The sequence below is a fragment of the Oncorhynchus gorbuscha genome, linkage group LG09 (genome assembly GCF_021184085.1).
Source record: "Oncorhynchus gorbuscha isolate QuinsamMale2020 ecotype Even-year linkage group LG09, OgorEven_v1.0, whole genome shotgun sequence".
In the NCBI taxonomy this organism is placed as follows: domain Eukaryota; kingdom Metazoa; phylum Chordata; class Actinopteri; order Salmoniformes; family Salmonidae; genus Oncorhynchus; species Oncorhynchus gorbuscha.
Window position 1 is genome coordinate 41219950 of NC_060181.1, and position 125632 is coordinate 41345581.

The 125632-nt window shown below is 43.5% G+C and overlaps 2 protein-coding genes and 1 long non-coding RNA gene across 5 annotated transcripts in view; 1 reads left to right on the plus strand and 2 right to left on the minus strand.

The window, feature by feature from the left end:
* Positions 1-1511, minus strand: part of LOC124043631 (prolyl endopeptidase-like) — a 66525-nt gene extending 65014 nt beyond the window's left edge. Inside the window, exon 1 of the mRNA XM_046362417.1 lies at positions 1-1511. This exon is cut by the window's left edge and continues 523 nt beyond it. The gene's annotated coding sequence lies outside the window, so the exon portion shown is untranslated.
* Positions 1512-17934: 16423 nt separating this feature from the next.
* LOC124043634 (beta/gamma crystallin domain-containing protein 1-like) lies at positions 17935-98133 on the plus strand. 3 transcript variants are annotated; one of them, XM_046362418.1, is made up of 22 exons: positions 17935-18847; positions 28396-28507; positions 45269-48852; positions 56979-59043; positions 80632-80679; positions 82175-82293; positions 84371-84575; positions 84941-85080; positions 85979-86105; positions 86248-86283; positions 86401-86540; positions 86712-86838; positions 93454-93641; positions 93971-94097; positions 94336-94371; positions 94514-94626; positions 94884-95013; positions 95492-95631; positions 96005-96128; positions 96254-96412; positions 96753-96912; positions 97081-98133. In XM_046362418.1, the coding sequence occupies exons 1-22, from the start codon at positions 18675-18677 to the stop codon at positions 97167-97169; spliced, it is 8142 nt and encodes a 2713-aa protein (XP_046218374.1). In that variant the 5' UTR covers positions 17935-18674; the 3' UTR covers positions 97170-98133. The 3 variants fall into 3 exon arrangements, with proteins under 3 accessions (XP_046218374.1, XP_046218375.1, XP_046218377.1); XM_046362419.1 differs by having other exon boundaries at positions 45341-48852; XM_046362421.1 differs by lacking the exons at positions 17935-18847; positions 28396-28507; positions 45269-48852 and adding an exon at positions 56093-56398.
* A 17912-nt stretch (positions 98134-116045) lies between these two features.
* Positions 116046-120182, minus strand: LOC124044326. Its single transcript, XR_006840472.1, has 3 exons — positions 120172-120182; positions 118044-118046; positions 116046-116183 (listed from the first exon to the last, which is right to left on the minus strand). It is a non-coding gene; the product is annotated as an uncharacterized LOC124044326 (long non-coding RNA).
* Between the last annotated feature and the right edge of the window lie 5450 nt (positions 120183-125632).

Sequence of the window (125632 nt, forward strand, 5' to 3'; positions counted from 1 at the left end):
GGTCCCCGGGCGCCGAAGACGGAGATGTCGACTAAAGCAGCCCTTTGCACCTCTCTGATTCAGAGGGGTTGGTTTAAATGCAGAAGACACACTTCAGTTGAAGGCATTCAATTGTAAAACTGACTAGGTATCCCCCCCTACAAAATCCAAAAACTAACTTTAAAAAAATAATAACATGGACCTTTGATTAAAAAAATTAAACACAGATAAGTTTTATCTTGGGTGTCCAACCCTGGACCATTTGTCACTGTCCTGGGCTGTTTGTCTTTCCATTACACACCGTCTCTGACAATATAGGCAGGGCAGGGTGCAGAGCGGACAGTGATAAACTGGATGAGTGATGAAGGCTCTCAGATACAGTAATCTATATTGGTTTAAAGGTACAGACAGAGGGTGCTTATTCATGTATATGCTGTGTGTGACGTGCACCCTACCCCCACATCATTCTGTGGATATCATAGAGCTGTATCCATATTCAACTGATCTGGGAAAGCGATACCAGACTGTGCTGGTGTTGATCTCGTGTTCTGTTCATTATCATACGTTATTCTGGGGGAAATTGGGTTATTCTAAGTTATTTAGCAAAAAAATAAATAAATTCTACCTGCAACTAAACTCAACAATTGCTTTTGGTGACTTTCAAAGGCAAGATAAAGTGATATGATACTCTTCTATTATAAATTGAAAAATCCTGTAGTAAATTTGTTCCATAAATACTATCAAACAATAATGAAATGCAGTGAAATTGATTTTCTCTCAATGTGTATCAAAGTTCAGTCAGACAAAACTCTTTTGAACGGTCATCCAACTAGGAATTCCAAGTCAAAAACTCTGGCCTCCTCCTAGAGCTCCGGCTTTCCGAACTGAAGATAACTGACTTTGCCGTAGGCTTTGAACAGGGCGCCTGGCTAACGCCCGGGAGGCAGCCAGGTTCCAAAACGAATGCAATTAACTTTCACCTGGTGCAAAACACACCTACTCGGGCACTCGGGCCAGATTAAATTGAATCTCCTTATTGACACAACAAGGAAAGTTGACAAAGCCTATTTTTCATCAATTTATTTGCGGTTACATTAAATTACTGTGACTAAGTCTAAAGTCTACAACAGATGGCATGGAACATAATGTACGACCATTTTTGAGGTCGGGTTTTGGAGTAGCAGAGGAAAAGTCGCGTTGGCTAATTTGAGTGACGTTTTAGGCCTATCTTTGCACAATGAAAACAAACATCCACAACTCGCAGTTCTCCCTCTATATGTACACTGAACAAAAATATAAACGCACCATGCAACAATTTCAATGATTTTACCGAGTTACAGTTCATAAAAGGAAATCAGTCCATTGAAATCAATTTATTTAGGCCCTAATCTATGGATTTCACATGACTGGGCAGGGGCGCAGCCATGGGTCGGCCAGGGTGGGCATAGGCCCAATCAATAGAAATGAATGGAAATCATGTATTGTGTCATTTTGGACTCACTTTTATTGTAAATAAGAATATAATATGTTTCTAAACACTTCTACATTAATATGGATACTTCCATGATTATGGATAAACCTGAATGAATCGTGAGTAATGACAAGTGAAAAGGTTACAGAGGGTCAAAAATCCTAACCTCAAGACATGGCAATAACAGGGGAGATTATATATATATAATAATAATATATGCCATTTAGCAGACGCTTTTATCCAAAGCGACTTACAGTCATATGTGCATACATTCTACGTATGGGTGGTCCCGGGGATCGAACCCACTACCCTGGCGTTACAAGCGCCATGCTCTACCAACTGAGCTACAGATTAGCAAGGGTGAGAGGTTAGCATCTCTTGGGGGCATGATCTTTGACCCTCTGTAACGTTCTCACTCATCATTATTCATGATTATTCTTAATCACGGTAGCATCAACGTGAATGTGTTTAAAAACATACTCTATTCTTATTTAAAATGACACAATACATGATTTACCATTCATTTATATTGGGCACAAAATAATTGGAAACACCCAAAATTAACTGTGTGTGTGTGTGTGACGGTTTGAACACTTAACCTGATAGAGATGGTCTCCTGTAGTTGCCAGGGTGTGGCATCAACGACATCCGCCATAGGCCTCTATATTGTGTGTGTGTGTGTGTGTGTGTGTGTGTGTGTGTGTGTGTGTGTGTGTGTGTGTGTGTGTGTGTGTGTGTGTGTGTGTGTGTGTGTGTGTGTGTGTGTGTGTGTGTGTGTGTGTGTGTGTGTGTGTGTGTGTTGTATGCCAACTGACTTCCATTTTAGAAAAAGGGCAATCCATGGCTCCTTACATCTTACTGTTGATGGATTTATAGAATAATAGTCATTAGGTTGACACCACTAGCTCTACTATATATTGTAATTGAGGTAACAACTAGCTTCTTATCAGGAGGGCTTTAGTTTCCACATGATGTCATCACATTTCACTGAAGAGCCTGTCCTGTTTGCCTTGGCCTCTGAGAGCAAACACGGATAATACAATACAGTAGAAGCAAAATAGAAAAACATTCTGTGAAGGTGTGGCGTTTTTACCTGGGACAAGGAAAGATCCAGGGCTTCGCTGGAAGAGAAATAAAGTGCATTCTTACACTTCGTGGTTTGTTATCTTCAAAAGAACAACATGAAGGTAAACTGGGAGCTTTCTTTACTTTCTCTTTTACATAACTGCTAGATTCTTATCACAAAGAACTGGTTGATCCAAGACGTCACATGACTGGCCCCACAAGCTCTCAGTCCAATGGGATTACTTTTGACTTTAATTGTTTTTATTTAACAACTGATTCAAGATCTGTTTCCCTACTTCTACCTAAGCCTAACTGACAATAAATATAATTTGTTACAGGCATAATGTCCCTTCACAAACACCAATTGATGGTAGTGTATACATTACATATGGATTAGGCTACCTGCACAGAAACATAAGCTTACATTATACTACAAAATCTGTCCTTCAATTGAAAATATGTATTAAGACTATGGCCTAGGGTTGTCTAGCAGTCTAAACTGCTGCCTCTTGATCACATACTGACGATTATTTGCAAAAACTCTATCCAATAAGGCATACAAAATGCCAAAACTATAATTAAAAAAATAATAATATGGACCTCTGATTAAAAATTAAACACAAATATGTTTTGTGACGACCCTCCCACTCTGTCTGCCGAATTCTTTCTCTTTGCTCTTGTTTTCCTTAATAGGACGTCGGTGGGCAGAGCCGGGAGGGTCATCAGTAAAATGGGACACACCTGGGCTCGGGTGTGTCCAGGGATAAATACACCTCTTCCCCAATTATTGAGGAGACTCACTCCATGCAGACACTGATACATTTTGGGTGTGGCGTTTTTGTTTGTTTGCTTTGGCACCTTTCAACACTCTTCATTATCACATTTATGAACGCAAATGCTCACTTACACTACTAATTACTGACTAGACACACCATTGTTAATTGTATTTAGTTTACTTCAGTTAATACATATATTTTGTTATTCCTTATCTCCATGTCGTCTCCCTTTTTGTTATGAACTTCGAGCCGGTTCGTGACAGTTTTATCTTGGTGTCCAACCCTGGACCATTTGTCACTGTCCTGGGCTGTTTGTCTTTCCATTACACACTGTCTCTGACAACATAGGCAGGGCAGGGTGCAGAACGGACAGTGATAAACCGGATGAGTGATGAAGGCTCTCAGATACAGTAACCTACAGTGGTTGCTCCTCTAAAAGTTTTGCGATTATGCCGAGGGACTTAGAGGTCATTTGTGGTTGATACCCTTCGTCACCACTTCATTGCTCCAGACCAGTGCAAGGGGGAGTTAGAGCACTGATTATGCTAAATAGAAACTGATAATTGTGAACGACTTCAGTATTACATACTGAAACTGTTACACTAAGGTTTTTTAAATTATTATTATTTAGTACAGCCACTAATGAAGGCTATCAATTGCTTCTCAAAGATGCCCTCTGGTGGACAAACTAGCACTAACTAGCATTAATGGTACCTGTTCACACTTAAATAACGTGCCATAGAATTCAGCGGCACCATGCAAGCTGCACCGCAATACGCTGCAACTGGGCAGAGGCACAGCCATGGGTGGCCCTGGGAGGGTATAGACCCACCCACTAGGTCAGACAGAAATACTCCGCAGTTTCATCAGCTGTCCGGGTGGCTTGTCTGAGATGATCCCGCAGGAAGCCAGATGTGGAAGTCCTCGGCTGAAGTGGTGACGTGGTCTGCGGTTATGAGACCGGTTGGACTTACTGACAAATTCTCTAAAACGACATTGGAAGCAGCTTACGGTAGAGAAACTGCACATTTTAGAGTGGCCTTTTATTTTCCCCAGCACAAGGTGCACCTGTGTAATGATCATGCTGTTTAATCAGCTTCTTGATATTCCCAAAATTTGAGAGAACTATGCTTTTTTGTGCATATCGAAAATATCAGGGATCTTTTATTTCAGCTCATGAAACATGGGACCAACACTACCTCAGACTGCTATGTGATCCCCGGGGCACGCAAAGCTCCCCTATTGATTAGGCTTATATTTAAGAAAATGATTGTAGCTTCCACCTACGCTACATCAAAAAAGTACAATAAGGAATGTATTATTGTTACCAAGTGAGCATACAATTATTGTCTATAAGCTGTAAATGTAGGCTAATTTGAAAACTGCTCAAATGTCTACTTTTGTTTTCGGCTATATGTTGAAATAACTCCATACTGCCTAGGCCTGATTATGCAACCATTTGGATCAGTTATGAGTCTATTCGACAGCTTATATGGTCCAGAAAGGTACATTATTAGCAGGATAGTCATATGGTGTATTTTGTCAAGATGCATATGGGCTTCCTCTGACACTGAGATGGACTGTCTCTCTCTTTTTCAACTCCCCACCAGTTCTTAAGTCTGTAGCCAATTTTAGATTCAGCAAGCAAGAGCAAGTGTGCATCTCTCCTTCAGTAGTCTATTATAAATCAAATAAGTCCAAATAATTGTCCAACAAGCTATTGTTGTCTGGTTTTTCCTAGGAACAGCCAAGGCAGCAACATCAGTAGATGTTTGTGTTTATATCTCCTGCCTTGCTGACTCTGAGATGAAAGAGGCTAGGATGTCATGCTTCTATACAGCACATTAATACGGTAGCCTACTCATCCTGTCACATATTTGAAGTCTATTTAATTTTGAGGATGCTTCTTTGGCTATTGACTGAGCAATGGATGAATAAATGGTAGCCTAATATTAGTTGTGCAGTGGGAATAAACCAGTCATGTCAGAGAAGGAGAGACGTCCCAGCTAGCACACACAGTTCAGAGTACCATGTTTCTTGGAGCTTGGTGAGAGCGTGGTTGTCCTTATTTGGCATACAACCTTCGCACAACTTTCTGGGAATGGTGCAGGATAGTTGCTTGGCTTTGGAACATTCTAAGCACGTTTAAGGAACTTGTTATTTTCTTCGGTATTTCATTATTTTAACAGTATGTTTCCTAAAAGTTACAACATGGTTACATTTCCTTTACATTTTGGTAATGTTCTGGTTCAGGAAGTTCACTTTCCTGAACCAGACAGCAAAATACCAGACTGTTTGCAAAATCATTGTCATGTGGTTAATCAAAATTCTATCCGAATCTAAATGAAAATGATTCAGATCTAAAAAGTAACTTCTATTGCCATTGCCAACTATGTACAAATAGCCTACATAAAGCCAACAAATATAAACATTGCAGCCTTCAGGTAGAACATATCCTGATAAAATAAGTATATCCTATACTTCACATTGGCTACACAAAGCTTGCGCTAGCGAACTTGTAACATTGTATAAAATATTCTGGCAGTGGTGGAAAAAGTTTGACTCAATTGTCATATTTGATGGTGGAAAAAGTATGCCTCAATTGTCATACTTGAGTAAAAGTAAAGATACCTTAATAGAAAATGACTAAAGTAAAAGTGAAAGTCACCCAGTAAATTATTACTTGAGTAAAAGTCTAAAAGTACTTGGTTTTAAATATACTTAAGCAAAAGTAAATGGAATTTCTAAAATGTACTTAAGTATCAAAATAAAAGCATAAATCATTTCAAATTCCTTATATTAAGGAAACCAGATGGCACAATTGTCTCTTTTTTATAACTAATCTACAATGTTTGTAACTTTGGGTACGGTCATTTATTTTAATGCATTCAATATTATTCCAGTCTTCCTGTTCTCATTGTCGAACGTGGACACATTGTTTGCAGAGTTTACAACCTATGCTACACTTGTGAGAAACACGTTTCGGTTTATTTCATTTAATTTACGAGATCTGTCAATTTCGTCATTGTATTTTGTTTGGAGCGATCTTGTCAATGTTGAGTAAGGACTTGCAGGCATAGAAGTAGGACTAAATGTACAACTGGTGATACATGTAATGGGAAATTGATATACACTAAGAATCAAAAGCAAACAATTCACACAATGAAGTTATGAAACAATGAATGTGCACAAATTGGCGGGAGAGCCCATTCTGACGAGAGAAGTTGTCATCGGAATTTCATAATTCTTAAACGTGTACATTAATTAAATCACTCGTCCTGTAGACTGGGAAAAGCAATGCCGGTTGGATTCCGTCACCGTCTCTGTCGACCTTAGATATATATATATATACCGGCCTGTTCTTAAACCTCAATTCAGAGGCCAGGTCTTTAAATAACGGGTCCAGACCCGCCCATGCACGGTTTTTGGCGTACTACCTTCAGATGACAGAGGCAGGTTTGGAAATCCGCTCGAAGGACCAAATTGTCATCGGAATTTCATAATTCCTATTTGTGTACATTAACTAAATCACTCAGTCTATTTATAAGAATTTGTTAGATTCTTATTTGCATAAAATAGACAGAGACCAGTCTTATCAAAATTAGATAATAGTATTTATTCTCGGAGCTCGCTGCCATGGAACCACGAACAACTGTTTATATACAAAATATGACGGCATTGGTTATAGAATGAATCTCCTCCTCTCGACCAAGACGAAGCAGGTTCAAAAAATTCATTCCAACCAACCAGCCCACTCCTAACACACACGATATCAGTTACTTCCGGCGCCGACAGAGATGGCCGCCTCGCTTCGCGTTGCTAGGAAACTATGCAGTTTTTTGTTTTTTTTACGTGTTATTTCTTACATTAGTACCCCAGGTCATCTTAGGTTTCATTACATACAGTCGAGAAGAACTACTGAATATAAGATCAGCGTCAACTCACCATCAGTACGACCAAGAATATGTTTTTCGCGACGCAGATCCTGTGTTCTGCCTTTCAAACAGGACAACGGAATGGATCCCATGCAGCGACCCAAAAAAACGACTCAGAAAAAGAGGGAAACGAGGCAGTCTTCTGGTCAGACTCCGGAGACGGGCCCATCGTGCACCACTCCCTAGCATTCTTCTCGCCAATGTCCAGTCTCTTGACAACAAGGTTGATGAAATCCTAGCAAGGGTAGCATTCCAGAGGGACATCAGAGACTGTAACGTTCTTTGCTTCACGGAAACATGGCTCACTGGAGAGACGCTATCGGAATCGGTGCAGCCAGCGGGTTTCTCCACGCATCGCGCCGACAGAAACAAACATATTTCTGGTAAGAAGAGGGGCGGGAGCGTATGCCTCATGGCTAACGAGACATGGTGTGATGAAAGAAACATACAGGAACTCAAATCCTTCTGTTCACGTGATTTAGAATTCCTCACAATCAAATGTAGACCGCATTATCTACCAAGAGAATTCTCTTCGATTATAATCACAGCCGTATATATCCCCCCCAAGCAGACACATCGATGGCTCTGAACGAACTTTATTTGACTCTTTGCAAACTGGAATCCATTTATCCTGAGGCTGCATTCATTGTAGCTGGGGATTTTAACAAGGCTAATCTGAAAACAAGACTCCCTAAATTTGATCAGCATATCGATTGCGCAACCAGGGGTGGAAAAACCTTGGATCATTGTTACTCTAACTTCCGCGACGCATATAAGGCCCTGCCCCGCCCTCCTTTCGGAAAAGCTGACCACGACTCCATTTTGTTGATCCCTGCCTACAGACAGAAACTAAAACAAGAGGCTCCCACGCTGAGGTCTGTCCAACGCTGGTCCGACCAAGCTGACTCCACACTCCAAGACTGCTTCCATCACGTGGACTGGAATATGTTTTGTATTGCGTCAGATAACAATATTGACGAATACGCTGATTCGGTGTGCGAGTTCATTATAACGTGCGTTCAAGATGTCGTTCCCATAGCAACGATTAAAACATTCCTTAACCAGAAACCGTGGATTGATGGCAGCATTCGCGTGAAACTGAAAGCGCGAATCACTGCTTTTAATCAGGGCAAGGTGACTGGTAACATGACCGAATACAAACAGTGCAGCTATTCCCTCCGCAAGGCTATCAAACAAGCTAAGCGTCAGTACAGAGACAAAGTAGAATCTGAATCTGAGACAAAGTAACTGAACTAAACGACTACCACCCCGTAGCACTCACTTCCGTCATCATGAAGTGCTTTGAGAGACTAGTCAAGGACCATATCACCTCCACCCTTACCTGTCACCCTAGACCCACTCCAATTTGCTTACCGCCCAAATAGGTCCACAGACGATGCAATCTCAACCACACTGCACACTGCCCTAACCCATCTATGTGAGAATGCTGTTCATCGACTAAAGCTCGGCATTCAACACCATAGTACCCTCCAAGCTCGCCATCAAGCTCGAGACCCTGGGTCTCGACCCCGCCCTGTGCAACTGGGTACTGGACTTCCTGACGGGCCGCCCCCGGGTGGTGAGGGTAGGCAACAACATCTCCACCCCGCTGATCCTCAACACTGGGGCCCCACAAGGGTGCGTTCTGAGCCCTCTCCTGTACTCCCTGTTCACCCACGTTTGCGTAGCCACGCACGCCTCCAACTCAATCATCAAGTTTGCGGACGACACAACAGTGGTAGGCTTGATTAGCAACAACGACGAGACGGCCTACAGGGAGGAGGTGAGGGCCCTCGGAGTGTGGTGTCAGGAAAATAACCTCACACTCAACGTCAACAAAACTAAGGAGATGATTGTGGACTTCAGGAAACAGCAGAGGGAACACCCCCTATCCACATCGATGGAACAGTAGTGGAGAGGGTAGCAAGTTTTAAGTTCCTCGTCATACACATCACAGACATACTGAATTGGTCCACTCACACAGTCAGCATCGTGATGAAGGTGCAGCAGCGCCTCTTCAACCTCAGGAGGCTGAAGAAATTCGGCTCGTCACCAAAAGCACTCACAAACTTCTACAGATGCACAATCGAGAGCATCCTGGCGGGCTGTATCACCGCCTGGTACGGCAACTGCTCCGCCCACAACCGTAAGGCTCTCCAGAGGGTAGTGAGGTCTGCACAACGCATCACCGGGGGCAAACTACCTGCCCTCCAGGACACCTACACCACCCGATGTTACAGAAAGGCCATAAAGATCATCAAGGATATCAACCACCCGAGCCACTGCCTGTTCACCCCGCTTTGTGAATCAACAACAAGTGGGACACAATCATGAAGTAGAACGACATTTATTGGATATTTCAAACTTTTTTAACAAATCAAAAACTGAAAAATTGGGCGTGCAAAATTATTCAGCCCCTTTACTTTCAGTGCAGCAAACTCTCTCTAGAAGTTCAGTGAGGATCTCTGAATGATCCAATGTTGACCTAAATGACTAATGATGATAAATACAATCCACCCGTGTGTAATCAAGTCTCCGTATAAATGCACCTGCACTGTGATAGTCTCAGAGGTCCGTTAAAAGCGCAGAGAGCATCATGAAGAACAAGGAACACACCAGGCAGGTCCGAGATACTGTTGTGAAGAAGTTTAAAGTCGGATTTGGATACAAAAAGATTTCCCAAGCTTTAAACATCCCAAGGAGCACTGTGCAAGCGATAATATTGAAATGGAAGGAGTATCAGACCAATGCAAATCTACCAAGACCTGGCCGTCCCTCTAAACTTTCAGCTCATACAAGGAGAAGACTGATCAGAGATGCAGCCAAGAGGCCCATGATCACTCTGGATGAACTGCAGAGATCTACAGCTGAGGTGGGACACTCTGTCCATAGGACAACAATCAGTCATGTATTGCACAAATCTGGCCTTTATGGAAGAGTGGCAAGAAGAAAGCCATTTCTTAAAGATATCCATATGTCGTTTAAAGTTTGCCACAAGCCACCTGGGAGACACACCAAACATGTGGAAGAAGGTGCTCTGGTCAGATGAAACCAAAATTGAACTTTTTGGCAACAATGCAAAACGTTATGTTTGGCGTAAAAGCAACACAGCTCATCACCCTGAACACAACATCCCCACTGTCAAACATGGTGGTGGCAGCATCATGGTTTGGGCCTGCTTTTCTTCAGCAGGGATAGGGAAGATGGTTAAAATTGATGGGAAGATGGATGGAGCCAAATACAGGACCATTCTGGAAGAAAACCTGATGGAGTCTGCAAAAGACCTGAGACTGGGACGGAGCCTTGTCTTCCAACAAGACAATGATCCAAAACATAAAGCAAAATCTACAATGGAATGGTTAAAAAATAAACATATCCAGGTGTTAGAATGGCCAAGTCAAAGTCCAGACCTGAATCCAATCGAGAATCTGTGGAAAGAACTGAAAACTGCTGTTCACAAATGCTCTCCATCAAATCTCACTGAGCTCGAGCTGTTTTGCAAGGAAAATGGGAAAAAAATTCAGTCTCTCGATGTGCAAAACTGATAGAGACATACCCCAAGCGACTTACAGCTGTAATCGCAGCAAAAGGTGGCGCTACAAAGTATTAACTTAAGGGGGCTGAATAATTTTGCACGCCAAATTTTTCAGTTTTTGATTTGTTAAAAAAGTTTGAAATATCCAATAAATGTTGTTCCACTTCATGATTGTGTCCCACTTGTTGTTGATTCTTCACAAAAAAATACAGTTTTATATCTTTATGTTTGAAGCCTGAAATGTGGCAAAAGGTCGCAAAGTTCAAGGGGGCCGAATACTTTCGCAAGGCACTGTACATATTCTTTATCCCCTTACACTGAGTATAAGACAGTAGTTTTGTAATTGTTAGTTAGATTACTTGTTGGTTATTACTAAACTGTCGGAACTAGAAGCACAAGCATTTCGCTACACTCACATTAACATCTGCTAACCATGTGTATGTGACAAATAAAATTTTATTTGATTTTATTTATATCAAGATTAACTTCTGAAGTCTCACCATTATCTACAGAATCACTATTCAACAGACAGTTCCAGATAACGAAAAACTTAGGGAGGGTCTCGCTGTCTTACCTAAACGCCACAGAGTTATCGCTGAGTGGGTTTAGACATAGGTTAACGATCCTTTTCGCTTACTTAAAACCCACAACACATTTCTCCACAACCTAGTTGGAATGGTGTTTATTATGTTTATATTATATTACTCCTTGTTCATGCTACATAATCCCTTTATTAAAACAGGGTAGAGTTTAATTAGTTATAGTTCTATTTAAATGTAGATATTGTTTAGTCAATAGGGCGCATAGTCAAACCGACATCGTCATTAACCATGCAGCATTTACAGTGATATGGCCTCAGCAGAAGTCAGAGCATTCATACTTATTGTACTTATTGTACATACTTATTGTACGGAGCAGTGCAGAGCTGTTGAGGAAGTAAGTATGTGTTTATACAGGATGTATCGCCCCCACCTACCGTCAACCAATCATGTCAATGCGAAGCTATACACAGCCCTCCTCATTGTTCAAAAATTTGGAAGGGGCATTGCGATGTGGTACAGACCTCAATTTGGTCTCTGCATGCCTTTGGAGGCTCTGCAATTGCGTCACACCGTTTTAGTCTAGGCCTCCGTAATGGATTCGTTCCCTGAGATGGGCGCAGGTGCCATTCCTCAGGTGACATATCACTTCACTATATGGAGCACAAGCAAAACTTGTAAGCCATGCTTGTGCGAGACTTCTATGAGTTGTCTGTCTCTGAAGAAAATAAATATTTAACATAAGGAGTGTCAGAAATCCAGCAATTATTTTGAACCAAAAACCGTATTATGAACAATCTTTTCAGCTCCAAGGGCCAGCACATCAAGGGCCAGCACATCAAGGGCCAGCACATCAAGGGTCAGACCAGTGCAAACTTTTGGACCAGTCCCCGAGGGGGAAGTATTAGGAAATGATGAGCAATTTAATAGATTAATCTATACAATTCCTGCTAGTCAGTGGCGTTGTAAATAATTTATTGTATTTTTTAAATTAAAGCTGTAATCGGCAGTTGTAACAATAACAAAGCACATTCCCCTCCCGTTTTGGTAAAAAGCTGAGTGACAAAGCATAAACTGTTTTTTAGTATGTAATAATAAAAATGTAATAATGGAGAAAAAAAACGAAAATATTTGAAGCACCTTTGGCAGCGATTACAGACCTGCGTCTTCTTGGGTATGACGCTACTAGCTTGGCACACAATTAGTTGGGGAGTTTCTCCCATTATTCTCTGTAGATCCTCTCAAGCTCTGTGAGGTTGGATGGCACAGCTATTTTGAGGTCTTCCAGAGATGTTCGATCAGGTTCTAGACCAGGCTCTGGCTGGGCCACTCAAGGACAGTCAGAGACTTGTCCCGAAGCCCCTCCTGCATTGTCTTGGCTGTGTGCTTAGAGTCTTTGTCCTGTTGGAAGGTGAACATTTGCTCTAGTCTGGGGTCCTGAGTGCTCTGGAGCAGATTTTCATCTGTACTTTGCTCCATTCATCTTTCCCTCAATCCTGACTAGTCTCCCAGTCCCTGTCCTGAAAAACATCCCCACAACATCATGCTGCCACCACCATGCTTCATGGTATTGGCCAAGTGGTGAGCGGTGCCTGGTTTCCTCCAGACATGATTATTGGCATTCCGGCCAAAGAGTTCAATCTTGGTTTCATCCTGCCAGAGAATTTTGTTTCTCATGGTCAGAGTCCTTTAGGTCCCTTTTGGCAAACACTAAGAGGGCTGTCATGTGCCTTTAACTGAGGACTGGCTTCCGTCTGGCCATTCTACCACAAAGGCCTGATTTCTGTAGTGCTGTAGAGATGGTTGTCCTTTTGGAAGGTTCTCCCATCTCCACAGAGGAACTCTGGAGCTCTGTCAGAGTGACCATCGGTTTCTTGGTCACCTCCCTGACCAAGGCCCTTCTCCCCCGATTGGTCAGTTTGGCCAGGTGGCCAGTTCTAGGAACAGTCTTAGTGGTTACAAACTTCTTCAATTTAAGAATGATGGAGGCCACTGTGTTCTTGGCGACCTTCAATGCTGGAGAATTTGTTTGGTACCCTTCCCCAGATTTGTGCCTCAACACAATCCTGTCTCAGAGCTCCAAGGACAATTCTTTCAATCTCATAACTTGGTTTTTGCTCTGACATGCACTGTCAACTGTGGGACCTTATATAGATAAGTGTGTGCCTTTCCAAAGCATGTCTAATCCATTGAATTGACCACATGTGGACTCCAATCAAGCTGTAGAAACATCTCAAAGATGATCAATGGAAATAGGATGCACCTGAGCTCAATTTCGAGTCTCTCAGCAAAAGGTCTTTTGTAATAAATGTGAAAAAGTTTTATTTTTGCTTTGTCATTATGGGGTATTGTGTGTAGATTGATGAACAAGGCTGTAACGTAACAAAATGTGGAAAAAGTTAAGGGGTCTGAATACTTCCCGAATGCACTGTATTTGTTACAGTCTTGTGAAGGCTGGCTGAATTCTAGCAGAGTATGTCTTTTGTCTCAGCATGTCTACAGATACTCACTTTTCCCTGTTTTGCTTTTCTTGTAAACGGTGATACTGGAGACTGTTATCAAACGAAACTGTGTAACCTAGCATCTGAGAAATGCATTGCCATTAATTGGAATGTTGGTTATCCTTCCACAATGTCACAAACGATGGCAGAAATGTCAAGTTATGTATCACAATATGATTTATTACAAGATTAAGGGTAAATTGGGCAACTTTCATAAGGTCTGAATGCCTTATATGGAATACAGTATGACAACGGGAGTCTGTATTGAAAACATGCTGTCAGGGGAGATACCTATTTAGGCAATCCCTAACTGCCGGGTGGCTCAGTCCGGGCCCTGGTGGTCTACCGTCCTGTGGGTTGTCACTCTGGTCTTGGCCCAACACACCCAAAACCAATAATGTTTCATTAAGATCCTAAAGCTGAGTAGAGGTGTGTTGGATTGGGGCGCTGCAGGATGGTAAGACCCCTAGGGACAGGATGGGGTGACCCAGCTATATTTGGTGTAAAAGTAAAAAAAGCTCTACAATACTATTAGGCCTATGAGAGTAATTATATGAAGGATGTGCTGTTTCTGTGTGTTAATGAGTATGTGTAGTTGTATGTGTTTTTTTGTATTTTTGTTTCCAAACCTTTCACTTGTAAAAAAAAATAGTTGACAGAGTTGAGGAATTGACTAGACTGGTGGGGGTCAGGTGTGCAGGTGGCTTGGGCCGGCTGGGCAGTCTGGCTGAAATTTGATATAGAGGACGTCTTAATGAAGACCGTCAAAAGTCTTTGTACCTGATTTTTTTAAAAGAGTTATTATATTTATTAGGCTATTTGTTAAAGGTGCAACAATATTGATTATTGAATTACCTTTGATGTAGTTCAGTCTTATCAATCACTTAAACATATTTAATGATGACCTCTTACCTTTATTTAACTACCTTTATTTAACTATTTAACTATCTCCCTTTCTTTTTCTTTCTCCTTCTCTCTCCCTTTCTCTCTCTCTTCTCTCAGAGGATTTGAGCCCGAGGACCATGCCTCAGGACTACCTGGCCTGATGACTCCTTGCAGTCCCCAGTCCACCTGGTCATGCTGCTGCTCCAGTTTCAACTGTTCTGCCTGCGGCTATGGAAACCTGACCTGCTGTTTTGGACTCTCTCTCTTCCGCATCTGCTGTCTCTAACTCTGAATGATCGGCTATGAAAAGCCAACTGACATTTACTCCTGAGGTGCTGACTTGTTGCACCCTCTACAACCACTGTGATTTTTTTTATTTGACCCTGCTGATCATCTATGAACATCTTGGCCATGTTCTGTTATAATCTCCACCCGGCACAGCCAGAAGAAGACTGGCCACCCCTCAGAGCCTAGTTCCACTTTATGTTTCTTCCTAGGTTCCGGCCTTTCTAGGGAGTTTTTCCTAGCCACCGTGCTTCTACATCTGCATTGCTTGCTGTTTGGGGTTTTAGACTGGGTTTCTGTACAGCACTTCATGACATCGGCTAATGTAAAAAATCTGTCCTTTTAAGATTTTTGGGTTCAACCTCTGTGTCTTTATGACACACAGAGTAGGTGAATGGATGATCTTTGCAAGTATGGTTCCCACCGTGAAGCTGGAGGATGTGCTCTGGTGTGGGGGTGCTTTGCTGGTGACACTGTCTGTGATTTAGTTATAATTCAAGGCACACTTAACCAGCATGGCTACCACAGTGTTCTGCAGCGATACACCATACCATCTGTTTTGCGCTTAGTGGGACTATCATTTGTTTTTCAACAGGACAATGACCCAACACACCTCCAGGCTGTGTAAGGGCTATTTCACCAAGAAGGAGAGTGATGGAGTGCTGCATCAGATGACCTGGAATCTACAATCCCCCAACCTCAACCCAACTGAGATGGTTTGGGATGAATTGGACCTCAGAGTGAAGGAAAAGCAGCCAACAAGTGCTCGGCATATGTGGGAACTCCTTCCAGACTGTTGGGAAAGCATTCCTCATGAAGCTGGTTGAGAGAATTCCAACAGTGTCATCAAGGCAAAGGGTGGCTACTTTGAAGAATCTCAAATCTAAAAAATATTTTTATTTCTTTAACACTTTTTTTGGTTACTACATGATTCCACGTGTTATTACATAGTTTTGATGTATTCAATATTATTCTACCATGTAGAAAATAGTGAAAATAAAGAAAACCTCTTGAATGAGTAGGTTCAACATGTTCAAGATAGCATGCAAAGGTTGCAGGTCTGTGGAGATCTCCATAATTATTATAATAATCTGCGAAGAACCTTGAACAGCATTGAACACTTGCACTATGTGTCACGACTTCTGCCGAAGTCGTTGCCTCTCCTTGTTCGGGCGGTGCTCGGCGTTCGACGTCACCGGTCTTCTAGCCGTCATTGATCCTTTTTTCATTTTCCATTGGTTTTGTCTTGTCTTCCCACACACCTGTTTTCAATCCCATTCATTACCTTTTGTGTATTTAACCCTCTGTTTCCCCTCATGTCTTTGTCAGAGATTGATTTGTTGTCAGTGTAGTGTGATTGTTTGTATAGGTGCGCGTCGGGTCTTCGTACCCATGTTTTGTTTGTACATTTATTGTTATGGAGCATACTCATGGAACTTTATTAAAAGACTCCATATTTAAACTCCATTTGACTCTCCTGCGCCTGACTTCCCTGCCACCTATTACACATATGCGTGACACTATGTAATTTTAATGTAATCTCAACTACAATCCAGGTAATTTGGTTGTGCTATTAGATGAAGCATAGTGGTAGCACATTAAATTGTTGTATAAATCCTCAAATATCTGACATTGTATTCCCATTTGAACTTTTAAAAAGTTGAAAGCGCAGTGATAACACATTTAGATGACAACTATACCAAAACCCGGCATTGTTTTTCCTCTGTAATTTGGTTGTGCTTTTAGATGGTTGAAATCATAGTGATAAGACAATGATAATTCAACAATCTTCTGGCTGTCTTTTCGAGTGGGTGAATAAAGGTTGAAATCTCATTGATCAACATCTCAACCAAATATGACCCATTTCTCCACTGTTGAAATGATGTGGTGTGCCCGGTGGGATTTGTGGTTTATTGGAAGTGTGGCTTTCAGTTATGTTTGGCCACCCATCCCATGAGAGTGAATGTCCTTCCAGTTCATCTGAATGTCCTTCCAGTTCATCTGAATGTCCTTCCAGTTCATCTGAATGTCCTTCCAGTTCATCTGAATGTCCTTCCAGTTCATCTGAATGTCCTTCCAGTGCACCGCTTGCTATGAATTCTATCTGATGGTGTTTGCATGTTTAGGTAAAAATACAAATAATGTCCCGTTTGGAACACTGACAAGTAGAAAGCATTCCAAAATAAATCCAATCAGTCTGATTGGGTGCCTACGCGGCTGCAATATACTTCCTCATGGCTCATTCTGCAGTATGGAGGCTATGGAAGAACAAGAACAAAGGCTCAAAAAACACCCAAATATGATGTCCTCTTAGAGAAACGTCAAAGCTCGCAGTATAGAGATGCAGGTCTTTAGATGTTGTACACGTGAAATTGTGTCATTCCAGTTTACTATATTCTATTTTGTGCGATTTGAGCGGTTTCCCCTACCAGCTACGCTGTGTGGGCTAGACGGAGAACTGACATTTCAACCCATTTTGCCATGGTTCAGAGAAAATGTTGCCGTTTTAAAGCTAATTTCCTTTAATTCTACACTTTTTACCATCGTTTATGACGTGTTCATATGATATCAGGCCGGCCCTCGGCCTCCAGGGGGCCCTCAATCCTGTGTGCCTGTTCGATAATCCGGACCTGCTCTCAGTGTTGTGTTGCAGGTCTTTAGAAGTTGTACACATGAAATTGGGTAATTCCGAACTTTTTCTGTACAGCTATATTCTATTTTGTGCAACTCGAGCGGTTTCCCCAACCAGCTGTTCTGCGCAAGCTACATGGAGAAGCAGCACAGCTGGTAGGGGAAACTGCTCGAAGTTCTAGGGGGAAAGAATCAGAGCTCTAGGAGGAGGACTGAGTTTCCGATTTGGAATTTCGAGTTGGATGACCTTTCAAAACAAATATTGTCAGAGCCAGTCAGAGCTTGTTTTTTTCCTGAGTTCTCAGTTTTCAAAAGTGTGCTGAAGTTGGAGGCAGGAGTTTTCCAAGTTGTCTTGGGTGCAGCATGATCCTCAAGTTTCCAACTTGGAATTTAGAGTTGGATGATCATTCAATACGATTTTTCCCAGTCGGCACTCCGTTTTATTCTGAGCTCCTAGTTGTCTTGAACGCACTGACGTCAGATTATCTAGCCAAAAAGCATAAATGACATGTTATATTTGTCTGAAAATCTGTCTATCAATAGTTTGGCTCTGCTTGTGTCTATATTTGAGCGATTTACGCATCTGCAGGCATGTGGATTTCCTTAAAATGCTTGGCCAAGGCATCACAAGGGCTAGCTTTGGGCCACAACATCGGGAGCCTGTGTATTGGGTACAGCAGCAACATGGTGCGGTTCAGACAAAAGTTGATAGTGAGGGACACATTTGACTTTACGACTGGTAAATAGTTCCTACATATTATACATATGCTTTTGTTGACAGGAAAGTTAATTTTTTTGTGAAGTCGGCAACATTGTTATGCTGTTACTTTCCGTCGATACACACCGGAACGATGCACAAATCCGGGAGTCAAACCTACACTCCAATACAGACTCCCGGTGTTGTCACTCATCTGTGCGCGACTGCGCGTGCAACCGGAGAGAGTGAAGCGCGAGGATCAGCTGTCATCTTGCTGTCAGCAGGTTCAGCTAAACTTGTGTTTTCCATGTCAAGATTCGTGACAAATCGGTGTTTTGCCAGATATCGACCTCGTGTCCGGGAATACACGTAAAGATGGCGAAAAAGAGTAGTTCCAAAAAGTCATTCAAAAGCTTGTTTTCTAAAAGCGAAGCCAATTTAACCGACCCGGTGGAGAAAGATGACGGTGGACGTAAAATGTTTAAACTCTTCAAATTCAAGAAAAAGAGGAAACCCAACAAAGATGAAGAGAAGCAAGTCGTCGCCGGGTAGGCTATGCCAAATACTTGAAATGGTTCCAGGATTTTCTTGTTGAAACAACATACTGGTTTGGTGGAATGACACCTGTCGTAGGTTGCAATTTGAACTAATGGTCGTGATAACGTTACCATTATAATGTTCTACTGTAGTCCACAGACTTTAAATAGCATACTTTATTTATTTTGTGCATGACTTGAAATGAATTCACACTTTCGTTCTATTTGTTGCCCGCATCTCTAAACAGTGGAAACAATTAGGCTTACAAATATATATGTGGCTTGGGTCTTCAGCCAGACATTTCGGTTAGCCTACTGGCCCAACACTCTAACCTACCTTTCACAGTAATTGACTGGATCGTTATCATTATGGTTCATGATATAGTATAACATTTCATACATCTGCAGGGTTTATTCCGTTTGTGCTGTAGCTATTTAAAATGTGTAATATTTAATGTTTGGCTGTAGCTAGTGTCAAACTTGCGACCCTGGGTTTCAATGCCAGGACACTTCTAACAGAGGTAAGGTTTAATTGTCAGGGCTCCAGACCAACTTTTACAGTTGTTATGGTGTTATAGAAAAAAGTAGGAATAATCATCTTATTATGTGATTATAAAGTCATTAATTTGTGTCATTCACAAATATAAAACCTACTGCTAGTAACTATATATTAATCAATAAATGTAATGTCCTAAAAAATACTTTGCACTTGCGATGACCGATGCACATTTCACACGCTCCATATTTGAAATCCATATCAGATATTTATTTGTAAAACAGTGCGTTTTGAGGTCAGTATTTAGCATTGAGAAACAAATACCTACAGAAAGCTGAGACCCTCCTTTCTATAATATGGACAACTGGTTCCTTCTAAATAATAATTATTCTAATGGTTGATGTTTTGCATGACAAGAAATTAAAAAGCCAGGTAGGAGTTATTGACAAGGTAGGAACCGAAGTGTTGGTCAGTGTTTCCCAGGGGACCCTAATTACATTTTAATAGATGTTACATTTAGACAAATATTACAGAATAGGCTCTCTGATTCAGAACATACTGTTCCGCAAACAACATGCTGATCTACACCACACTGAATGCAATTTACAACCTCTATTAAGCATAGGGTTGCAAAGGTCGGAAACTTTCCGATAAATTTCTGGAATTTTTCCATGGGAAGTTAGCCCGGTAATTTTTGGAATTTGAGCTTATAACAGTTAACTTTCTTTGTGGGATACACATAAGGCAATTCTAGGTCTTGTGGCATATTTTGGTTAAACTATCCCCAATTCAATGGAATTGCAACCCTCTGCATGCATAATGCATTCTTCCATCACATGTGCAGTGCACTCTTCCATCACATGTACAGCTGATTCTCAAGATCTTGCACACTATTGAGATGCTATTGAGCCCACACTACTACACTGTCTGAGCCAAGAACTACATGCTTTCTGGTAAGTTTTGATTACAATACTGGGTGGGGTGAATATATTTTACATGACATACATGATTGTTTTGTTAACTAGTAAATAGTAGCCTACAGCAAAGTGTGTTTAAATCATTTCTAACTTGTTAACATCTTCTGCTAGTTAGTTTTTGGTACCATGTGGGTTTTAGCGTGCTTGAGCCTGCCAACTGAGGAATTTTAATTCACCTGTTTCCATACATGTTTCATTTTAAAACATTTATCTTACAAAGGAGCTGTTTAATCTAACTGCTTAACTATTTTTTTTACCCATTGTTTTCTAATCTTTACAGGAAAATGCCACAGAGACTATCTGATGTGTGGAGACATTTCACTGCAGCTAATGTAGAAGGAAAAGCTGTGTACTTTTGCAAATACTGTGCCAAATCATATGTGAAGAATGCAAAAAAGATGCAGAATCATCTGGCCAAGTGTATAATGTTCCCTCAGTGCTCACAACAAGCAACTTCTGACAAAAGTCCCTCTACTTCTATTTGAGGTGAAAATTATGAATCGGACACCTTATCGATAGCAACAGCTCATGGTCCTCCTGGAATCAGAAGCTTTTTTTGACTCAATGGAGGAACGTAGTCAGAGAAATGCTGATGAATGTCTTGCTCGAGCTGTGTATGCAACTGGTTAACCTCTGATGCTCGCAGGAAATGTGTATTGGAAGAGATTTATGAATGTTCTTTGCCCAACATACACCCCTCCACCAGACATGCTTTATCTACTCATTTGCTGGATGCAGAGTTCAACAAAGTTCAAGTGAAGGTCAAGCAAATTATAGAGAAGCAGACTGTATTGCAATCATCTCTGAAGGTATTTGCACGGGTGACAGATAATGCTGCGAACATGAAGGCTGCTTGGTCTAAAGTGGAGAAGTCCTACCCTCACATCACACCCATTGGCTGTGCTGCTCATGCATCGAATCTGCTCCGCAAGGACATCATGTCACTGAAAACAACGGATCCACTCTACAATAGAGCCAAGGAAATGGTTAGGTAGGTGAAGGGTCATCAAGATATAGCAGCATTCTCCCTCAGCAAGCAAAGTGAGAAGAATAAAAGCACCACATTGAAGCTGCCCAGCAGCACCCGTTTGGGTGGTGTTGTCATCATGTTTGACAGTCTCCTGGAGGGGAAGGAGTCTCTCCAAGAAATGGCCATATCACAGTCTGCCGATATGGACAGCCCCATCAAGAGGATCCTCCTGGATGATGTATTTTGAGAGAAAGTGGTATGCAGCCTGAACCTCCTGAAACCTATAGTAGTAGCCATTGCATGAATTGAGGGAGACAATGCCATCCTGTCTAATGTTCAGATTCTGCTTACAGATGTAAGAGAAGAAATCCGTACTGCCCTGCCCACTTCACTGTTGCTCTGCTCCAAGCAGAAGAAACTGTAGTTCTGAAATACATTTTTTGAAATGTGAAGACTTCTGCCTGAAGCCCATACAGGCCGCAGTGTACATGTTGGACCCCAAGTATGCTGGCAAGAGCATCCTGTCTGGTGCAGAGATCAATAAGGCCTGTGGTGTCATCACTACTGTGTCTCGCCACCTTGGACTGGATGAGGGCAAGGTTCTCGGCAGTCTGGCGAAGTACACTTCCAAGCAAGGGCTTTGGGATGGAGATGCAATATGGCAGTCATCCCAACATATCTCATCAGCCACCAGGTGGAAGGGACTTTGTGGATCTGAGGCTCTTTCCCATGTTGCCTCCATCATCCTCCAAATCCCACCAATATCAGCCACCTCAGAGTGCAACAGGTCCTTGTTTGGGAACACACACAACAAAGTACGCAACAGGCTGACCAATACAAGGGTTGAAAAATTGGTGGCCATCAGGGCAAATTTGAGGCTTTTTGAGCCTGACAACGAGCCATCCTTAACAATGTTGGAAAGTGACAGTAAAGATGAGGCCAGTAAAGATGATGTTCACGAGGTGGACATTGAGGAAGTCCAGGGAGAAGACATGGAAGCCTGAGAGGAAGACAACCAAATCTTTAGTTTCTAGACTATCATTTTATGTTGAAAATGTTTTTGGTAGATGCGATGGTTCATTCAAAATTCCCTTTCTTTTGTTGTTCAGTGAAATCATCCCATGTGAAGAGTCAACTCGTTCAATTCGTAACTAAATAGTTTGTTTTATTTCTATTGGAAGGATTTAATCATTTGCAATTATGTCTAGTATGATTAGGTAAAAGGTTTATGTTTCTGTCCCCATATGATATTGTAAATATATCCAATGCAAAAAAACATTTACAACTACATTTAAATGGCATTAGTATTATTTTGCATATATTTTCATTAATTCTCAGGGAAAGTTTCCACCTCTGAATATTCCCCAAAATGTGCAACCCTAATTAAGCATGAAGCATATTGAGAATCTGACTGTCGATAAGTACTTAAGTATCACAGTAGGAGGCTGTTCCTTCTCTTGCTAGAACAAAATACGTACCTGCTGCGCACCGAGCTGGTACTGACGAACCAGATGTTTCTACTTGTAGAATCGCAATGCTCCTCAGTCGCCCGATAACTTGGCTTTGAGCCAATGATAGAGCACAAATCTCCATGTGGGGGAGCTGACAGGAGTGACAGCAAAAAGGAAAAAAGTGTTGTGCTCGGTAGCGAATGGCACGCTAACGGTTTAGCTAACGTTAGCTAGCGAGCTAAAAACAACACTGTCTATGGGCTGACACTTTGGGATTATGGAGAGTGAATTAAATTGTTCCTTCGTCATCTTGCTAGCTAGTTAACTAGCTGTGGCCATCTGGCTAGTATCAACAACGGCTTTCTACAACAAAAGCAACATTAGCCCCACTAGCAAGCTAGTTAGCCAACATTGGAAAGCTTCAAAGGAAAATACAGAGGGAATAGCATTGCCAAACTATGCTTAAGAATGGAACTCTACTGCCAATTTTTGTTTTGGTGTATTTTAACAAGGCTGATGGCTTCATTGACGATGTGGTCGAACACAAAAGCGATTGACCGCTGACGCTCTGTTCAGAGGTGCTAAGTACCCCCTGCACGCAAACGTTTGATCATTGTACTGGTATGTGGGATCCATTAGAGTAAACGTCTGCTTTGCTCTAGCTCACTGCATTAGGTGCAATCATGGGGTTTTGTCGTTTTAGAAAGTGGCGGTTGACATCTGTTTTTATTGGCACCAATACATCAGGTCGCCTTATTTGAACAATGCCAAATATACACCTCAATACCTGGATCAACAGCAAGAGTAAACATCTCCTTTTCATAGAAGAGTTCATTCAAAGGCAGGAGGGCCAAACCAGTAAAACAATGGAGTTGAGGTTTAGGCAGTGTTTGTTTTGGTTAGTCACTTCTAGGGTATCAAGGGTCTTTACCATTTTTGACTATTTAGTATAGACTTTGGTGATAAATCACTTCCTTGTGTTATAAAATCAATTTTTACCAAGACAAATATAAGTATTCATGTTCTGAATCGTTCAGTGGGGTTCTTTCTCTAACATATCATTGACCTTATATCCAAAAAGTCAGATTTTCGTAACCTAATATATCCATTAAGGTCTCTCTGAACAACTTTTGAAGATTTTTGCATTTTGTGGTCGTCATCTTCAAAGTTTTTCCCGTGTGTCGCAAAAGTAGCATGACATGAGCTGAATTTAGTCACCCGAATTCTGGCCATCAAAGATTAAAAAAAACAATAACTTCTGAGCGGATTATGATAGAGGCATGAGGTCTGGACCATTGGTTTTCTTAGAGGATTATCTACACATAACCCACAACCCCTTCTAGTGAAATCACCTTTATCTCTTCAATGGGGAGTGGTGAAGGGGAAAGGTTTTAAGTACACATGTCTCATTGAAAATGTTTAAAAAAGGACATTAATCCCATATGTGAGACTCAGAACGACATACAATACCATTACAATATCCAGTCAGCATTGCCAAAACCACACAGGTAAAGATGCTTCCAAATATAGAGCACTCCATGCCGTTTAGTCTAAAAATCCAGTGTGGAGTGTTAACAGAACTTATCACGTAGTGCTCAGAGCAGTTGTGTGACAAGAGGCAAACTGGCCTCAGCATAACCCCTTTTCCACAATTTAAAAATAAAATTTGTCTTGACACAACTCAAGGCACGTCCCACTCCATTCTGCCCTTGTGTGTAGCTTAGCTTCTTCACGGTCATCTGTCTAGCCAGAATTGTAGCTACATTATCTGTATCTAAGGAGGACTGTCTATATGGACATATTTATGCCTTAGCACAGAGAAGAGGCACAATGAGAAATTGTGTACTTTCCACCACTTGTCCACACTCCCCTCTTCATAGTTTTACAATGGTAGCTAAATCAATAGTGAAACCGATATGTGCTTGATATTTTTTGACCCAGTACCTTCTCCCATCTCTGAATGTGATGTTGCCTTCTATTGTTCATGTTTAGCCATTTGACTATTGATCCCAACTGTCATGTCCACTCAGTGATCCCGGTATACGAGCATTCTTGTATGCTCCACAATGTGTTTCCTGGATCTCGAAACGACGCTTCGTCAACAGACCTTATTGGTTTACTGGGTGTGCAAATAAGAGTTTGTTGACCTGCAATTAAGGCATATCAGCAAGAGATAATAGTAGTTTACTCTGTAGAATTCTCATGTTTTATAGCACTGTATTTATTGCCCAACATTTGAGTTAAACAGACTGAGTCGAATAGATGTTGGGTGAAACTTCCTAGACTCCAACCGAACGTCATATTATACATGCATGCTTGCACATGTGTGTCAATACCAGTCTCCCCCTTACTACTACACTGAACAGAAATTTTTAAACCACATGCAACAATTTCAAAGATGTTACACATAAGGAAATCAGGCAATTAAAATAGATTCGTTAGTCCCTAATCTATGGATTTGACTGGAAATACAGACCTGCATCTGTTGGTCACAGACACAGTAAAAGGTAGGGACGTGGATCAGAAAACCAGTCGGTATCTGGTGCGACCACAATTTGCGTCGTGCAGCGCGACACATCCCCTTTGCATAGAGTTGATCAGGCTGTTGATTGTGGATTGTGGAATGCAAAGTTGCTGGATGTTGGCGGGAACTGGAACAGGCTGTCATATACATCAATCCAAGGCATCACAAACATGCTCAATAGATGACATGTCTGGTGAGTATGCAGGCCATGGAATAACTGGGACATTTCTCAGCTTCCAGGAATTGTGTACAGACCTTTGGAACATGTGGCTGTGCATTATCATGCTGAAACATGAGGTGATGGAGGCGGATGAATGACACAAACAATGGGCCTCAGGATCCTATCATGGCATCTCTGTACATTCAAATTGCCATTGATAAAATGCAGTTGTGTTCGTTGTCTGTAGTTTATGCCTGCCCATATCATAACCCCACCGCCACCATGGGGCACTCTGTTCACAATATTGACATCAGCAAACCATCTGTCATCTGCCTTGTACAGTTGAAACCAGGATTCACTCTTCAAGAGCACACTTCAGTGGCCATTGAAGGTGAGCATTTGCCCACTGAAGTCAGTTCCGATGCCAAACTGCAGTCAGGTCAAGACCATGGTGAAGACGAAGAGCACGCAGATGAGCTTCCCTGAGACGGTTTCTGACAGATTGCAGAAATCCTTCGTTTGTGCAAACCCAAAGTTTCATCAGCTTTCCGGGTGGCTGGTCTCAGACCATCCTGCAAGTGAAGAAGCCAGATGTGGAGGTCCTGGGCTGGCGTGGTTACATCTAGTCTAAGGTTGTGAGGCTGTTTGGACTTTACTGTCAAATGATCTAAAAAGACATTGGTAGAGAAATTAACATTCAATTCTCTGGCAACAGCTCTGGTCGACATTCCTGCAGTCAGCATGTCAATTGCACGCTCCCTCAACTTGAGACATCTGTGGCATTGTGTTGTGTGACACATTTTAGAGTTGCCTTTTATTGTCCCCAGCACAAGCTGCACCTGTGTAATGATTATGCTGTTTAATCAGCATCTTGATATTCCACACCCGTCAGGTGGATGGATTATCTTGGCAAAAGAGAAATGCTCACTTGACAGGAATGTAAATAAATGTGTGCACAAAATTAGTGAGAAATACACTTTTTGTGCACATTGAACATTTCCTGGATCTTATATTTCAACTCACGAAACACGGGACCAACACTTAACATGTTGCGTTTATATTTTCGATTACTATACACTGAACAAAAATATAAACTTAATCATGCAACAGTTTCAAAGATTTTCCTGAGTATAGTTTGTTGTCAACTTTAATTAGATTATATACTGTGTGCATGTGATTCTATTAACGATTAAGGTTGGCATAACGCATCGTTTGAGCAGAACTTTAAAATCCCAAATTTAATTTGTGAAGAATAGTCTGAGCCCTTAAGGTGAGCCTTACAGTATATTAAATCATTTGAATAGGGAAACTGGGTGGCTTGGCTGGCTGTGAACCAATATACATGTATATCTCTATGCAAATCCTGAACTCTTAAAGCATTCTGTCTAGTTACACTGAGGCGCTCCTCACTTTCTCCCTCTATTTCTGCCTGTGCAGATGGAGGCAGCTGTCACCTGCTCTTTAGGTATGCCCAGTTGAACAGCAGCCAAATCACGTCTTCGATCGGAAGATGTCGGTCTATGAGCCTTTATATGAAGTCTTTATGAAGCCCACACAAGCAAGGCATTGTGCTTCTGTCAGGGTATACATGTCGCCAGGGAAGGATCTTGGAAGATGACATGACCCGTCTACATGCATCAACACTCTTCCCTCTGAACCAGAGAAACCCCATGCTTGTCTTCTCTGTGGGATGATGGACGGACAGAATGATTGACAGGCCAAGCATTGCAGATGACACGGTAGAAACTTGAAAGTGAGGCGATGGGTTTTGTTTGTAGTTGTTTGTGTGTGTAGAAGACATTGAACCTGTCTGATTTTATAGCGCTCGACAGTCTCTCCTTAGCAGCAGACCTATACTGTATTTTAGGGAGGAATGCTGTACCCTTGAGGTGAAAATATGAAATTTGGAATTGGATCACTCCAATGGATCATCTGCCACTCATTCAACTTCACTCCCTTTACATGCAATACCTCATCATGACATTGGCGATGTCTGTCTATTGTAACAGAGATCATATTTTTTTTATATACTGTATATTTTATTTGATCTTTTATAAACAATACAAAACATACACATAAAAAATGACAACAACATACAAACATCAACTACATCACACCTGCCCAGACCCACTAGCACACACCCCCATGGCCTTAAACGGCACCATTTTGTTTCTCTCTGTCGCCCACACACTTTCTATTTTTAGATAATAAAGCATTTGACCTTTCCATTGCGTTAACGATTGAGGATTGGTTGATTTCCAGCTTTTAAGTATACTATATATTTTAAAGATGATAAACGAGAAAGGTATTGTCCAACCAATCAGGTATCTCACTGCACCCTCATATGCATTGTCTTGATATATGCAGACAAATGGATTAAAAGTGCATTTCCATTGTAATACGTCTGACAGCCAACTTTCTAACTCCGCACATAGCTTGTGAAGGCCAGATGACCTGGCCTGCACAAACACCCAACTTCAACCAAATTGAGATGGTTTGGGATGAGTTGTGCCGCAGAGTGATGGAAAAGCAGCCAACAAGTGCTCAGCATATGTGGGAACTCGGTTGGAAAAGCATTCCGGGTGAAGCTGGTTGAGAGAATGCCAAGAGTGTGCAAAGCTGTCATCGAGGCAAAGGGTGGCTACTTTGAAGAATCTCAAATAATTCCATGTGTGTTATTTCATAGTTTTGATGTCTTCACTATTATTCTACAATGTAGAAAATGGTAAAAAATTAAGAAAAACCCTTAAATGAGTACAGGGGTGTTCAAACTTTCGACTGGTACTTTATAAAGTATCAAATATTTTCTCAAGCAACCTGAATATGGTCCGTCTACACATTCTAAAGGTGGTTTAGTGTTAATAGCTCAAGAGGTTTAAGCGCTAGAGCGAGTGGAATAATAAGTATGTAAGAAATCTAGAGTTGTGCTTTGCCTTCAGCAAGCACACCTAATCAGGTTGTGTTTGTGTGTTCGTTCTCCAGTGCTGCTGAGACCAATGGATCTGGTGGTGATGCCCTAGGTAGGGATGCTGAGGACTGGCCTGATGTCAGTCACACCAAGAAGACCAGATCTCTGACTGCTCCCAGATCAAAGGTCAGTTAAGGCATCCGCATGCATCCCAACTGACACAGTTCGGTGGAGTTTATGCCTATATTTTGATGACATTTTGTGACGTTTCGGTGGAATTTGGTGAGGGGTTTTTGAGTTGTTCGGGCACACCACATTTTTTCTGAAGGCAAGCCGAAGTTCGGACCAAAGTCTTACGCCCCTTTGTCAGTGATTGATCAACCATAGTGATTCTTCAATAAAGTACTTCTTGTCATTCAACGAGATGACTCGTTTTCATATTTTTCCATTGACAAATACCCCGCCAAACATCTTATTTAGATGTAAAATTGTGTGACTAATATCTCTTTAAAACAAACATCAAAATTAATGACCGATTTCTTGAGTTATTTTAGATTAATTTGGACTATTTTGAGTAAGTATATACTGGCTACGGCACCTCAAAATGGAAAAAGGAACACTCGTTTGGTTCGGCTTGCCGAGATCGACTAGACTCCAGTCGAAATGAAGCATGTTGATACTTTTAGGGTCTGTCAGTCCTTCTGGAGATATAGTGCATTCGGAAAGTATTCAGACCCCTTCACTTTTTCCACATTTTGTTACGTTACAGCCTTGTTCTAAAATGTATTCAATTAATTTTAATCTGAAAAACCAAGCCATGAGGTCCAAGGAATTGTCCTTGGAGTTCAGAGACAGGATCGTGTTGAGGCACAGATCTGGGGAAGGGTACCAAAACATTTCTGCAGCATTGAAGGTCCCCATTACTTTCAAAAATAAACTTTATATTTCGATGGAAATATATGGGTAGCCATGAGAAAGAACCGCTGCCTCACATAGCAATCAACTATCGAGGATCACTATGGGGCGCAATCAGGCGATGTAGGCTTGTACATAATAGTCCAACCTTAAAACAAACAAACAAACACACACACACCCTCTGTGTGGTTACAGTAGGCTAACATATGTCAATGGTTTTAGGAACAGCAGTAACATCAGGCAGGATTTAGGCTACCAACTGCCTAGCCAGTTGTAGCTCAATCTTGGGTGCAATGATCACGTTCCTGCACTGACTGTGTGGAGGCTCATTGATTTAACGTTACATTAGCCTACATGATACACTAGTAAAGTAATCAAATGTATAGCTGTCGGCTATATTAGCCACGACGTAGCCTTTTTATCCGAAAACAATAATTTGGGGTATCATCTTTCCAAGGGCACAGTCTGAATTCACCTACCGACGTTCCTCTGCACTGCCTCGTGCAACTTTTTCTCAGCTGGCACAATTTGATTGGCCGCTGTCCGATTCAAACTCTAAACCGTTAAATGAAGATTTGATGCGTTACACACTATTTAAAATAGCATTATTTTTCATATTTGGGCTTCGAGAGGGTATCAAGTCAGTTCGAGTTAAAAGGCTCAAGTCCAAGTTCAGTCACGAGTCATTGGTGTTAAAGTCAAAGTCGAGTTGCAAGTCATCATATTTGTGACTCGAGTCTTACTCGAGTCCAAGTCATATGACTTGAGTCCACACCTCTGCTGTAAAGTAACAACATGTGGGGAAAAGGAAGGGGTCTGAATCATTTCCAAATGCGCTGTAAGTTTGAAATGTTGGTGTGAGCCACACCTGGGTAAAAATACTATTTCAATTACTTTCACATACTTTGAAATGTAAGTGTTTTGATATTTTTTATTTTAAAATAAAAGCATTGGAATGTATTTAGAAATACACATGGAAAGTATTGGTATATATTTGAAAGTACAAAATACTTAAATACTTTGGCCCTACCGGTATGTATTTGGAAACAATTATTTGAAAATGTTTTCAAATAGCCTACTATTTATTGGAAATTATTTGAAAATACTTTCTAGTGCTCAGTGATTAAGTGACATTTTGTTTTTTTTATAGGTTATTAAAGAAATAATTGACAGATGTCGGTTCAATTACTTGAATTCCATTTCGTTTTTTGGGGGTGTGGATTTTGGCCACATTTTTTGAAAATGCAAAAACACAGAAAATAAGTATTTAAAGAATCTGTCATATTCTTGCACTTTAGGCTATCCTTTTCTCTCAAACAAACATTGGGTAATCTGTGTCTCTTAAGTTGTCGCCACCGCTGTCAGTCCATCTGGAGATCTATTTAAGCAATAATATATGAGAGGCCATGTGTTATGACATTTTTATCATGGCTGTGCTGTGGTCATAGGATATACTGTAATGTATGTCCGAAGTACTTCAGTTGTTCCTTTCCCTTTAACCTAATGTAATATGAAACTGTTGTAGCTCATCACACGACATGGGCTTTACCTTTGTGTTTGTCTAGGTTGTGTCTAGGATATCTCTATGTTTGTCCTAGTGACTCCATTTGTATCTCAATTTTGTCCATTGCTGTTTGCTGTAGTGTTTTCAGGCTCAACTGCCAGTTCTGTGTGGATATTTGTGATGATGGTCAGTATATTTGCTGTGGTATTATCCCAGTGGAGTTCCAGTTCTAGTAGATGTTTGCTCTGTAGTCATTGTCCACTGTCCTCAGTCTTTTTTTCAGTTAAGCCCAATATGGGTGCAGCTGATCCGCGTACTGGATCTTACCACTTCACTTTCTGTAATGACTGTAGCTCAGTTTGAGAAATAGTAATGCACATGAATCAAAAATGTAGTTATAGAATTATATCATCATCGGAATAGAATCATAGTTACAATTCTGTAAAAAACATTTAAAAAAAAAATATTTTTAATACAATTATGTCAAAAATATATTTCCTTATCAGCTTAACAGCTTTGGAATCCATTTAATTTGCTTTACTATAGTATGACTGTAGCTCACTCCTAACTGTTAAGGTGCAGCATCTTTTTTCAGTAGTAGTGCTTGGGTAAAAAAATGAAGCCATATTACACCCTATGTGTTCTGATAATTGCGTGCTTTTCTCTATAAATCCTGTTAGTTCATATGGCTTGTGACCGTGATATATAGACCTAAAGAAGACAGTGAGAAGACGGTGGCAGAATACATTCAACCACACCTTTTTGTTTCATCATAAAACTGGAGAGCAAACCACTGTCCGGCAATGTCCACAATGCGTATTGCATGTAACAAACAGTTACATGGTCTACAGCACGGTCAAGCAAGTTAACTAAACAACTATTCATTTAGATCCACAGAGAGTTACCGGAAGTCGCAAAGAAAACAGGAGCCGCCTCCCGTATTCCAGTACCATTTCAACTTCAACATCATCAAATCACCTATGCTTAGTCTAATACAATGACAACTAGGGCTGACCCCAATAAGTCGATTGTTTGGTCGTTAGGCTGTCAGTCGACCGAGATTGTTTTAGTCGAGCAGTAACAAATATATATTGCTGATTGATGGCCTAGAATAAAAGCCCATTTATGCTTGATTAGTACATGTGGTCAGTGGCTCCATATGGAGAGTGTGATGCAATTGCTGAGCCTGCAGAGGCCAAATCGAGCTCCGCACCGCATCGCCATGCGCCTTCCACATTTTGAAACAATGAGGTGGGCTCTGTATAGCTCAGCATGGATTGGTTGATGGTAGGTGTGGGCGGTACATCCTGTATAAACACAAACTCACTTCCTTGACAACAGCTCTGCTCCGCAAAGCGCAAGAGGTATGAATGCCCCGACTTCTGCTGAGGCCATATCAGCGTAAATGATGCATGGTTAATGACCATGTCGGATTGACTAAGCGCCCAGATGCACAACGCACTTCTCTCTCCAGAATACGCTCCCTGACAATTTGTACACATTCCTTGTTTCATAACTTTATTGTGTGTATTGTTTGGGTAAGATTGTTTGTGTTAATCAATTTCCATTTACATAAAGTATATCACCAGTAGTACATTTACTGTTAATTCTTATAATTTCTAATCAACAATGTTTGTAACTTTGGTTACGGTCATTTATTTGAATGCATTCAATATTATTCCAGTCTTCCTGTTCTCATTGTCGAACGTGGACACATTGTTTGCAGAGTTTACAACCTATGCTACACTTGTGAGAAACACGTTTTGGTTTATTTCATTTCATTTACGAGATCTGTCAATTTCATCATTGTCTTTTGTTTGGAGCACTCTTGTAAATGTCGAGTAAGGACGTGCAGGCATAGAGGTAGGCCTTTTGGCTACCTGGCCTGCGTGCAAATGTAGGCATATCAAGGTTAGAGCATTGGGCCTGTAACGGGAAGGTTGCTGGATCGAATCCCAGAGCTGACAAGGTCAAAGACAAAAATCTGTCTTTCTTCCCCTGAGCAAGGCAGTTAACCCATTGTTCCCCGGGTGCTGAAGACACCTGGTAGCCCCCCGCACCTCTCTGATTAAGGCAGCCCCCCGCACCTCTCTGATTAAGGCAGCCCCCCGCACCTCTCTGATTAAGGCAGCCCCCCGCACCTCTCTGATTAAGGCAGCCCCCCGCACCTCTCTAATTAAGGCAGCCCCCCGCACCTCTCTGATTAAGGCAGCCCCCCGCACCTCTCTGATTAAGGCAGCCCCCCGCACCTCTCTGATTCAGAAGGGTTGGGTTAAATGCAGAAGACACATTTCAGTTGGACAACTGACTAGGTATCCCCCTTTCCCTATGTGCCCATTTGTGGATCTGATACTATTTCTGATTGGCTTAACCAACAACCACAAATAAATGACCTGTGGAGCTTCTCAAAGTGATGTTTCCTTCACCTCAAACTAGCAAGCAAACAAAGTATTTTGAATTACAATAGTTCCTCAATGTATTTGAAAAATCTTTCCAGCTCTCTCCCTTTCAATAATCAGCCAGTGTGAAAGGGAAAAATGTCATGCTCTAATCCAGTGGAAACATCATAAAATAGGCTTGACTTGGGCTGAAATAGGTTCCGGTACTCATTTTGGGTGGTGCTACTGTTTATATTTAGGTGTAGGAGCTCCACCATACTTTTGAGCTAATATTCTATAAGAGGAACAAGAGCTCAATCAGTAGAGAATGTAAGGTGCCGGTACTCTGCTCTGGTGAGCTCCTGCCCAAGTCAAGCACATCTTCTTATCTCTTGCGCAAATAGCCTACAGCTGTGTCTGTCCCGTGGACACTGGCACAGGAATCTGAGGGCCCAGAATATTTTATACAATGTTGCAAGTTTCGGGGTTGGGCCCAACTTAATAGTTGATACAATGTTTCGAGTGTGTTGCAGACAGACAGATTTTGAGATATGAAGATGTTATTATAAATTAGATGAAACTTTCACTGAAATGTGTACATGAATACCATAACTGGCACGCATATTAGTCCAATCAACGTAAGCTAAATATGATGTGTACCAACTGGCACGCATATTAGTGCTAAATATGATGTTCATGGTGTGTGTGTGTGTGTGTGTGTGTGTGTGTGTGTGTGTGTGTGTGTGTGTGTGTGTGTGTGTGTGTGTGTGTGTGTGTGTGTGTGTGTGTGTGTGTGTGTGTGTGTGTGTGTGTGTGTGTGTGTGTGTGTGTGTGTGTGTGCGCGTGTTCCTTTGTGCAAGTAGAAAAACAAGTTGACTCACCCTACTTGTAGATAAATGGCAGTGCCATCCTCCTCTCTTTCATGCTGACGAAACTATCACTCTGTCATATCGTACATACTTTTATTTTTTGTTGTCCTAGGTTACCTGGCTAATATGCCTGCTCACTTTCTTTCATTGGCAACGTTAGCTCGTTAACATTAGCCTCCTACTTCTAGCTACATTTTGAACTTCCATCCTCTCAAGCCAGGGGCACAATGTGTGAATCAGTTATAATCATTGGTCAGTACGGAGAATTAAGTAAAACCACAAGTCCAAATCCCTATCTTCATCTGTGGCTAATATAGAAAATGGGACAATTTTATCTAGCTAGCTATCCACCGGAGGACAACAACACAACGAGATGCAACAATTCAAGTTGTTTCGGTCAATGATGTATGCTCTCAATGAGATTGATTTGATAGGAGGGACGCCAAATCCAAACTGGCTTCCCTTTACACTTTTTTTTGGTGCGCCAGGACCATTCACAGTTGAGCTTACTTGGCTATTATTTTATACTTTTTTTCTATCAGGGGAGGCCAAATGCTCACTTGCTTCCCTTGCATTCAATGCTACAGTTGGCACCAATGTCATACTCTGTAGGACCAGACAGCATCAGATAGATGGCCTACACATACAGAGACAGTGGGGTGCTGTTTCCCTCGCTCGGATGTTTTCTCAGGTAAGTTACATTCAGCCTCTTGCAATTTGAATGCAGAGAGACGAAAGATACATTATTATTGATATATTTTCCCATTTTTTTGGGAAAGCCTTGCTTGGCTTCCCTTGGCATCCATAAATACACGCCACTGTCTGTTTGAGAAGCCTAATCGCATAAGGGCAGCTACTGCTTTTGTTGGTGTTATTATGGCGTCCGTCATTCTGATGGAGAAACCATCTGTGTATTTCTCTTACTTGTCTCAAGGCTTGTGAGAGTAAGGAATATACTCGGGGTCTTATTTTTGTTTGTGTTACAAAATGCGTATCGCCTCTTTAAAGGTTAGTGTGTGTGACCCCTTTCTAACAGTAACTGCATGCCAGTTGTAGTCCCCCTCCACGCCCTCTGTCAGTTCTCAGTGCAGTCATGACCGTGCAGTACACACCCACACACAGACTAATCACACTGTGATCTGTGTAGCAGTCATTTTAAGCGGCGTTGCAATTTGAATGATGACGTTACCAGGTTCTGTTATTCCACGCTAGAGGGAGATACAGCACAACAGGTTGTGGTGGAGCTCTGTCCCCCTCTGCTGTGTGACTGTGTGTTGCACATACCAGGGTTCAAATACATGTGTATTTGTACTTATTTTCTGTTTATTTTTTTTGTTGTAGCCGAATCGTAGCCAGAACTACCTTGTCGACCGCTGTTGAATAATTCATCAATAGACACATCTAACCTTTTTAAAAAGAAGACCGATTTAGTTATTTAGTATAATGCAATGAAAATGTGCATGTATAAAAAAAACCTGTTGTTTTTTACTGAAGCGCCATAGCCTATAGCGCTCTACACCCCCTCGCATCATCAGTTGGAAAGAGGAGGAGATGTAGACAGACGAAGCTAGCAAAACAATTGCTTATAATCCATTAGTTAACACTCCCACTATTAGGTAAAGTTTATCTACATGAAAATAAAGTGGATAAAACTTCTTTTTTTTAAATAAAAAATGAATGTAGGTCTATTTAAACTGTTTTGACGGTTGTTTTATGTTCACGACGGTCTTCATCCATAACCGTCAGTTAAACGGTTATTCAATTAACATCACGGCCCTACTTGTATTCTATCTACTTGTATTCTATCTACTTGTATTCTATCTACTTGTATTTTGAATGAAAAAAATATCCAAATACTTACTTGGAAATGTTTTTGAAAATAATTGGAATACGCAAAATAGTTTAACTCGGGTTTGATGTAGCCTATTAAAAAAGGGCCAAGCCAATAACAAAATAATGATCACCTTAATAATTAGATTTGTTTTCGTTTAATGTAGGCTATTTCTTGTTGCTAGATGTTTAGAATTGCTCAGAGGGATTAGGGAAAAGTTGCCCCTATTTTATATTTCCAACACATTAGGAACATTTCTCAAAGTGTTCTAGTGAGTTAGGAGACACATGGGAACTTTCAATATCTGGTAGCTTTTCTACGTGTGTGTGTGTGTGTGTGTGTGTGTGTGTGTGTGTGTGTGTGTGTGTGTGTGTGTGTGTGTGTGTGTGTGTGTGTGTGTGTGTGTGTGTGTGTGTGTGTGTGTGTGTGTGTGTGTGTGTGTGTGTGTGTGTGTGTGTGTGTTGCTTAAAAGAGCAATCTGTAGTTGGACTTATAAATGAATTATATACAGTCAAAGTCGGAAGTTTACATCCACCTCAGCCAAATACATTTAAACTCCGCTTTACACAATTCCTGAAATTTAATCCTAGTAAAGATTCCCTGTCTTAGGTCAGTTAGGATCACCACTTTATTTTAAGAATGTGAAATGTCAAATTATTCTCTCAACTATTATTCTATTTGAGCTTTTATTCCTTTCATCACATTCCCAGTGGGTCAGAAGTTTACATACACTCAATTAGTATTTGGTAGCATTGCCTTTAAATTGTTTAACGTGGGTCAAACGTTTCAGGTAGCCTTTCACAAGCTTCCCACAATAAGTTGGGTGAATTTTGGCCCATTCCTCCTGGCAGAGCTGGTGTAACTGAGTCAGGTTTGTAGGCCTCCTTGCTCGCACACACCTTTTCAGTTCTGCTCACAAATGTTCTATGGGATTGAGGTCAGGGCTTTGTGATGGCCACTCTAATACCTTGACTTTGTTGTCCTTAAGCCATTTTGCCACAACTTTGGAAGTATGCTTGGGGTCATTGTCCATCTGGAAGACCCATTTGCGACCAAGCTTTAACTTCCTGACTGATGTCTTGAGATGTTGCTTCAATATATCCACATAATTTTCCTATCTCATCTGTTATGTGAAGTGCACCAGTCCCCCCTGCAGCAAAGCACCCCCACAACATGATGCTGCCACTCCAGTGGTTCATGGTTGGGATGGTGTTCTTCGGCTTGCAAGCCTCCCTCTTTTCCTCCAAACATTATGATGGTCATTATGGCCAAACAGTTCTATTTTTGTTTCATCAGACCAGAGGACATTTCTCCAAAACGTGCAATCTTTGTCCACAAGTGCAGTTGCAAACCGTAGTCTGGGTTTTTTTTATGGTGGTTTTGGAGCAGTGGCTTCTTCCTTGCTGAGCGGCCTTTCAGGTTATGTTGATATAGGACTCGTTTTACTGTGGATATAGATAATTTTGTACCTGTTTCCTCCAGCATCTTCACAAGGTCGTTTGATGTTGTTCTGGGATTGATTTACGCTTTTCGCACCAAAGTATGTTCATCTCTAGGAGACAGAACCTTCCTGAGCGGAGTGACGGCTGCATGTTCCCATGGTGTTTATACTTTTGTCCTATTGTTTGTACAGATGCATTTGGACATTTGACTTGTGGAGGTCTACAATTATATTCCTGAGGTATTGGCTGATTTCTTTTGATTTTTCCATGATGTCAAGCAAAGAGACACTACATTTGATGGTAGGCCTTGAAATACATCCACAGGTACAACTCCAATTGACTCAAATGAGAAGAAGCTTCTAAAGCCATGACATCATTTTCTGGAATTTTCCAAGCTGTTTAAAGGCACAGTCAACTTAATGTCTGTAAACATCTGAACCACTGGAATTGTGATACAGTGAATATAATTGAAATAATCTGTCTGTAAACAATTGTTGGAAACATTACTTATGTATTTAACCGACTTCCCAAAACTATAGTTTGTTAACAAGAAATATGTGGAGTGGTTGACGAGTTTTGATGACTTTAACCTAAGTTTATGTAAACTTCCGACTTCAACTATATACCCATTGATTCTTGAAGCCCCCATGCTGTCTTTTAAATGTTATTTTTAAATCATCACTTTGTGTTCAACATTTGCACACACCCAGTTTTCATTCCTCTCCATATTATTAGAATTTTTGTCCAAAAGGAAAAGGCTTGCTGTCGCCCAAGGTTAGCAGCAACATTCTGCAACAGATACAGGATTTCCTGTATACCGTATACTCCCGTAAAGCCCAGCTCATTGGATATGTAGCTAGCTGTGTTTGACCCTGATTGGTGCCTATTTGACAAAGTTACAGTCAATCAAGTGAAGATTGGCGTGCCATGGGCAGGGTAGCCTAGTGGTTAGAGCATTGGACTAGCAACCGGAAGGTTGCAAGTTCGAATCCACGAGCTGACAAGGTGCAAACCTGTCGTTCTGCCCCTAAACCGGCGTTGAAAATAAGGATTTGTTCTTAACAGACTTACCTAGTAAAATAAAGGTACAATTTAAAAATAAAAATAAACGTTTCGGGTTTGATTTTCACAGATGCCTTTCTTTGTAAATTGAACGTGTGGAAGTAGAAAATTGATCATGCATGCTATATGGACTTTTTTAGGATATGAAAAAGGATTTTTATCCAACAAAACACTTCATGTTATCTCTGGGACCCTTTGGATGATAAATCAGAGCAAGATTTCAGAATGTAAGTACACATTTCATCTTCAGAGGTGAATTTATCAAACCTATCGCGGTGAAAAAAGTGTTTTGTTATTAGGAGATCTCCTCAAACAATAGCATGGCATTTTTTTTTCAGTAATAGTTACTCTAAATTGGACAGTGCAGTTCTATTAACAACAATTTAAGCTTTTAGACACTTATATGTACCGACATTTGTTGTTTCTCTAAAATCTGCGATCGTGACAGAAGGCGCTGCTTGATTTACAACTGTCCCATTAACGAAACGCCTATCCCTCCGTCAGTCCTCCACTAACCTCACACCCTTTCAGTGTGTTCTAGGCTAACCCTAACCCTAACATCGGAGTCAGATCGAGTCTCCTGTCGTGGACTATTGGTTACGGCGCGCCAAGGAGTTATGGAACACCATAGATCAAAACTGGACAAAACCAAACGCTCTTGTGCTCAAAATATATCTTCATAAACAAAAAGGAACAGGGGGAACCCAAAGTGCAAAATATAAAGTACTCAGGAAATAGTAGGAGAGATTTCTCTCAGGAAAACAAGTAACATTTGCAATTGACCGACAAAAACAAATGGCAGATGGAGTATATATACAGTGATAGATTGGGAATTGGAACCAGGTGTGTGTGTGTAATGATGACGAGACAAGTCCGGGGGATTGATGAGTGAAGGGCGTTTTCCAGCAGTAGGTTCGGCAGCAGCTAGAAGACCGGCAACGCCGAACGCCTGAGCCGGACAGGAGCGGGAGCCAAAGCGAAGGCTGGTGTGACACATATGATAAGGAAAAACATATACAACTCTTGTCATTGATCTGTTTCTGCTGCTGTATATAGCAAACGCTATAGCCAAGCCAACTGCTATGGTAACATGGCATGACAACCATCATACATTAGGAGTTAGATGGACAGGATAAAGAGATCAGAGACCATGTTATAGATTTTCTACGACTTGCCCCACCAGCTTGGTATGTACAGTGCCATCGGAAAGTATTCAGACCCCTTGACTTTTTCCACATTTTGTTAGGTTACATCCGTATACAAAAAACTATCCACAGCCATCTACACACATACACCTTAATGACAAAAATCAAAAACAGGTTTTTAGAAATGTCAGCAAAATATTGCAAATAAAAAACAGAATTACCTTATTTGCTATGAGACTCAAAATTGAGCTCAGGTGCATCCTGTTTCCATTGATCATCCTTGATGTTTCTACAACTTGATTTGGAGTCCACCTGTGGGAAATTCAATTGATTGGACGTGATTTGAAAAGGCACACATCTGTCTATATAAGGTCCCACAGTTGACAGTGCATGTCAAATCAAAAACCAAGCCATGAGGTTGAAGCAATTGTCCTTCGAGCTCCAAGACATGATTGTGTCGAGGCACAGATCGGGGGAAGGGTACCAAAACATTTCTGCAGTGTTGAAGGCCACCAAGAACACAGTGGCGTCCATCATTCTTAAATGGAAGAAGTTTGGAACCACCAAGACTCTTCCTAGAGCTGGCTGCCCTGCCAAACTGTGCAATCGGTGGAGAAGGGCCTTGGTCAGGGAGGTGACCAAGAACCCGATGGACACCTGACAGAGCTCTAGAGTTCCTCTGTGGAGATGGCAGAAACTTGCAGAAGGACAACCATCTCTGCAGCACTCCACCAATCAGGCCTTTTATAGTTTTATGTGAAATGACTGTACAACCATCAAGATTAATTGTCAGATCCAACAGCAGATCTCTTTGTTTCTTGCGACCTATAACTAGCATCTCTGTTTTGTCCGAGTTTAAAAGTAAAACATTTGCTGCCATCCACGGCCTTATGTCTTTAGCACAGGCTTCCAAGGTAGGCAATTTTTGGGGCTTCACCATATTTCATTGAAATGTACAGGTGTGTGTCATCCGCATAGCAATGAAAGTTGACATTGTGTTTCCAAATGACCAAGAGGTAGAATATATAGTGAAAACAGTAGTGGTCCTAAAACGGAACCTTGAGGAACGCTGAAACGTACAATTGATTTGTCAGAGGACATACCATCCACAGAGACTAACTGATATCTTTCCGACAGATAAGATCTAAACCAGGAATGAACTTGACTGTGTAGACCAATTAGGGTTTCTAATCTCTCCAAAAGAATGTGGTGATTGATGGTGTCAAAAGCGACTAGGAGCACGAGGACAGTTGCAGAGCCTTGGTCTGACCTCATTAAAAGGTAATTTATCACCTTCACGAGTGCAATCTCAGTGCTGTGATGGGGTCTAAAAACAGACGGAAGCATTTTGTATACATTATTTGTCTTCAGGAAGGCAGTAATCTGCTTGTTTTTATTGAGAGGAATGGGAGATTCAATATAGGCTGATTCATTTTTTTTGGGGGGGCAATGTTTTTTAGTTTTTTAAGAGTCTTTATTAATGCCATTTTTAGTGAGTTTGATACACATCCATTGGATAGAGAGACATTTATTATGTTCAACAGGATGGCCAAGCACAGGATGTAGCTCTTAGTTTTGTTTAAGTAGGGTCCAGTATGAAGCTTGAGCGTTTAGAGGCCATGAGTTTTTTTCATGAAAGTGTCAAGAGATACAGTATTATAAAACTCTGAACAGCATATTGTTAGAATGAACTGAATTCCATCTGGTTTTTGGGACAGACATGAATGCCATTTTGGACGTGTGGGACCAATCTAATAAGACCAACTACAATCCACAAGCAACCGAGGCTCTCCAGCATATACTCTCTAGTTACAACCTCATTGATGCCTGGCGAGCACATAATCCTATGGCAAAAGAGTACACTTCCTACTCAAACAGGCATAAATCATTCTCACGAATAATGATAGTCCCACTAGTCCCACAAATGATAGTCCACCCAGATGGGATGGCGTATCACTGCAGGATGCTGTGGTAGCCATGCTGGTTAAGTGTGCCTTGAATTCTAAATAAATCATAGACAGTGTCACCAGCAAGCACCATCACACCTCCTCTTCCATGCTTTACGTGGGAACCACACGTGCGTAGATCATCTGTTCACCTACTCTGCATCTCACAAAGAGACAGCGGTTGGAACCAAAAATCTCAAATGTGGACATCAGTCCAAAGGACAGATTTCGACCGGTCAAATGTCCATTGCTCGTGTTTCTTGGCCCAAGCAAGTCTCTTCTTATTGGTGTCCTTTAATAGTGGTTTCTTTGCAACAATTTGACCATGGAGGCCTGATTCATGCAGTGTCCTCTGAACAGTTGATGTATTTTACTTGAACTCTGTGAAGCATTTATTTGGGCTGCAATCTGAGGTGCAGTTAACTCGAATGAACTTATCCTCTGCAGCAGAGGTGCTGACCGTAAGGCGCTACAGAGGGTAGTGCGTACGGCCCAGTATATCACTGGGGCCAAGCTTCTTGCCATCCAGGACCTATATAATAGGCGGTGTCAGAGGAAAGCCCATAGAATTGTCAGACTGTTTCCTCTGCTACCACATGGCAAGCAGTACCGGAGCACCAAGTCTAGGACCAAAAGGCTCTTTAGCAGCTTCTACCTGCTGAACGATTATTCAAATGGCCAAGGGACTATTTACATTGCTATTTACATTGACACGCCCCCCACCCCTCCATTTGATTTGTACACTGCTGCTACTCACTGTTTATTATCTATGCATAGTCACTTCACCCCTACCTACATGTACAAACTACCTCGACTAACCTATAGCCTTGTTATTATTATAATTGTATGTTTATTTGGTAAATATTTTCTTAACTTTTCTAAGACTGCACTGTTGGTTAAGGGCTTGTAAAGTAAGCATTTCACGGTAAGGTCTACACTTGTTGTATTCGGCGCATGTGACAAAGTTTGATTTGATTTGAACGCTGGATCTTCCTTTCCTGTGGCGGTCCTCATGAGAGACAGTTTTTTCATAGCTTTTGATGGTTTTTGAGACTACACTTGATGAAACTTTCAAAGTTCTTGAAATGTTCCGCATTGACTTACCTTCATGTCTTAAAGTAATAATGGACTGTCATTTCTCTTTGCTTATTTGAGCTGTTCTTGCCATAATATGGACTTGGTCTTTTACCAAATAGGGCTATCTTCTGTACCACCCCTGCCTTATACCACCCCTGCCTTGTCACAACACAACTGATTGTCTCAAATGCATTAATAAGGAAAGAAATTCCACAAATGAACTTTGAACAAGGCACACCTGTTAATTAAAATGCATTCCAGGTGAAGCTGGTTGAGAGAATCCCAAGAGTGTGCAAAGCTGTCAGCTCGGGGATTCGATCTAATAACCTTTCGGTTACTGGCCCACCGCTATAACCACTAGGCTACCTGCCGCCCCCGTATGATGCTACAAGCTTGGCACACTTGTATTTGGGGAGTTTCTCCCATTCTTCTCTGCAGATAATCTGTCGTGACGTGACTTTCATTAATGTGATGACTGTTATTTATCAAATAATTACCTACTATGTTTAATTGTTACCAGATTAAATGAATCATGTAACAATTAACCCATTAGGAATTTGGGGCACCACGGAAGAAGTTGTTTAACGAGTTACCATCTCCCGAATTAAACTCAAGAATATATATATATAAGTTATATATCGATAACAGCCACTTATTAATCATTAGCTCATATCAGTCTCATTCTGAACGTCGCAGACTTGAATCTGCACAAACCCGAGTCTTACTGATCATTCCGTACCACACAAATTGATTTGATTATTTATTTATTAACAAACTAAATGATAAAACAGGATACACACACACATATGGTATAGGTTGTTGATTAGAAACTTAATATGATGAAAAGAGGTCCCTAGCGGACTAACACAACATGACACTTGTTACAAAAGATGGAAAGTTAAAGAGAGAAAGAGAGACACTTGGATACATTTGGGAACTACACTCACAGTAATCCTAATGACTTGCCCCGAACTGCCGCCCATAATGCATGTATTTACGTGTTGAAGGTCTTGTTTGTATATCTCTGTTGGAACCAGGCCTTCATGAAAAGGCTTCCGCTTCGTGAAAATGGTTTGATTGGGCCTTCTCCTTAGTTTGTAAGTGTGAGTCTCTGATTGTCCACAAGAGGTCACAATGTCCTCCTTAGTTGTCTGTGTTGACTTTCACTCGTTCTGGAAGAGTGGTCTTCTGAGGACAGCAAATCAGCCGTGTCGATGATCCCCAGAGTTGTGATTGATGAGAGCAGTGTAGTCAATGATGATTTGAAGAGAATAACCGGATGATCCTACTTAAATTCACTTTTTTAGAAGCAGTACTCAAGCTCACAGCTTCTCAACCTTAACATTGATTGTTAGAGGCTACTTTGTCTTCTTCAACTCGTGTTGATTTACAGGGTTGTGACTAATGGAGACCTAGCGGCAGCTTGTGGTCCTTCTAGTCTGGTATGTTAATTCTTAACTCAATCTTTTATACACTTGGATAAAAAGGGTTGTTTCCGTAATACTGACACGTTCTCTGAACACCCTCGGGCATGGCTAGTTACTGGGCAAAACATCATAAAAAAATATCATCTTGTTAGAAAACTTAAACTCAAATCAAGTTCTTATCTTAACAAAAATATTCTCTTCATCCTTTATATTTCCTACACAACATAAAGGATGTAAACCTGATATACACAGTGTGAAAGCTCTTCAAGTTATAATATTTTAATTAAATCACTTTGATACCATTTTTAATGACACCACAAAATATACATTAATTTCCCATATTCCATCTCTCATCATTCCCCACATTCGGATGTTGAAATATATTGTCCCAGTGTTCACTGTTGGACATTAGAGTTTTTGGGCAGCAAAACCTTCTGAAAACAAAGGGATTCCATTCACCAATACTAAAGACCAAAAGGAGTCGTCTGATGCCTACAATTTACGATTGGCATGAGGTGTCATAAAACCCCTACACCAATCCCTCATCCACTCTGGAGAAGGTTTTCATCAAGTATCTCTCTGTACTTTGCTCTGTTCACCATTCCCTTGATCCTGATTAGTCTCCCAGTCCCTGCCACTGAAAAAATCCCCACAGCATGATGCTGCCATCCATGCTTCACCCTAGGGACGGTGACAGGTTTCCTCCAGACATGACGCTTGGCATTCAGGCCAAAGAGTTCAATCTTGGTTTCATCAGACCAGAGAATCTTTTGGCAAACTCCAAGCAGCCTTCAAGTGCCTTTTAGTGAAGAGTGGCTTCCGTCTGGCCACTCTACCACAGAAGCCTGATTGGTGGAGTGCTGCAGAGATGGTTGTTTTTCTGGAAGTTTCTGCCATCTCCATAGAGGAACTCTGGAGCTCTGTCAGAGTGACCATCGGGTTCTTGGTCATCTCCCTTACCAAGACCTGTCACCCACAATTTGCAAATGTTTTAAAAAAAAAAACTGTTTTCGCTTTATCATTATGGGGTATTGCGTGTAGATTGATGAAGGACATTATTTTATTTAATCCATTTTAGAATAAGGCTGTAAATGTGGAAAAAGTCGAGGGGTCTGAATACTTTCTAAATACACTGTATACATACCAGTGATGCTTGCCTTTTGTGGTCAGTGGAGTTTTGCAAGCTCTGAGTAACTGGGGTTTGTTTCTTATGAAGTCAAAACATTATTCTTATGTGAATGATACAGTGAGATTATTGGCTCTAAAAAAATTTGGTAGAGTATGAAATGTTAATTTCAAAGCTAAGAAATAATGCTCTCTCTCATTTCTCTCCCCAATCTCTCTCTCTTAGCACATTGCCCCCCCTCCCCCTCTCTCACTCACTATACCTCCCTCTGTCTTTCCGTCTATCGCTCGCAAACAGGCCAAGGACCTCAGCTACTCAGAGATGGACCTCCGTGCCAAGCCCAAGAGGTTCGGCACATTCACCTTTGGCTTGAAGAGGAGGAAGAAAAAGAGTGACGGGGATCTCTCCCAGAGTATCGTGGTCCTCCACTGCCTCGAGCCAGAGGTCAAAGGGCAAGAGGAGGAGGAGCTTCTGAACCTCAGCCTCTGGGACATCGGCCAAGGCGACACTCTGAACAAGAGGGTAAGGTGCGCTGTGTCTCAGCCTGACCTAAACACTAAGACACTGGTCACCTCTTATCCTCCTCCCACTGTCCACAAGAAATCGCAGGCCCAGGAGCCACCGATGGACAGTCCTAAGACTGCCACCAACCAACCAAATTCCCAGATGGATACCATTATTCCTCTTGAAGTGGGCCGGGCTGCAAGAAAAGTTCCTTTAGCTATGCCTGAGGTGGAGTGGAACGAGATCTCACAGGAAGAGGAGAGCCCGGATGTTCAGTGTGACAACCCGTATGCCTCAACAGACCATACTGACACAGCTTCTCCAATGGATGTTGATAGCTTTAACCCAAGTCCTCCACCTTTCCCACCCAACCCACCTCCACCGTCCTATCCATCTAGCCCACCCCCCTGCTACCCCTTGAGCCCAGCTACATCCTTTTCCCCCTTTAGCTCTCCTCCTGCTACAGTTTACACCTCAAACGAGAGTGATGAAATGTCCCCCTTACCCAGCGCTGACCCTGTGAATAGTGGTATTTTTCATCCTGTCCTTGCTGTGACTGAACTCTCACTTAGCAAAACTGAGACCTCTTATGTTACTCTCTCCATTGGACAACCTGTTGTTGTTGAAAATATCACCACTGTTACCCCTAATACAGATCCCTCTCCCATTGCCTTTGACCCCAATATAGAAGCCACTGTTACTGAAACAGACACAACTGATGTTAAAACCGAGACCTTTCCTCTGAACCCTGATTCTTTGGCTGACAACACTGAGACACCTATTCTCAACACCGTCACCTCTGCTCTTATCACCGTCAACTCTGTTACTGACATGGACACCAACCTAACCGTAATAAATGATGAAACTAACCCACACCCGTCCTTGGATAGCCCCTTTGACTCACCAAGTCCCATTTTACCCGAATCAGTTAAACAGGAGTCTAAAACTGCCATTGATCACACTGAAGCTAGTGTTGGTGACCCCACCCAATCATTACAGTCTGCCACTGACGCCCCTGTCCCCGACATGGATATACCTGCCACTGCAGTCTCCAAAATGGATACCAGCCACCCTGACACAGACACCACTGCTAATACTAACCTCACTGTTACTGATGCCGACTCTCAACCGGTATTCGAAGATCTTTACGACTCTCTTTTTCCTGGAATGTTCCCCTCACCTCACTTATCTGGCCACACCGCATCTGCTCTCAGCACTTACACTTCTGCCGTTGTGACATCGGGCGTGATGATGGACACTCGATGCACACCTCCTAATATAGACGCTCCTTTTGAGAACAAGCTTCCTCCTGTTCCTCAAACAGACACTGCTCACCCTAGCACAGATGTCTCCCTCGCTGAGCCTGAGGCCTTTGCGCCTCTGTGCTTTGGGCCTACACTCCCCACGACTGAGCCAATGGAAATGGATGACTTAGAGCCTGAGCGTCCCACCTCCGACGCATCTCTCCCAAATACCGATATCGCTGTCCCTGATACTGGCTCTATTGACACATCTGACTCTCTCTATGACTTTATTTTCCCTGAACTTTTTCCTTCTGACCAGGTGTCCACCATTTCTGAACCCGACCTTGATAAACCAGTCTATGTTGCGGACACCGATTCTGTTCCGCTTCGACCAGATTGCAACACTCGACCAAACCTTGTTGATCAGTCGGCGCATTTGACCGCAACTTTTCCAGTTGACCTTGATACGGAGGACACTGAAAACACAGATCTCGTCCTTCATCATTCTGATATGAACATGGACAACTCTGATCACATTCTCTCGGACAATGTCACCCTCGTTTCTGACATTCTTAGCGCTAGCCATCCAAGCACTAAGAATTCCAGTACTCTTGAAACCACCATCTCTATTGATGCGTCCGTCGCCTCAACAATAGCAGAGACAATGGCTACTGAGACAGGTCAAGAAGCAGAAGTGCAGATTATGGAAGAGGAAAATGGACAGATTGAGCAGAATATTATGTTCTATGATGTAGACATTGTCAGGGAAAGATCAAATGATATGTCCACCATGGCTACTGAGAAAGTTCAAGATGCAGAGGTGGAGGTAATGGAAGAGGCCAACAGCATAGGTTCTAATAGACAGATTAAGGAACATATGCCCTGTGATGCAGACGTTAACAGGGCAAGCTCACAGTGTGTGATCATACCAGAGAACAGCAATGCCATGGAAGTGGCCATACCAGCGGGCCATTACAGCATCCTGGAGGGTTACATAGAGGAGAGTGGCGTTGAAGAGGAAATGAAAGGAGAGGAAATGAAAAGACCAGGCAAACAACGGAGGAATGGTCATGAAACCGTTGAAGCGGGATGGAGTTTGGGGTCACAGAAAGTAACGGAGGTAATGTTAGAAACCAAGGATCGAGGTCAAGAGAATGAAGTCCACCGAGAGGAGAAGAGACGCATTGAGTCCCCAGAAGACGGCGATGCAGAGAGGCTGGTGCCGGTGGAGGAGAGAGGAGCGAGAGAGGTCTCTGCACTGGTGAAAGAAGGGTGGGAGGATGGGGTGGAACCAGCCCTACCTGTTCAGCAGGTGCACACACTCATGGAATGTGAGTCGCCCGCCCCGCCTTCCATCACAGAGCAGCATGGAGAGGAGGAGGGGTCAGGGAGTAACCGGAGTGCAGTTACACACGCTTACCTGGTAACAGAGGCCTGCGCTGATACACATACACTCAGACAGACCCCAGGCCACGAAGAGCCACAGGAGTCTCACAGCGGCGAGAATGAACACGCTGCCACCGGCAACAGAGAGAGACAGAACACACTCGCAACACATAACACACTCGCGCACACCACAGGCCGAGAGGGGAGCATTTTAGACGCACTCACTGCAGAGAAAGCTGACCTAGTCACTCGTACTACCGAGGACACATCCTCTTTCTCTGAGCAGAAAGCAAAAGTGAACACCACTAGCACACATGGCGAGAACACATTCACACTTGACAGAGAAGCGACAGCGACAGACACAGAGTCCAGAACATACACTGTAAAGATAGAACATGAAGGGACACTCGGTACTGAGTGGATAGACAGTATTGTCACGCAGGAAACAGACCGAGCCAGTTCAGAGCCAGTGCCAGAGCAGGTGGCAGTGAATCCTCCTGTCGCACGAGACACAATCCTCGACAGACTTCGAAAGAGAGCCAACGGTCTTGCCACTGAGGACACAGAGAGACCCGGTGCAGAGCCAGTGCAGGTGGGAGGGACGCTATCAGTCACTGCAGATACACTTCTCAACTCACTGAGGAACAGAGTCAAATTCCTCAGCCAGCCCGAAGGGTAAGGGATGACATTTCATCTGCTATCCTTACTCTGATTTCCTACTTTTCATGATGTGTGTGTTTTGAAGTGGAGGTGATCAAGTTTCATGTGATCTTTCTATGCTAAATGAGTGAGTGTGTGCACTCAGATTGCACAAGTGTGTCTGTGAGTGCGAGAGAATGGGGACTCAGCAACAATAGGACTATAGCTAATTGCTCGGTGTGTGCTGCGCAGTAAATTGTACGAGTACGGGACTCGGTGGACTGGAGGGGGAAATTGTTGATGTCCATTCTCTATGCAATGTGTCTGGGATGTTGTTTATTGAAAATGCAAAGACTGTTATTATCTCATAATGTTGTGATTGAGGGCAATTAGATAGAATTATTTCAATAGCACATCCCCTCTACTATGTACAGTACAGACAGTCTACTTCACTGCCCTGATAAATGGATCTGCGTAACAGCCATCTGAACTAGACACGTTACGCTGTAAATCCTCAGGCCATACAACTAGAATATTTACCAGCAGAGTGGAATTCATTCTGCATTCAACCAGGGATTCTATTTCCTGTCACCTTTTAATATTCTTTGTGGACATATCTTTATTGCAACGGCATCCCTTTTTTTGTCATTTTCGAATAGGCCAGTTTCCTTGGTGGAAGACATCGTGTGAACGTCTCCAAGCCAGACTCGAAGTGGTGATTGGCCTCACCCATCCACCCGCATGCTTGTGGTCCTCTCTGCACCCTCTCAGTGGGATGGGCTGAAAGGAGTCATAGTCAAGGAACTTGACTTCTCGTCCAGTGGCTTGTTTGTGTTAAGACGGTAGACCCGAGAGACACCTGTTGATGGATGATAGGCGTTGCCAATGGAAACACGTGTGGCGTAAACATTTCATCGGCGCACACTGTGGTGCGCCCATTGTCGACACCTCAACAGGAATGGCTGGGCGTGCGTGTTTGTGTGTGTGCGCACGTGACACTCTTCGTGTAGCCTAATGGCTTTCATTCTTTAAGACGGCGTACACTATGTCGATCGTTTCTCGTAGAAGCCGTATGTTGTTTGCCTGGTTGACAGGCCTTCTGCAGGCCATGTGTTATCTGATCATGGGAATCTTGGACCTAGTCCTTTTTTCATGGAACACAGTAAAGAACCCAGTGGACCCACACAGTAAAGATTATATATCCAAGCCACACTGTTTTCAGTTCCTCTGAACACATGAAAACAGAGAGAGTACAGTGTTGTCCATATGTTATTTTCTTTCCCAATAGCAGCTGCTGTCTCCTGCTGCCCCCACAAGATGGCGACAAATACATATAGTAAAGTCAAGAACACAGTGGTCCGTTTAGTTATTACAATATCACCTAGAGATATCTCTATATGCACGGGGGGGGGGGGGGGAATAGAAAGACTAGACTAGAAAGTCACACAGGACACAAAATGGTTCGCTAGCCTCCGCTTCAATCGGGTAAATTGCACTCTGTCCAACAACATCTCGGGTATGACCTAGGAAGTCCTGTCGTAGTCATGATGAAACCTCCACCTCCTCTTTTATCAGATGGGAGCTCTGATGGACAGGCATGTTAATGCTAGGTGAAAGCTAAACTAATGAATAACCCTTATCTGTCCCGAGGCCGAATATTACATGGCTATCGTATTGTGGGTGGGGTGGAGACTGGAGGTAACTCTTGACACTGGCTTAAGTGTTTACCGCAGGTGGTCCATTCCATTTCCGTCCTCTCTGTTAATGTCACCTCTGTTTCCGTCACTCACAAAGACCAACACAGCTGGGAACGCAAGGAATGACAGCACTGCATGGAATGACAATGGGAATGACAATGGGTGGTCTTATGTTAAGAGGGTTCTAAAAGTTGTCAATCAGTCTTTATCGCTCCTTCCGCCCTCCTCAGCAGGTGACGATGATGACCTGTAGGGTGATAACTGTGAGGCCGCCCTGGATTGGAAGGGTCAAATGTTTCCCGATGTCATCATCTGGTGCCGTCGTTGGTGCCCTCCATTCTTTGTTTACCGAATTTACTTGGATTTTCTATAATATTCAAAGCAGTTGCTTTCGAACGAGGGATTTCATGGCTTAATGAGGTGAGACAGGAAATCCACTCATAGATTGTGTAGGACGCACATGCATATTGACACATCCTGGCCAAAGCGGGAGGTTTCAAAAATACTTTCTCAGTCGCCAACGTACTGGAGCATCTTTAATAAGTGAAGATGTACAGATCCAGAATATCTGTAGTGCCAGCAAAATGAATCACCTTACGGGAACTATACACCCTGATCCCAGTATGTTGATCTACAGTGCTGGCCGTTTCACATGTCAACACGACTAAGAACCTAATGAGCTCAGTGGATGGAGCCGCTCTGTCCTCTGATGCGGTCAGCCTGTCAGGTCACATCGAAAGTTGCGTTGGCTCTCTGCGTGTAAACCTGGTACACCTGGTATCAGATGTACACGTGGTACCAACCAGATGAGTTCCCAGAGCTGGTTTCTGTGAGAATGGAGAGACCTGTGTGGAATGTGGAGGCACACAAGCAGGCCCCAATTCAAAAATACTGTAGTACATTGAACAACAAAACATCCACAGGTGCTGCCAGGGTACAAATACTGCCGTAGGAAAATAAATACCTGCAGAACATTTGGCTGTTGGAATGTCGCTGAATTTCAGTAGTTAAGCCTGAGAAAATCTCTTTGTAATTGATGCACTGCTATTCAAATGTAAGAACATGCGAAGAGTGTGTGGGTGTTCGTTGTCTTCTTTAGACTGCAAAGCCCTCCTCGGCCTTACCCTTCAGACGACATAGAGGAAAAACAAGTTCAAAATATATTTTTTAAAGAATGGTCCCCATATTTGCGATTGGAACATGATCCAAATCAAATCAGTTTATTGGTTGTGTACACAGCTTAGCAAGTATTATAGCAGTGCAGCAAAAATACTTATGTTACTCCTAATAATGCAGTCAAATGTAAAAAAAAAAAATAAAACAAATTGAATGGAAAGACAAAAAGAAGGAAAAAATCGTAAGAAATCAGGAATGGTTCAACAGTCTTATGACCTGGTGATAGAAGCTGTTTTTTAGTCTCTTGGTCTTAGCTCTGATGCACCTGGACTGGACTGACGGGAAAAGAGTGAACAGTCTGTGGCTCGGGTGACTGAGGACCTTAATGATCTTCTTGGCCTTGACACCAGCTGCTGTCCATGTCCTGGAGGGCAGGCAGCGTGACCTCTGATGCGTTGGGCTGTCCTCGTCACCCTCTGGAGAGTCATGCGGTTGAGGACGGAGCAGTTGCCGTACCAAGCAGTGACGTAGCCCGACAGAATCCTCTCAATAGTGCATCTGTAGAAGTCCGTGAGGGTCTTAGGGGCCATGCCAAATAGATTTCTAGCCATCTGAGGTTGTAAAGGTGCTATTGCACCTTATTCACCACAATGTCAGTTAGGTGAGACCATTTTAGGTCCTCAGTGATGTGCAGGCCGAGGAACTTGAAGCTTTTGACCCCTCCCACTGTGGCCCCTTCGGAAGAGGATGGGGTGTACTCCCTCTTCTGTCTCCTGGAGTTCACAATACGATCCTTCCTTTTTTTATCGTTGAGGGATAAATTATTTTCCTGGCACCACGCCATCAGCACAGGTGTGTCTGCATATGCGTGAATTTCCAATTTTTCATGTTGAAGCAGATGATTGTGAGCTTGTGTTGGTCTGACATCTATAGGTCCTTCCTAATTTGGCCTTGTTTTAGATTTGGTTCAATAAAAAATGCTAGCAAACGTGATTGAATTCAAACGTGAGTTGATTTCGGGGTGTGGTTTGATGTGGGTGTCACTTGTTTGTGTTCTCAGGTGATTACATACATTAGCTTCAGCCGGGTGGTGTGGAACTGTGGCAAAGTTGGATTGACTTTGGATAGCCTATCTCTGGGGATAGTTAGGGACCGTCAATAAATGACACATTGTAAATGGGACAATATTTTCATGTTGCACATCTCATTATATGCTTTCAATATTTGTATATTAATTTCTACAATGTATAGTTGGTTTGAGGTTAAGTCATTGTAATGTGGAGCGATTGACCTTTTAAAGTATAGTCCCGTGTATGTTGTGTAATTTTCTGATGGTCCCTAACTATCCCCGTAGGGATATCGAATGTCAAACCAAATTGACCATGGGCATTATGACCGATTCGCATGCAGCTGCGCTCGGAATTGATTACTTGGGTGCTGCCAGCTGTGGGCAGGATTAAAATTAATCCCAACCCACGGATAACTGTTACGGTACCCTTGATTCCATGACATTCCGTTTTTTCTATCTTTGTTTTGGACTAGACTGACTTCATGACCAAAATGATCCTATTTATATTTTGTAGTCAATTTTGACACTAGAGTAAATGTCGGACTCGATGCCACATCAGCCATTTAAAAAAAAAAAAAAGTTGCTTTTTAGGGGCAGTTGCTCTGTACAACTTCATGTTCCAGCAGAGAGGTGCAGTGGTATGTGGTAGCTATTAAGCCCTTCTGTCTTCCCCGGGGTGCAGGTGTGGTGATGAGCTGAGTTACCTGCTGAAACGGAGGAACGGAGAAGTACCAAGACAAACACCGGAGGGAAGTTTGAAATAGTTTAGGGGAAAAAACACTGCTACAGAATGGCATTGTTGTGGTGATGTGCTGTCAACTTTTTCCGAAGTGGCCGTATGAAATGAAGGAGGAGTTGTGAGGATAGATGAACTCCATTTACTGTAGGTCTGTAGGTTGGTTGTCGGTTCACAAAAGGACTGCTGTTTAGTCTGTAAGACATAAACTTAGCAAAAAAAGAAGCGTCCTCTCACTGTCAACTGCGTTTATTTTCAGCAAACTTAACATGTGTAAATATTTGTATGAACATAAGATTCAACAACTGAGACATAAACTGAACAAGTTCCACAGACATGTGACTAACAGAAATTGAATAATGTGTCCCTGAACAAAGGGGGGGTCAAAATCTAAAGTAACAGTCAGTATCTGGTGTGGCCACCAGCTGCATTAAGTACTGCAGTGCATCTCCTCCTCATGGACTACACCAGATTTGCCAGTTCTTGTTACCCCACTCTTCCACCAAGGCACCTGCAAGTTTCCAGACATTTCTGGGGGGAATGGCCCTAGCCCTCACCCTCCGATCCAACAGGTACCAGACGCGCTCAATGGGATTGCTGGGACTGACATTCCTGTCTTGCAGGAAATCACACACAGAACGAGCAGTATGGCTTGTGGCAGTGTCATGCTGAAAGGTCATGTCAGGATGAGCCTGCAGGAAGTGTACCACATGAGGGAGGAGGGTGTCTTCCCTGTAACGCACAGTGTTGAGATTGCCTGCAATGACAACAAGCTCAGTCCGATGATGCTGTGACACACCGCCCCAGACTGTGACGGACCCTCCACCTCCAAATCGATCCCGCTCCAGAGTACAGGCCTCGGTGTAATGCTCATTACTTCAATGATAAACACAAATCCGACCATCACCCCTGGTGAGACAAAACCACAACTCGTCAGTGAAGAGCACTTTTTGCCAGTCCTGTCTGGTGCAGCGATTGTGGGTTTGCGCCCATAGGCGACGTTGTTGCCGGTGATGTTTGGTAAGGACCTGCCAACAACAGGCCTCCAAGCCCTCAGTCCAGCCTCTCTCAGCCTATTGTGGACAGTCTGAGCACTGATGGAGGGATTGTGCGTTCCTGGTGTAACTCTTTTAAGAGATGCTGAAAGAAAGAAATCATATTTCTCCACTCCTATTCCCTAGACAAAACTAACATATGTTTTATAATATCACTGCAAAAAATGCATAATTCTGCAGGAATTCATATTATAATGATCTACATGTGAAAGGTTATAGGTCTGCAGTCTGTGTCCATATTTCACTTACTATTCCATTTAACCCACATACTTAATGAGGAATGTTTATTCATGGACACAGGGATACTCATGAGCGGGATATCAAAGGTGCATGCATTATTCTTATTCCGAATAAGAATTTAAGCGGGATTTGATCTAATATCCGGAATACTGTGCACATTTCCCAAACTCGGTCCTGAGGTCCCCCATGAGTGCATGTTTTGGTTTTTGTCCTAGCACTACACGGCGGATTCAAATCATCAAAGCTTAATGATGATGAGTTGGTTATTTGAATCAGCTGTGTAGTGCTAGTTCGTTTAAAAAAAACTGAATGTGCACCCAGGGGAGACCCATGGGAGTCCCAGGACAGAGTTAGGGAAACCCCATGTTAGAGCAGGGGTTTTCTAACCTCTCCTCTGGGACACTAATCCATTCCATGTATTTGAACTATTCCAGGGCTGGCAAACCTGGTTCAACTTGTCAACTATTTATCAAGCCCTTGACTATCTGAATCAGGTGAGCTAGTTCCGTGCTTCTAAATCCTGTTTCCTGTTGACCCAAATGGGTGCACATTTTTGTTTTTGCCCCAGCACTCGCACACCTGATTCAAGTCAAAGGCTTGTTGAGGAGTTGAGTGCAGTGTGTGAGGGCAGTGTGTGAGGGCAGTGTGTGAGGGCAGTGTGTGAGTGCAGTGTGTGAGTGCAGTGTGTGAGTGCAGTGTGTGAGTGCAGTGTGTGAGTGCAGTGTGTGAGTGCAGTGTGTGAGGGCAGTGTGTGAGTGCAGTGTGTGAGGGCAGTGTGTGAGGGCAGTGTGTGAGTGCTAGGGAGAAAACTCAAATGTGCACCCCTTTGGGTCCACAGGGCCAGGATTGACAAAACACTCGAGTTGGTTCAGGGCTTCAACAAAATGGTTTAGGTTTCTGGATGGGTTTAAAAACCACTGGGTTAGAGCATGGTGCTGGCAATATCAGGGTCGTAGTTTCAATTCCCACGTGGACCACATGCTGAACACACATGTTGCCGTCAATGCTGACGTTTCTGTAAGTCTCTTTGGGATAAAAGTGTCGGTCACACTTTATTTGGATAGTCCATCTGTAGATGCTCTCGTACATGGTCATACTATCAACAAACTATCTGTTGATAAGCGACTGCTGGCTAAGGTCACGGTTAGGTTTAGAATAAGGGTTAGGGTAGTGTTGATTTTAGGGTTAGGATAAAGGTTAGGGTTAGTAGATAATTAGTTGAAATGTTAATGACTAGCCTGTAGAGCATCTACAGATGGACTATCCAATTAAAGGGATACCGAGGCTGCTAAAAGACCATTTATTAGTCATACCGACAAACGTAGTAAGTATGCAACAGTGACCTATGAGGAATACATATCTGATATCTGTGTGTTTGGATTTGACATATGAGAGAACTCCGGTTGTATGCCCAACAGGTGTGTGATTAGGTTAATCGCAGCACATTGCTATTGTCTGATCTTATGACCTTCTCCGTTGCTCCTGGAAACCACCCGCCCCTTCCGTGAAGAGTAGGTAGGGCACTTTGGTTAATGTCACTGCCTGAATGTTCCCCCAACGCAAAGAGCTTTAACATAACAGTAATTAGCCGTGAAATGTTATTTGACACGTGTGGAATAGTACTGGGATTCAACAACACATTGTCTGGAGATCTTTGGCACATTTGGAGGTGAGGAAAAATGGTGATTCACTTCAAAGTCATTTCAACATTGCCTGATAGTTAACCTGTGACGTTAAAGCTCAAAAGTGATTTAACAGAGTTAAATCGACAGCAGCATCACGACAGTGGGTTGGGCATGGTATCATTTGAAACCTGTTGACTTTTTAAAGTAACCTTTTTAGCTTTCATCAACTCTTCATGGAACATTGCAACCACAAGCTAAAATCTCTGTTTTAAGCCACATTGTTGCAATGTGTGTAGGCCTATAGGCACGGAAAGAGTCTATGGAGCTGTTGACATTATAGAAGTTCTGTGTGCATTTTGTTTGTGCCTCACTGTACGTTTTAGGAAGAAAATATACATTGGCCCACCACAGTGAATGCAACTGTTAAGCATGTAGCCTAGCTTCTGTTAACACTTTTTACAGTACACCCAATTCTGCATACCTAAAGTTCACCTCTATAATTTGCATAGCTCGTCTAGATAATCACCACTTCTTGACAAAACAGTCCTTAACACACTTCCATGGTTGGTCAATGACAATTATTAACGTATGTGTCATTCTGTCTGTTTGTCTTCTACCTGTTAGGTCTCTGGATGCTTCAGCTGTTAACAGTACAGCTTTAGAAGACTCTGAGGACTCTGATTCAGAAATTCAGCAGATAGTGGCTGATCTGGAGTCAGACAGCGAGATGAAGTCATACAGTTCCACTCTCACTCTAAGACCCTCTCCCACCCACAAGGGCATGGACAAATCAAAACAGGGCTTCCGCAAAGTTTCCCTGGTCACTGACAATGACACCACAGACCACACTAAAGACAGTGTGGACTACAGAGAAAGCCCGATCAACGAACCGAATAGAACTGAAAGTGAGCTAGGTCCAGTCGCACCAGAATACAAATGGAGGAACCTGTACGAGGGGGTGCAAACTACTTTCGAACCCAAAGGGGAGACCTGGCGTTCTGACTCTCAGTCAGATGAGTCAAGAGTGTCCGCATACGATGGACACTACTCTTCCCTCTCCCCCTCCCAATCTGTGTACACACGACAACTCACCTCTCTCGGGCCGCCATTCCAAGAACCTGGCTTGTCCTCCCTCTCCTCAGAGACACCCCGTTCCCCTGGCAACGGACGCTGGTTGAGTGACAGGAGCGAAGTTCAGTTGACCCGGGAGAGTAGCGAGCCAGAGGCAGGAACAGACAGGGGGAGTAGGAGGGTGTGGGAGGAGGAGCTAGCCACTGCACCTGCAGGACAGAGAGAGAGAGAGGTAGAGCAAGAGGGGAGGGAGGGAGAGTCCATGGCAAGGAAGATAAAGTCAGGCTGTGACTTGCAATCACTCCCAGTCTCAAACTTCTCCTCGGCGGGTCAGACCATTGACAACGTGGACTACAGCAGAGGCAGCAGGGACTCCTACTCCGGACAGTACAAGGCCACCCGCGTGGATCTGCTCCCTTCCCCCTCCTCCTCGGACCCTTCCCCCTCTTCCTCTCCCGTGACCTCTGAGCCGGGCTCCCCCTATCACTGTGACATAGAGAGCCTGGTGGACACCCTGAAGAGCATGAACCCTAACCTTCCCCAGAGGCAGAGGAGGCTGCGTGGGACCACCGCCCCCTCCATCTCCTCCCTGCCCTCCATCGAGGAGGACACCCCCAGCTCCAGCTCCACCAATACTAAATCTCCCCAGGTGCCCCCTGGGTCTCTGCTGGAGGGCCCCAACAGCCGCTACAACCTGCCCGCAGACCTTGGCCTCAACTGGAGTGCCCCCAAGGAGATGCATTCCCCTCTGGAGTTGATGAAGCTCCAACAGCAGGAGCAGCAGGCTGGAGACCACCATTGGAAGCGTGGAGACCTCAACCTCCCACTCCGAGCCTCAGCTCTTAGCAGCATCGTCATGAGGAAGAGCTCCTTGGGCAGTGACTCTTCCCCAGAGCACTCACCGTCCCCCCTGCTAAACGGAGGGAGCAGCAACCAGTCTCCAAACCCCTCGCGCCTGGACAGATCCCTCCTCTACTCTAGCTATCGTTCAGCATCGATTGATCAACCACAGGAGAACGGCAAGGCCCATAGCCCAGGCCAGCGGCCCTCTCTGTTCCTTACGGGCTCCATACCGGACATAGGGCCTAACCAGGACCACATGAGCTCAGGGCCTGGTATGGGCATGGCTGATGTGTCTGGGAGCAGACTTGGATTCAAATCTGGAGTTGGAACCCAAACTGGAACAGGAACTGATCCTTCAACCCACTTCCGCTACGAGCGTTTCTCCTCCCGGATGTCTGACTCCTTAACCGGAAACAACACAGACACCAACTGTCGAATGATCAGGCCCCCTCCCCTCCCTAGCTTCACCTCTACCCGAGAAGGCCTTCTCAGTCCCACAAGCTCACCTCTGGACATCTACAGGTCTTTCGCCAATGCTAATGAGTCCGCATTAAAGCTCAGCCCGGGGCTGGGTGGTATGGGTTCCAATGGCAACATGGCCTCTGTGGGCTCTATTGGTCTGGGTCTGCAGAGGAACTTCAGTAATGAAGGCCTGAACTCACCACTGTTCAACATGGGATCCCCCCATGGAGGGTCCCCCGATGGAGGATCTCACTTCAGTCCAGAGGCTGAGAAGAACCTGGTGCCCAAGTACAGGGCTTTCCCTGACGCCTATGTGAGTACTGACCTGGGGATTTCCTTTTTAGCATTGATTTCGATGGAAGGTTTGAGAAGGGAGAATATTTCAGTAAGAGATTGCATGAAAACTCGGATCATGGGGATGGTAAAGGGGGTGTGATGTAAGTCATGGAAAAGACTGATGGGACAGGTTCTAGAGTAAGGGAAATGGAGGCATTTACTAGGATTCGGTTGTATTTGTCTGGGACATGTATTTCAGCATTGGCTTCATTCATTTTTTAAATAATGCTTAGCGAGAGATTGTGGGAACACGGTGTGAGAGGAGAAGAATACAGGAGGAGGGGAAATGGAATTCAGCCTGGGTATGCAGGATGCCTACTAAGCATTTGAGCCTTAGTTTATATAGAAGTTCTGGAATACAGATGAGTTTCGATTTGATTTTTGATTTTTTAACCTTTCACTGAATGAGTTCCACCACAGTGATGCCGATGCCCTCGCTGAACGAAAGGGTGTGTGAGAGAGCAGTGAAATGAGTCTAGGGTGACGTTCCATGGGCATATACTTAAGATCAGTTTACAGTATGTACAATATCTGTTCTCCCCTCTCATGTAGATAGTTTTTCTCCATCTGCATTCTCTCTTTCCATAATACACATCTTCAGGTCTCTAATAATAAATACAGTAGTACACAAGAATACAGGTGACACTAAAAGAGGGAGCTGACTACATAAGAACTTCTAGAAATAAAGAAGTGACTCCTTGTGTGGCTCGGGTTGCTGTGGTTACAAGGTGAGTGGGTTAAGCCAATGTTTTGCAGTGTGCCTCTTGATGATAATAGCTTTCAGGACGGGTCCTGATCAGCAAGTTATTTCATGCCAACACACATATTCACGCAGGCATGCACGACATGAATGCACATGCATGTGTGAGCGCACACACAATCATTCACTCTATGGTCCTCAAGGCTTGGATCGCACGCTAAACTCATTCAACAGTCTCACACTCCAAAAAGTATTTCAGCAGATTTTGTGTGTTTTTGTGAAGCTTAATTTGTGTGAAAAGACACACATATTTGTGCGATTTAATTTACAGGTAAATAAATAAATAAAAATGGGGGGGGGGGACATTTTGGGAACAATCTTTTGAAAGTTATTAGAGTGCCCATTGCATGATGGCCAATGTTGTTCTACACTGCCTTATTTTATGTCCCACATTTATTTATATATAAAAAAATGTGTTAACAAACCTATATTGTTCAGGTTGTCACCTGAAATAATTATAATATAATAGTAGCATTATACTGTTTTTTGGTTTATTAATGCAAATACTGTTTTTTTATGCTTGTTTTCGCTTAATACTTTGGGATACTGGTGCACTTGTAGTCAAAAGACATTTTTCTGCATAGTCAACAGGCCTACACGATCTTCTTCATAATGTATTTCATATTTCGGGGACCCTACATTACACAATCTTCTTCATAATGCATTTCATATTTCGGGGACCCTACATTACACTATTTTCTTCATAATGCATTTCATATTTCGGGGACCCTACATTACACTATTTTCTTCATAATGTATTTCATATTTCGGGGACCCTACATTACACTATTTTCTTCTTCATAATGACCCTACATTACACTATTTTCTTATTTCATATTTCGGGGACCCTACATTACACTATTTTCTTCATAATGCATTTCATATTTCGGGGACCCTACATTACACTATTTTCTTCATAATGCATTTCATATTTCAGGGACCCTACATTACACTATTTTCTTCATAATGTATTTCATATTTCGGGGACCCTACATTACACGATTTTCTTCATAATGCATTTAATGCAAGGATCCACTTTTTCATGTACATGATACATTTTCTTTCATAATGATTGGGGAATGGGGATACATTTTTATGATGGGAAATTATAATACACACCAAAAATACACAAACACGCACACAAACACTTGCACTCTTATTTGAATATTTGAACCAGGGACTGGCAGTAACGCGTCTTGCACTGACATGCAGTGTCTTAGACCGCTGCGCCACTCAGGCGGGCATATGGGTGATCCACACCCATCTGATGTGGATCATTGTCAGGTTATTAGATGTATAAGCTTCAGTAACAGAAGAACACCATGTTTGTAATAACACTTTAAACAGGTCCTTTGTCAATGTGTAGAACGTGTTTGTTTTGGGTCCACACTGGTAAGTTATCTTATGTAAATGTCTAGTCAGAGGTTTTTCTTCTGAATAACTGGTCCGGGCATAGCACTTTCCATTCATCTTCAGGCAACTTTGATGTAAAGGCTTGATCACACCTGCAGTAAGAATGTCTATGCATCACGCCCATTGTTGCTTATCCATTGTTCACTCGATATATCAATGTAATTACACCCAACACAATGTTGTAAAACAGAATGCTTCCCACTACTAGATCACATAACTAGACGTGAGCTGGACGTGATCCCAACGCTGCCACCAATGTGGCGTAAAAAAGTGAAAGCTGCAACAGGAAATCTAACCAGGGCTCGTATGTGGCAGGGGAATTTAAACCGCACATTTTCAGGTCTTCTGTTTCCCCACATTTATCGATTAATTCATTCCCCATCATGAAAATGATTCCCCATTCCCCAATCAAACACCTTCATTGATTGATACCACACAAAAAATAGACAAATACATTTTTTTTTACTGCAGTCTATCAACCGACATAGCACCAGCATCCCAAAGTATTAAACGAAAAGAGCATAAAACCATAAAAATAATGTATTTCAGTAACAACTTGGTTGATTAACAATATTGTGTTAACACATTTATAACTCACATTATATTTTGGGGGATATTGTTTTGTATATACAGTTGAAGTCGGAAGTTTACATACACTTTAGCCAAATACATTTAAACTCAGTTTTTCAGAATTCCTGACATTTAATCCCAGTAAATATTGCCTTTCTTAGGTCAGTTAGGGTCACCAATTTATTTTAAGAATGTGAATTGTCAGTATAATAGTAAAGAGTGATTTATTTCAGCTTTTATTTCTTTCATCGCATTCCCAATGGGTCAGAAGTTTACACACACTCAATTAGTATTTGGTAGCATTGCCTTTAAATTGTTTAACTTGGGTCAAATGTTTCGGGTAGCCTTCCACAAGCTTCCTAAGATAAGTTGGGTGGATTTTGTCCCATTCCTCCTGACAGAGCTGGTGTAACTGAGTCAGGTTTGTAGGCCTCCTTGCTCGCACATGCTTTTTCAGTTCTGCCCACAAACTTTCTATAGGATTGAGGTCAGGGCTTTGTGATGGCCACTCCAATACTGTCATGCCTTGGTCTTAGTATTTTGTGTTTTCGTTATATATTTGGTCAGGCCAGGGTGTGACATGGGTTTATTTTGTTGTGTTTCGTATTGGGGTTTTGTAGGCATTGGGATTGCGGCTGAGTAGGGGTGTCTAGCATAGGCTTGGCTGCCTGAGGCGGTTCTCAATCAGTCAGGTGATTTTCGTTGTCTCTGATTGGGAACCATATTTAGGTAGCCTAGGTTTCACTGTGTTTTGTGGGTGATTGTTCCTGTCTCTGTGTTTGTTATCACAAGTTAACCTATACAGCCTTTCTCGTTTTGTTTGTTGTTTTGTTATTAAGTTTATTAAGTTATTTCATGTATCGTTCTATTTCCATTAAAGAACATGAGTAACCACCACGCCGCATTTTGGTCCGACTCTCTTTCGACAGACGAACGCCGTTACAGAATCATCCACCACACCCGGACCAAGCAGCGTGGTGACAGGCGTGTCAACAGGCAGCGAAAGGAGGAATGGACATGGGAAGATGTTTTGGATGGCAAGGGTTGTTACACTTGGGAGGAGATACTGGCTGGAAGAGATCGCCTCCCATGGGAACAGGTGGAGGCACTTAGGAGAGCAGAGGCAGCCGGAGAGAGGAGCCGACGTTACGAGGGAACACGGTTGGCAAGGAAACCCGAAAGTCAGCCCCAAACATTTATTGGGGGGGGCTCAGGGAGAGTGTGGCAGAGTCAGGGTTCAGACCTAAGCCAACTCCCCCTGTTTATCGTGAGGAGCAGCGATCACAGGACTTCTGGACTTGGGAGGAGATATTGGACGGAAAGGGACCCTGGGCACAGCCTGGTGAATATCGACGCCCCAAAGAAGAACTGGAGGCTGAGAAAGCGGAGAGGCGCTGGTATGAAGAGGCAGCACTGCGACGCGGATGGAAGCCTGAGAGTCGGCCCCAAAAATGTATTGGGGGGTGGCTCACAGGGAGTATGGCTACGCCAGGTAAGAGACATGCGCAAACTTCCTGTGCTTACCGGGGGGCTAAAGAGACCGGGCAGGCACCGTGTTATGCTATGGAGCGCACGGTGTCTCCAGTGCGGGTGCATAGCCCGGTGCGGTACATACCAGCTCTTCGTATTGGCCGGGCTAGAGTGGGCATCGAGCCAGGCAAGGTTGGGCAGGCTCGGTGCTCAAGAGCTCCAGTGCGCCTGCACGGTCCGGTCTATCCAGTGCCACCTCCACATACCAGTCCTCCGGTGGCAGCTCCCCGCACCAGGCTTCCTGTGTGTGTCCTCGGTCCAGTACAACCAGTTCCAGCACCACGCACCAGGCCTTCAGTGCGCCTCGCTTGTTCAGCGCAGCCAGAGCCTTTCTCCTCTCCAGTGCTGTCGGAGTCTCCCACCTGTTTAGCGCTGCCGGAGCCTCCCGCCTGTTCAGAGCAGCCAGAGCTTTCCTCCTCTCCTGTGCTGCCGGAGTCTCCCGCATGTTCAGCGCTGCCAGAGCCTTCCTCCTCTACAGCGCTGCTGAAGTCTCCTGCCTGTTCAGCGCAGCCAGAGCTGCCAGCCTGCATGGAGCAGCCTGAGCTGCCAGCCTGCATGGAGCAGCCAGAGCTGTCAGTCTGCAGGGAGCAGCCAGAGCTGTCAGTCTGCATGGAGCAGCCAGAGCTGTCAGTCTGCATGGAGCAGCCAGAGCTGCCAGTCTGCATGGAGCAGCCAGAGCTGCCAGTCTGCATGGAGCAGCCAGAGCTGCCAGTCTACATGGAGCAGCCAGAGCTGCCAGTCTGCATGGAGCAGCCAGAGCAGCTAGATCCGCCAGTCAGCCATGATCTTCCAGATCTGCCAGTCAACCAGATTCTTCCAGATCTGCCAGTCAACCAGACTCTTCCAGATCTGCCAGTCAACCAGACTCTTCCAGATCCGCCAGCCAGCCAGGAGCCAACTACCTGCCTGAGCTTCCTCTCAGTACTGGGCTTCCTCTCAGTACTGGACTTCCCCTCAGTACTGGGCTTCCCCTCAGTCCCGAGCTTCCCCTCAGTCCCGAGCTTCCCCTCAGTTCCGAGCTTCCCCTCTGTCCTGAGCTTACACCTCAGTCCCGAGCTGCCCCTCAGTCCAGTGGGGTCCTTGGTGAGGGTTATTAGGCCAAGGTCGGCGGCGAAGATCGCCAATCAAAGGACGCGTTACAGGGGGACTAAGACTTGGTTGGAGTGGGGTCCACGTGCCGAGCCGCCACCGTGGACAGACGCCCACCCAGACCCTCCCCTATGGGTTTAGGTGTGCGGCCGGGAGTCCGCACCTTGGGGGGAGGGGGGGGGGTTTCTGTCACGCCTTGGTCTTAGTATTTTGTGTTTTCGTTATATATTTGGTCAGGCCAGGGTGTGACATGGGTTTATGTTGTTGTGTTTCATATTGGGGTTTTGTAGGCATTGGGATTGCGGCTGAGTAGGGGTGTCTAGCATAGGCTTGGCTGCCTGAGGCGGTTCTCAATCAGAGTCGGGTGATTCTCATTGTCTCTGATTTGGGAACCATATTTAGGTAGCCTAGGTTTCACTGTGTGTTTTGTGGGTGATTGTTCCTGTCTCTGTGTTTGTTATCACAAGATAGGCTGTATAGGTTTTCTCGTTTCGTTTGTTGTTTTGTTATTAAGTTATTTCATGTATCGTTCTATTTCCATTAAAGAACATGAGTAACCAACACGCCGCATTTTGGTCCGACTCTCTTTCGACAGACGAACGCAGTTACAAATACCTTGACTTTGTTGTCCTTAAGCCATTTTGCCACAACTTTGGACATATGCTTGGGGTCATTGTCCATTTGGAAGGCCCATTTGCGACCAAAATTTAACTTCCTGACTGATGTCTTGAGATTTTGCTTCAATATATCCACATAATTTTCCTGTCTCACGATGCCATCTATTTTGTGAAGTGCACCAGTCCCTTCTGCAACAAAGCACCCCCACAACATGATGCTGCCACCCCCGTGCTTCACGATTGGGATGGTGATCTTTGGCTTGCAAGCCTCCCCTTTTTCCTCCAAACATAACGATGGTCATTATGGCCAAACAGGTCTATTTTTGTTTCAACGGACCAGAGGAAATTTCTCCAAAAAGTATGATCTTTGTCCCCATGTGCAGATGCAAACAGTAGTCTGGGTTTTTTATGGCGATTTTGGAGCAGTGGCTTCGTCCTTGCTGAGCGGCCTTTCAGGTTATGTAGATATAGGACTCGTTTTACTGTGGATATAGATACTTTTGTACCTGTTTCCTCCAGCATCTTCACAACATCTTCCTTTGCTGCTATTCTGGTATTGATTTGCACTTTTTGCACCAAATTACGTTAATCTCTAGCAGACAGAACGCGTCTCCTTCCTGAGCAGTATGACTGCTGCATGTTTAGAAGCTTCTAAAGCCATGACATCATTTTCTGGAATTTTCCAATTTTCCAAGCTGTTTAAAGGCACAGTCAACTTAGTGTATGTAAACTTCTGACCCACTGGAATTGTGATACGGTGAATTATAAGTGAAATAGTCTGTCTGTAAACAATTGTTGGAATAATTACTTCATGCACAAAGCTGATGTCCTAACTGCCAAAACTATAGTTTGTTAACAAGAAATGGTTGAGTGGTTGAAAAGCGAGTTTTAATCACTCCAACCTAAGTGTATGTAAACCTCCGACTTCAACTGTGTATATATGTATTTTTTGTATTTATTATTTCACTTTTACCCCTTTTTCTCCACAATTCCGTGGTATCCAATTGATAGTTACAGTCTTGTCTCATCGCTGCAACTCCCGTACGGACTCGGGAGAGGCAAAGGTCGAGAACCCTGCATCCCCCGAAACACAATCCAACCAAGCCGCTGCTTCTTCTTCTTGACACAATGCCCACTTAACTCGGAAGCCAGCCACACCAATGTGTCGGAGGAAACACTGTGCACCTGGAAACCGTGTCAGCGTGCACTGCACCCGGCCCGCCACAGGAGTTGCTAGTGCGCGATGGGACAAGGACATCCCTGCCGGCCAAACCCTCCCCTAACCCGGACGACGCTGGGCCAATTGTGCGCCGCCCCATAGGTCTCCCGGTCGTGGCCGGTTACGACAGAGCCTAGACTCGAACCCAGAGTCTCTAGTGGCACAGCTACGTAGCACTGCGAAGCAGTGCCTTAGATCACTGCGCCACCCGGGAGGCCCCCATTTGTTTTTTACATAAATATATGTTCGACAAAAAAAAAGGCAGTGTGGAACATCTTTGGCCATTATGCATTTCTCCAATAACTTTCAAAATATTGTTCCAAAGTTTGCCTCCCAAAAATCTATTTCTATTGAAGTCACTCCAAAATGTGTATTTTTCTATGAATTAAGTAGCACAAAAGTGTGTGTTTTTTCACACAAATTAAGCCAGTGAGAATGTTTTTATTTTATTTATTGTGTTTAACCAGGCAGGTCAATAAAAAAGCAAATTTCTATTTATAATGGCAACCTGGCTCAAGTCTTTTTGAGCAAATCTCCCATTGACATCAATACATGATTTATGCAATAGTTTCTGTGCATAGCCTAGATCTCAGGTTAGAATGCAGACAGAAGTTACAAGGGCAGTTCAGTTTCCTATCATGTCAGTGGTTCTCTGACCCCAATGCTATGTCACTAGGGCAGGTAAAGTAAGTGGCTTATCAAGTGAGTGTTGCCAGGCGAGTGTTTGGGGAAAATATGTTTCACCACCCACTGTTGGCTTTTACAGCCTCATCCTGCTTTCCCTCTGCCAACAGAGAGGATAATTGAGGGAGAGATGGAGAGAGACAGAGAGTCTCTCCAACCCTCCGTCTCTCTTTTACTAAGAACAGAGAAGAGGGATAGAGATGGGAGAGTGTACGAGAGAGAGTCATGCAAAGGCAGACCTATCAAAACACAATGGTTGGAGTTTCTGGGGAATTTTAATACTAGAACAAAAAGTAAGCAAAATGCCCACAGTTTAAGTGATTAATAAGACTGAACTAGATCAAAGGTAATTCAATAATACTAATTGTGTTGCACCTTTAACCAATAGCCTAACAAATGAACAACTCGTGAAACAACTCTTTATTAAGACATCCTCTATGCCTGCACGCCAGACCCCCACCAGTCTAGTCAATAACTCAACTCTCTCCCAACACAATTTCCTTCCCAGTTCCCACCTTGAATTTTTGTCATTCACAGGGGAAAGGTTTGGAAAGAACAACAAAACACATACAACTACACATACACATTAACACACAGAAACAGGACATTCTCCATATAATTACTCTCATAGGCCTAATAGTATTGTAGAGCTTTTTTTACTTTTACACCAAATATAGCTGGGTCACCCCATCCTGCCCCTAGGGGTCTTACCATCCTGCAGCTCCCCAATCCAACACACCTCTCAGCTTTAGGATCTTCATGAAACATTATTGGTTTTGGGTGTGTTGGGCCAAGTGTCAACCCACAGGATGGTAGACCACCAGGGCCCGGATTGAGCCACCCAGCAGTTAGGGATTGCCTAAATAGGTATCTCCCCTGACGTGGGCATGTTTTCAATACAGACTCCTTTACTCATACTGTACTCCGTACAAGGCATTCAATCCTTATGAACGTTTCCCGGTATAACCTTAGTCTTGTAATAAATCAAATCTAGTGACACATAACTTGACATTGTGGGATTGTAACCAACCTTCCAATTAATGGCAATGCATTTCTTATGCCACTATAAATGCTTGGTTACACAGCTTCTTCAGATAAGTCTCCAGGATCAAAATGTCCATGCAAACAAAAACAGGGAGAAGGGAGAATCTGTAGACATGCGGAGATAAAAGAACGTACTCTTTGCCAGAATTCAGCCAGCCTTCACCAGACCATAACAATTGCAAATACAGTATGTCCCCTTTTGTGTTTTACAGCTCCAGCAGAGGAATGACATTTCTGAGTGCATGTTATTCAGTTTCACTGGCATATAGTTTGTTCTATGGATGGTCTTAACCTGTTGCGTCGAGCAGTCCCGTATCCGGGAGCGTAATTATAGCCTCAAGCTCATTACCATAACGCAACGTTAACTATTCATGAAAATCGCAAATGAAATGAAATAAATATATTGGCTCACAAGCTTAGCCTTTTGTTAACAACACTGTCATCTCAGAGTTTCAAAATATGCTTTTCAACGATAGCTACACAAGCATTTGTGTAAGAGTATAGATAGCTAGCATAGCATTAAGCGTAGCATTCAGCAGGCAACATTTTCACAAAAACAAGAAAAGCATTCAAATAAAATCATTTACCTTTGAAGAACCTCGGATGTTTTCAATGAGGAGACTCTCAGTTAGATAGCAAATGTTCAGTTTTTCCAAAAATATTATTTGTGTAGGAAAAATCGCTCTGTTTTGTTCATCACGTTTGGCTAAGAAAAAAAATGAAAATTCAGTCATTACAACGCCAAACTTTTTTCCAAATTAACTCCATAGTATCGACAGAAACATGGCAAACGTTGTTTAGAATCAATCCTCAAGGTGTTTTTCACATATCTATTCGATAATAAGTCATCCGTGGCAGTTTGGTTTCTCCTCTGAAGCAAATGGTAAAATACACGCAGCTGGGGGATTGCGCAATAATTGCAACGGAGGACACCAAGCGGGGCACCTGGTAAATGTAGTCTCTTATGGTCAATCTTCCAATGATATGCCTACAAATACGTCACAATGCTGCAGACACCTTGGGGAAACGGCAGAAAGTGTAGGCTCATTCCTTGCGCATTCATAGCCATATAAGGAGACATTGGAACAAAGCACATTCAAAATCTGAAATCTGGGGCATTTCCTGTTTGAAATTTTATCTTGGTTTCGCCTGTAGCATCAGTTCTGTGGCACTCACAGATAATATCTTTGCAGATTTGGAAACGTCAGAGTGTTTTCTTTCCAAAGATGTCAATTATATGCATAGTCGAGCATCTTTTCGTGACAAAATATCTTGTTTTAAAACGGGAACGTTTTTTAAAATCCAAAAATAAAAAGAGCGCCCCCTATATCGAAGAAGTTAAACTGCAGTAATTTATGTCTGAGATTATATGAACGTGGCCGGGCATTCAAACATACAGTATTTTTATCCATTCATCATCGTTAATAGCTTCTACCAGGTCTTCCTCACATTTTTGTTTGACATGTTTTGTGTAGTCGGGAAACGCCTCTATCAACCACTGATACATTTTGGTTTCAGACTGCCTTAATATAGCATCTGGCTTGTCCACTGTTTGCTGCACAGAGAGAATAATTTGTATTATTTTCTACATGGTAGAATAATAGTGAAGACATCAAAACTATGAAATAACACATATGGAATCATGTAACCAAAAAAGGGTGGCTACTTTGAAGAATCTAAAATATATTGTTTAACACTTTTTTTGGTTACTAAATGATTCCATATGTGTTATTTCATAGTTTTCATGTCTTCACTATTATTCTACAATGTAGAAAGTTAAAATAAAGAAAAGCCCTGACATGAGTAGGTGTGTCCAAACTTTTGACTGGTACTGTATATATTTTACAGGTTGCCACTGGCCTAGTAATACAGATATCCTAATATAAGGGCCATGTGAGAATCTCTGGTAATTTAAAATATTTCTTAAGTTATTTTTGCGCATTTGATATTACCTATAGGGTGCAAAATTGCTGGGACCATGGCTATCAAGTGGGCTGTGTCACATACGCCTAAAATAACATTGCGGGACTGCGGTTGTTTTGTTTTACCAGTTGTAGCGGGTGGGAGTCGAACAGAGAGCTGCGGGTGTGGGCGGGAGCGGGAGCGGGACGAAGAAATTGGTCCATGCAGACCTCTACTGTGCACCATGACAGTGAAGTCTGTAATGTTAGAGCTGTTTATTACTGTGTCAGTGTGAAAAGTAGGGAATTCGGGAAACTTGACAGATCAATAACGCTACATTGCCGTACTGACTAATAAAAACTCACATTGCACTGAAAATAAAACGTGAGATTAGCAATCTTCAATCGCATGGCTGATGGTTTCATTGTTTGATTCAGGTCTAGTGTGATTGAGGCAAAAAAATAATAGCTAACACCAGCCAACTTTTGGACAGCTCTCTCTCTCTAACGGTGCATCAACTGGCGAAAGCTAGCCAAGTTCATTTACTTCTGTTGAAATGGGACAAAACAAAGGTTACAAAACACTTCCATGCAAACAACTGCTATTTGATAGCGATATGAGGTGGCTATTACTATCTGACAGATAACTAAAGGCTAGAGCTGACCTGGCTGTGGTAGCTACTAGCTAGCATAGCTAATTCATTCATCTCAGTCGAGAGATCCGTAAGCACACCGTTGCCGCTTTTTGTATCACATTGCAATGATAAACAAAAATGCCATCTCAATATGTGGGGGGGACATGACTCAGGCCCCAGTAAAAGTTGCACCACTGCTCAGGGAAACAGACTATGGGCAACATGCCTTGAACACACGACATCTATGTCTGTACATACAGTTGAAGTGGGAAGTTTACATACACTTAGGTTGGAGTCAATTAAACTCATTTTTCAACTACTCCACAGATTTGTTGTTAACAAACTATAGTTTTGGCATGTTGGTTAGGACATCTACTTTGTGCGTGACACAAGTCATTTTTCCAACAATTGTTTACAGACAGATTATTTCACTTATAATTCACTGTATCACAATTCCAGTGGGTCAGAAGTTTACATACATTAAAATTGACTGTGCCAGAAAATGATGCCATGGCTTTAGAAGCTTCTGATAGGCTAATTGACATTGTTTGAGTCAATTGGAGGTGTACCGGTGGATGTATTTCATGGCCTACCTTCAAACTCAGTGCCTCTGTGTGACATCATGGGAAAATCAAAGAAATCCGCCAAGCCCTCAGAAAAATAATTGTAGACCTCTGGTTAATCCTTGGGAGCAATTTCCAACCGCTTGAGGGTACCACGTTAATCTATACAAACAATAGTACGCACGCATAAACACCATGGGACCACGTAGCCGTCATACTGCTCAGGATGGAGACGCGTTCTGTCTCCTAGAGATGAACATACCTTGGTGCGAACAGTGCAAATCAATCCCAGAACAACAGCAAAGGACCTTGTGAAGATGCTGAAGGAAACCGGTACAAAAGTGTCTACATCCACAGTAAAACAAGTCTTATATCGACATAACCTGAAAGGCCGCTCAGCAAGGAAGAAGCCACTGCTCCAAAACCACCATAAAAAAGCCAGATTACGGTTTGCAACTGCACATGGGGACAAAGATCATACTTTTTGCAGAACTGTCCTCTGGTCTGATGGAACAAAAATAGAATTGTTTGGCCATACTGACCATCGTTATGTTTGGAGGAAAAAGAGGGACGCTTGCAAGCCGAAGAACACCATCCCAACCGCGAAGCACGAGGAAGGCAGCATCATGTTGTGGGGGTGCTTTGCTGCAGGAGGGACAGGTGCACTTCACAAAATAGATGTCAGGAAAATTATGTGGATATATTGAAACAACATCTCAAGACATCAGTCAGGAAGTTAAAGCTTGGTCGCAAATGGGTCTTCCAAATGGACAATGACCCCAAGCATACTTCCAAAGTTGTGTGCGAGCAAGGAGGACCTACAAACCTGAGTGTTACTCCAGCTCTGTCAGGAGGAATGGGCCAAAATTCACCCAACTTATTGTGGGAAGCATGTGGAAGGCTAACCAAAACGTTTGACCCAAGTTAAACAATTTAAAGGCAATGTTACCAAATACTAATTGATTGTGTGTAAACTTCTGACCCACTGGGAATGTGATGAAAGAAATAAAAGCTGAAATAAATCATTCTCTCTACTATTATTCATTTCACATTCTTAAAATAAAGTGGTGATCCTAACTGACCTAAGACAGGGAATTTTTACTTGGCTTAAATGTGACGTTGATTGAAATGCCAGGCATACAGTAGGTCCACACGGCAAAGAGATGTTTTCAACTAAATTCACAAAAGCAGGGACGAGCGGGGTATGGAAGCAACCGTTCCCCGTTGAAGGCAGTGAACGTCATTCCGTGAATGACTAGCAAAATCACTAAGAACAGTTGTGGGCACTAACATTTTAGGTTTTTTTTTTTATCCTGTATCGCAGTAAAAGAAGCTTGAGTGGCACGTTGGAAATGCATTGCCGCGATTGTTCTGCCAATACCGCGGAGTGACCTAACGTTTCAGTGCCTGCAACTGTGAAATCCGGGCACTTGAGCAGAAGGTTGACTGACAGATCAGTTACTCAAGTCTTTACCAATAGTTTAGTACATCCCCCACTCTCTCTTTCTCTCTGTGTCTCTGATTAATCGAGTGAATGCTGTCAGTTCCATAATGTACCCACACGCCTTACCACCTTCCACCATGCAGATCAGGTGTCAACCTCAAGCCAAGCGCTGCAGGGGGGGGGGGTGTGCTTACAGAACGTCTTGTAGTCTCACTCAGCATGATCCGTTCAGACTGTGCACAGACTTGTGTAAAGAGAGATTAACGGAACAGCGGCTAAAAGAGAAGACTTAATCATTGTTACCCCTCCTCTTCCTCTCCCGGGCCAGACTGTTGACTCAGCTCTGTCTGATCCACCAGTAAACAGAGGTCGAACTTAAGGTAAACAAGAGATGAAGATACAAAAGACGAGGTGTGGCATCCAAAGCAGGATTCGACAGATAGATCGCTGGGAGGAGAAGTGCGATAGAGACTCGTAAAAATCATATAAGAAAAGGAAACATAACCCTGTGCCAAGATTAATTATGCCCCTCATGCTACCTGGATGGGTAGTTTTCATTAATGTCACATAAGAGTTGAAGTCAGAAGTTTACATACACCTTAGGCAAATACATTAAATTACATTAAACTGACATTTAATCCAAGTAAAAATTCCCTGTCTTAGGTCAGTGAGGATCATAATTGTTTAACTTGGGTCAAACATTGTGTGTAGCCTTCCACATGCTTCCCACAATAAGTTGGGTGAATTTTGGCCCATTCCTCCTGACAGAGCTGGTGTAACTGAGTCAGGTTTGTAGGCCTCCTTGCTTGCATACGCTTTTTCAGTTCTGCCCACAAATTCTCCATAGGGTTGAGGTCAGGGCTTTGTGATGGCCACTCCAATACCTTGACTTTGTTGTCCTTAAACCATTTTGCCACAAGTTTGGAAGTATGCTTGGGGTCATTGTCCATTTGGAAGACCCATTTGTGACCAAGCTTAACCTCTTGCTCCTACCTGACACGCAGGCGTCCCATCTAGACATCTGGAAATGCAAATGCGCTACGCTAAATGCTAATAGTACTAGTTAAAACTCAAACGTTCATTAAAATAAACATGCAGGGTATTGAATTAAAGCTACACTAGTTGTGAATCCAGGCAACAAGTCAGATTTTTAAAATGCTTTACGGCGAAAGCATGAGAAGCTATTATCTGATAGCATGAAACACCCCAAAAGACCCGCAGGGGACGTAAACAAAATAATTAGCATAGTCGTCGCTACACAAACCGCACAAATAAAATATAAAACATTCATTACCTTTGACCATCTTCTTTGTTGGCACTCCTAGATGTCCCATAATCACTATTGGGTCTTTTTTCAGATTAAATTGGTCCATATATAGCCTAGATATCGATCTATGAAGAGTGTGTGATAAACGGAAAAAAATAGCGTCTTATAACGTAACGTCATTTTTTTTAATTAAAAAAGTTGACGATAAACTTTCACAAAACACTTCAAAATACTTTTGTAATGCAACTTTAGGTATTAGTAAACGTTAATAAGCGATCAAATTGATCACGAGGCGAAGTATATTCTTTAGCTGTCCGTCTGGAAATAATGTCCGGGTAAATCTCAACCAAAATATCCGGTTGGAGACCGGAAGAAATGCGCTGCCTTGCGTCTGTTTGACCAAGAAACAAATAGTAGGCAAATGACGAGACTCTAGACAACGTGTGGAAGCTGTAGGTATTGCAACCTCAGCCCCATTAAATGTGGTTCACCTTTATCAATGGGTTCAAGTCGCGCATGGATATATTTTTCCATTTTCAGTGATCAGATTTTCCTGCGCTTTTCGATGAAACACACGTTTTGTTATAGTCACAGCCGTGATTTAACCAGTTTTATAAACGTCTGAGTGTTTTCTATACACACATACTAATCATATGCATATACTATATTCCTGGCATGAGCAGTAGGGCGCTGAAATGTTGCGCGATTTTTAACAGAATGTTCGAAAAAGTAGGGGGTAGGAGTAACAGGTTAACTTCCTGACTGATGTCTTGAGATGTTGCTTCAATATATTCTTCGGCTTGCAAGCCACCCCCTTTTTCCTCCAAACATAATGATGGTCATTATGGCCAAACAATTCTATTTTTGTTCGTCAGACCAGAGGACATTTCTCCAAACAGTACGATCTTTGTCCCCATGTGCAGTTTCAAACCGTAGTCTGGCTTTTTTATGTCGGTTTGGAGCAGTGGCATCTTCCTTGCTGAGCGGCCTTTCAGGTTATGTCGATATAGGCCTCGTTTTACTGTGGATATAGATACTTTTCTACCTGTTTCTTTTTCGCACTGAAGTACGTTCATCTCTAGGAGTGGTGTTTTATACTTGCGTACTATTGTTTGTACAGATTAACATGGTACCTTCAGGCGTTTGGAAATTGCTCCCAAGAATGAACCAGACTTGTGGAGGTCTACAATTTGTTTTTCTGAGGTTTTGGCTGATTTCTTTAGATTTTCTCATGTTGTCAAGCACTGAGGCACTGAGTTTGAAGGTAGGCCTTGAAATACATCCACAGGTACACCTCCAGTTGCCTCAAATGATGTCAATTAGCCTATCAGAAGCTTCTAAAGCCATGACATCATTTTTTGGCATTTCCCAAGCTGTTTAAAGACACAGTCAACTTAGTGTATGTAAACTTCTGACCCACTGGAATTGTGATATAGTGAATTAATTATAAGTGTAAACAATTGTTGGAAAAATGACTTCTGTCATGCACAAAGTAGATGTCTGAACTGACGTGCCAAAACGCTAGTTTGTTTAAGAAATTTGTGGATTGGTTGAAAAATGAGTTTAAATACTCCAACCTAAGTGTATGTAAACGTCCGACTTCAACTGTAATTCCAACTTGTGGGTCAGTCCCAAAGGTGAAGTTTACTGCTAGTATGCCTTATGAATCATGCCAGTCATGCCCTTTAGAATGGACTAGTCGCTAATGGAAAAAGCACACTCGACACAGAAACAGTCTGGATAATTGCCACGGTAACCGACACTCAATCACTTTTGACAAAAGGACCTTGGCAGCAGTGTGTCGTAACCAGACAGGTGAGGACACTACATAATGATCACTCTATTGTGGGACTGCTCACTCCGTCTCTCAGCAGTTTCAGTCGGGTTGTTCTACCCCCAAAGACACCGCAGATACACATGGTGTGTTTAATGACTGTACGAGTTGACTTAGGGCTTACATAACGCATCTGCAGCATTTTCTATACGTTCTGCTCCAGAATGTTTCAGCTATGGCTCTGCAAAGGCATCTCGTCAAGCAAGCCACGATGTAAGAATGAAAGAGCACGAACCTGTGCCTTAGCTTGAATTGCACGCGATTACATTATTTTATAGACGTCGGCACGACACCTTTTGATACATTTGACACGGTTTCAGTTTTTTGTTCCAATGTTGGGATTTATATTTGGTTATCACATTTCAGACACACATCTGCTTTTGGCCGATAGAAAAAAATTAAAAGCCGATTAATAAAACTGGTGCCAACCAAAATGAGGAGATCGTTAGTCATCATTTATCTTCTTTATCTAAACACAATGATCACACACGTACAGCGTACAGAGCCCATTTTGAGCAGGATTGCTCCTGCAGCTCCTCAGCTGGTTGTTCCTGGAGTAAAACGTGCTTTTATCAACCTATTCATTGGGCAACAATTCTGAATAAAGTCCTGTGTTAAAAACAGTTTTGGTGCACGATTAAAAGGAGCTACTATTTTATTTCTCAACTGTTAATTGATGTACGCCTCCCATTTACCATTAAAGTTTAGGCAACAGGCTCGTCACCCACCACTTTATAATGTGTGCTGGAGGCTTTATGCATTATGAAAATATATTTAAATTCATTGAAATCTGAATGTTTTATTTCATATTATGAGGTGCATGTCTTACCTTGCTTCAAAGTAGCCTATAGGCAAAATCCGACCATGGAAACCTGGAGGCAATTATTTGATAAAGACTTCATAGGAATCTTACAATTTATCCTACCATTTCTACCGTTTTGCATGCCAGTTGTGATTGTCGTGGAGCAGTTTAATTTCAATAACTTTTTAGTTTCTCAAAATCATTGTCCCATGGGTAATCCTAAAAATCTGAATTAAAATGATAAAAATCTCGAAGTTAAAAGAAAACTAATGCAAGTTCACCAGCCTCTGCCATATGGGCACATTGATGCACCATTATACACCGTGATCCATTGGCAGCTAAATAAATGAACACATGGAACTCATAGCCTATAGGCCAATGCAGCAGTAGGCCTGTAACTTCCATTGCTCTTTCACACTGAAGATTGGGGATTACTGAGTGGGAGATTGTAGGAAAGATTTTTCAAATAGCTTACTGTGAAGAACTATAGTTTTAATATATTGTCATTCACAATGGATGTTTAAAAAAAACAAACACTTTCCTACATTTCTTCGAAGCAGGCCAGGTACTTCTATGCGTACTCAGGTGCGCGGGCTCCCTCAATATTATCAGGACAGAAACCAGACATGTGCTCATTGCTCACATGAAGCACTCCAAACAAAAGACAATTAAATATTTACAGATCTCGTAAATTACGGTTATAAAATAAACCAAAACTTGTTTCTCACAAGTTTAGCGGATTGTGAACTCTGCTAACAACATTTCCACTCCGAGAATGAGAACGGTAAATGACTGTAATTTATAAATGCATTAACAGCAATTTATGTAACCAAATCGCCTCACAAGTCCTCAACTGACAGCTTCATTTAAATAGTCCCCGCAAAACACCAGTCTCGACGTCAACAGTGAAGAGGCGACTCCGGGATGCTGGATTCTGTTTCTCAAACTAGACACTCTAATGTAATGGTCCTCTTGCTCAGTTGTGCACCCGGGTTCTCCTGTGACGTCCGTCGTTAAATGAAGACCAAGGTGCAGCGTGGTAGGCGTACATTTTCTTTCATTTGAAATGTTCCACCAAAAACAATAAACAACTCAATGACCGTAAAGCTTAGGAGTGCAACACACAAGGACAAGATCCCACAACTGAAGGTGGGGAAAAAGGGCTGCCTAAGTATGATCCCCAATCAGAGACAACGATAGACAGCTGCCTCTGATTGGGAACCATACCCAGCCAACAAAGAAATATAAACAGATTTCCCACCCTAGTCACACCCTGACCTACCAAATAGAGAATTTAAAGGATCTCCAAGGTCAGGGTGTGACATCTCCCACTCCTCTTTCTATTCTGGTTAGACCCAGTTTGTGGTGTTCTGTGAAGGGAGTAGTACACAGCATTGTGTGAGATGTTCAGTTATTTGGCCATTTTTCACATGGAATTTCTCAGAACAAAAATAAACGGATTCAGAAGAAAGTTATTTGTTTCTGGCCTTTTTGAGCCTGTAATCGAACCCACAAATGCTGATGCTCCAAATACTTAACTAGTCTAATTCTTTAATCAGCACAACAGTTCTCAGCTGTGCTAACATAATTGCAAATGTTGTTTTTTGCCTTTTTAAATTATAAACTTGGATTAGTTAACACAACGTGCCATTGGAACACAGGATTGATGGTTACTGATAATGGGCCTCTGTACGTCTATGTAGATATTCCATTAAAAACCTGCCGTTTCCAGCTACAATAGTCATTTACAACATTATCAATGTCTACACTTTATTTCTGATCAATTTGATGTTATTTTAATTGGCAAAAACTGTGCTTTTCTTTCAAAAACATGGACATTTCTAAGTGACCCTAAACTTCTGAACGGTAGTGTACTTATTCAGACCCTTTCCTCAGTACTTTGTTGAAGCACCATGGGTAGCAGCCTTCTTGGGTTTGACGCTACAGCGTAGCCTAGTGGTTACAGCATTGGACTAGTAACCGGAAGGTTGCAAGTTCAAACCCCCGAGCTGAGAGGGTACAAATCTGTCGTTCTGCCCCTGAACAGGCAGTTAACCCACTGTTCCCAGGCCGTCATTGAAAATAAGAATATGTTCTTAACTGACTTGCCTGGTTAAATAAAGGTCAAAAAACAAGCATGGCACACTTGTATTTGGGGAGTTTCTCCCCTTCTTCTCTGCAGATCTTCGTCAAACCCTTTTTTCACTTTGTCATTATGGGGTATTGTGTGTAGATTGCTGAAGATGTTTATTTATTTAATCCATTGTAGGATAAGGCTGTAATGTAACAAAATGTGGGTCTGAATACTTTCCGAAGGCACTGTATGTAATGTGGAATTGATTAAAAAAAATATAAATGAAAGTGCATACAATTCACACAATGAAACACTGAATCGGCAAGAATTGTCAGGAGACCACTGCTCCATTCTGTATAAAGACTCCCCTAGGTCTTCACCACATACCCCTCCACTTCTTCTTCTCTCAACATTTTCAATTATATACTCACATTATCTAAACACATACTGTATTTTACATGCTTTTCACTGACAGCTGCAACTCAATCAGCTAGGCCTATTGCCACACGCGTTTTCCCAGGTGCCCTGTTTAGGATGGTGTTTTCCCAGGTACGCTGTTTAGGATGGTGTTTTCCCAGGTACGCTGTTTAGAATGGTGTTTTCCCAGGTACGCTGTTTAGAATGGTGTTTTCCCAGGTACGCTGTTTAGAATGGTGTTTTCCCAGGTACGCTGTTTGGAATGGTGTTTTCCCAGGTACGCTGTTTAGAATGGTGTTTTCCCAGGTACGCTGTTTAGAATGGTGTTTTCCCAGGTACGCTGTTTAGAATGGTGTTTTCCCAGGTACGCTGTTTAGAATGGTGTTTTCCCAGGTACGCTGTTTAGAATGGTGTTTTCCCAGGTACGCTGTTTAGAATGGTGTTTTCCCAGGTACGCTGTTTAGAATGGTGTTTTCCCAGGTACGCTGTTTAGAATGGTGTTTTCCCAGGTACGCTGTTTAGAATGGTGTTTTCCCAGGTACGCTGTTTAGAATGGTGTTTTCCCAGGTACGCTGTTTAGAATGGGGTTTTCCCAGGTACGCTGTTTAGAATGGCGTTTTCCCAGGTACGCTGTTTAGAATGGCGTTTTCCCAGGTACGCTGTTTAGAATGGCGTTTTCCCAGGTACGCTGTTTAGAATGGCGTTTTCCCAGGTACGCTGTTTAGAATGGCGTTTTCCCAGGTACGCTGTTTAGGATGGCGTTTTCCCAGGTACGCTGTTTAGAATGGCGTTTTCCCAGGTACGCTGTTTAGGATGGCGTTTTCCCAGGTGTCTCTCTCTCTCTCTCTCTCTCTCTTTCTCTCTCTCTACCTGGTGTAACCAAGGAATGCCAAGGTCTAGTGAGAGTAGAACAAATGAAGATCTGAGATGTTGTTGTTGTGCTGTCAGAATGGCCGCTCCCCTATCCTTGTCTTCCTCAGAACCAGTTCTCCTAGATGGGGTTTTAATCAGAACTAATACTGAAATAAAGTGAAACGCATGGTAAATCACTGCAAAGGATATTGTTAATTGTGTGGATGCACGCACCACACACACACACACACACACACGCACATGCGCGCGCACACACACACACACACACACACACACACACACACACACACACACACACACACACACACACACACACACACACACACACACACACACACACACACACACACACACACACACACACACACACACACACACACACACAAACAAAGTTTGTTTTTGTCTGTCTCATACATCGTTCCTCTCAAGGTGAAGTTCGTGTTTGCATTCTCATGGAGTAATGGGACATGGGTGGCCTTGTGTGTTAATCAATAATTGCAAAAGGGGGTTGACAGGGTGGCTGGGGGTTGTGGATTTGACATTTCTGAAGTTTGGGTACTATTGCTGCAGTAGTTTAGATGTTTCGAGGTTTAGTATGTTAACTATTTAGAAGTTAAACATGACATACTGTGGAAAGTCTAGGGATGCACTGTTCCTGTTTGTTTTTCCACTTGACATTTTAGTCATTTAGTAGAAGCTCTTATACAGACCGACCTACAGTTTGCACATTCATCTTAAAAGATAGATAGGTTAGATAGCTATGTGCTATTTGTAGTGGTTTGGTAAAGTAGGAAATTACTAAACGGCTGTTTTCTCTGTGTGTCTGCAGCTCACCAAGGAGAAAGAACATGGGAAGCTCAACCCTCGACCAGGAAAGGTGAGTGTCTGTCTGTCTGACTGTGAAACAACGACAGGAATCACCCATCTCTGTCCCTCATCTATCGTCTTTGTCCTACAGTAAAGGTCAATGTCCCATTGCATCCTTTTTTTTAGATGTAATGAGGGATCTGCTCACCAACCAAGTTTGCCTTATCAAAAAGGGTTTCTTTTTTGCCAGCTCCAAGGAGCAATAGTAACTACATAAACATGTTATTTTTTTATGATGATAATTAAAAGTAAATTAATGGCTTCACACTGTGAAGTACCCCAGAGGGACAGTTGCCAAAGTCGAGTAAATTTGGATGAGAAGAGCATGGTAAAAGCTGAGGAAATGAGATTAGTATGATTTGTATTCTTATTCACCCAACATCGTTCTCTATTTAGGCTGTTGAACATTTGGATATATCAATCAGAGCTATGTGGAAGTGGAAATCACGTCTTCACGAAGAAAGACATTTTCTTTTTTCCAATGCACACTCAGTGGTTTGGAGAATATTACTAAAAGCCCAGTTCATTCACTATAGACCTCGCATACTACAGAGCAGGGGTTCCCAACCGAAGGGTCGCAACCCCCGCATGGGGCTGCCAAAGCTTCCAGAGTCTGACTTGAGAAAAATAAATAGACATTTGTGGTGTACTTGATGGGCATATTTTCATTTCATCGTTGGTAACAGTTTCAATCTCTTATTATTAGTCATCCATAATTATTTCCGAATTGGCAGAAGTTATGTTGGTGCCTTGCCAACGCCATTGTTCGCCTCTCAACAATCCCACGCTTAATCAATTACTGTGGTATTTCAACCCTAACAAGTAACACTAGCTGCCTTATTTGCCTATTGCCATCAAGATGGAGATTATGAAGCTAGCTAAATGTCAAGCTTGCTCCTGCATGCAACCAAATTGCTCCTCCAACCAACTGTACCATTCTATCTCAGCTCCGTCAGGGCACCTACAGGCTTGCTTGACATTTAGGTCTGACAGGTTCTGATTACAGAGCCTACCTGTGATACACAATAGCATACCTTCCCTGAACTTTCATGTGGTTCACAACACAAAGCAGCGTGTCTAAGTTGCATCTCAGTCTGTTTGCTGATGGCTGCTTCGATTGATGTTGAAAAGAGATGGATAGAGTTAGCCTGGTCATTAGATCGGTTGGTTCCTTTTAATGCACAGAAAGAAGTGGGTGGGGTTTAACAGACATGAGTGAAGAAGCAACCAAAGAATGACATCATCATTCAAAAGGTGCAGCGCTCGCTCACCATTAAAAACATAGCATTTTATTTGAGCAACTATTAAAAGCTTGACGTTTGAGCCTTCATTCCCTTTGATAGTGGCCTTTCATCAGAACCTTTTAATGTACGTCAGATATTGGCTGAAGACGAGCAGATCTAGCGTCCATGCTTGGATAGAGGATGGGCCATGGTACAGGTACAGTATTAGTGTGCTGTTTAATTTGAGCATCTCTTACGAAACGGTGCTGTCTTTTTTTCCAGATGTTCATCTTTGACCGGCCAGGGATGTGTGGCCAGAGGATGGAGGTGTGGAGTGATGTCGTTGATGCCACACCCTGGCAACTACAGGAGACCATCTCTATCAGGGTTGTCAGAGGAGGGTAAGTGTTCACACATACACACACACAAAGTGCAATCGTCCCAAAAGCCTGAACTCCATGATCCTGGTGCACCCCAGATGCTAATCCATAGAATTATGATGAAGATAGTTGCAGTAGGATCTCAACCAAATACCTAATAGTAACCCACACTATAATCATTTGAATAATTTCTGAGCGGGAATGGATTGTTGATACTAGGAAGAAGAGCAAAGGCATGCAGTCCCAACACCTGCACTGGGTGTGTGTGTGCACTGGAGAGGGAATGTTCTCAAGTCTCTCACAACCATCCCTTTCTCTGTGCTGCACGGAGGTTCTTAGGCAAATATCCCTCTCCAGAGAGCTCCTATCTGTCTTCCTGTCTCTCTTTCTTGCTATAGTTTGCCTACTCTAAACGGTTTAAATATAAACAGTCTCTCGCCACCTATTACTGTACACTCTTAGAGTAAGGTGCCATCCAGAACCTAAAAGGAGTCTTTGTCTTTAGCCCATAGGACGACCCTTTTTGGTTCCAGGTGGAACCCGTTTTGTCTTCCATGTAGAACCTTTTCCACAGATGGTTCTACCTGGAACCAAAAAAGGGTTCTTCTATGGGGGGCAGCCGTAGGGTAGCATGGTGTAGGGTAGCATGGTGTCCAAAATGGGTCTGAACATGCTGACTCACCCATCCCTGGGGCTCCAGAACACTAAACAGTGATGTGGTGCAACCCCCTTCTACCGCCAAGCCTCACTGGGACACAGCGGTGAATAATCATTAGGCTGCTTTCATTACCATCACACATCATCTGAAGGGTGACAACTGTCACTTGTTCATTCTGTCTCCCATCTCTCTCTCTCTCTTTTTCTGTGTGTGTGAATGTTGACTTTTCAGAACTCTCAGTGTAGAATATGCAGCTAATGAGCCATGGCCGAATTGGCATGACATGATTATTATTTATCACGTGTGTGTGTGTGTGTGTGTGTGTGTGTGTGTGTGTGTGTGTGTGTGTGTGTGTGTGTGTGTGTGTGTGTGTGTGTGTGTGTGTGTGTGTGTGTGTGTGTGTGTGTGTGTGTGTGTGTGTGTGTGTGTGTGTGTGTGTGTGTGTGTGTGTGAACTTGTGGTTTTGGGACATCTCAGTGCAGTACAGCACATGTGGGTGGTTTGGATTTATATCACTAATACAAATGTTTGACTGAAAGAAGTCACTTATTTTGTGTCAACTCTCACTTTTGCAAAACTCTCCGTGGGATATGGTTATGAAAGAATGAGAGGATTTAATTCCACGGATAAATTATTAGACTGTATTAGTGATTTAAATACTTGGATGGCTCACAACTTCCTCCAGCTAAATCAAGATAAGACCGAGATGCTTGTTGTTGGAGCCAGGGCACAGAGAGAGAATCTGGCCGCATGTTTTAATTCACGGGTAATAAAGATAAAACACCAGATAAAAACAAACCTAGGTGTTATTTTAGATTCTGAACTCAGTTTCAAATCAAACATCAGGAATGTGACCAAAATAGTGTTTTGCCACCAACATTTCCAAGGTGCGGCTGTTTCTCTCTCAGGCTGACACAGAGAGACTCATCCATGCTTTTATTACAAGCAGGCTTGACTACTGTAATGCTCTCCTGTCTGGTCTACCCAAGAAAGCCAGGGGCTGAAACGGTGGATTTTTATTTGAAAGCCATCTTAAAAAACACCTTTTTAGCTTTGCTTTTCATTTTTAGTCATTCATTTTTTTTCTTCTGTAAAAGCACATTGTGTTGCATTCCATGTCGGAAATGTGCTGTATGAATACAGCTTGATTTGATTTGACGAATCCACATCCTGTGAATACTTTCTGGATAGATATTTCTACTTTCACCCTTTCATACCTTGAATAAGGGACACCAGTGCCATCCTCAGTGTGCCAGTGTAGAGCTCTACTACTGTGTCCATCATTAGAGCAATGGCCAATCTATTCACCAGTTTTGCCTGTTTAACTCACTTTTAAAATAGGTCACGTATTGTTAAATGCATCTTGTTCAGACCACTGATCCTTACAGTTCATGACCCCGGACCAGTTGTTAACCCCCGTCTTTCCAATACTCTCTTCAGCTGGGTCTTGTACGAGAAGCCCAACTTCAAAGGGGAGAAGATCGCTCTGGACGAGGGTGACATAGAGCTCACCTACCCCTTCGACCCCCCTGAGGAGGTAGAGGGACAACAACCGCCGAATGGAGAGGACAGCCAGAAGGAGGCGGGAGAAGAAGTGGTGGCGGCCAGGAGGTTCATCATAGGATCGGTACGAAGGGTAGTCAGGGTAAGAAGAAGAAGTCACAGATGACCCCTTACTATTATATGATTGGCCCTAGAGCAGTGCTTCTCAACGTGTGGGATGCAACCAGGCAACTACTTAAAGCCTAGGTTGTGGTTAGAAACATGGCTTTGTGTATTTGGTGGATCAGAAGAATTCCAAAGGCTTTAGGTGAGAGCTGTGTCAATCTGATTAGGTGTGGTTCAGTGGAACTGCTCGTCTGCTGATAGACTCTGGCACCTTTAAGGATTTCTGCCTCACAACGCCGTCCTCTCTGTTAGAGCCTGTATCACAATTGCGCTGCTCTGTGAGACGATAGCACCCTCTAGTGTCAAAGTACCATACCTGTCATTTCGGTCTGCCCCCTTCAGGACTACAGTGTGCCAGAGATCAGTCTGTTCCCTGAGGAGAATGCCGAGGGGAAGAAGGTGACCTTCAGAGACACGTCAGAGGACGCCAGGATATTCGGCTTCCCCATCAAAGCCAACTCCATCATCATCAACGCTGGACTGTGAGTAACTGTAGTCAGACAAAAAAGCCAACTGCTTTTTAGTAGGCCACGTTGGGCACGAGGATAAACATTTCTGAAGGTAAGATGATGCAATGTATTATTTGATCAAATAAAGCTTCAAATGAATATCACTGGGGGAGTAGTGCTAAGCTGACATATGGAATTGTTTTAAGATGGACCATTTGGCTATTTTATTTTGAATTTTAGGACCCCTTTAGGTATAAAAATGATGGCAAAAAAGACAGTCAAAAAATATATCATAAGAAATAAGGATTTGTAGTGTCTATCCTAAATCAAGGAGATATAAGAAAGATCAGGAGATATTTTTTACACATATTTAACCCCTTTCTTTTGTGTAGGCACAAAACTACCTTTATACTTCCAATAATATTTTACATCTGGTTACCTTCAGAAGAGTCCTGTGACAATTGTGGGGTCGTAGAGCAAAACGGAGAACACCGTGTTCATGAGGATCTCCCCTTTCCATAGTGGTCAGAATAGTTTTTAGGTCGAACCGTTCTGATGCTACATTACGTTTCATTGAGAAGACCGATTTTCGGGAAGTCTCATGGTCTGACGAACACCGCTCTAGCTCTGCCACTTTCACCGCAGATGTGGAAGTGCAACACTGGCGGATGTGGTGGATTTGGGAGAAAAAAAACGATATCTCTATCTTAAACTGACGGATTTTGACGGGGATTTTTTTTATGGAACTTAGATTGATGCACCAGTGGGTCAGTCAACTCTAGGGGTTTAACGTTGTATTGGGTGAAAAGAAGTTGAGCTCCATATTACAGTATATTGACTATTTTATTGGTGTGATAGCAGGGTTTTGGTGAGTTCTGTCTTCTGTAACAATATCTCTGTTCTGATTGGATCGACTCTCTTCTCTCTTCAGATGGCTGGTATATGCTCAGCCTTTCTTCCAGGGCATACCACGTGTTCTGGAGGTGGGGGGGTTCCCCAACCCTGCAGCCTGGGGTGTGGAACAACCTTATGTGGGCTCCGTGCACCCTCTCAAAATCGTAAGATTGTAATAGACATAATGTAGTGACGGACCACAGCTAGCACAATGTACACCCCGTGGAAATAGCTTTAGTATGATTCATGTATTGCATTCATAGGTGATGTGCACAAAATTACATTTCCCTAATGGTTTTATGACAGGGTGAACCAAGAGTGGAGAAACCTGGTGAGCCCAAGGTAAGAATGAACAAACAAACGAATGATTGAAGCTGATACCTTACTGTAGAAGTTATTGGGTAACTTTCCATTGAATCTTACTCAGCCCCCCTTGTGCCTGCTGTTTTGTCTTCCCAGCTGGTGCTCTATGAAAAGCCCTACTTCACTGGGAAGACAAGGACAATCTACACCAACATGAGAGACTTCATGACCAGGAAGGATAGACTGCAGACTGCCTTCATATATAGCCCTGGATCCATCAAAGTACAGGGAGGGTGGTGAGTAGTGTGTGTGTGTGTGTGTGTGTGTGTGTGTGTGTGTGTGTGTGTGTGTGTGTGTGTGTGTGTGTGTGTGTGTGTGTGTGTGTGTGTGTGTGTGTGTGTGTGTGTGTGTGTGTGTGTGTGTGTCTTGCTTCCTGCATCTCATGCTCTGTCTCCCTGTACTTCTAGCTGGGTGGGCTATGAGAAGGAGGGTTTCCGAGGCCATCAGTATATGTTGGAGGAGGGAGACTACCATGACTGGAGGGTGTGGGGGGGCTGCGATGCCGAGCTGCGCTCTGTCAGAGTCATTCGAGCGGTGAGTGGGCCATACCATCACGTAACACCCCCATCTCTATCAGGCCCTAGTATCTTGTATCCAGCTGCTGCAGGAATGATCATGCCCTAAATGGCATATACACTGAGTACACAAAATATTAAGAATGCCTGCTCTTTCCAGGTGGAAAGCTATGATTTCTTATTGATGTCACTTGTTAAACCCAGTGTAGATGAAGGGGATGAGACAGCGTAAATAATGAATTTTAAGCCTTGAGACAACTGAGACATGCTATTCAGAGGGTGAGTGGGCAATCTTTTTTTTAAGTGCCTTTGAACAGGGCATGGTAGTAGGCGCCAGGTGCACCGGTTTGGGTGTGTCAAGAACTGCAATGCTGCTGGGTTTTTCACGCTCAACAGTTTCCTGTGTGTATATAAATGCTTCCATTGGAGTCTACATGGGCCAGCATCCCTGTGGAACGCTTTCGACACCTTGTAAAGTCCATGCCCTGATGAATTGAAGCTATTCCAAGAGCAAAAGGAGATGAAACTTAATATTTGAAAGGTGTTCCTAATGTTTGGTATACTCAGGGGAAATCATATATACAGGTACTGTCACGGGTGTCGTAGCGTGGTGAACGTACATTTTATTTTTATTTGAATAATGTCACCAACAAAAACAATACAAAACGACGTGAAGCTTAACAGGCCATTAGTGCCACTAACAAAGATAACTACCCCCTCTGAAAGGAGGGAAAAAGGGCTACCCAAGTATAATTCCCAATCAGAGACAACGATAGACAGCTGTCCCTGATTGAGAACCATACCCTTGCCAACACATAGAAACACAAATCATAGAAATAAAGGACATAGAATGCCCACCCAAATCACACCCTGACCAAACCAAAAAGAGACATAAAAAAAGCTCTCTAATGTCAGGGCGTGACAGGTGCAGTTGAAGTCGGAAGTTTACATACACCTTAGCAAAATAGATTTCAAATCAGTTTTTCACAATTCTTGACATTTAATCCTAGTCAAAATTCCCTGTTTTAGGTCAGTTAGGATCACCAGTTTATTTTAAGAATGTGAAATGTCAGAATAATAGTAGAGTGATTTATTTCAGCTTTTATTCCTTTCATCACATTCCCAGTGGGTCAGAAGTTTACATACACTCAATTAGTATTTGGTAGCATTGCCTTTGAATTGTTTAACTTGGTTGAAACGTTTCAGGTAGCCTTTCACAATCTTCCCACAATAAGTTGGGTGAATTTTGGCCCATTCCTCCTGACAGAGCTGGTGTAACTGAGTCAGATTTGTAGGCCTCCTTGCTCTCTCACGCTTTTTCAGTTCTGCCCACACATTTTCTATAGGATTGAGGTCAGAGCTTTGTGACGACCACTCCAATACCTTGACTTTGTTGTCCTTAAACCGTTTTGCTACGACTTTGGAAGTATGTTTGGGGTCATTGTCCATTTGGAAGACCCATTTGCGGTCAAGCTTTAACTTCCTGACTGTTGTCTTGAGACGTTGCTTCAATATATCCGCATAATTTTCCTACCTCATGATGCAATCTATTTTGTGAAGTGCACCAGTCCCTCCTGCAGCAAAGCACCCCCACAACATGATGCTGCCACCCCCGTGCTTCACGGTTGGGTGAAATAATCTGTCTGTAAACAATTGTTGGAAATATTACTTGTGTCATGCGCCAAGTAGATGTCCTCACCGACTTGCCAAAACTATAGTTTGTTAACAAGAAATGTATGGAGAGGTTGAAAAACTAGTTTTAATGACTCCAACCTAAGTGTATGTAAACTTCCGACTTCAACTGTAACTGCCAAAATATAGCCAACATCCAATATAAAGTGTCTTTATAGACTATTGGGCCAAAACAGCTTCAATGCGCCTTGGCATAGATCCTGCAAGTGTCTGGAACTCTGTTGGAGGGATTGCGGTGATAAACGCGATCTCAGGCGGCAATTCAGAATCTCCCATAAGTCTTCAATTGGGTTGAGATCTGGTGACGGTGACATCCGTGGAACAGGGGCTGTATTAGCTTTCAGAAATCTGCATTTTCGTAACGCAAACCATCCCAAAAAATTGCTGTTTTAAACCATTTCACCTGCAACACCAAATACATTAGTGCAACACCAAATACATTAGTGCAACACCAAATACATTAGTGCAACACCAAATACATTAGTGCAACACTAAATACATTAGTGCAACACCAAATACATTAGTGCAACACCAAATACATTAGTGCAACACTAAATACATTAGTGCAACACCAAATACATTAGTGCAACACCAAATACATTAGTGCAACACTAAATACATCATGCAGGTGAAAGAACACCAAAACATTAGTGAAAACAGAGTCTTTAATCCAAAGTAATTACAAACAAAAACACAACATTAGAAATGACAGGACAAACCAAATGAACAGCAGGTGAACAGCAGGTTGCCTCGGGAAGGCACTGAAAGACACATTAGTGCAACAGCATCTAAATACATTAATGCAACACCAAATACACAAACACAGTGTAACACTAAATACATTAGTGTAACGGAACTAAATAAGAAATAGGGACTTAATCAGGGGAAAGGCAACAGGTGTGGGAAGACCAAATGATTGATTAGGGGAATGTAACACTAAATACGATAGAGAGAAGAGAGAGCGAGAGAGTGAGAGAGGGATTAGTGTAAGACCAGCAGAGGGAAACGAATAGAATGGGAAGCACAGGGACAAGACAACACTGCAACACCAAATACATTAGTGCAAAACATTAGTGCAACACCAAATACTAAATACATTAGTGTAACACTAAATACATTAATGCAACACCAAATACATTAGTGTAACACTAAATACATTAGTGTAACACTAAATACATTAGTGCAACACCAAATACATTAATGCAACACCAAATACATTAGTGCAACACCAAATACATTAGTGCAACACTAAATACATTAGTGCAACACCAAATACATTAGTGCAACACCAAATACATTAGTGCAACACCAAATACATTAATGCAACACCAAATACATTAGTGCAACACCAAATACATTAGTGCAACACCAAATACATTAATGCAACACCAAATACATTAATGCAACGCCAAATACATTAGTGCAACACCAAATACATTAATGCAACACCAAATACATTAGTGTAACACTAAATACATTAATGCAACACCAAATACATTAGTGCAACACCAAATACATTAGTGCAACACCAAATACATTAGTGCAACACCAAATACATTAGTGCAACACCAAATACATTAGTGCAACACCAAATACATTAGTGCAACACTAAATACATTAGTGCAACACCAAATACATTAGTGCAACACCAAATACATTAATGCAACACCAAATACATTAGTGCAACACCAAATACATTAGTGCAACACCAAATACATTAGTGCAACACCAAATACATTAGTGCAACACGTTGGGCAGAAAATGGTTTTAATCAGATGACAGCAAAAGTACAACACTGTTTGGCTAGCAGCCACACATAAGTAAGTTAAATTATAATGAAAATGCAAGGTATTTAAAAAAGATATTTAAAAAATGATGAATGGCCATCATATTTCTAATGTTTATCATAGAAAGAATGTAGCCAGCTACATTTCCTGATGTTTGACGTTAAAGCTTGCGTTTTAACTTTCTACCGGAGGAAGAACTACGCCTGAGGAAAGTACCGTGGAGAAGTAGCCTGCATATCATTCGGAGCAATGTCTAGTGATCCAATGGAATATATAGTGGAGAAGTAGCCTACATATCACTCGGAGCAATGTCTAGTGATCCAATGGAATATATAGTGGAGAAGTAGCCTGCATATCACTCGGAGCAATGTCTAGTGATCCAATGGAATATATAGTGGAGAAGTAGCCTGCATATCACTCGGAGCAATGTCTAGTGATCCAATGGAATATATAGTGGAGAAGTAGCCTGCATATCACTCGGAGCAATGTCTAGTGATCCAATGGAATATACAGTCGAGAAGTAGCCTGCATATCACTCGGAGCAATGTCTAGTGATCCAATGGAATATACAGTCGAGAAGTAGCCTGCATATCACTCGGAGCAATGTCTAGTGATCCAATGGAATATATAGTGGAGAAGTAGCCTGCATATCACTCGGAGCAATGTCTAGTGATCCAATGGAATATATAGTGGAGAAGTAGCCTGCATATCACTCGGAGCAATGTCTAGTGATCCAATGGAGTATATCTACATTTACATTTACATTTAAGTCATTTAGCAGACGCTCTTATCCAGAGCGACTTACAAATTGGTGCATTCACCTTATGACATCCAGTGGAACAGCCACTTTACAATAGTGCATCTAAATATTTTAAGGGGGGTGAGAAGGATTACTTTATCCTATCCTAGGTATTCCTTAAAGAGGTGGGGTTTCAGGTGTCTCCGGAAGGTGGTGATTGACTCCGCTGTCCTGGCGTCGTGAGGGAGTTTGTTCCACCATTGGGGAGCCAGAGCAGCGAACAATTTTGACTGGGCTGAGCGGGAACTGTACTTCCTCAGTGGTAGGGAGGCGAGCAGGCCAGAGGTGGATGAACACAGTGCCCTTATTTGGGTGTAGGGCCTGATCAGAGCCTGGAGGTACTGAGGTGCCGTTCCCCTCACAGCTCCGTAGGCAAGCACCATGGTCTTGTAGCGGATGCGAGCTTCAACTGGAAGCCAGTGGAGAGAGCGGAGGAGCGGGGTGACGTGAGAGAACTTGGGAAGGTTGAACAGTAGACGGGCTGCGGCGTTCTGGATGAGTTGTAGGGGTTTAATGGCACAGGCAGGGAGCCCAGCCAACAGCGAGTTGCAGTAATCCAGACGGGAGATGACAAGTGCCTGGATTAGGACCTGCGCCGCTTCCTGTGTGAGGCATGGTCGTACTCTGCGGATGTTGTAGAGCATGAACCTACAGGAACGGGCCACCGCCTTGATGTTAGTTGAGAACGACAGGGTGTTGTCTAGGATCACGCCAAGGTTCTTAGCGCTCTGGGAGGAGGACACAATGGAGTTGTCAATCGTGATGGCGAGATCATGGAACGGGCAGTCCTTCCCCGGGAGGAAGAGCAGCTCCGTCTTGCCGAAGTTCAGCTTGAGGTGGTGATCCGTCATCCACACTGATATGTCTGCCAGACATGCAGAGATGCGATTCGCCACCTGGTCATCAGAAGGGGGAAAGGATAAGATTAATTGTGTGTCGTCTGCATAGCAATGATAGGAGAGACCATGTGAGGTTATGACAGAGCCAAGTGACTTGGTGTATAGCGAGAATAGGAGAGGGCCTAGAACAGAGCCCTGGGTGACACCAGTGGTGAGAGCGCGTGATGAGGAGACAGATTCTCGCCACGCCACCTGGTAGGAGCGACCTGTCAGGTAGGACGCAATCCAAGCGTGGGCCGCGCCGGAGATGCCCAACTCGGAGAGGGTGGAGAGGAGGATCTGATGGTTCACAGTATCGAAGGCAGCCGATAGGTCTAGAAGGATGAGAGCAGAGGAGAGAGAGTTAGCTTTAGCGGTGCGGAGCGCCTCCGTGATACAGAGAAGAGCAGTCTCAGTTGAATGACTAGTTTTGAAACCTGACTGATTTGGATCAAGAAGGTCATTCTGAGAGAGATAGCGGGAGAGCTGACCAAGGACGGCACGTTCAAGAGTTTTGGAGAGAAAAGAAAGAAGGGATACTGGTCTGTAGTTGTTGACATCGGAGGGATCGAGTGTAGGTTTTTTCAGAGTATATAGTGGAGAGGTAGCCTACATATCACTCGGAGCAATGTCTAGTGATCCAATTGAATATATAGTGGAGAAGTAGCCTACATATCACTCGGAGCAATGTCTAGTGATCCAATGGAATATATAGTGGAGAAGTAGCCGACATATCACTCGGAGCAATGTCTAGTGATCCAATGGAATATATAGTGGAGAAGTGCGACTAATGTACGATAATAGCCCTTTAACATTCAGGATTTGGAGGGAACCCTGACCGAACCGGAGCAGAATTTACAATAAAAAGCATTTCAGATCTGCGTTTACAAAATGCAGCAAGATATTTTTCTCCATTTCACCTTTCCTTTTCTGTATGAAAAACGCAAACGCGACCCCTTGTGGCATGTGGTTTACATCGTTTTCATGTTCCTCAAACGGTTCAACCATTGACCACTCGTGCTCTTGGATGGGGGCGCATTGTCATCCTATAGGGGCATAGCCGTGGTAGTCAAAATAATGGCCTGCCCAGCATTTTTCTATATGACCCTAAGCATGATGGGATACTAATTGCTTAATTAGCTCAGGAACCACACCTGGGAGGAAACACCTGCTTTCAATACACGTTGTATCCCTCATTTACTCAAGTGTTTCTGTGTTTCCTGTTACATTTAATACATGCAGATGATCTCGGCAAAGGGACGAGGGCGCCAGGCAACCAACGTATTTCTCCTTTTGAAATACGTTTGACCAGAAATGGAACTAAAGGTAGCGTCTTTAAGGGCAGTGGAACACAGTAGCTGTCCCCATACCCGTTTAAGTTACGTTTCGGGTGGAGCTGATCCTAGATCTGTGCCTAAAGACGACCCCTGCCTGGAGCCACACAGTATGTGACCTCTGACCACTCTTGTCCCCCGTAGGACCTGACCGAGCCCATGTTGGTGTTGTACGAGCAGCCCGACGTGGAGCAGGACAACACCTTTGAGGTGACCGAGGCCCTTCCTGACGTGGGGCAGGACAACACCTTTGAGGTGACCGAGGCCATTCCCGACGTGGAGCTGTTTGGCTTCCGCACCACCACGCGCTCCATCCACGTCGTCAGTGGAGCGTGAGTACAAATGCTTGGAACGAGCAGCGTTGTAGTCCAACATGGGTGTAATCTAGTGTCGAACAGTAGTGACCGATATCATTTGAACTGTGACAGAGGCCTGATAAGATAGTAAGAACGGGATCATAACTAGAGCCAATATACAGTAGATATGGCTCTGATAATAACCTGATACTGGCTGATACATTGTTGAGTACATGATCATATTTGACAATACCTTTATAGACATAACACCTTAAACATAAGTTCCCTCCAACGGAGAATAAAGGACGTTTCGGAGTATTAGTGGAGGTTTGACACTAAGTGGCCACTGTTGTCTCCTCCTCCAGATGGATCGCCTACTCTCACGTGGACTTCTCTGGTGACCAGTATATCCTGGAGAAAGGTTTCTACAGTAACCCTGCTGACTGGGGCTCTTCAGACAACCGCATCTGCTCTGTCCAGCCCATCTTACAGGCGAGTAGGTCGTCTAGAGACGCTTTTCTTACGGAGAGTGGAGAGAGTGGAGAGTGGAGAGACGGAAACAGGCAGGCAAATGAACTGAAAGAAGAACACACACACACACACACTGTTTAGATGCTCCTTTAATGCTAATATTGAAACGTATTCATCGCTGAGGAAAATTTGAAGGGATTGCTGATGTCAGACATTGGGATGTTTACTCGGTGCACCCGGTTCTCTTGTCTGTTTTCAGGCTCCAAGTGAAAACCAGGGCAGCGTCAGAAGTGAGGTGAGACATCTTGTAGTATCGTGCGTGTATATCCTTCTGCAGTCACGCTCTTCTCTTTTCACACTTCACTTGTACTATGTACTACAGTAAATGTGACTGATTTGAACTCTCTTTCTTCCCTCGCTGCCCCTGTCTGTCTCAGGTGATGTTGTACACAGAGCCAGATTTCGAGGGGGAATGCCATGTGTGTGACAAGAACCAGGAGTCCCTCTCTGACAAGCTCATCGCCAAGTCCTGCAGAGTGGTGGGGGGAAGGTGGGACAGAACCAACATGCACAATATATATATATATATTCACACACACACCAAGTGTAGGAAAAATGTATAATTAGGAGAGATGGAAGTATACACAGGCTTAGTGGAGCTGTAGAGGGATGGTATGGAGTACTGCAGAACCTAGAGATGAGCCAGCATATAATTATTACAATTAAAGGGGAGTTCACTGTACTGACGAGTGTGTGGCGTTAGTAAAATAGTTTTAAATGGGTTTTGCGTGTTCCTCTACGTTTCAGTTGGGTGGTGTACGAGGGCCGTGAGTATTCAGGGAACCTGTACATCCTGTCAGAAGGAGACTACCCCAACTTCACCAGCATGGGCTGTCCTCCGAACTGTGTCATACGCTCGCTGAAGTGTATCCCGCTGGTAAGACCAATCCTCATATACTGGTCACACTCATATAGACTGGCTTTTTCACCGTCAAATTGTCCTTCACTTTTTCTGTCTGTCTCTCACTCTATAGCTTTCTCAGTTTTATTTTCAATCACTTAATGAATCAATTTTGTTGTATTTAGCTTAACGCCCTACAGCCGTTTCTCTTTCCCATACCATTACTCCTCCCAACCCCATACTCTGACCCACTGTAACACTGCTGCAGCCTATCTCTGTGTGTGTGTGTGTGTGTGTGTGTGTGTGTGTGTGTGTGTGTGTGTGTGTGTGTGTGTGTGTGTGTGTGTGTGTGTGTGTGTGTGTGTGTGTGTGTGTGTGTGTGTGTGTGTGTGTGTGTGTGTGTGTGTGTGTGTGTGTGTGTGTGTTTTTATACAGGAGAGGTTGGAAGAAAAACAGAAGACTCATTTCCATCCCATATGGACTAATAAAGTATATCTTAACACTGTTTCCCCAGGTGTTCTCAGTGCCCTCTGTCTCGCTGTTTGGTCTGGAGTGTTTGGAGGGCAGGGAGATCACAGTGGACACAGAGGTGGTCAATATGCTGGAGGAGGGCTACAACAACCATCTACTCTCTGTCAGAGTCAACCGAGGCTGGTGTGTGTGTGTGTGTGTGTGTGTGTGTGTGTGTGTGTGTGTGTGTGTGTGTGTGTGTGTGTGTGTGTGTGTGTGTGTGTGTGTGTGTGTGTGTGTGTGTGTGTGTGTGTGTGCGTGCGTGCGTGCGTGCGTGTGTGTGTGTGTGTGTTGATATTATGTGCTCTTGTGTTTTCGACCTGACGAAGATCCGTTCCAGATGGAAACATTGTCAATAAAGCTGTGAATTGGGAGCTTTAACTGTGTGCAGGTCTATTTGTTCTGTACTAGTATTCTTTATTAGCCCAGCACCTATGTTTTTAAAGATGTGCGTATGACCACAAACTTTTCTCTTGTGTACCTCTCTCTCCCTATACCTCACTTGCTCTCTTTGCAGCTGGGTGATGTGTGAGCACAGTAACTACAGGGGGCGACAGTTCCTATTAGAACCCATTGAAATCACCAACTGGCCCAAATTCAGTCAGCTTCTCACCATTGGCTCAATGTACCCAGTACGGCAGGTTAGAATCCCTATGACTTTATTCATTTTGTTTGGGTTGGTTTATAATACTATACTTCTACCCAATACACGTTTCCTCTTTTTATTTACTCATATATATTATTTACGTGTGCTCATTTCCTGCAGAGGCGGCACTTCTTCCGCATCAAAAGCAAAGAGCGAGGTCACTTCCTGTCCATCCAGGGTGGCGTAGAGGAAATGAAGTCTGGACGCGTGGTGGTGACCGAGCAGGTGGAGGGCATGAGCGACATCTGGTTCTACCAGGAAGGCCTCATCAAGAACAAGGTATTGCTCACTAGGAATAAAGTTCCTCAACTTTTTCATTCTCATGATCATTTTCTTTCACCTTACTGAGGAACCCCTGGGACTCCCCCTCGGACCCCATGAGTTAACACATACATACATTGACAGCCCTAAAATGTTGACAATCTGTTTTCTCCCCCTATAGAAGTAAATATAGAGCATTTTTAAATCTTCAGATGTTATTTCTCCTATTTATTTTACACTATATTTATCATGTTTTACAATCAATTTACCACATATCCTATCCACATCGCCTAGATGTTTTGCTAGTTGAGCACGCCAGATTTCTCAATTACTTATGTCTCTTGCTCTCCTTCTCTAGTTGGCTCCTACTATGAGCCTGCAGGTAATGGGGAACGTGGAGGCGGGGGCGAAGGTGGTGCTGTGGTCAGAGACCCGGCAGCCTGTCCAGACCTGGTCAGCCCAGATGAGAGGCACCATCCCCAGCCTCACCTTCCCTGGCATGGTGTTGGACATCAAGGGTGAGACACTAGTCTAATTTTAGGAGTGAAATTATAGGAACCACACATACATGATTTGTACTTTCATGTAATACTATGACCACTCAGCACCTATTGGGTAAGTTTTTGGGGTAATACCCCCCCCCCCCCCAAAATACAATAAATTGATGATAAAATTGTATCTCTCAGGTGGCAAGCAGTACGACAGAGACCATGTGGTGATTTTACCAGAGAGTGAGGAGAGGCCTTGCCAACAGTGGGAGCTGGAGCTGCTGTAACCTTCCAATAACCTTCCCTCAACCCACACCCTTCACCAGCTCCTCCAATACAATACATTCCAATATCGACCAACCCCTCAGAACTCCTGCTCTTCAGTCTGTGGAGACGGACATTAGGAAGCACCACAGACTGAACCTTGTGTCATCATGGTCAGGCACTCTCAAGAGGATCCCAGAACATCTTCATTACAGTTAAAGGGTTTCTTTCATTCTGTGAAGAATCATATGAGGGTTATACTTTTTTGCCTGAATGTGAGGACAGCAGCATACAAATGACTCATCTAACAACCAGTGCCTTTGGATGTGGTAAACTGGAGAGGATGGGAAGGGTAGTGCTTCTTTTCCCCTCCCTTAAATGTGTGTATTGAGATGATTCTATTTACAGACATTCTACCCTCTCAGATTCTTCCTTGACTTCGATGGTATGACCCGGCTTAGCACACACAGTAGTTGACAGAACCATTCACTTGAACCCACTAATGATTATTGGGAAGGTCAAGTTCCATCTACCATATGATACATCATCTGTGGCTACAAGCAGTGTATTTAAGAGGTTTTCATAAAGGAAGCTAAATCTATGCACATTCTTTTCTGAATTGGCTGAGTTCAGCATTTTGTTTGACTATGTAATTTACTACCTTTTGGGAAACCATTGGATGGGAAGTGTTGTTTAGGCAGTATAATACATACAATAAGGGATGATGCAGTGCAATGACTCTGTGGGCTTTTATGCAGTTCCTCTCTAATGCTACTGTGTGTTCATCTATTTCACTATGGTCTATCTATTTTCGTAGATATGAATCATACATTGCCAAACACTGTCAAGATACAGGTTACTTTCTTATTTTTTATATTTAACACCAAATGCCTTGCACCTCAATGCATTATTCTTTGATACCAAAAATAGAATGTGAAAAGAAATGAGTGATTTTTAAAATATTAAATAAAACTATCAAAAATGAAACTGTTGTTCAAATGTCTTGTTAATCTAAAATGGTCTTGTCTTCAATTGTAGCTAAGTTACTGTTCTGTATTCTTCGGAGAAAGACATTCTGGGACATCATGGGCTTTCACATGTTATTATAATGCAGAGAGGTCAAAATTGAGGAGTGGTACTGTCTGACTATAATCTAGATTGGCCATCAGGATTCACACAGGCATAATCTAGAAACACTGAGCAAGCTGTCCCGAACACCATGGTGATGTGTGTATAGGATACAGGACTGTTAAGAGTGAGACAAGACAACTGATAGTAGTATAGTATAGTGTAGTATAGTGTGGCCTACTCTGTACAGAACATACTATGCGTATGTAGATACAAGTAGCTCAAAGTTAAATACAGTATCAGTCACAAGTCTGGACACACCTACTCATTCAAGGGGTTTTCTTTATTTGTACTATTTTATACATGGTAGAATAATAGTGAAGACATCAAAACTATGAAATAACTCATATGGAATCATGTAGTAACCAAAAAGTGTTGAACAAATCAAAATATATTTTATATTTGAGATTCTTCAAATAGCCACCCTTTGCCCTGATGACAGCTTTGCACACTATTGGCATTCTCTCAACCAGTTTCACATAGAATGCTTTTCCAACAGTCTTGAAGGAGTTCCTGCCTATGCTGAGCACTTGTTGGCTGCTTTTCCTTCACTCTACGGTCCAACTCGTCTTGTTGAGGTCGGGATTATGGAGGCCAGGTCATCTGATGCAGCACTCCATCACTCTCCTTCTTGGTCAAATAGCCCTTACACTGCCTGGAGGTGTGTTGGGTCATTGTTCTGTTGAAAAATAAATGATAGTCCCACTAACCTCAAACCAGATGGGATGGTGTATCGCTGCAGAATGCTGTGGTAGCCATGCTGTTTAAGTGTGCCTTGAATTCTAAATAAATTTCAGACAGTTTCACCAGCAACTCTGGCTACGGGCCACAGTCCGGAACCTCCGGCGACGGGCCACAGTCCGGAACCTCCAGCGACGTTCCCCAGTCCGGGGTCTCCAGCGACGGTTCCCAGTCCGGGATCTCCAGCGACGGTCCCCAATCCGGGGTCTCCAGCGACGGTCCCCAGTCCGGGGTCTCCAGCGACGGTCCCCAGTCCGGGGTCTCCAGCGACGGTCCCCAATCCGGGGTCTCCAGCGACGGTCCCCAGTCCGGGGTCTCCAGCGACGGTCCCCAGTCCGGGGTCTCCAGCGACGGTCCCCAGTCCGGGGTCTCCAGCGACGGTCCCCAATCCGGGGTCTCCAGCGACGGTCCCCAGTCCGGGGTCTCCAGCGACGGTCCCCAGTCCGGGGTCAGTGATACAAGAGTGGACTCAGTGTAAAGGGGGGCGGCGTCCAGAACCAGAGCCGCCACCGAGGTTTGATGCCCACCCAGACCCTCCCATATAGGTTTAGGTTTGCGGCCGGGAGTCCGCACCTTTGGGGGGGGGGGGGGGGGGGGGTACTGTCACGCCCTGACCTTAATTATCTTTATTATTTTGGTTAGGTCAGGGTGTGACAAGGGCGGTTGGTTTAGTTTTTGTATTGTCTGGGTGTTTTTACCCTGTCTAGGGTTTTTTGTATATCTATGGGGTTTTAGTATGTCTAGGTATATGTAGGTCTATGGTGGCCTGAAATGGTTCCCAATCAGAGACAGCTGTTTATCGTTGTATCTGATTGGGGAAACTATTTAGGTTGCCATTTTCCATGTTGATTTGGTGTGTTATTGTCTATGTGTAGTTGCATGTCAGCACTCGTGTTTATAGCTTCATGTTCGTTTTGTTATTTTGTTTAAGTTTTCTTCGTTTAATAAAGAAGAATGTATTCATATCACGCTGCGCCTTGGTCTCCTCGTTATGTCGAACGTGACAAGTGGTAATTGTCTTTTGGGCAAGCATCCTTTACGGCTTTTCATTTAGTAAAACACCCTTCTAAACAGGCTAGAAACACATTCATAATGCATTTCACACAATCTCAGTACTTAGGAGAACTCGTGACTTGTTTTGTAATAAAATCGGAGTTGCCACATTCCATCATTCCCCACGGGTCTTCATTCTTGCATGAAACAATGGTGTAGTTGTATTAAATGGTATTTCTTGTTTGCTCTTTTGAAGGTGAAATTCAGACATGGTAAGTGAGGAACCGTTGTCTCCTTTGTCTATCAATCTTTCCTCTCTTCTTTAGCGGTCGACATATCATCATCTTAGTTTTGTCAGTGTTTCTTCATCCTCTACCTGTCCCATCGCCTCTTTTCCCTGCACTATGGTTGACAGTTGCATGTTTGTAATTCCTTAAAGTCTCCATTGGGAAATGGAAGGGTGTGAAACGTCTCGGATAATGCTTGTCAGGCAAAATGCACATTTTGGTGATAACCCAACTGCAGTCTGAGACAATCCACGGAGGTGACAGATGGTGGGAGAGAGAGGAGGACAGGAGAAGGAGGGAGGGATAGGGGGAGATACTTTTTTATTTAAATAAAATACCTTGATCGCCAAATAATTACAGTCACTTTAGTACACTCTTTACTACATTGTAACAGTACTAAAACGTTCAAACCAAGCCACCCCTCCTTGTCCACTGCACACAGACCCCCCCCCCCACCTGACACCCCACAACTCTACAAAGTCTCCCAGATGGTGCCCCAGTAGCATAGCTCTGGGGTCTGTACTCCCCGCCCCCTTCATCTCATGCTTCCTGGTCTTCCACACTGCCAATTTTTGCCTGCCCCAACCGGTAGTTTGACAAGGCAGTCCCTTCGTCCTGCCAGCCACACTAAACCTAGGCCCTCCAATGTATAGGTCCCAAGTCAGCCCTGTACACCACCACCCCAGGACAGAAAACAGCCCTGTCAGCCTGGAATAAAAGGAAAACAGATGCTGCACTGTCTCCTCCTCCCCACAGAATAGACACCCCCTTCCCACTGATGAATCACGGTGCGACACATATCTGTTCGTAGCGATAGACCCCTGAATAATCCTCCCCTGTAGATCAGCTTTTACACTTCTTATACAGGGAGCGACAACGTCCTCCCAGAGAAGTGCCCGGTCCCAAACCCACCCTGCCACTCCGTTGCACTCAGCCCATGCAAATGGTCTTTCTGAGCCAACTTGATAGCCACCGTTACACAAAGCCTTTTTGCTGGCTGGACTAAAGCCCCTCAGTCCTGAACGATAAAATAATCTCCTCACCCACCTGGTGTCCGCCTGCAGTAGCAGCTGGGGGAAAAAGGAGGTAGGTGGTAAAAGGAAGCAGATCGGTTTAATTAGTGGTTCAACGGCCCAGCCGCTGCCTGTTTCCCAGCAGCTCTCTGAAGGGGCCCGCTAGTGCAGCAAGGATCTCCTCCACCACCTGCTGCAGCAGCCTGGATGACTTTATGGAGGAAGCCTCCTCTCTCAGGTCACCCAACTGAGTTAACCCCATTCTCACAGGTCTGGCTCGCAATCTCGGAGACGTCAGCACTCTGGTCTGGATGAGTGGGTTGTAGAACAGTGGCTCCTCCACTAGCCGTGCTCCTGGCCGTGAAACATCCCTGTAAACAGTTGAGGGTCTCGTTCCACGCCCGAAGCACAGCAAGGTAGAACGGCGTAAAGGTTTTGCCATATCGACCTGCTCCAGATCCAAAAGGAACACGTGCCTGTCACATTCAAGACCCCCTGACCTCATTAGAACAGCCAATGCTGTGTCTCACCACACACCCCCTGCTGGTAAAAAAGGCTCTGTGCAGCTTGTAGGCAGAAAGCTGGGACTCTGGACTCAATGTCCACCAGCCCTTGTCCCCCTCGTGCAAAGGCTGGTGCAACACTGCTGGCATGTCCAGTATTGACCAGACAAAAGAATAATACTTTTTGCAGTTGCTTTAATATATATACTTTTACTGACAATTGGATACTTTTTCCACCACTGGGAACTTCTTCCCTACTTTGCCCCACTGAAGCCCCCCAGTAAGACTGAGACATCCTGTTCTGGCCCATCTCCCCATAATCAATCTCTCACTCCTTTCCCAGTTCCCATCAAACAATATCAAACCCTGATAACCTCAGCAGCAGCAGCAGCAGCAGCATCCAACACTGAAACCGACTCCCCACCAGCTGCCCCCGGAACTGACATTCCCTTCAGCCTCTCCCTCAGCCTACAAAGCAGTGGTTCTATGGCTAGACAGTAGAGCTAACCTGAGAGTGGACACCCCTGCCTAATCCCTCTCCTAACTGGGACTGGCCAGCTCAGCCCAGAGTACAATAGCTTGACCCATGATCTTAAACCTGCTACCCAGGTCGAAAGCTTTCATGGCCCTAAACAGATCGGTATGATACTATCAAAAGCGTTTGCCTGATCTATAGAAATGAGTCCAAGATCCTGATCATACATCCTAGTGATGTCTAGTAGAGAGAGAGAGACAAACAGAGAGATAGAGAGAAGTGGAGAGAGAGAGAGAAACGGAGAGAGAGAAACAGAGAGATAAACAGAGAGAGAGAAACAGAGAGATAGAGAGAAGTGGAGAGAGAGAGAAACGGAGAGAGAGAAACAGAGCGATAAACAGAGAGAAAGAAACAGAGAGAGAGAGAAACAGACAGAGAAACAGACAGAGAGAGAGTGAGAGAGAGAGAGACAAAAATGGAGAGAGAGAGAGAAAAGGATCGAGTGAGATAAATAGAGAGAGAGAGAGAGAAATAGAGAGAGAGAAATGGAGAGAGAGGGTAACGGAGAGAGAGAGTAACGGAGAGAGAGAGAGAGAGAGAGAGAAATGGAGAGAGGGAGCATGGAACATTGAATACACACTAAATTTAGAGATGAGTAACATACAGTATTTAAAATGAGAAAGTCAAATACCTGTCATCTACTGTGATATGTTCTAATCAAGTCATCACCAATGTACTCAGAGGCCAAGTAATGTCCTGTCGTTACTCATCCTGGCCTTACTCAATTTAAACTTTAGTCTCTCTCCCCTCCCTGACAGAAATCCTCTTCACAGGAGCCTTGTCATAAGACTTCACTAAGATGTAGCATTATTAGAATAACCTCTGTGTACGATTGTCTGCCAAACGACAACATTTTTACATTTTGAACAGGCAAACAATATGGTAGATTATGAATATAACGTACTGGTACACCGTATATTTGACTGAACAAGCTATCAATCAGGCAAAGGCAGATCATGGAACATGGATCACCATTCTGACTATCAGAGACTCTGAACTTCTTAACCAAGGCACACACACACACGCGCGGGCACACAAACACAATCATACGTACGGTATATGAGTACCCAGTGGTGTGGTGGGGGCAAAATGCAGGTATGCCCACTTTTTCCCCCCAGTGGTTGTTGTGTAGTGGAGATGTATGCTGTATCAACTATGTAGAACAATAAATAAATCACAAAGTAGGATACACAAACGTAGCTCTCGAAAACCCTTACTGTCCAAACGTAGGGTTTGCAGCCCTTACATTCAACCGCTATTGACTTCATGCGAACTACGGATGTAGGATCTTAATTACAAACATCTTTCATTAATTATAATCCACATATTCATTCACATTTCCTATTTTCTGCAGGACGATTTTCATGCTGAAGCAAACTGGCTTAAATTAAGATCCTACAGCTGTACAATTGCGACACTGTGTTTTGACGTTTAGAAATGTCAATAATCGTCGCTGTCGAACCGGTTTTTGAAACATACGCTGATATGCCCCTTGTCTTTCATTATCAGTGAGAAAGAATATTTCAAAAATATATTCGTACCACATGGATGTGAGTGCTTCTGGTCTCTTTTTGGCTACATGTGAGTATGCCCACTTCTCCAGGCACCACTACACCACTGTGTGCACCCTCCCACCAGATGTCATGCACATTTAGACTCCCACATGTACACACACTTATCTGCACGTCAGTAGCACCCCGACAGTGTCACCTGTTGGGGGGATGAAATGTATTCCTACTGTATTTGTTACAGGAAATATATGTCAATGAAACTATCCACCTCAACCAAGCAGTATAACTAACAGTCTTTCAAAATCTGTTGAATTTTTGGAAAAATGGCCAATGTTTTTCAAAAGAACAAATTCAGAGGAGATCATCCACAAAGCGTTGCTGGCTATCTGTCGATATGAAGACTAAAGGATTGAGTTTTGTGTACAATTTCACACTAGCTCAGCCTTCACATACACAGATGTAGGATCGTAATTTGAACCAGTTTGCTACAGCAGGAAAATAATCAGCAGCAACAGGAAAATAATACACAGATGTAGGATCGTAATTTGAACCAGTTTGCTACAACAGGAAAATAATCAGCAGCAACAGGAAATGTTAATTATTATGTGCATTTTTGTGTAAGGGAAAATCACATCTGAAATGTAAAAGTGGAAATGACACATTCTGACCCTTTTTAACTAAAATACACTACAAAAAATGTTTAAAATGTCCTGCAGTGCAGGAACGTTCTCCTGCAACAGGGTGATCAAATTCAGATCCTACATCTGCATTGCGTTATGTCTCCGTCTTACACAGTAACACAAGAAAATACAACTTTGTTCTATTGCTAATGCTCGAAATAATTCATATGTAAGTAGTCACACATTCTATTATTTTATTATACTGTTTTTGATTGTACTTCCATACATGCATTTATTAACATAGAAATTGGATTACAATCAAGGGTATTGTCTACAACATGAACTCATTCCCTCTAATCAGTGCATTTCAACTTAATCAAACAAACGGACAAGGATAAGTCTAAAAGGGCAGTGGAATCAAGTTTGTAAAACTGTCAGTGTTCAAAACACAACCAATATCTCTTAGCCCAAAGGTTTTTACCCCTTGATGACGGTTTATAACAAATGCTTTTTGTTGAACTTTCTTTCTAGATTTTCAGATATGAGAACAGAAAAAAATACAACCCCAACCCCTCCCTCCACCCCTTCTTCCCTCCAATCCACCCACCCAAATTCAAATTTAAGAAGAATTTGCTTCTCTCATAACGTGTCCATATACAAAGATTAACCTCTAACATGAAACATCAATGACTGGTGTTCTAGTAGAAGAAAGTCCATTCTTCCAGATACATATTTGCTTTCTTCATTGGCTCTGGGGTCATTCATAGCCACTCAGTCTATATAGTCCTGAACAATACAAACTCCAGGCCAGAGGGGGTTCACCACTTAGTACTACAGGCTGTAGAGCAGAAGAATCACCACAGAACACAACAGAGACGCTCCGGTTGCTGGGCTGCCACTTGGTTTGGAAGATTGGACAGTTGCTGCTGTTGTAGGAGCAACAGGACGAGTGGTTGTAGGAGCAACAGGACCGGCGCTTGTAGGAGCAGAACTAGTGATTGTAGGAGCAGAACCAGTGTTTGTAGGAGCAGAACCAGTGTTTGTAGGAGCAGAACCAGTGATTGTAGGAGCAACAGGACCAGCGCTTGTAGGAGCAGAACCAGTGATTGTAGGAGCAACAGGACCAGCGCTTGTAGGAGCAGAACCAGTGATTTTAGGAGCAGAACCAGTGATTGTAGGAGCAACAGGACCAGCGCTTGTAGGAGCAACAGGACCAGCGCTTGTAGGAGCAGAACCACTGATTGTAGGAGCAGAACCAGTGTTTGTAGGAGCAGAACCAGTGATTGTAGGAGTGAAAGAAGCTATTGTTGAAAAATTCTGAATGTGGAGAATGATAGAAGAGACAATTGAGTCAATGTCAATGTGGACTGCAAATCATTCTTAAAGGGACATTTCACTCATAAATGAAAGTTTGTCAGATGTTTTCAGACCTCAAAAGAAGACTAATGTCCGGATTAAACATTGATTGTGTGGATCCAACTATAGGCCTCAATCCTAAAGGAATAGAAAATATTAACACGGTCTAATTTCCTGGATTTCCTGGTTTTATTCGGTGCTCATCTTTTCCATTCATTTGGAATTGGAGGCATATAACTGGATCTACACAACCGATGTCACTGGACGTGTCACACTCTGATCTGTTTCTGTCATGCAGGTGATAGAGGACCCAAAAGCGACTTAACAGAAACAGAGTTTATTCAAGTCCAAACAGGGAATAACAGAAATCCTCTAGTCTGTAGAGGGGAATGACAAGAGAAGCGGCCACAGACTGCAGGTCGCTTCGGGTAGGCGCAGGCCGTAGTAGACAGAGACACCTGCTCACACGCAGCATCTGATGAAGGCAAAAAACACGACAGGACAGGGCGAAACACAATCACAGCATGGTGAATACAAAACAAGGAACCGACGGGACAGGAACGGAACACAAAGGAATAAATAGGGACTCTAATCAGGGGAAAGGATCGGGAACAGGTGTGGGAAGACTAAATGATGATTAGGGGAATAGGAACAGCTGGGAGCAGGAACGGAACGATAGAGAGAAGAGAGAGCGAGAGAGAGAGAGAGGGAGGGGGAGAGAGAAGGATAGAAAGAGGGAAAGAACCTAATAAGACCAGCAGAGGGAAACGAATAGAATGGGGAGCACAGGGACAAGACAAGATAATAAATGACAAACATGACAGTACCCCCCCAAGCAGGGGGAAACGAACAGAAGGAAAAGCAAAATGGCAAGATGATATAAGACAAAACATGACAGTACCCCCCCACTCACCGAGCGCCTCCTGGCGCTCTCGAGGAGGAACACTGGCGGCAACGGAGGAAATCATAGATCAAACGGTCCAGCACGTCCCGAGAAAGAACCCAACTCCTCTCCTCAGGACCGTAACGAAAAACGATAAAAAGGGAAACTAGGGTACTACTCTAAAAAAAAAAATGAGAACTAGGGACAGACTGAGACACAGCAAGGGCAGGAACAAGAACAGGAGAGATGCGATGGCAGGGAACAGACTGAGACCCAGCAAGACCAGGAGCAGAAGCAGAAAAAAATTACCAGACTTCTTCTGCGCGCAGTCTGAACACGCAGCCACGAAACGGCGCGTGTCACGCTCCTGAGTCGGCCACCAAAAGCGCTGGCGAATAGACGCAAGAGTGCCTCGAACACCGGGATGACCAGCTAACTTGGCAGAGTGAGCCCACTGAAGAACAGCCAGACGAGTGGAAACAGGAACGAAAAGGAGGTTACTAGGACAAGCGCGCGGCGACGCAGTGTGCGTGAGTGCTTGCTTAACCTGTCTTTCAATTCCCCAGACTGTCAACCCGACAACACGCCCATAAGGAAGAATCCCCTCGAGATCAGTAGAAGCCACAGAAGAACTAAACAGACGGGATAAGGCATCAGGCTTGGTGTTCTTGCTACCCGGACGGTAAGAAATCACAAACTCGAAACGAGCGAAAAACAACGCCCAACGAGCTTGACGGGCATTAAGTCGTTTGGCAGAACGGATGTACTCAAGGTTCTTATGGTCTGTCCAAACGACAAAAGGAACGGTCGCCCCCTCCAACCACTGTCGCCATTCGCCTAGGGCTAAGCGGATGGCGAGCAGTTCACGGTTACCCACATCATAGTTGCGCTCAGATGGCGACAGGCGATGAGAAAAATAAGCGCAAGGATGAACCTTATCGTCAGACTGGAAGCGCTGGGATAGAATGGCTCCCACGCCTACCTCTGAAGCGTCAACCTCGACAATGAATTGTCTAGTGACGTCAGGAGTAACGAGGATAGGAGCGGACGTAAAACGTTCTTTTAGAAGATCAAAAGCTCCCTGGGCGGAACCGGACCACTTAAAACACGTCTTGACAGAAGTAAGAGCTGTGAGAGGGGCAGCAACTTGACCGAAATTACGAATGAAACGCCGATAGAAATTAGCGAAACCTAAAAAGCGCTGCAACTCGACACGTGACCTTGGAACGGGCCAATCACTGACAGCTTGGACCTTAGCGGAATCCATCTGAATGCCTTCAGCGGAAATAACGGAACCGAGAAAAGTAACGGAGGAGACATGAAAAGAGCACTTCTCAGCCTTTACGTAGAGACAATTCTCTAAAAGGCACTGTAGAACACGTCGAACGTGCTGAACATGAATCTCGAGTGACGGAGAAAAAATCAGGATATCGTCAAGATAGACAAAAACAAAAATGTTCAGCATGTCTCTCAGAACATCATTAACTAATGCCTGAAAAACAGCTGGCGCATTGGCGAGACCGAACGGCAGAACCCGGTACTCAAAATGCCCTAACGGAGTGTTAAACGCCGTTTTCCACTCGTCCCCCTCTCTGATGCGCACGAGATGGTAAGCGTTACGAAGGTCCAACTTAGTAAAGCACCTGGCTCCCTGCAGAATCTCGAAGGCTGATGACATAAGGGGAAGCGGATAACGATTCTTAACCGTTATGTCATTCAGCCCTCGATAATCCACGCAGGGGCGCAGAGTACCGTCCTTCTTCTTAACAAAAAGAACCCCGCCCCGGCCGGAGAAGAAGAAGGCACTATGGTACCGGCGTCAAGAGACACAGACAAATAATCCTCGAGAGCCTTACGTTCGGGAGCCGACAGAGAGTATAGTCTACCTCGAGGGGGAGTGGTCCCCGGAAGGAGATCAATACTACAATCATACGACCGGTGAGGAGGAAGGGAGTTGGCTCGGGACCGACTGAAGACCGTGCGCAGATCATGATATTCCTCCGGCACTCCTGTCAAATCGCCAGGTTCCTCCTGAGAAGTAGGGACAGAAGAAACAGGAGGGATGGCAGACATTAAACACTTCACATGACAAGAAACGTTCCAGGATAGGATAGAATTACTAGACCAATTAATAGAAGGATTATGACATACTAGCCAGGGATGACCCAAAACAACAGGAGTAAACGGTGAACGGAAAATCAAAAAAGAAATAGTCTCACTGTGGTTACCAGATACTGTGAGAGTTAAAGGTAGTGTCTCAAATTTGATACTGGGAAGATGACTACCATCTAAGGCAAACATGGGCGTAGGCTTGTCTAACGGTCTGAAAGGAATGTTATGTTTCCGAACCCATGCTTCGTCCATGAAACAACCCTCAGCCCCAGAGTCAATCAAGGCACTGCATGTAGCACCCGAACCGGTCCAGCGTAGATGGACCGACATAGTAGTACAAGATCTAGATGAAGAGACCAGAGTAGTAGCGCTCACCAGTAGCCCTCCGCTTACTGATGGGCTCTGGCCTCTTACTGGACATGAATTAACAAAATGTCCAGCAACTCCGCAATAGAGGCACAGGCGGTTGGTGATCCTCCGTTCCCTCTCCTTAGTCGAGATGCGAATCCCTCCCAGCTGCATGGGCTCAGTCTCAAAGCCAGAGGAGGGAGATGGTTGCGATGCGGAGCAGGGAAACACCGTTGATGCGAGCTCTCTTCCACGAGCCCGGTGACGAAGATCTACCCGTCGTTCTATGCGGATGGCGAGAGCAATCAAAGAGTCCACATCTGAAGGAACCTCCCGGGAGAGAATCTCATCCTTAACCACTGCGTGGAGTCCCTCCAGAAAACGAGCGAGCAGCGCCGGCTCGTTCCACTCACTAGAGGCAGCAAGAGTGCGAAACTCAATAGAATAATCCGTTATGGACCGTTCACCTTGGCATAAGGAAGCCAGGGCCCTAGAAGCCTCCCTACCAAAAACTGAACGGTCAAAAACCCGAATCATCTCCTCTTTAAAGTTCTGGAACTTGTTAGAGCAATCAGCCCTTGCCTCCCAGATAGCTGTGCCCCATTCTCGAGCCCGGCCAGTAAGGAGTGAAATGACGTAAGCAACCCGAGCTCTCTCTCTAGAGTATGTGTTGGGTTGGAGAGAGAACACAATCTCACACTGCGTGAGAAAGGAGCGGCACTCAGTGGGCTGCCCGGAGTAGCAAGGTGGGTTATTAACCCTAGGTTCTGGAGGCTCAGCAGGCCAGGAAGTAACAGGTGGCACGAGACGTAGACTCTGGAACTGTCCAGAGAGGTCGGAAACCTGAGCGGCCAGGTTCTCCACGGCATGGCGAGCAGCAGACAATTCCTGCTCGTGTCTGCCGAGCATGGCTCCTTGGATCTCGACGGCAGTGTTACGAGCGTCTGAAGTCGCTGGGTCCATTCCTTGGTCGGTTCCTTCTGTCACGCAGGTGATAGAGGACCCAAAAGCGACTTAACAGAAACAGAGTTTATTCAAGTCCAAACAGGGAATAACAGAAATCCTCTAGTCTGTAGAGGGGAATGACAAGAGAAGCGGCCACAGACTGCAGGTCGCTTCGGGTAGGCGCAGGCCGTAGTAGACAGAGACACCTGCTCACACGCAGCATCTGATGAAGGCAAAAAACACGACAGGACAGGGCGAAACACAATCACAGCATGGTGAATACAAAACAAGGAACCGACGGGACAGGAACGGAACACAAAGGAATAAATAGGGACTCTAATCAGGGGAAAGGATCGGGAACAGGTGTGGGAAGACTAAATGATGATTAGGGGAATAGGAACAGCTGGGAGCAGGAACGGAACGATAGAGAGAAGAGAGAGCGAGAGAGAGAGAGAGGGAGGGGGAGAGAGAAGGATAGAAAGAGGGAAAGAACCTAATAAGACCAGCAGAGGGAAACGAATAGAATGGGGAGCACAGGGACAAGACAAGATAATAAATGACAAACATGACAGTACCCCCCCCCAAGCAGGGGGAAACGAACAGAAGGAAAAGCAAAATGACAAGATGATATAAGACAAAACATGACAGTTTCACCTGTCTTTGTGATTGTCTCCACCCCCTCTCCATGGATCGCCCATCTTCCCCATTATCCCCAGTGTATTTATACCCGTGTTCTCTGTTTGTCTGTTGCCAGTTCGTTTTGTTTTGTGAAACCTACCAGCGTTTATTCCCTGGCTCCTGTCTGTCCTCGCTCCTGTTTTCTAGTTCTTCCCGGTTTTTGACCGTTCTGCCTGCCCTGACCCTGAGCCTGCCGTTCTATACCTTGCCCCACCTCACAGGATTATTGACACCTGCCTGCCCTGACCCTGAGACTGCGTGCCGTTCTGGACCTTTTGCACCTTCTCTGGATTACTGACCTCCGCCTCTCTTTGACCTGTCGTTTGCCTGCCTCTGTATTAGAAATAAACTTTTGTTTCTTCGACACTGTCTGCATCTGGGTCATACCTGAAACGTGATAGGAGGTAGTTTCATCTTGACATTAGACTACTTTGGAGGTCGGAAAGAGACGAACAAACTTCCATTTGAAAGTGTAATGTACCTTTAAAGCTTGAATCCTTAGTTGCTACATCAATTTTCTGACTTATGAAATTAATGATATATACCCGTTGATTCTTGAAGAATATAACTTATGGCGTTACAGATTGCACCATATACATTTTAAGGTCATTTCCGATTGAGCCGACACATGCTCCGTTTACCGTGAATGCAGTCTCCACTAAATGCGGGAACATTGTCTTTACATTTCAATCACACTGTAGTGCTGAATGTCAATAATATGGATTGAATAGAGCCCTTAGTTCAACTGTTGTACCCTGTCAGAACCCAAAATACAAGCTCGTTTTACTCCAATGTTTGGAAACAATTTAAATATAAACAAACAGTCTATTTCCTCAAAACATAGGGCTGTATTTAAGCCATAGCACTGAAGATCTAGCACAAATGACAGGTAAAATCAATCTTACCGTGGTGGTAGAGACTGCATTAACAGTGTGTTTGGAAAGCAATCACACCCCTGGACTTTTTCCACATTTTGTTACGTTACAGCCTTATTCAAAAATGATTCTTAAATTATTACTTTTCCTTATCATTCTACACACAATACCCCATAACGACAAAGCGAAAACAGGTTTTTAAGATTTTCTTGCACATTTATAAAAAAATTAAAAGCAAATACCTGATTTACATAGCTATTCAAACCCTTCACTATGAGACTCGAAATTGAGCTCAGGTGTATCCTGTTTCCATTGATTTTCCTTGAGATGTTTTTACAACCTGATTGGAGTCCACCTGTGGTAAATTCAATTGATTGGACATTATTTGGAAAGGCACACACCTGTCTATATATATATATATGCCAGGACAGCGGAGTCAATCACCACCTTCCGGAGACACCTGAAACCCCACCTCTTTAAGGAATACCTAGGATAGGATAAAGTAATCCTTCTCACCCCCCCTCCCCCCCTTAAAATATTTAGATGCACTATTGTAAAGTGACTGTTCCACTGGATGTCATAAGATGAATGCACCAATTTGTAAGTCGCTCTGGATAAGAGCGTCTGCTAAATGACTTAAATGTTAAATGTTATATGAGGTCCCACAATTGACAGTGCATGTTAGAGCAAAAACCAAACCATTAGGTCAAAGGAATTGTCAGTAGAGCTCCGAGACAGGATTGTGTCGTGGCACAGATCTGGGAAAGGGTTCCAAAAATGTCTGCAGCATTGAAGGTCACCAAGAACACAGTGGCCTCCATCATTCTTAAATAGAAGAAGTTTGGAACCACCAAGACTCTTCCTCTAGAGCTGGCCTCCCGGCCAAACTGAGCAATCGGGGGAGAAGGGCCTTGGTTCGGACGGTGACCAAGAACCCGGTGGTCACTCTGACAGAGCTACAGAGTTCCTCTGTGGAGATGGGAGAACCTTCCAGAAGGACAACCATCTCTGCAGCACTCCACCAATCAGATCTTTATGGTAGACTGGCCAGACGGAAGCCACTCCTCAGTAAAAGGCACAAGACAGCTCGCTTGGAGTTTGCCAAAAGGCACCTAAAGACTCTCAGACCATGAGAAACAAGATTCTCTGGTCTGATGAAACCAAGATTGAACTCTTTGGCCTGAATGCCAAGCTTCACGTCTGGAAGAAGCCTGGAAGCATGGTGGTGGTAGAATCATGCTGTGGAGATGTTTTTCAGCAGCAGGGACTGGGAGACAAGTCAGGATCGAGAGAAAGATGAATGAAGCGATGAGAGATCCTTGATGAAAACCTGCTCCAAAGGGCTCAGGACCTCAGACTGGGGTGAAGGTGCACCTTCCAATATGACAATAACCCTAAGCACACAGCCAAGAAAACGCAGGAGTGGCTTCAGGACAAGTCTCTGAATGTCCTTGAGTGGCCCAACCAGAGCCTGGACTTGAACCCGATCGAACATCTCTGGAGAGACCTGGAAATAGCTGTGAGGGGAATGTCCCCATCCAACCTGACATAACTTGAAAGGATCTGCAGAGAATGGGAGAAATACAGGTGTGCCATGCTTGTAGCATCATACGCAAGAAAACTCAAGGCTGTAATCGCTGCCAAAGGTGCTTCAAGTACTGAGTAAATGGTCTGAATACTCATGTAAATGTGATATTTCAGTTTTTTACATTTCTAAAAACCTGTTTTTGCTTTGTCCTTACGGAGTATTGTGTGTAGATTGATGAGGGAAGAAAATGAATGAATACATTTTAGAATAAAACTGTAATGGAACTAAATGTGGAAAAAGTCAAGGGGTCTGAATACTTTCCAAATGCAGTGTATGTCAGCTCAAACTGAAATGACCTTTCAATTTTAGCGCCGATCTTCCATGATACTACTGCAACACGGATTTAAAAGTATCATTTTTATATCATGGATGGTTAGTCCTTGCATCCATAGGTCTATGTATGAATTTGAGAGTGGCTCCATTTCTGCAAGCCCATCCCTCAGCGTTTTACTAAAACACAGGTGGGGTGACCGCTTGTTATTGTTTCAATAATGGATTCTAGCTTTAAGGCATGTAGTAACATTGAGATTGGGGTCAATTCCATTTCAATCCAGTAAGTGAATTCAAATTGAAATTCCAGAATGTAACCATCCTTATTGGAAATAATGTCAATTAATGGAACGGAATTGACTTCTTTCCAGATTAGTAGGTTGCCCTCCATTACTGTGACACCAGAAATGGTCACTTTCAGGGTACCCAATTGCATTCTAACAGCATACTACACATTCCCCAAAATAAAATAAAAACTCTCACTGTCATCAAAATCACATGCATCTGAAGCATTATACAGTAATTCAGATATTTTCTGTGTAAACAGAAGGACTGGGGTCAGTTCCATATCTACTTCTAAAATAATTCACGAAGTGCTTTTGAAAAATGCACACGAAAAATGAATGCCACTTTTGAGTTCTTGAAGTGGAATCTTGAGTCGTCTCCTGAACTAACCGATTTGAAATGGAATTGACCCCGACTCTGTTGAGTAATGTCCATTCCATTACCTGTGCGATGGTGGAGGCCAGCAGGGCCAGTGTACAGAGTCCCAGAAGATACATTATATTGGAGAGCAGGTGAGGTGTCCTAAGAGTTAAATACTGCAGGAGGCTTGAGGAGCTGTTGATGGTCTGCCCCGGTCTAAGTTTCCAGAGATGGTCCTCAGTGTATCGAGTGCTGTAGAGTTTATTTTCTTTTTCGGAGTTGCACTGCTCTTATATATCGCTCCACCATGTTCCTCTGCTTCCCAGAAGGTTGTGTGTTTGTGTACATGTACACATGTGTGGTGTGTGTACATGTACACATTAACAGTTTCGGCAGGCATATCATGTCAGTGTACAAAACAGCAGAGTTTGGGTTCAACACTTACACTTCCTTTCATTACCTTTCCTTGCTCTGATGAAGCCATGACTGCCGAAACGCATTAGCCTGTCCGGATGAAAATAACAACGGTGAAAGGAGGTCTTTTCGTCTTTTTGTTTGTTTAAATACACTTTCTGGTGTGCTGCCGTTTCCCAATGTTTTTTGAACATGGGATTTCATTTGAAACTACCTTTCCATGACACTTCACTCTATTGTTTCTGTTAATACAAAATCTTCATTTTGGTAAATGGACTGTATAAATACCATACAAATACAGTCCAGGGGAAATGATGTTGCTTCGCAAATTCCATGGCATCGAGTCTATTTTTATTACAGAGATGACCAAGCCACTTTCTCCCAAATCACTTCCCATCTCCTTCCTGGAATTTCACTCTCAAAAACGAAAGCATAATTCTATATTTAGATCTTGTATGCCCATAATCCACAATATATTTAGATTACGCATGCCTACAATCCACTGGTTTGTTTGTTATCAATACAGTGAGAGTAAGTGAGAGTACAGAGAGGTCCGGGGTAAACAAGGGACCTAAAGTGTCCCAGGATCACATTCCACACAACATTACACCACCTCCACCAGCCTGCACCATTGACACCAGGCAGGATGGGGCCATAGCCTCATGCTGCTTCTTGTTTTTTAGCTGGTAGGAGTGGAACAAGGACAGTGGAACCATGACAAGGACAGACAAATTGTGCTTTCCGAGATGCAGTTCTGCACACCACTGTTATACTGCACTGTTATTTGCCTGTTTGTGGTCTGCCTGTTAAGGTGCATGATTCTTGACATTCTTCTTCAACCTCTCATCAACGAGTTGTTTTCGACCACAGGACTGTCGCTAACTGGATGTTTTTGTTTGTCGCACCATTTTCGGTAAATCCTAGACACTATCGTGTGTGAAAATCCCTGAGATACAGGAACTGGCGTGACTGGCACCGACAATCATACCACTCTCAAAGTCACTTAGTTTTGTCATTTCTAACATTCAATCGAACAGTAACTGAATGCCTCGATGCCTGTCTGCTTGCTTTTTTTTGTGTTCATTTTTACCCCGTTTTCTCCCCAATTTCATGGTATCCAATTGTTTAGCTACTATCTTGTCTCATCACTACAACTCCAGTACGGGCTCGGGAGAGACGAAGGTTGAAAGTCATGCATCTTCCGATACACAACCCAACCAAGCCGCACTGCTTCTTAACACAGCGCGCATCCAACCCGGAAGCCAGTCGCACCAATGTGTCGGAGGAAACACAGAGCACCTGGCAACCTTGGTTAGCGCGCACTGAGCCCGGCCCGCCACAGGAGTCGCTGGTGCGCGATGAGACAAGGACATCCCTACCGGCTGGTATCCATGAGTTCCTCTGACTCTGGGAAAGTAGATAACGGGCCTCATTGCCAGAATCCCAAAGTTACCCTTTAACACTCCCAGGAAGGTGCAGTCAATATGACTCTTGCCCTCTATGTGGCGCTCAATGCCATAATGAATGTATTATCAGGCTGGCTGTCGAACCAAACAGTAGAGTCAGGGAGTAACTGAAGACATGGCTGCCCCCTGCTGGTGTGGTGGGAGTGGTTGACCATGTGGCGGTTGTGACAGCGTTTGTTGGTCCTATTGCAGATTTCTGTTGGTCGGTTGTTGGTCCTATTGCAGATTTCTGTTGGTCGGTTGTTGGTCCTATTGCAGATTTCTGTTGGTCGGTTGTTGGTCCTATTGTCGAATTCTGTTGGATGATATCGAATTATTTACATTAGGCTACATGTTACTTCAGCATTAATTCACCCATGTTTATTTGAAGCTGGAATGAATTAGGGACAGTTAAAAAAATGACTGGGGGGCAGGTTACTAAATCATTTTTCAGGTTTTACTATATGACTTCTTCCACCCTAGCCAAATCTCCTCATCTGCTTGCCTGCGCCTCCCCAATCAAGGTCTTTTGGTACTTCCCTTATGCACTACGCTTTTCCATAAGCTTACTATACCACAGGTCAATATAGTCTGCCAGTCTCACTGTCTGTCCTGCCCTCTATCCACCATTCATAGTGGCATGACTATGAATGGTAGGTGGATTGTATAGTGGTAGGTGGATCTGTCATAGGCTATCAATCATACCACACGTAAAATCATTCCAAGCTGCATACATTTTCTACATAAATCCACAAGAACAAGGGGAGTAGCTGATAGGCAGCAGCGAGGCAGGAGTGTCATGTCGTTGCTCATGAAAGAACAATGAAGACGTGAGACACGCAGCTCAAAAAGCTCCACTATTGATCTTGATTAGGGAGAATAAAATGATCCAACCTGGACGAGCCTACAACAACTACGGAAGTATTAGGGCCAAGGGTGTTATGCAGGTGAATGAGGACCCAAAAGCGACTTAACGAAAACAGAGTCTTTATTCCAGTCTTAGACAAAAGCGATAATCCTGGATATTAGAGAGGAATCTGGAGACTGTCATGTTTTGAAAGCAAAAACAGGAAAACTGAAATCCCACTGTCCTGTCATCCTTGTATGTATTGGAGGAATGACTGGAGCAGGTGTCTGAGTCGCGACCACAGACTGCAGGTCGCATTACGAGTGGAAGTTGTGTTTTTTGATTGGAAGGCACCTTTTGGGTCCTCATTCACCGTAGCTGACAGGTCGCTTCAGGAAGACACCTGCTCACACGCAGCATCTGAAGAAGGCAAAAACACGACGGAACAAGAACACAGCACAGCACACATCAAACAATGATCCGACAAGGACAGAAGCGGAAAACAGAGGGAGAAATAGGGACTCTAATCAGAGGGCAAAATAGGGGACAGGTGTGAAAGAGTAAATGAGGTAGTTAGGAGAATGAGGAACAGCTGGGAGCAGGAACGGAACGATAGAGAGAGAGAGAGAGAAGGAGGGGGAGAGAGAGGGATAGAAAGAGGGAAAGAACCTAATAAGACCAGCAGGGGGAAACGAACAGAAGGGGAAGCACAAGGACAAGACATGACAATATATGACAAAACATGACAGTACCCCCCCACTCACCGAGCGCCTCCTGGCGCACTCGAGGAGGAACCCTGGCGGCAACGGAGGAAATCATAGATCAACAAACGGTCCAGCACGTCCCGAGAAAGAACCCAACTCCTCTCCTCAGGACCGTAACGGGAGACGATGAAGAGGGAATCTAGGGCTATTACTCTTATAAAAATGAGACACGGGTAGAGAACTGTAAGCGTTAGAGCAATCAGGACCAAACAGGCCAGGAGAGTAACAACTAGGGACAGACTGAGACACAGCAAGGCTAAGACCAGGAACAGGAGAGAGGCGGTGGCTGTGGACAGACTGAGACACAGCAAGTGCAGGAGCAGAACCAGGAGAGATGCGGTGGCAGGGGACAGACTGAGACACAGCAAGGGCAGGAGAGATGCGGTGGCTAGGGACAGACTGAGACCCAGCAAGACCAGGAGCAGAAGCAGAAAAAAAGTTACCGGACTTATTCTGCGCGCAGTCCGAACAAGCAGCCACGAAACGGCGCGTGTCACGCTCCTGAGTAGGCCACCAAAACCGCTGGCGAATAGAAGCAAGCGTACCCCGAACGACGGGGTGGCCAGCTAACTTGGCAGAGTGAGCCCACTGAAGAACAGCCAGACGAGTAGAGACAGGAACGAAAAGAAGGTTACTAGGACAAGTGCGCGGCGACGGAGTGTGAGTGAGTGCTTGCTTGACCTGTCTCTCAATTCCCCAGACATTCAACCCGACAACACGCCCCTCAGGGAGAATCCCCTCGGGATCGGTAGACACTACAGAAGAACTGAAGAGACGGGATAAAGCATGAGGCTTGGTGTTCTTAGTACCCGGGCGATAAGAAATCACGAACTCGAAACGAGCGAAAAACAACGCCCAACGAGCTTGACGCGCATTGAGTCGTTTGGCAGAACGGATGTACTCAAGGTTCTTTTGGTCAGTCCAAACGACAAAAGGAACGGTCGCCCCCTCCAACCACTGTCGCCATTCGCCTCAGGCTAAACGGATGGCGAGCAGTTCGCGGTTAGCCACATCATAGTTACGTTCCGACAGCGACAGGCGATGAGAAAAATACGCGCAAGGGTGGACCCCATCGTCAGTATGGGAGCGCTGGGACAGAATGGCTCCCACGCCCACCCCCGACGCGTCTACCTCGACAATGAACTGTTTAGTGACGTCAGGTGCAACAAGGATAGGAGCGGATGCAAAACGCTTCTTGAGGAGATCAGTACAACAATCATATGACCGGTGAGGAGGGAGGGAGGTGGCTCTAGACTGACTGAAGACCGTGCGCAGATCATGATATTCCTCCGGCCCTCCTGTCAAATCACCAGGTTCCTCCTGTGAAGAGGGAGCAGAAGAAACAGGAGGAATAGCAGACATTAAACACTTCACATGACAAGAAATGTTCCAGGATAGGATAGAATTACTAGACCAATTAATAGAAGGATTATGACATACTAGCCAGGGATGACCCAAAACAACAGGTGTAAAAGGTGAACGAAAAATCAAAAAAGAAATGGTCTCACTATGGTTACCAGATACTGTGAGGGTTAAAGGTAGTGTTTCACATAATATACTGGGGAGAGGACTACCATCCAAGGCGAACATGACCGTGGGCTCCCCTAACTGTCTGAGAGGAATGTCATGTTCCCGAGCCCAGGCTTCGTCCATAAAACAGCCCTGCGCCCCAGAGTCTATTAATGCACTGCAGGAAGCTGCCGATCCGGTCCAGCGTAGATGGACCGGCAAGGTAGTACAGGTACTTGACGGAGAGGACAGTGTAGTAGCGCTTATCAGTCGCCCTCCGCTTACTGATGAGCTCTGGCCTTTAACTGGACATGAAATGACAAAATGACCAGCGGAACCGCAATAGAGACAGAGGCGGTTGGTGATTCTCCGTTCCCTCTCCTTAGTCGAGATGCGAATACCCCCCCAGCTGCATGGGCTCAACACCTGAGTCAGTGGGGAAAGGTGGTAGTGTCGGGGAGAGGGGGGGGCACAGTTAACGCGAGCTCTCTTCTATGAGCTCGGTGACGAAGATCTACCCGTCGTTCAATGCGAATAGCGAGTTCAATCAAAGAATCCACGCTGGATGGAACCTCCCGGGAGAGAATCTCATCCTTAACCTTAGCGTGAAGTCCCTCCAGAAAACGAGCGAGCAACGCCTGCTCGTTCCAGTTACTGGAGGCAGCAAGAGTGCGAAACTCTAGAGTAATCCGTTATGGATCGATTACCTTGACATAGGGAAGACAAGGACCAGGAAGCTTCTTTCCCAAAAACAGAACGATCAAAAACCCGTATCATCTCCTCTTTAAAGTTCAGATAATCGTTAGTACACTCAGCCCTTGCCTCCCAGATAGCTGTGCCCCAATCCCGAGCCCGACCAGTAAGGAGTGATATGACGTAGGTGATCCGAGCTCTCTCTCTTGAGTATGTGTTGGGCTGGAGAGAGAACACAATATCACACTGGGTGAGAAAGGAGCGGCACTCAGTGGGCTGTCCAGAGTAACATGGTGGGTTATTAACCCTAGGTTCCGGAGACTCGGAAGACCAGGAAGTAGCTGGTGGCACGAGACGAAGACTCTGAAACTGTCCTGAGAGGTCGGAGAGCTGAGCGGCCAGGGTCTCAACGGCATGACGAGCAGCAGACAATTCCTGCTCGTGTCTGCCGAGCATCGCTCCCTGGAACTCGACAGTAGAGTAGAGAGAATCCGTAGTCGCTGGGTCCATTCTTGGTCGGATCATTCTGTTATGCAGGTGAATGAGGACCCAAAAGCGATGCTCGGCAGACACGAGAAGAGTAAAAAGGGAAGAGTAAAAAGAAGTGGTGAGAGGTGGTGGTACTTGGATAAAACATTTTGGTATGATCATACTTTAAAACAGTGGCAATATTCCGAGAATAAAGTGGCAATATTCCGAGAATAAAGTCAGTTATATTTTGAGATTAACGGAGGGGATTTGGATGTGTCCCTGGCTCCCCGTTGCTGTGTCCGCCACTGTAGAAATGGCTGAGTTAGATGACCTGTTGAAACTATCCTTTAGAATTGTTTTTTAGTAACAAGGAAATCCTCTCTTTTAGCACATAATAGCCATATTGTTATAATTATTAGGAGCAGGAAGAGGTTGTGCCACAGATTTCTTTCAGAAGGAACCATGACTACATACACAGTCAGACATGGACGGGTTGTGTGTGTGTGTGTGTGAGCAGTAAAGAGTAGGGGCAAAACAAATAAATGGCCATCAATTGAACTTTCTAATACACTCGTTCAAACGGGCATCACTGCGCACTCACGCTTATCAATCTAACAACTTGCATGCGCACGCACGCACGCACGCGCACGCACGCACGCACGCACGCACGCACGCGCACACACACACACACACACACACACACACACACACACACACACACACACACACACACACACACACACACACACACACACACACACACACACACACACACACACACACACACACACACACACACACACACACACACACGGCAATGGTGCTTTATGAGCACAACAAAAAAAACTGCTTGGATGTACTTTTGAGAATATTGCTCCGTTTTGCAGTGTAGTGGAGTTGTCATGACAGAAAATAGTGACATGTCAATACGCACCTCAAACAATATCAAATAGGGTGTTCATATCACCACCACAAACTCGTATCACGGCATAAAACATAAATTGACCCATCCGTTCTGTAACAACCTGATAACAGCAAGGAAGTATGTCATTGTTTGATAGGTTTTATAGAAGTGAGAAGACGTGCAACATTTACCAGTAAGGGGGGGAAGTTGACAGTACAGTAGTTTAATAATTGCCCTTTGACTGTTGTTGTAGTGTATACTTTCACTTCCCCCTCTTTCTCTTTAGAACTCAATGCAACCCACTTCCTCTTGCATTTATTATGTATTACACCATGCAGTAACACATAAACAAATATACACTGGCTAGTTTATTAGGTACACCCATCTCTAAAGTACTGGACCCAGCTGACTGGAGCTGATTGGATGTTTTTGTTTTGTCGAATCATTCTCGGTAAACCCTAGACACTGTCGTGTGTGAAACGCAGAAGAGGCCAGACGGTTCTGAGATACTGGATCCGGCGCGCTTGGCACCAACGATAATACCACGCTCAAAGTTGCTTAGGTCACTCCATGCCATGGCCACTTGACTGTCTGTAGGAGCAAACTATTTTCGTGAACGGGGTGGTGTACCTAAAAAACTGGCCACTGGGTGTATATTTAAGCAATCACTCTCTGCCAAGGCCAGGGGGGTGTGGTATATGGCCAATACACCACGGACAAGGGCTGTTTTTATCCACAATGCAACGTGTTAGGACACAGCCCTTAGCCGTGGTACTGTTGAAGTCAGAAGTTTACATACACCTTAGCCAAATACATTTCAACTCAGTTTTCACATTTCCTGACATTCTAGTAAAAATTCCCTGTCTGAGGTAAGTTAGGATCACCGCTTTATTTTAAGAATGTGAAATGTCAGAATAATAGTAGAGAGAATGATTTATTTCAGATTTTATTTCTTTCATCACATTCCCACTGGGTCAGAAGTTTACACACACTCAATTAGTATTTGGTAGCATTAACTTTAAATTGTTTAACTTGGGTCAAACGTTTTGGGTAGCCTTCCACAAGCATCCCACAATAAATTGGGTGAATTTTGGCCCATTCCTCCTGACAAAGCTGGTGTAATTGAGTCAGGTTTGCAGGCCTCCTTGCTCACACACGCCTTTTCAGTTCTGCCCACACATTTTCTATAAGGCTTTGTGATGGCCATTCTAATACCTTGGCATTGTTGTCCTTAAGCCATTTTGCCATAACTTTGGAAGTATGCTTGGGGTCATTGTCCATTTGGAAGAACCATTTGTGACCAAGCTTTAACTTCCTGACTGATGTCTTGAGATGTTGCTTCAATATATCCACATAATGTCCCCCCCTCATGATGCCATCTATTTTGGGAAGTGCACCTGTCCCTCCTGCAACAAAGCACCCCCACAACATGATGCTGCCACCCTCGTTCTTCACGGTTGGGTTGGTGTTCTTCGGCTTGCAAGCCACCCCCTTTTTCCTCCAAACATAATGATAGTCATTATGGCCAAACATTTCTATTTTTGTTTCATTAGACTAGAGGAAGTTTCTCCAAAAAGTATGATCTGCAATTGCAAAGCGTAGTCTGATTTTTTATGGCAGTTTTGGAGCAGTGGCTTCATCTTTGCTGAGCGGCCTTTCAGGTTATGTCGATATAGGACTCGTTTTACTGTGGATATAGATACTTTTGTACCTATTTCCTCCAGCATCTTCACAAGGTCCTTTGCTGTTGTTCTGGAATTGATTTGCACTTTTCGCACCAAAGTACGTTCATCTCTAGGAGACAGAACACGTCTCCTTCCTGAGCGGTATGATGGCTGTGTGATCCCATGGTGTTTATACTTGCGTGCTATTGTTTGTACAGATGAACGTGGTACCTTCAGGCATTTGGAAATTGCTCCCAAGGATGAAGCAGACTTGTGGAGGTCTACAATTTTCTTTCTGAGGTCTAGGCTGATTTCATTTGATTTTCCCATAATGTCAAGCAAAGAGGCACTGAGTTTGAAGTTAGGCCTTGAAAATGCATCCACAGGTACACCTCGAACTGACTCAAATGATGTCAATTAGCCTATCAGAAGCTTCTAAAGCCATGACATAATTTTCTGGAATAATCTGTCTGTAAACAATTGTTGGACAAATTACTTGTGTCGTGCACAAAGTAGATGTCCTAGCCGACTTCCAAAACTATAGTTTGTTAACAAGAAATTTGTGGAGTGGTTGAAAAACGAGTTTTAATGACTCCGACCTAAGTGTATGTAAATCCGACAACTGTAAGTCTCCAACTTCCATGATTTTTGCAATTCGTTTCAGTAATTGGCAGCAGAGAACTGGAAGGAAAGGTGGCCAAATGAGGTGTTGGCTTTGGGAATGACCAGTGAAATATACCTGCTGGAGCGCGTGCTAGTGTGGGTGTTGCTATGGTGACCAGTGAGCTGAGATAAGGCGGAGCTTTACCTAGAAAAGACTTATAGATGACCAGGAGCCAGTGGGTTTGGCGACGAATATGTAGCGAGGACCAGCCAACGAGAGCATACAGGTTGCAGTGGTGGGTAGTATGTGGGGCTGTGGTGACAAAACGGATGGAACTGTGATAGATTGCATACAATTTAATAAGTGTTGGAGGCTATTTTGTAAATAACATTTCCGAAGTCAAGGATCGGTAGGACAGTCAGTTTTACACGGGTATGTTTGACAGCATGAGTGAATGAGGCTTTGTTGGGAAATAGGAAGACGATTCTAGATTTAACTTTGAATTGGAGATGCTTAATGTGAGTCTAGAAGGAGAGTTTACAGTCTAGCCACACACCTAGGTATTTATAGTTGTCCACATATTCTAAGTCAGAACCGTCCAGTAGTGATGCTAGTCGACCTGAAAACTTAGCTAACGCAGCGCGGGATTGCCTTCCCTCCAAAAGTGTGTTGCTACAATAAGGATCTCCGTTACAACAGTTATCAGCTACGTAGTTCCGCTTGTCTTATCATTTCCCCCTCACAGCGAACACGTAAACAATTCAAACAAAAGACAACGACATAGACTTACCGGTTAACTGACAGTTACACATAGGACCTACTAAAGAGATGAGTCTTCAATGAAGACTTAAAGGTCAAGACCGAGTCTGCATCTCTCACATGGATAGGCAGACCATTCCATAAATATTGAGCTCTATAGGAGAAAGCACTGCCTCCAGCTGTTTGCATAGAAATTCTAGGGAGTGTTGTTCAGGCAACTGAGCTTTGGAGAAATAATGATCATGATCTTTTTGTCAAAGAAGTTCAAGAATTTATCACTGCTGAAGTGAAAGCCATCCTCTTGGAGAATGCTGCTTTTTAGTTACCTTTGTGACAGTATCAAAAATACATTTTAGATTGTTCTTATTCTCCTCAATTAAGTTTGAAAAATAGGATGATCGAGCAACAGTGAGGGCTCTTCGGTACTGCACGGTACTGTCTTTCCAAGCTAGTCGGAAGACTTCCAGTTTGGTGTAGAGCCATTTCCGTTCAAATTTTCTGGAAGCTTGCTTCAGGGCTCGGGTATATTCTGTAGACCAGGTAGCTAGTTTCTTATGACAAATATTTTTGGTTTTTAGGGGTGAGACTGCATCTAGGGTATTACGCAAGGTTAAATGTAGTTCCTCAGTTAGGGTGGTTAACCGAATTTTGTACTCTGACGTCATTGGCTAGGTGGTGGGAGTCTGGAAGGGCATCTAGGAATCTTTGATTATTTGATGCGATCGCAAATGTAACAAAATGCTGGTCCGATAGTCAAGGACTATGAGGAAAAACATTAAGATCCACAATATTTATTCCACAGGACAAAACTAGGTCCAGAGTATGGTAGTGAGTAGGTCCAGAGACATGTTGGACAAAACCCACTGAGTCGATGATGGCTCCAGAATCCTTTTGGTGTGGGTCTGTGGACTTTTCCAAGTTAATATTAAAGTCACCAAAAATTTGACTATTATCTGCCATACAAGGCCCGATAGAAATTCAGGGAACTGTTGTGCATGGCCCAGAAGGCCTGTAAACAGTAGCTATAAAAAGTGATTGAGTAGGCTGCATAGATTTCATGACTAGAAGCTGAAAAGACAAAAAACAGTCTTTTTTTTTTGTAAATTGAAATTTGCTATCGCAAATGTTAGCAGCACCTCCGCCTTTGCGGGATGCATAGGGGATATGGTCACTAGTGTAACCAGGAGGTGAGGCCTCATTTAACACATTAAATTAATCAGGCTTAAGCCATGTTTCAGTCAGGCCAATCACATCAAGATTATGATCAGTGATTATTAGTTTATTGACTATAACTGCCTTGGAAGTGAGGGATCTAACATTAAGTAGCCCTATTTTTAGATGTGAGATATCACAATCTCTTTCAATAGTGACCGGAATGGAG

Coding starts and splice junctions, on each gene's coding strand:
- LOC124043634 (XM_046362418.1), top strand. CDS start 18,675: ATGGCGAAAAAGAGTAGTTCCAAAAAGTCATTCAAAAGCTTGTTTTCT. Junction 84,576..84,940: donor CGGTACGAAGGGTAGTCAGG/GTAAGAAGAAGA, acceptor TGCCCCCTTCAG/GACTACAGTGTGCCAGAGAT. Junction 95,014..95,491: donor CGCTGAAGTGTATCCCGCTG/GTAAGACCAATC, acceptor CTGTTTCCCCAG/GTGTTCTCAGTGCCCTCTGT.